General features: G+C 51.4%; 1 protein-coding gene across 1 annotated transcript; it reads right to left on the minus strand.

Moving 5' to 3' along the window:
- Positions 1–42,213: 42,213 nt before the first annotated feature.
- On the minus strand, positions 42,214–92,942 carry EPHA8 (EPH receptor A8). The gene is made up of 17 exons (XM_041463411.1): positions 92,858–92,942; positions 80,357–80,421; positions 70,113–70,776; positions 57,692–57,847; positions 55,851–56,186; positions 52,924–53,048; positions 52,661–52,823; positions 51,791–51,887; positions 51,085–51,152; positions 50,479–50,604; positions 49,546–49,731; positions 48,883–48,944; positions 48,299–48,508; positions 46,176–46,325; positions 44,787–44,977; positions 43,633–43,788; positions 42,214–42,328 (listed from the first exon to the last, which is right to left on the minus strand). Exons 1-17 carry the CDS (start codon positions 92,940–92,942, stop codon positions 42,214–42,216), a joined length of 2,955 nt encoding a protein of 984 aa, XP_041319345.1.
- Between the last annotated feature and the right edge of the window lie 49,998 nt (positions 92,943–142,940).

Raw genomic sequence — 142,940 nt, forward strand, 5'->3', positions numbered from 1 at the left:
ATCTCAGCCAAGCCCAGAATGATGCAGCTGAGGAAGGGAGAAGAAGGAGGAGGGAGTGGGAGACATCCTTCATTCCCTTGGGGCTTAAACCTGCAGCCCCATAGACACAGGGCTTTGGGAACATGTGTGGGCCACATGAGAGGGGTCTCAAGGAGGAGGGAGGTTGGTCAGAAAGGCTCAGACCTGCGGCTGCAGCAGCACTGGGCACAAGGAGATGCTCTGGACCCAGCAGAGCCAGGCTGTAAGGATGACAAACCCTGCCCATAGCACAGGGTGATTGAATATTTGCTTTGTTTTTCTGGCCTTTGCTGAGGTACTAATGAAGTGCTGTGAGGCATGGCAGCAGTGACGGCGTCTCCTCGGCCCGGCGGTGGCTGCTGGAGGGGCTGGTGCCGCATGCTCAGCGCTGTGATCCATTATTTACAGCAGAGAGCCAGGCCTGCACTCAGCTGCACAAACAGGCACTTTAACAGGGCCAGAGGCAAGGTCACACGTGGGGAGAGGAGGTCACACTGTCAGACGGGCTGTGTCCTGGACAGCAGGGCCCTTGGAAGGGGACTGCAGGAGAGCACACCTCACAGAGGTGCTGTTGGTGTGGCCCCAGGGCAAATGAGGTGCTGGTGTGAGTAAGAGGTGCCAGAGAGGGGAATGACCTCCCTGTCCTCGTGTCTGACTGAGCCCCTGAAAGATGTGATGTGGCTGATGGCTTTTTCCAGCAGAGGATGTTTCTGGTGCTGTGCTGGGTGCTGCAGGCAGATGGGCTGGTGAAGGTCAGGCATGAGTGACTTTGTCATAAGACAGACCCTCCAGACCCAGGCAGATGCCAGGTATTGCCTGAGGTGTCACTTAGACACCAGCTCCACAGAAGTGTGATCTGAGACCCGCTGCCCAGCTGTCCCATCACTGCCATCACCTCATCCATGGCACAACCAGAGCAAAGCAGGTACTCATTCATATAATGGTATCAAAACATGGTCAGGAAGAGGCTCAAAGACCTGAAACTAAAATGTGCCCAAGGAACAAAACATACCATGTAAATACAAGTATTCTATCTTCAGGTCCATTTTCTCCTGCAAACCTCTGGGTGCTACTCACTCACTGTCACAGGTGATGTGAACTCCTTCTTCTGATCTCATTACTCCTGCTCCACATGCTGCCACCATAAAAGTTCAGGGGGTTCTGGGGTCCCCAGTAAAAGGAGGATATGGACCTGTTGGAGAAAGAGAAAGGCCCAGAGAAAGGCCACAGACTTGTTCAGGGGGCTAGAGCTCCTCTGCTCTGGAGCCAGGCTGGAAGAGCTGGGGGTGTTCACCTGGAGAAGAAAAGGCTCCAGGGAGACCTCAGAGCCCCTTCCAGAGTCTAAAGGGGTTCCAGGAGAGCTGGAGAGGGACTGGGGACAAGGGATGGAGGGAGAGGACACAGGGAATGGCTTCCACTGCCAGAGGGCAGGGATGGATGGGATATTGGGAAGGAATTCCTGGCTGTAAGGGTGGGGAGGCCCTGGCACAGGTGCCCAGAGAAGCTGTGGCTGCCCCTGGATCCCTGGAAATCTCCAGGGGCAGGTTGGATGGGGCTTGGAGCAACCTGGGATAGAGGAAGGTGTCCCTGCCCATGTCAGGGGATGGAATGGGATGAGCTTTAAGATCCCTTCCACCCCAAACCTGTCTGGGATTCTATGATTCCTGCTCCAGGTCAGAGCAGAGAGCGAGCAGGACGGGTGAGGGGAGACCAAAGAGGCAGGAGCGAGGACAGGGAGTGAGGGCAGGGAACAGCACCTCTTGATCCCTGTGGCTGGAAGGATGGAGGGACACAGGCCATGCAGGGAAACCCCTTCCTCACACTTCATCTTCCCTGTGCAGCTGGAGGCCACGTGCTGTGCTGGGTGCAGGGAAACCATCAATCTGGCTGTTTGGGCCTGAAGCCAGCACTTAGGATCAGGATGTCACCTCCAGGGAGATGTGGGTGACACTGATCAGTGACTGGGAAGCTCTGGCTTGGCCCGAGTGTTGGCTTGAGGCCCCTGGAGCTGCAAGCATCTGTCCATATAGAGATGCTTTGCTGTGGTGGAGTCCTTCCTCTGCCACCAAAGAGGATCTGCATCCCTTCCCTTCTGTGACTCCCATGTGCAGGTCTCTCCTCTCTGTCCTGATTCTTGCTGCCTGAGCTGAGCAGAGCTCCAGGTCTCTGCACAGGGATACAGCACAGCTCTGCTGCTGTACAAGCTTTCATGGCAAGCTAATTCTGGAGTCACTAATTTAATGATGATTAATGACAGGTACACCACCTTTTCCTTCCTACTTTTATCGATTGGGGAAAAAAAACTGGAGCAGAGCCGGATATTAATTAATTCTCTCAAGTGGAGGGGAAAGTAATCAGACTGAAATCAGATTGAATTTAGGACTTGCGGGTGAGCACAAGGATGTGCTGAGTGATGAAAATGAGAGATGCCCAGTCTGGCTGGGCTGGGAGGGACAAAGCTGCTGAGCAGATTGCCCTGGAAAGTGCTGGCAAAAGTGGATGTAAGGGACAGATATCCAGGCTGGACCTGCCCACCTGGGGCACACAGCCAGGCCCCACACTGGGAGGGAGTGGGGATGATGGGAATTTGATGCAAAGCCTGGCACGGATTTGGCCTGGGTGGCCTCACCTCTGCCCTGCCTCCACTTTGGTTCTCTTTCCTACAGGCTGCACTGCAGCATCACATTACACCTCGCTGGCAGTGGCCAAGGCCAGGCTGGAGGGGCATGGAGCAGCCTGGGCTAGTGGAAGGTGTCCCTGTCCATGGCAGGGGTGGAATGGGAGGAGCTTTAAGGTCCTTCCCACCCAAACTAGTCTGGGATTCCGTGATTGTATGAGCACCCAAACTGGTTGAGCTGCCACAGAAAGCCACAAAGATTTTGCAAATCTCTGTGATCACAGATTTTTTGTTTCACCTGGGAATGCCAGAGCAGGGCTAATCAAGGCTGGGGAGTCAATCTGCCAAGCATCTAACTGTTTTAAAACCACATATCCTCCAAGAACATCCATTTCACCTTGAGAAAATACCTCCTTGCCTCCTTCCCTGCAAATCAGTTCAGTGGCAGGTCAGGGCTGAGCCTCACAGCTCACTGAGGCTTGGGGCTCCAGCAATCTCCCAAGTATTTAAGCATGACTAATTGGCTTGTGCCTACCATACAAGGGATTTAAAACCTGTATCCTATTCAAGCATTGGTCAAACCCACAACTGCCTAATTTCTAATAGCATGCACACTCAGCCATCAGACAGGAGACATTCCAGAGTGCCCTTTCCCTTTGCAGTCCAGTGCTGTGTCACCTCACATTAGGACTGGGACCATGAATCCTAAACCTGTGACCCCAGTGAAGCAGTCAGTGATGCCGTGTCAAAATCTTTTGACATTATGCTTCAAAGAAGAATCTTAAAGAAAACGAACTAAATTAAATAAATGCAATTAAACAGGCATTTTTCATCAGAAAAGAGGTTACTCACTGGGTCCACTCCAGGATGTGAGCAACCTTGTGTTCATACAGGACAAGAGGAAGTTTTCTGCTGAAGTCTCCAGTTTGGGCAAGGCTTTGTGGGTCAGGTCGGGTTGGACTGAGCCAGGAGTGAGGGCTGTCCTCCAGCTCTACGGGGGAGTGCAAGACAAACACAGTCTTAGGAATGGCTGGAAAGAGAAACAGGATCAAACCAGCAATCTGATTCCTGCTCCTGCACCAGCAGTAGCGACTAATTTAAAAGAATCATGGAATATCCTGGGCTGGAAGGGACTCACAAGGGTCATCCAGTCCAACCCCTGGCCCTGCACAGACACCCCAACAATCCCACCCTGTACCTGAGAACATTGTCCAAATGCTTCTGGAGCTCTGGCAGCCTCAGGGCTGTGCCCATCCCCTTGGGAGCCTGGGCAGTGCCAGCACCTTCTGGGGGAGGAACCTTTTCCTGATATCCAGCCTAAACCAGACACAGCTCCAGCCATTCCTTGGGTCATTTCACTGGCTACCAGAGCAGAGATTGGAGCTGCCCTTCCACTTCCCCCTGGGTGGAAGCTGCAGACCCCAATGAGGTCTGACCTCAGCCTCCTCCAGGATGAAGAAGTCAACTGACCTCAACAATTTAAACACACTGCCTTTAATGCCCTGGAGACAAGGTGTGGGAGTTAGCTGGATGTCTGTGGGGATGCCTCAAGGGCAGGACATTGTGGAGACAGCAGGCTGGAGGGAGCACTTCCAGTAGGCAGCACACAGGCATGGAGATGAGGAGAGGCACAGCTTTTTGTAGGGTGGGACTACAGAAAATGGGTCCAAGCCAGAGCCCTTATGTCCTATCACGTGTGCCACCACCTCCAGAGACCTGTGTGATAATGAACAAATAATTTTCTCCTGTGTTTTGTGGAAAGAGCAGAGTGAACTCAGTGTCTGAGCCAGGTACTGCTCTGCAATCCCCAGGCCAGCTCTGGGGATATTCACTGCTGTGTGCCATGGGGACAGTGAATCACAGAGGACTGTCACAGCAGTCCTGCCCTGCCAATGGTCACACAGCAGCAGGAACTGCTTTTGACTTATGGGCTCTCTGAGAACCCCTCACCAAGGTTCTGAGTGACCCAGTGCTCAGTGACCTCAACTGCAGAGGTTCAGAGGGTCTCTCGGGGGATCGGGGCTGGCATTTCTCAGCTGGACTTGGGCCAGGATGTGCAGGAGAATCACAGAATCATTCAGGCTGGAAAAGACCTCTGAGTTCATTGAGTCCAGACACTAAGAAGGGAGCAAGGGGAGGGTGGGATGAAGGTGGGAGAGAAGGAAGGGAGGACCATCCCTGATCCCTAGCTGACATCCCAGCCTCCTGCTGAGGGAAGGAGGTCAGTGGAATGATGGCACTAAGGGGCAGAGGTAGGACCCACTCTGGCTGCCTCCTGCAGCCCTGCCCAGCTGAGAGACAATTGTTAAGGGCTCTGAGTAGCCTGGTCTGATGGAAGGTGTCCCTGTGCCAAGGTGGGTTGGAATGAGATGAGATTTAAGGTCCCTTTCCAATGCAAACCATTCTGGCATTCCATGATTCTGTAAGTCTAGAAGGGGGATGTGTTGGGGTTGACTCAGCCCAAGGTGAAGATTGTTATAATTAAAAATGAGATACACCTATTTAATAAAAAAAAAAAAAAAAAATCAAAAGTAAAATTTATTACACGATCGATATAAAGAATAAAAAGCCACAAAAATAAGAGGCAACGTCAACCCCGGGAATCAATGCCGGGTGAACCGTGGTCCAGCCTCTATCGCACCGAACCCCCTCTGTTCACAAATGTGGTCTGGTATGGAATGAGATGAGATTTAAGGTCCCTTTCCAATGCAAACCATTCTGGCATTCCATGATTCTGTAAGTCTAGAAGGGGGATGTGTTGGGGTTGACTCAGCCCAAGGTGAAGATTGTTATAATTAAAAATGAGATACACCTATTTAATAAAAAAAAATAAAAAAATCAAAAGTAGAATTTATTACACGATCGATATACAGTATCAAAAGCCACAAAAATAAGAGGCAACGTCAACCCCGGGAATCAATGCCGGGTGAACCGTGGTCCAGCCTCTATCGCACCGAACCCCCTCTGTTCACAAATGTGGTCTGGTACAGTCTGCTCTTATACTGTTTTTCTGGCCCGAGGGAGAGTTTCTCTTGTTCTTTTTGTAGTCAATCATATTCATGTGTCTCTCCAGGATGGACTAGAGGATGTCGTTCATAGTCAGCGATGAATGTCAGTCAAACATATTCATGTTGCTCTCTGGGTTTGGTTTGACAAAGCAGTTCCTGGCAGGCAGGGATGGCTGATGGCGTATTTACGGGAACACAATATTGGGATGCAATTTCCCCCGATAGCCCTTGCTATCTTGATCTCACCACTCAGTTCTGGCATCACCAATTTCCACCCTTCCAATTTCCACCCCAGCTAGGTTCTTTAGATTGTAAATTGGACATTCCCGCTGCCAGCTACAATGCTGCAATGTCATGCAATCCGCCCATAAGCTGTAACATTCCTCAGACACCCACATGTAAGTTTACAATATCCCTTTATATTGCCTAGAACTTTTACTACATATATATTTTATTTTATATTCTATAACAGCACTAATTAGATATTATATATCACAAAGATGAATTGGAAATAAGACCATGGGAAAGCCACTCAGACCTATAGAAAATCACAAAAGTCTGTCCCAGCATTCCCCAGTTGTTTTATGCAAATTTGTACTAGAAAGTTCTCTGTTCTCTCCCAGTTGATTTGCTCCCAGTTACCTCGATGCCCTTGATTGGTTGATGTACCCCTGCAATGTTTTCCATATCCTTTCCTATTGGGCTTTACCCTCAGACCCTGCCTTAACTCCACCCTTCTCCCTAACCTATATGTACCCTGCAAGCCCATGGACCCCTGGCTCCTCTGTTTTAGGGTGCTTCCATGTAGTTTGTTCATTTTCCAGTTATTGAAGTGTTCAATTCCCAAGCCATTACACTGGATGCTTGTATCTCTATTCAAAGTCGCCCCATCAGACTGGACCTAGGGCTGGGACGCAACAGGGATGTGTCCCTGAGGCTCTGGGAACACCAGGAGCACATCCCGACCCTGCCCTGAGCAGTGACGCTCTCGGAGGGGCCGGTCCCTCCAGCTGTCTGTGCTGCCTCCTCTGCCCGCAGCAGAGGCTGTGCCTGCAGGCAGGGCTCCTTCCTCCCTTCCACCATGGAGGCCGTGCCTGCAGGCAGGGTTCCTTCCTCCCTTCCACCATGGAGGCTGTGCCTGCAGGCAGGGCTCCTTCCTCCCTTCCACCATGGAGGCCGTGCCTGCAGGCAGGGTTCCTTCCTCCCTTCCACCATGGAGGCTGTGCCTGCAGGCAGGGCTCCTTCCTCCCTTCCACCATGGAGGCCGTGCCTGCAGGCAGGGTTCCTTCCTCCCTTCCACCATGGAGGCTGTGCCTGCAGGCAGGGCTCCTTCCCGCAGCCTCGGGACGGGAGCAGCCGTGCCTTGTCCCCGGCAGCCTGTCTGACAGCCCCGCTGCTCCCTTCGGGGCTCGGCTCCCTGGGACCGGCATGGAGCCTGCCCTGCGCAGGGCGGGATGAGTTTGTAATTATTATTGATTGTCGGGAGCGGGGAGTGCTCTGCAGGACACGGAGGACACGGGAAGACAGGCTGCCTCTGCCTGTGCTTCTGCAGCAGGGCTGCTGTGTGATAAAAGTTTAATAAATTGAAAGACACACTTTCCATTCCATTGGTAATTAACTTCTGCTGCTGTGTTCCCTCCTAATTGTCTCTATTACTCCAGATAAAACTGAGATCAATAGAAACCAAAGTCTGGAGGCTGGGAAAGTTGCAATTAATTAATTATCTCTCTCTTGCATGCATCCTCCATCTGCTGGTAATCAAACGAGACAGGCTGGTCCTCGTGCAGATCCTGGCCCTCCATGACTGCTGGAGTCCTGTGGGGACTTTCCAGTGGGCTGAGCAGTGTGTCCCAGAGCAGAAAAGGGCAGAGGGACAGCTCTCACTGTGCCACTGCATTCCTCCTGGGTGTTTGGCCTCTCCAGGATGGATTCCAGGAGGGACCACTCTACTTCTCCCAGGGTGAGGGCTGCTTGTCACTCCCTAAGGCTCTGAAGTTTGTGCTGGGACACAAACACCAGGAAGCCCCTGGAAGGCAGTGGTGTGACACATCTTCTGTTAAGGCCTGTAACTGTGAACAAGGCTGAGAAGAGCCAGAGCATTTTTCACATGGTCTCTGAGAGCCTCTAGCAGTCTTTGGCATGCTTCATGACACATGGACTGAACCACCTGTCCCCAGAGCCAGCTCATCTCTGGATCCTCTTTTAAAGGCTGGAGTATTTATTTCTCACACTCCTTCTATTTCTGCTGTCTGTAGAAAGTGCTTTTCTGGGATGCTGTCAGCTCTCCCAGCAAAAGCTCTGTCTGCTGGAGATGGGAACAGATGGGGAAGGGTCTGGAGCACCAGGAGCCATTGAGAGAGTTGAGGGAGCTCAGCCTGGAGGAAAAGGAGGCTCAGGAGGGACTTTCTGGCTCTGCAAAACTCCTGACAGTAGGGGACAGCTGGGGGGTTGGGTCTGCTCCCAGGGAACAGGGACAGGAGGAGAGGGAACGGCCTCAGGCTGGGTCAGGGGAGGTTTAGGTTGGATCTGAGAAAGGGTTTTCAGGCACTGGCACAGATTGCCCAGGGCAATGGTGAAGCCACCACCCCTGGAAGTGTTCAAAAACCATTTAGACGTGGCTCCTGGGGGCGTGATTTATTGGTGAACACATGAGTGCTGAGCTAAGGTTGGACTCAATCTTAGAGGGCTTTTCCAACCTTATTGACTGTGATTCTCTATGATTTTATACTCAGCAATGCCCTGCTGTGAGCCAGGACTGCAGGAAGTCACATCTGCAACCTGTGCTGACATGGTGGCCAGGCCCCTCCTGTGTCCTGTGTCCCGTGTCCCCTGGGGCTCTCGTAGGAGACAGCTGAGAGTGGACACTTGGTAAGGATTTGCATTAAGTTATTCCACTGCTCTGAGAAAATAAGGTCATACCCATAAAGGTGAACACCACAGACCTCCAGAAGAGCTGTGCCATTGCCACCATCCATCAGTCACAGATGGTGGGACTTCCTGGCCCAGACACAGGTGCTGAGTCCAACACATGAGTGCTGAGCTAAGGTTGGACTCAATCTTAGAGGGCTTTTCCAACCTTATTGACTGTGATTCTCTATGATTTTATACTCAGCAATGCCCTGCTGTGAGCCAGGACTGCAGGAAGTCACATCTGCAACCTGTGCTGACATGGTGGCCAGGCCCCTCCTGTGTCCTGTGTCCCGTGTCCCCTGGGGCTCTCGTAGGAGACAGCTGAGAGTGGACACTTGGTAAGGATTTGCATTAAGTTATTCCACTGCTCTGAGAAAATAAGGTCATACCCATAAAGGTGAACACCACAGACCTCCAGAAGAGCTGTGCCATTGCCACCATCCATCAGTCACAGATGGTGGGACTTCCTGGCCCAGACACAGGTGCTGAGTCCTGCTGCTCCACTGCCACGTACTCCTTGGAAGGTGGAGGATTCCTTCCCGTTGTGTACTGGCGGGTGCTGTCACATTTGCAGTGTCCTTGGCCATGGCAAGAGGTTGGAGTGAGATGATCTTTAAGTTCCCTTCTGACCCAAACCTGTCTGGAATTCTGCGATTTCATTTTTCTCCATTCTTTAAATTGCTTGTTTCAGGGTGTACAGGGAATCCCTGCAGGCAGGCTGATGCATGGGTGTGTCACAGCAATGGCCCCCAGTCTGGTAATAATTAGCATTGACTCCATGATTCAGCTGGACCTAATTGGTCTTTCAATCCAAACACCATCACCATTGGCTAATTAAGAAACCACCCTTTGGTAAACAAATCTCCATAACACATTCCACATGTTCAGAACAACAGGTGCAGCAAGTGAAGAAATTAATTGTTTCTCATTCTTTTCTCTGATCTTCTCACAGACTTTTCTCCAGGACAGTGCCTGGGAAAGTTGTTTCTCTCTGTGGCCAGAGAGCTGCTGCCACACCTGTGTCCTGACAGCCCATTTATATTCCCCTTGCAGAATGGCTCTCTGTGGTGTTCATATCATTTGCTGTGATGTGGGTGCTGCTAAATCGAGAATTTAAGAAGAAGCACTCAGGTGTGCTGCACTGAATTTCAACACATCCTTCCCGCCAGTGCCAAGGACCTGCCCCAGCTCCCTCCCAGCACTGGTCTGTCAGAGGAGCCTTTGCAGGGACAAAGCTGCTCTGGGAGCCTCTCCACCCCAGCAGCTCCATGCCTGAACCACTCCCAAGCATGAGGAGAAAGGTTCAGGAGTTCCCTGGCTTCCATCAGTCTCCAGGGGACAATCTGTGGTCTTGTCCTACTCTTGGTGCAGATGCTTTCAGACAAAGTGAGTCTTTGGGTCACCCTAATCTCTTAATTTTCCTTTGGCAAAGGGATCCTTCCTGGTCTTGTGGGTTTATTTTGGTGTCTCATGAAGATGTGGGATGCAGGGAGGAGCTGGCTGGAGTTTCAGTGTGCCCAGCAAAGTCAGTACTTCAGCTTCTCCTATGGCACTTTTCATCTTCTTTAGGCCTTAAACATCTTCCACATTTTGGACTGCAGAAACTATCCCTAAGAACACTGGCTGCAGCTCCATCCTATTCCACCAGTGGATGTGACTTCTCCTCTCTGATTGTCCACCTATTCATTCCTGATTGCTTCATCCAGGCCCCTGAAAGTCATCCTTTGCCCTCAGAGGTTCCTACACCAAAAACTACCCTCTCAGAAGGAAACAAGGGGTCAAGACACAAGAAACCAGGAGTCAAGGAGAGACTGGACTACCTGAGCTAAGCCCAGTTCTCTGCAGTCATGGCAATCAAAGAATACCAGAATGGTTTGGGTTGGAAGGGAGCTTAGAAATCATCTCCTTCCACCCCCTCTAATGAGCAGGGACACCTTCCACCAGACCAGGCTACTCCTCATGGGTGTTTGCTCCAAAAGCGCATTCACTGCACTTGGACTTCTAAAATATTAAGGAAAAGAAGATATTTTTGCAAAGCTTGACAGGTATCAAGGAAGAGAACTGACAGCAGGCAATTTCTCTGGGGAAAATTCCAGCTAATCCCAGGAGAAAGTGTACAAAACCTATAGTACAGAGGGAAAATAACAGCATCTCTGGCTGGGGGAGCTTCATCCAGACCTCAGTTACAATGACAGATGTGTCAGGTCTAACTGATCTTAACCTGTGCATCATTCCAGCTGTTTCAGTGCTCTGGCAGGGAAGAGAACAAAGAGACTGTGTTAGGGGAAAGAAAAAAAATAAATAAAGGAAAAGATGGTTTCTGGCCCTGCAGGTGGCCAGCAGGAACTGACAAAGAGATGCTGGCAGGCAGTGAGCCTCTCCAGGGGATGCTGTTATTCTGTGTGTGATGCAGACCAGCATTTCCAGCACCAGGTTGACTCCTTCCTTGACCCTTTGCTTTGGAATTAATCCCAAACCTCTTTGTCCCATTCTCCCTGCTTGGGAACCCATTCCCCTTTGTGTGTTTGTGAATCTCTTAATTTTCCATGTCACCGTGGTTACAGGCAGTTTATGCAGATTTCATATGCTAACAGAATTGTCTCTGAAATCGGATAATCCCTTTCCATATTTAAGAGATGGTGATCTCCTTGCTAGACTCTGGTTGTGTCAGGCCAAGGTCCCTGTGCTCCTCCAGTCCCCAAATCCTCCCAGCACTGCTGCCAAGCGCTGGAGCTGGAGATAATGATGTGAGTGAGATCTTAACACCGCCTTGTACGTCCCTGTCTCTGCTGCAAACGCTCTGTCTGCTGCATTGTGTGCCCGCATTAGCCACAGACTATTGGGAATCAAATTAGATTAGAGGAAAAAAGAGATATCAACTACCCTTGATCTCTGAGGTTTGAGACCAATTGTTTGTGACTAAGATCTTCACTAAGCCTGATTTGAGAGGCACATATAATTTGCCTGGAGTGAAACAAATTAATGGAAAAGCCTCTCAAATGAGGTAAATCCATTTTGGGGTCTTGGTCATGGTTGTTCGTCCATAACTGCCTCTGCTATCTTTCAGTATGATAAACCACACTTTTAGGGCAAAACCTATAAAGGGAAGGAATGTTTAAAAATCTGTAAAACTTCTGCACTGCTGTGTGTTAAGGGGGAGAAATGCTCTTTTAAACACTGCACCACAGCATTGCTGGTTTGAAACATCTACCATGGTTAAACTGCAAAGTGAACCAGTTTCACAGAAATTTAAAAAAAAAAAAATAAGGTGCAAATGCAGAAAAGAAAATTGTGGCCAGACCTGGGCAAATTAAGTGTCAAACCATTATGAATGGAATTAAATATTTTTAAGAGCAACTTCTTAGCAGCTCATCAGCTAAGAATGCAATTCCCCCCACACCCCACACATTAGGAGGTCACACAGTCAGGAGTGTCACCTCTCCTTGGTGACATTCTAGTGGGAGCACATGGCTCCACAGAAAAATAAAGTTAAACCTTTGCATGATGTTCTGCAGTGCATGAACACCCTCTGATCAAGGACATTCCTGCACCACAAGAGCTTTTCCAGGGGCTAAACACAACAAACTGCCTCAGAGAAGCATCAGAGGAGGTGTTGGAGCAAAATGTGCCTGACGAGTCCCAAACAGTCAGGTCTATGTGGGACTCAGACAAGAATTCCTGAAGAATCAAATCAGCTACAAGCTCCAATGTGTAACCTCAAATGGGTGTTGAAGGTGACATGTGACATCTAAACCATATCAGATACCATATCAGATAATGTCATACCCATAAAGGTGAACACAGCAGACCTCCAGAAGAGCTGTGCCATTGCCACCATGAACCAATGTGAACCATACAGATTTCTCTGTGGCCACCTAGACAGCTTATCACCAGCGGGTCTAAGTGTCACACCGAGCAACTGGGGTAAGTGCAGCGAGGAGCAGAAGAGACACCTTGATGAACAGAATTTATTAAGAAAATGCCTGAGATTTTCTGTAGAGGGGAGTCAGCTCTCTCAGACCTTGGCGAGATCTTTGAAGTGGTGAAAAGGAATGTGGAGGACTATGAGGACAACACCAAGTCCTTGGATCTCTGTGCCAAGGTACCGCAGAAGAGACTCCTGTGCTAAGGGGCCATGGCTAGGCCTTGTGGACTGATAACAAGCTCAAAGGAGAGAAAATCAGAACTGGGATGAGATGTCCAGGTACATGATGGGAGAGCTCACCATCAGGTCCAGGAATTCTGGCAGAGTCCCAGGCTTGGTAGTATGTTTGTAACAATGAAAGGAGATAGTAAAAACTGAGACAGCAATACAAATCTATTGAGAATGTTTGGATCTGAAAGGGAATATGAAAAGCTGCAAAGAAAGGCAAAATAATGATTGACAGGCAGATAAAATGACTCTGAGTCCATGCCCCAGACACAAAACCATTCAGGTGGAAAGGAAACCCAAGCTGAACGCAATAAGGGGCTCCAAAGTAGAGGCACACAGAAAGAATCTTGCAGCTACATGAAGTTCCCTGATTGTACCTTGAAAGTGTCCAGTAGCAAAGAGAAAGGAAATCATGAAGTAAAATATTGAGAGCAACAGGGAAGCTTTGTTACAGCTCCAGTGACCTGAACAGCACAGGCAGTTCTGGCCTTGGCACCAAAACTGGTTTCTTACAACAGAAATGGGGCCAAAGGAGAGAGGCGGGATGGTGGGAGAGGCAGACCAGGTACATGAAGATAGATGGAAGGGCTGGCAAGATAGGCTGAGGGAGAGGGATGTTTTGGAGATCTGTGCAGTCCTGCTGGGTGTGGGATGAGGAAGAGCTGTCAGCAGGAGTTGGAAAGGGATGTGTTTCTGGAGGATGGATTTGCCAGAGGTGGGGTGCTGGCTCTGGGAGTCCCTGTCCTGCCAAGGGCTGTGCTGCTGTGGCCACCTGCAGTGTGCAGCAGCAGGCCCAGCCCAGGCAAAGCCTGTTGGCTCCCTGCTGGTCCTGGATTCAGCTGCTGCATGAGGGACAGGTTGGGCAGGCAGCCATAGCCTGCTCAGTGACCCACCATGAGGTGGGAAGGGACTGGGAAAACACACACCATGAACAGGCAGCAGTCCAGTCAAATCCAGCCACTGAGTTTGCTAGAAAATTGATTCCCTGAATTGCTTCTTTGCTGCAGATAATGAAAATTAGAGAAGGGAGTGTAAACTGCTAACAGGAGAGAAGGGCTGATTTGTTCTGCCTTGGGTTTGATGGAGCTTGGCAAGCCCACGGAGCCTCTGCTCCCCTCCAGGTGACACTGGGGTGCACTGGCACCATCCCAGACTGGCAAAGGTGTTTGCAGGACTCCACACGAGCTGGGTCCAATCTGATCTGAGCTGCTGTTGGCACAGGACAACTTCTCACAGGCTGGAAGGGATCCCTCACGAACCTTTTTCATGGATCCTGATCTTCCCTGGAGCCAGGGCACACCCACTGGGACACAGGCCAGAAATAATCTTCCTGTCCCTGCTGTGCCCACAGACCCTGAGGACAAGGTGCAAGAGCAGCACAGGAGGTGCTCCAAAATTTGGGCATTCCCAAAGGCCTTTACATACCTGCCCTAGTCCTGCCCCCATCTTTGACTTTGTGCACTCATATGAGCAGCATATGTTAAGTCATGGTTGTGAATGTTACTTTAATTCCTGATTTGAAATCCTGTATCTTTTGTGCTCCTGGTTCCCATCCCTTCTGTCAGCTGTACCCCATCCCTGCTCAGCTTCTCTGCTCTCCTAAACCGGGATGTTTCTGTCTGGCTGTGCCCCAGACTCATGCTTTGCCTTATCCAATGTCCCATTCCATCTCTGCAGGCTTTGCTAGGCATTTCACCTTCTCTAAGGCAGAAATTCACTGTCACAGCCATTTTCAAGTCTGCTGTACCTGTGTCTTGCTTTGCTGCTCCTCTGGCAGTTCCCTTCTTGCCTTTGCACTCACCCCCTCCTGTCCATCTGCTGCCAGGCTCTGAATTCTCCTTTTTCTCTGTTCCCCCAACCCCTGTGGACGTTCCCCTCCTTTTGTCTCACACCTGAATCACAAACCCCTAATTACTCCCACTGTGCTGCCCTCCTCTGATCTCGCTGCACAATGCCCTGCCCATGCCTCCTTCTCTTTCTTCCTAACACTTTTTCCTTCTCTTCTCATACTCTTTCTCCCCACTGCTTCTGACAAATATTCCCTTCAGATCCTCGACGTTCTGAAAGCTTTGCTTGGCCTTGCCTCACCCACCCTCTCCCCCTCTTTGGGACAACTCTTGCTCCCTGCTGCCCCATCAGTAACAAGGCTGGGGCTCATTAAAGCAACAGACCCACAGCCCTTTCAGGAAATACCCTGTAAAGAACAGGCCAGAACCTGGCAGCTGAGCTGCTGGCAAATACACAGTGGATTGTGGAAACAGCAAAGCCGTTTTTTTTTTTTTTTTGTTTCAGTGCCATAAATTGATTCCACTTAGGGGCCTTTAGTGCTCTTCTCCCTTTCCCATCACCCAGGCAGCATCTCCCGCAGTGGAGTCCTCTGGAGCAGCACGGTCTCTGACCTGCGAGGGGATGCCATGGCATCCCCTGAGGACCTGAGGCCATGGGGCTTAGTGCCAGCTTAGAATGAAGCAATTAATTTTCACATCTGAAAACCCTTCACATTTCATCTCATTCTGCAAAAAGTGCTGATAAAGCCACAAATTCCTCAAGGAAAAGGGTTATCTTGACAGTCAATCTTGTTTGCTCTCTTCCCGTGCAACTCCCCCATCTCTGACAGGGCAGAGCTGCATCTCCCTTGGCACAACAATTCCAGCCCAGAGGATGCTGAGGACGTGTCTGTGGGAAGCAGTGCCTGATCCCATTGTGAACTAACAGCACGATGACATTTCCCCTCTGTGCTGGAAAGCTGCGGCTCACCAGCCAACCCCTCCCATGCTGCCAGGAAAGATGAAACCTCTGCACCAAAAGTGGGGCTGTTTGTTCGCAAATATTCTGTTTTGCAAGGGAGCTGAGCGGGGAGTGGGGATGGGAGTACTTGAAAAGCAAATGAACTTATGTTTTATGCTTTTTAAGATGTCTAACAGAGTACAAAAGTTCATCTTTAATAGGAGGGCAACGCAGGGTGCTTAGAGCTGCAGTTTGACACAGATACAGAGCTCAAATGCCTTTGAAGTATCTTCTGATTCCTCATTCTGCCTGAAGTAACTTTAGATTTATGCAGCAGATGGGAAATAGTCCCTTGTTACGTGGCTCTCCACTTCAGCGCTGACTCCAAGATAAGGCAGCCTCGCTGCATCTGCACTCCTCAGAAGCGCTCTTAGTGCTTTAGTCTTCAGGGGCCTGAGTTTGTAGTTTGCATATTTTTTTCCTGTTTTTCTCTAAAATTAGTCTTGATAAGTCCAACATGTTGTGAGACTCTTCAAAGGAGAATGAGGAAGAGAAAAGTTTGTCTGTGGAGTAGAGGTGATTCATTTCAGTGCGTTTGAAAACAGTTCTGTGTGTTTGGGAGAAGAGCCTTCGGAGAGGCGCTGGGGAACGGCCTCGCGGTGACCCCAGCCTCGCACACGCCGGCTTTGAAGGACTCACTGAAAAAGCTTTTGAGTGGCTCTCAGCACTGCAAACCGCACCCTCAGCCTCAGCGAGGTCCCTGCGAGGGGGCCGCTCCCCGAGGGGGCTGCAGAGAGAGGCCAGTGTGCGCCGGGCCGGGCTGGGGCCTGCGGCCGCCTCAGCTCCGCGGGGCCCGCGGCCCCGCCGCACACACGGGCTGCTCGCACAGCCGCCTCCAGCAGCCTGCTGGGCTTCCTTCTCCCTGGCCCTGGCGCCAGCCTTTCTCCGGGGGCTCAATGCTCCCAGCCCCACGTCTGTTCCTTGGAAGGGAGGCGAAGCTCCTCACTCCCTGCCTTGCACGGAGATGCCTCACCTGTTTGAACCCGCGCCCTGCACCACAGCCCGGGGAAGAGGAGGCGCGGGAGGGACCGAGGGACCTTCTCCTCCTCTACAACTCCCTGTCAGGAGGTTGGAGCCGGGATGGGGTTGGGCTCTGCTCCCAGAGAACAAGGGAGGGGATGAAAGGAAATGGCCTCAAGCTGTGCCAGGGGAGGTTTAGATTGGATAGAAGGGAATTTTTTTTCACAGAAAGGGTTGTGAAGCATTGGAACAGGCTGCCCAGGGCAGTGGTGTCTTCACTATCCCTGCAAGAGTTCAAAAAATATGTGGATGTGAGACTTGAGGTTCAATGATGAGCATCCTGGTGGTTCTGGCAGAACGTGATCTTAAATGCCTTTTACAACCTTAACAACTCTATGATTCTATGATTTTTATGCACTTCTTAGTTCATTCTGCATGGTCAGGACAAGGCTGATCAGTCCTGAGGGCTGGCCCATCCCCTGGAACTGGTCCAACTCCCAGCAAAGCTCAAGCCAGCCTGACTTAGGGTAGCTTCCTCACAGGGCTCTTACTGCTCCAAGAGATGGTTTAGGGCGCTCAGGTGCTCTCCCAGGGCTTGGATCGAGTTGTGCCTGGCAGGTGCTGGGTGGGGCAGAGCAATGATGCCTTGACGGTTGTAACCAAGTGTGCTAGGGTGACATTATGATGCTTGTATCCCCAACTGTGTGTTCTGTTAGTGCTGGATATTATATTCTCTGCCTTCAAGACTGGTTCTGAGAGCAAAGGTGGGTAGAAGAAGAAGCACGGAGTTTGTTATCAGAGACTGCACTTACTCCTCTGAAAGCAACACTCCTCCACATTCTGCGCTGGACTGTGTTGTCTGGGCACTGACGGAGCAGAAGAGAGTGCTCCTTTGCTTTTTAGCTAGTTTAGCTAGCTGAGGCAGAATTTTCCCTGGACTGTTTTTTTTTCCTTTCCCTTTTCTGGGAACTGTTCAAACCTGCTCAGGACTGGGACCTGGGGAACATCGAGAGCTTGCACCTTATGGCCTACCGGGGTTACTCTGGGCAGCAGCCTTTCCCCCTGCCAGAGGGATTGATAACAGAGCGACCACCCACCAGAGAGACTTTCTGAATTTGTTGTCTCTTCAGAGTGGCGAATGAGTTTTGTCATCTGGTATTGTTCATTTTTTGTGCTGGGGAGTGCTTTGCCTGTTAAATAAACAGGTTTTTTCCACTTCTCTTCGAGGAAACATTTCTCAAACCGGTTGGGAGGAGGGGCCATGTGGGTGGGCTTTCTGGGGGGACCCCCTTTTGGAGGTTTTCTCCCAAATTTGCCCTAAACCAGGACAAATGATTGGCACCCAACATGGGGCTTGAGAGAGTGGAAAACACCAGGAAAGCTTGTATATTATATCACAAAGTACCTGCAGTAAGTGAGATTGTTCAAGCACCAATTTTATTCTGGCAGGACTTGCAGCTATGATGGAATTGGCTTTGTTTCCAGCTTTGAAGTTTTCCCCTCTGACCAGAAGCTGAGGGTTGTCATGTTTAGCCTCCTGCATAAAAGCCTTCTTTCACATACAGCTTGGCATTTCTGCTCCTTTCAAGATTCCCTGGAATGCACCATGCTAGAGCATTGCACTCAGATCCTGCCCAGAAACTTCCGACGTCTCCAGTGCCCGTTGCCCCTGCAGGGACCCATCCAGGCACAGCAATCCTCTCCCTGAGATGGTGCTGCAGGAGCTGCTCAGCCTGGGCAGCCAAAGGTGTCTCACAGCCTCCTGAGGCTCAGTCACCACTGCAGAAGGCAAGTGGGGATGTTTAGGACAGGGCTGCCTGACACCCCTCTAAAGCATCTACTGCTGGCCCTTCTCCTGGGGTGCCCTGCAAAAACTCCAGAATATATCTATATAGATGTAGATGCCATATATATTGATATATTATATTTGTATTAAATAAAAACATATATATATGTATTATATCAATATATGGCATGACATCATGCTCAGCTGCATGCCCTGGGCTACAGGACCAATCACAAAATCCCAGAATGGTTAGAAAGGACCTTAAAGCTGATCTGTTTCTACCTCCTGCCATGGACAGGGATACCTTCCACTATCCCAGGTTGCTCCAAGCACCGTCCAGCCTGGCTGTGGACACTTCCAGGAATGGGGCAACCATGGCTTCTCTGGGCACCTCAGGGCCTTCCCACCCTCAGAGAGGAGAATTTCTTCCCAATATCTGGTCCTAATATCCTCATATCTATCCTAACATCCTAGTTCCTAATATCTGGCATGGACACTTTGTCTATTTATTGCTGCTGTGTTCCAGCCAAACTGTTCCTGCCTTCTGCCCTTGGTTAAAATCCTTGGAATCCATGTCAGCCCAGGTGCCCCAGGCATCCCTGAAATTGCCTGTGTGAGTGGGGAGAAGATGAGGGGGCTCCTGTAATTGGGACAATTCTTCTCTCAGTCCATTTCCTGTGATGTTTATGCCTCTCTCTTTGTCTTGGGTGTTCAGAGCTGGCTGATCGGCACAGTATTTATGACTTGTTTGTACAGTAATTGCTGCTTAAGATAAATGATTCATAAAGTCCTACCATAGTCTTGAAAATGGTGTAAACAGGGAGAGCAGCTGGAGGACAGCAGTGGGATGCTAATGAGGGACCACCATGGGGAAGTAAATGCAGAAAGACTGGGGAGGAGGGGGATTAAAGCAGCCCCTGATGCTGAAGAGCATCCAGTGCTCATCTGCAGCACAGGGCAGAGCCCAGGCTGCCCCCGCCCCAGTCCTGGAACAAGAGGTCTGCAGGAATCACTTTGAGCAATGAGGGCAGGAAGGATCTCAGCCCAAGAGCCAGGAGCCAGTGTGGGCAGTTCTGAGATGGCAGCAAGGACATGGAGGGAACAGGACTGGACAGCCAGCCCCAGGCCCCAGGAGGCAGGTGGGACTTGCAACACCTGGCATGGGGATCAAAGACACCCAGCTGAGCTGAGCTGGAGCAGGTGAGGAGCAGGCTGCTGCTGAGCAGGAGCACAGGTCCCTGCTCACCAGCTCTGCTCCATCCACTCTGCCTGGCTGCCACCAGCTCTAGCTCCACGTGTAACACCTGCATTGACAGGACACAACAGATGGGGTGGAGGGCCAGAGAGTAAGGAAGCCCTGCTGCCAGGTGCCCAGAAAACACTTTGGGGACTGGGAAATTGTTATCCCACATACCAGCGTATAAAATTCTCTATGTCTCCTACTGTCAGTCATAGGGGGTGCTGGGTGGGAACCCTGCTCCAGCCCTGGGAGCAGTCTGAGGACAGGTTACAGGAACAGTTTTCTGGGGTCATGTTCCTTTGACAGGAGGCAAGAGCTACTTGAGGATAGGCATCTGACCTGCCTCTGCCTCACTGCTCTCCTCTGGCTGCCCAGGGAGTGTCGGCACTCAGGAGGGGTCTCCAAAAACATTCTTCTGAGCAACACTTGGAAGACACCAGCTCCAGACCAGCACCTGGAAACAACTTTGAAGAAGATTTACATGTGCTGAACATCCCCCGTGACCACCCTCAGCTCCAACACAGTGTCACCCCATGGAAAGGCAAAGGGCTCTCCCTGCCCACTGCTGTCCAGGCACCGTTCACTAATAACACAGAGGCTGCAGGGCAGGTGTGGTATTATTCAGCCTCTCATTGAAATTAAAAGAGCTGAAACTGGTCACTCTCTGATTCCATAATGACAGCAGCAGAAATACATTCCTTTACTTTCTACACAACAGCTTCAGCAGGCTGAAGAAGCCAAGCCCAGCCCTGTCAGCACCCATCCCTCAGTGCTGGATGTGGATGGAAAGGCAATGCATGTCAGTGCTGTAGTGGCTGTTCAAGGCATGTTGCTGTTGAAGAGCAGAAGTTACCATTTCATCATCTTGGCAGAGCAGCTTGGAAGTGGGGCAGAAGGATGAAAATGTCAATGTGTGGGGCACTTCCATTGTCTCTGACTGTGGGGCCACTATGGAAGGGTCTCTGTAGGCTGTGGGCAGAATGCTGCACCCAAACATAGCCAGAAATCCCGTCAGTGCTCACCCCCTCCAAGCTAATCAGTGGCTGGATAAATGAACACATGTAGGAAGAAGGTGGACTACAAATAACAAGGTCCCTTAAACACTCGGGTGAGTGATCCAGGATAGCAAACCCCTCCTGCTGTAGCACAGGACCTTTCCTACCTTGTGCTTTCTGGGTGTTGGGATGGTGTGGTGCCCCAAAAGGAGGATTTTGGGCTGCACGCTAGCAGGATACCACACACACATCTCTGCAGCACCACCCTCTGATTGCAACACCTCCTGAATTTTTCCAGTCCCCAAACCTCAGTGCTATGGCCCCTTGCAGAGCAGCTGGGACCTCCCCACTCCCCAGAGAAGCCCTTGGAATAGCTGGGACACAGCCAGAGCAGACAATAATGGTGACAGGGCCAGCCCTGGGCTGCTGCAGGCTGCCATCCTGGGCCAGAGTGCAGGCAGAGGTGTGAAGCTAGGATTGATTGCCAAGAATATCATGCAAACCAGACCAGGGGCTGGAGCTTGGATGCAATGCAAGAGCTGAAGTCAAACTCTTTCAGATTAATTCCCATTTTTAAGGGCTCACGCTGTCAAGCAAATGTGTGATGTTCAATGGCTGTATGTGAAGCCCAGGGCTGAGGAGGGAGGCAAAGTGTGGAGCTGTGCTCCTGAACTGACCTGGGACCAGAGCTGGGATGGGCTGAGGCAACTGAGTTTGTTTTCAGGGTGCTCTGCCCTGTGCCCAGTTGAATATGCAGGATTCCGAGATCATCAAAGGTCACAAGTGACAGGACTAGGGGAAACGGCCTCAAGTTGCACCAGGGGAGGTTTAGGCAGGATATTGGGAAAATTTCTTCACTGAAAGGTTGGTCAGGTATTGGCACAGGCTGCCCAGGGCAGTGGTGGAGCCACAGTCTCTGGAAGTGGATGTGGCACCTGGGGACATGGCTTAGTGGAGAACATTAGCAGTGTTGGGAGAGTGCTTGGAGTTGATCTTGGAGGGCTTTTCCAACATTAATGGTTCCATGATCTTATGAATAAAATTGCTCCCTGCAGGCTGCATCCCCCTGCCACCACCAGCTCTCTGTGCCACCAGAGCGAGGAGAGGACAAGAGGTGGCAGCAGCTCTCAGCACTGCCAGCATCCCTGTGGGAAGGCCAGTCCTGGCCATCCCAGGCCAGGCTCTCTCAGCACCCTCCAGCCTGAAGCAAAGGCAGGAGCTGCTGTGAGGGGACACACTGCTGGAGGTTCCTGGTGCAGGCACCAAGGCAGTGCCATGTCCCTTTGCCTTTGGAAGGACTGGAGCTGATGCTGAGCTAGAGGAGCATCCATTATCCCAAGGCACCACTGGCCTGCAAATCCAGGACTTAGCTGAGCTTCCAGGGAACCAGAGAGCCCAGCCAGCCACCATGATTTAGCCTGAGGAGAAGGGACTAAGCATCACGCCTAGTGCTGGCTCTGCTGGACCCCAGGAGCTGTGGGACAAATGAAGAAAATGACAGACTAGAGGGAAATTAATAGAGCAGAAAATTTGAAATGATGTGGAAATAATTTCCCCAGCTTAAGGAGATCTCCTTGTATGTTTAATTTCAGAATGCAACTGTTTTCGTGTTGCTAAATTACAGTATCAAAGCGAGGGGCCCTGCCTGGAGCTGATGGGACATGGGGACATTCCCATGCCTGTGGTGAGCTCTCCCACCTGGTGCAAAGTAAGGGCTGGGGTGACCTATGCTTGCCATAGGGTAGGGGGCAAGGAGCTGTCATGGCTGCTTTGGAGAAGTCCAAGTGCTTCTTGTCACCTCCATGAAGATTTGTCCTGTTAACCTTTCATCCCTAATTTGGGGCTGCCAGAAGCAGCTGAGGGGGAGGGCAAGAGGGTGTGGGGGCTGGGAGGTGTCTGCTGACTCCTTCCCCCACTCCCACACTCTGCTCCCCCTCTGCATGGGGATTTCTGCCCACTCTGCTCTACATAGCCAGGCTTGGGAGCTGGAGGAGCCAAGAGGGATGGAGGGAGCTGCTGCAGTGGAAAGGCTCTTCTTGAGCCAAAGATGGGGAGAGCACCCAGGACCCAGCTGCCTCTGCCAGGACCTGGAGGAGTTGAGTGGAACTCTCCCTGGGCATGTTCCCAGTCTGGGGATATGAGGTCACTGGGCAGGGGCCACAGAAAGCAGAGAGTGCAGTCACCCAGTGAAGAGCCAGATCCATGGCAACGGTGCTCCCTGCATGCCAGCCCAGCCCAGGGATCCCCTGCTCTGGCTTGGTGGCAACCGTGGGCTTACACTGCCAGTGAGTGCCTGGGGAAGGAGGCATAGGGAAGATGCTCTTTCAGAGGCTGGAAATCTATTGGGAAGTCCCCAAGGAGCCTCAGGGAGTGAGGAATCAGCTTCTTTCCTGACAAAAGATGTTTTCAAGGTGTCCTTTAGGCTTCAGAGCACAGAGTGAGATTGATCTGTGCTCAGCCCCCCAGAGAAAATCACCAGTCTGGATTTTCTCTTTCCTCACACATAAATGGGCAGGAGCTGCCCACATGTCCCTGCCAGTGGGAACCAGGAGCAGGCAGCCGCAGGGAGAAGGGAGACAGACAGGGTGTCAGAGCTACATCCAGCTCTGTCCCCCCTCTCTCTGCAGCAAACACAACTGGCTACAGACTCCTGACATGCAGGGTGTGCAGGGCATGGACAGCGAGGGACAGAGCCCTGGGGTGTGGGCAGAGGAGCAGGTGTGTCCCATCTGGAGATGTGGCCCCTAATTTCCCTGGGCAGAGTGCTGGGAAAAGGCACAGCAGCTTTTTGCAACTAAAGTCCTGCCCTGTGCATGTTCCAGTGCAGCCTCCACCGTGCACACAGGACCCACAGACCTGCAGCCCTGATGGGACATTCAGTCAGCACACCGGGGTGGCAGCTGCTCTGCCCCACAGTACCGGGCACCGGGCATCTGCACAGAAAATGTTCATCTGACACAGGGGTGCTGCAGAATGCCCTGATGCTCATGGGCGGTGCAAGAAGGACCAACCCCAGTGGTCTCTGTCCTCTTGCTGCTGAGTTAGAACACTCCAGGCACTCTTTCTAATCAAGCTGAGCGGAAGTTTCAGTCTTCCTGGGAAATACCCGGGCTTCCCAAGGCTGCATCCACAGCCCAGTTCATCCCTGCCTGTTCTTGTTTCCGCCTGCTCAGTGCTGCATATTCCCCCAGCGCTGGGAGCTTTGTGCAAGCTGCAGAAATTCCACTTTTGGTACAGCAGATGGAGTGCGAGCCTTGAGAGGAGAGAGGAGAGAGGAGAGAGGAGAGAGGAGAGAGGAGAGGAGAGGAGAGGAGAGGAGAGGAGAGGAGAGGGGAGGAGAGGGGAGGAGAGGGGAGAGATCCTCTGCAGCCACAGCCTGTGTGGGGCTTGCCAGACATCCCCTCTGAAGCACAGCAGGGCAGAGAGGGAGTGTCCTGCCCGTCCCCAGGGTGAACATCTCTGCTCTGATAGCCTGGACACGGGTAACCAAAGGTCCCCCCCAGTCACCCCCTTGCACACACCAGCCCTCCCCTTTCATACACAAACCTCAGCCACATGGGATAGTGCTTTCCCTCTGGTTAGAACATTCCCCATTCCAAACCCCGGAATTTCCTACTTAGATGGAACCTCTGGGGCATCTCCTGTGCTTGGGTGGCTGCTGCTGGTATTGTCTCACCAGTGGGTCTGCTGTCCTTCACTTCCAGCACTTGTAGCATGGAGAGGTAGCACCTTGGCAGAGTCACTCACTCTGTCTGCAGCGGAGTCTGTCTCTCTTCCCTGGAATTCTAAGCCCCAAATTGAGCTTGCTGGGGAGCCCTGGCTGAGTGTGGTGCATGGCCAGCACATGAAGATGGAGTGCACCACAAATACATAGAGAAGAAAACACACAGTGAGCCCTCTGTGCATGGAAATGGCCCCAAGCTGAAGTGCAGGAGATGGAAAAACAGCCTTGGATTTAGGAACACCCTGTGACAGTCTTGTCACCCCCGAGGCTGGGTCTGGGAGAATGGGTGAGGGACCACGAGGAGTTGCAGCTTCCAGGGCAGGACCACTGTACCCAGTGGTTCTTGGCCCAGAGCAATGCCAGCCACTGTCAGCTGGAACTGGAAGAAGACAGACAGACCCTAAAGCCTGGCCACAAGACCTAAGACTGACAAATTCAAATTGAAAAAGATTCTCTAAACCATACTGGTGAGGCTGGGATAGTCTTCTCCCACCAGTGACACCAGTCCAGGAGATGCTGCAGAGGGAAAGCCATGAAGGCTTCACCGGTGGCCTGGGGCAGGTAGGCAGTGAGGGGTGAGAGGCAGAGTGATGAACCTGCTGTGCCACTGCTCCCTGCCCAGCACAGCCCCTTCCGCTGCCCGAGCAGCACCCGCTGCCTGCGGGATGCTGGCTGGGAGGAGGACAAGCCCTGGGAGATACAGGGCGAGCGTGTGTGTGTCAGAGAAGCCCCTGGCCGCTCGCTGTGTTGTGGCAGCAATAGCGTGTAAAGCGCTGCCTGTGCGAGAGGAATCGCGTGTCAAGCGCTCCCCGGGGCCGCGGGATCGCCGCCGCCGCGCCCGCCCCGCGCGGGGCCGAGGCAGAGCAGCGGAAGGGGGCTGGAAGCGGCGTCTCCGCAGGCAGCCCACCTGCCGGGCAGGGAGGCAGGGGCTGCCGCCCTGGGCACAGCCAGGCTCCCCCAAACTGATGACATGCTCCCAAACCTGCCCCGCCAAGCCAGGGGGGCAGTGGGTGTTGGGGTAAGAAGTGGGTCAGTGCATTGAGGCTGCTCATCTCAGCTCTCGTCCTCTCATAACTGTTTATTCCAGCAGACTGGCTTGGACCTGTAGCCTGTTGGAGGTCATTCCTGCTGCAGCACATCGCCTCCCCTCACAGTGTGGGCAGGAGGTCATGGAAACCCCTGTGCCCTTGGCTGAGGGCATGGAGGGCTGGGGGACATGATCTCCCCAGGCTAAAGGTGTCACTGTCACATCTTGAGCTGCACCCAATTGTCACAGCACACGTAGGCAGACTGAAAAACCATCCCTGGAGCCAAGTGACAGTCTCTGAATGGCACTTGTTGAAGGCCAATGAATCAACCTGTAAGAAAGGCCAGAGCTTTTCCCAGAGCAGAAAAACCCTAGAGAGGATGGACTGGATTGTTGCAGCAGGGAAAGAGCAAAATCACACAGTCCAGGGGCTTTGTGGTTCTGGGGCTGTCGTGAAACAGGACTCAGCCAAAGATTTTTGTTGGAAGGGCTACCCGGAGATCCACAGCCCAGCCCCCAGCTCCAAGCACGGCTACTTCAAAACTAGATCAAGATTGCCCTTGGGCTGAAAGTCTTCACCAGTGTGGATTTTTTGGCCCTCACCAGCACTGCCTTGGAAATTCTACACATGCACACAATTAACAGCACAGGTGCCATTCAGGGGTCAAAAGCAGAGGAGAGTTTTCACCTCTCCTGCAAAATTACCCATCCGTTTTCAGAGATTTGAGCATTTACATTTGTGCAAAATTCTGGTGCCTTGGATGCCTCCTGCGGCTGGTTGCCTGGGAAGAAGACTAGCAAGATCCTGCCATGCATGAGCCATGTTCTCAGGTGTGTGGATGGAGCTAGGAAGGAATGGCTGTTCCTGCACAAGAAAAGCTGAGGCAAGTTGGGATGCACAGAGTTTCAAAACTAAAGGTACACATCAGCTCCAAGGTTGCCCTGGGAAAGCACAGGGACAGAGAGAGGCTCAGGAGCACTGCAATCTCTGCTGTGTCCCCTTTTCTCAGCCCCTCAGAGCAGCTCTGAGAAGCTGCTAGCACTCACGTTGTCCCAGATAAGTGAAAATTTGAACAGTAGGAACGTCCTTGCTAGGTACAATTAGCTGCCTGAAATAGCCCAGCGGAATTCTCCAGAGCCAGGCCTGGTCATTAGGAAAATCATCAGGATCTTACTGAAGAGAGAGCATTTATCAGCCTGTTTGGGACCTGACCCTGTGTCCCTGGAGCAGGAACAGGAGCTGTGTCCTTGGTGCAGGAGGTCTCTGGTTGCACACCTTCTACTGTATCCTCCACACCAGGCAGGGCCCAGCCACCTCTTCCCGAGCAGTGCTGCTCCACGTCCCACCGTGCCCAGTCCCTGCCCTGGTGAAAACCCCTCTGCATTTGGCGTGGGAATGAGCCCTGGGAACGCCAGCTTAGGGAGAGGGAGGCAGGCAGATGCCAGCTCACTCCAGAGCTGCAGGAGACGGCAGGGGCCAGCAGTGGCAGGGCCAGGGGCGGAGGCAGGAGAGGCAGACTGCATGCAGCAGGAGCAGCCGGCAGCAGCGGGTGGTTAATCAGCCGGCTGCTTCCGTGACTGAGCTCCGAGCTCACAGAAAAGAGCTCCAGAGAGGAAAAGGCTTCTCACTCATGAAAGAAACATCAGGGCTAATTGAATCCGGGTCCAGCCCAGCAGCACGCGACAGGCCACGGTGCCTCATTCATATTTCATGCTTTGCTCCACTTTGGCAGTATAAAGGATGGTGCAAAAGGTGAGGGAGCCCTGCCTGGCATGGGGAGAACCCCAGGAGCATGAGGAGTGGCCAGGGGAGAGAGGAGCCAAGGGCTGGATCACACATGGGCTGGGGCTGTGGGAGGGACTTGCCAGGGAGTCAGTGATGTCCCAGGTAAGTTTGAGTCAGTGCTCACCCATTTCAGGTTCTGGCCTCTGCAGGTCAGTAAAGCAAGTGGGATGCATGGGAGTCTGTGGCTGCTGAAGGCTTTTCCTGGCCCCTGGATTTGGGCAGTTGCTCCTCAGTGCTGCTAGAGGTGGGTGAGAACCCAAAGAAGTCCAAGCAGATCATGGCTAGCAAAGTGAGAAGGCAGCCCCTATGACAGACAATGACTGAAGCCTGTTTGCCTCCAAAAGCACCTCTTTAGAGGCTTTACCCTTGTCTGGAAGAGACTGGGGGGGACCCTACTGAAGTGAGGTGGGGTGTGGGCACAGATCCCATCAGCAGGCACAGGGACACTGCTGGTGCTGGAGAGGCAGATTGCAGGCAGGACCCTCAGCCCATGGCAGGAGGTACTGAGGTGCTGGAGCATATCCAGAGCAGGGCAATGGAGCTGGGGAAGGACTGGAGCACAAGTCTGAATGGAAACAGCTGAGGGAGCTCAGGCACTCAGTTTAGAGAAAAGGAGGCTCAGGGGGTCTCATCACTCTCTGCATCTACTTGAAAGGAGCTTGGAGCCAGGTGGGGGTCAGGCTCTGCTCCCAGGTACCTGTGCCAGGGGAAGTTCTGGTTGGATATTACTGAAAATTTCTCCACTGAAAGGGCTGTCAGGCATTGGCACAGGCTGCCCCGGGCAGTGGTGGAGTCACCACTCCTGAAAGTTTTCACAAACCTTACAGATGTGGCACATGGCTACAGGGTTTAGTGGTGGCCCTGGAAGTGCTGGGTTTAGTGGTTGGACTCAATGATCTTACAGGGATTTTCCAACCTTAGTGTTCCTATGATTCCAAAGTTTCTGCTGTGCAGCAGCAGAGCATTTTCTGTGAATAGCTGTGGGGGGAATTGGCTGCAAACTCCCAGCAGGAATGGAGGAGGGAGGCATGCAGGGAAGGCTGATGAACCCATGATCAAGGCTGATAAGCAGGAAGAGATAAAGCAGGATTAAAGCACACAAGCTGGAAGTTAGACAAACGGGCAGGGAGCCATCCCCACTCCTCTTGGAGCTCTGACAGAAGGCACAGAAGAACAAGACAGGAAACTCCCATTTTAGCTCCACTTGGCCCATTCCTGGTGCTTCTCTTCAGCATGCCCAGAACAGTACAGCAGCTGGTGGCAGCTGGTGAGCCTGTCACTGGGAGAGCCTGCTGCCTTTCCTGTGCCAGGTTTCCAACTCCCAGTAGTACTTTCTGCTTTGGGTTTTCTTAGAATCACAGAATCATTAAGGTTGGAAAAGCCCTGTAAGACCATCAAGTCCAACCACTAACCCAGCACTACCAACTCCATCACTAAATCATGTCCCCAAGTGCCTCATTCACATCTCTTTTAAATCCCACCAAGGATGCTGGGGAACCTGTGCCAATGCCTCACCACCCTTTCAGGGAAGAAATTTTTCCTAATATCCAACCTAAACCTCCCTGGCCCAACTTGAGGCTGTTTCCTCTTGTCATATCCTGTGCTTCCACGTGGCTCAGGGATGCCATGGAGATTGCATGGAGAAGCAGCTGATTTTGGTGGAAATATCACTGAGCCTGTGGCTGTCTGCAGGACATTCCATCCATCCCAGCACTGTAGGAATGTGCCCCCTCTTGGCAGAGTGACTAAATTATTCTTTGTCTGCTTAGAAAAGCAAAAAGCCCAGAAGTTTCTCTCCCAGTTTGGTACAAAGACACCTCATACAACCTTTGGGACTTCACCTCAGACCTGGGGCTGCCGAGTGGACAGAGGCCAAAAGGTCCCACCTAGGTAATTCACTAGAAAAGGAAGAGAACAAAGGAAATAATTACTCTTATGGGGTGTTTTAGCAGGAGCAAGAACCTCTTGCCCCTGGCTCAGTTTTTCTCTGTAAGAGCTTTGTTATTTTATCTTTTATTAAACCTTTTTCTGTTTCTAGCACTACCTCAGAAGCCATCCTGCTAATTTTACGCCATTTGGGGTAGCTGGGCTATCTCAGGTGTGATAGGTTCTGTGAGAGCTCATAAGAGCTGGCCTGAGGAGAAACACATCACACCCCCTTCCAACCCTGCCTTATTTCCACCCCTACTCCAAGCCTCTGTCAGGAGCACAAAACCCAGCAGAGATCCTCCTGCAGTTCAGTGGCAGCTGGTGGGTCCTGCCCTCCACAAGGTGTGTCTTGGCCACCAGCCTGGTGTCCTGAGCCCTCCAGCTGTTCTCCAGGGGTGACCAGGCTCCTTGCTGTGGCCAGATATGTGGTGGAAGCTCCAAGAGTAGAGTGCAGACAGGTGCCAGTGAAAAACCTGAGGCCCCTGTACTACATTGCTGTCTCCCTGCTTTCAGCCAGAAGCCACCTCCTGGGCTCCCAAAGCTTTCCATCCAAAGCTGATGACTCATTTTGGCACCAAGGGCACTGTCAGGCAGCTCCCCCCAGCTCAGCAGGTCAGTAGCAGGGAAGACACCTTCTCCCCAGGGCAGATCAGTCCTACATCAGGAGGACACCGAGGCAGGGACTTTGCCAATCAGGGGTGACAGAGCCGTGCAGGAGCAGGGAGATACCATCACAGGGGAAGAGCAAAGGAAGGACTGGCAGGGGCAGCCACTGAGGCTGGGGCTCATCAGAGATTGCCACGAGGCTGTGGCTTCCCTCACTCTCCTCCCAGGGCCACAGAGGATGCTAAAATGTTCAGGGGTAGTGGCTGAAAAGGTGATTGAACCCTCCAGACTCCAGGCCTCCCACAGGTCTGGGGTGTTAGGCAGCATCCCACACTGTGACCTGTGCACAGGGAGAGGGCTGGAACTGAGGACCAACAACCCCACATGTAGCCTACAGCAGCAAGGAGCTCACTTGAGGGCAAACCCAGCCTCCTGGAGGTGACCCAGAGCAGGGCGTACCTGTCTTGTCCCCATAAGCTGCAGGCTTGCATCCCCAGCTCTGCCTCAAGGGAAGGTACTGAAACCACAACAGGGAAAAGAAGGATTCAGGTCAAGCAAACAAAAATACCAGCAATTTCCTGGATGGTCTCTCCAGATGGAGCCTTCCCTACCTCCTCTTCCCACTGAGTGTAAACTCATGATGTGTCTGCTCTCATGTCCTACGCTTGAGCTTCCAAAGCCCACACAAAAACACAGGCACAGTGAGAGAGAGCCACAGCAAGATCTGTGGGCAGTCAGCACAGGTGCCTCCCATGGACACTGAACTTTCTTTAAAAACTGTGAATGTCACCCCAGCTGTGATTCTGGCCCTTAAAAACCTGTCCCAGGTGCCAGCCCTGTGTACCAGTCCTTTCCATTGCTCTTAAATTCCACAGTGTCCCCCAAGCCCCCCACAGTGTCCCCCAAGCCCCCCAGCGCCCCTTGCAAAGCTCTGGGATGTAGAGAGGCTTGAAAAGTAAATGTAGACACAGACATGGTAGTGGATGTGAATACAGACATGGCAGTGGACCTGGAAAATGGAGAACAAAAGATGCAGGACTAGAGAGAAGCAGCTGGTGCAGAGCCTCTTGTCTTCCGAAGACTGTTTCATCAGGCTGGTGGAGAACTGGGCCTGCTGCTGCTCATCCTTGAGCTGCTTCTTTTCACCCCAACAGCTTTTTCCTCAGCACAGGCCCTCCCCATTGAATCACAGAAGCAAAGAGAAGTTTGGGTTGGAAAATACCTTAAAGCTCATCCCATTCCACTCCCTGTCGTGGACCGGAACACCTTCCACTGTCCCAGGCTGCTCCAAGCCCCATCCAGCCTGGCCTTGAACACTTCCAGGGACAGGGCAGCCACAGCTTCTCGGGGCAACCTATGGAGGGCCTCCCCACCCTCACAGGGAAGAATTTTTTTCCCAATATGCCATCTAAACATAGTCTCTTTCAGTTTGAAGTTATTCCCCTTTGTCCTGTCATTCTCTGCCCATGAAAAAAGTTAAAATCCCTCTTTTTTAAGCCACCTTTATGTACTGGAAGGCCACAATGAGATGTCCCAGTTATAGGCTGTGAGAATAAAGGTTTTTTCAGACTGCACCAGAGCTCTGGAACGGACCAGGATCCAGCTGTGGATTCTCAGCAAGGGCAGGGTGGGCAGGGAGGGCTCTGTTCAAGGACAGGATCAGTCCCTGTTCCAAAGCTCATGTCAGGTCTTTGCTGCTGAAACGAGGATGTGTAAAGGCTGAGGATGAAATTTTGTCAGTGGTGGGGAGAGGATCAGACTGAAGGCACAGTTTTACAGGGCCAGGGAGCAGGCAGCTGTCAGCTCTGGAGGGCTCGTCAAAGCTCCCCGAGCTCCCAGAAGCACACCCTGAGATTGCTCAGCCCAGCCACGTCTGTCTGTCCATCCTGTCCTCCCAGAGGTGGGTGTCTCTGACAGGCTCTGTGCAGAGAGAAAACAAAACCCAGCTCCCCCCAGCCCAGGCCCCTCCTGAATACATGTGCAGGGAATTTCAAATGTGCTGCAACTCTGCTTTTCCCAGGAAGGAGCTCTGTGCTGCCATCCTCTTGCAGGCAGTGTATTGTCCCTGTCACAGCTGTCCTCCTTGGGCACTGCCCTGCTCAGAGGACACTCTCAGGGAGGTGAAACAGGACTCACAGAACCTGAGACTGGGAGAGATCCTGCCATGGGCAGGGACACCTTCCACTGTCCCAGGCTGCTCCAAGCCCCATCCAGCCTGGCCCTGGACACTTCCAGGGACGGGGCAGCCACGGCTTCTCTGGGCAACCTGTGCCAGGGCCTGCCCACCCTCAGAGCACAGAATTTATTCCCAATATCTAGTCCTTATATCCTAATATCATCAGAATGTCTAACATCCTAATTCCTAATATCTGGAATGGGCACATTGCCTAACCCTGCCTTCTTCAATTTTAAAACCATTCCCCCCTTTTCCTATCACTACATGAGTACCATGGAATCCCTGACCACCCCAGATGTTTTCCCACCCTGCCCACTGCCCTCAGTGGGCTGTGAGGAAGATGAAGGAGAGGAGGTGGAAGGCTTTCAGGGAGCATCTGAACAGAGGGTCAGGAGAGCAGGGGCAGGAGAGGGGTATGGAAACCAGAGAAGGTGAGCTACAAGAAGTCTCGTGGTCGCTTTCTTCCAGGACAGTGTCTCCAGACTCATTGCACACTGGAAGCAAAGCTTTGCCCGCAGAGCGCCGTCCCACGTCCCTGTTCCATGCCTTCTCCCAGCCATGCGCAGAGACACGCTGAGCCTGCCACTGTCTTTTCTGCGGGGGCACTGCTGCCTCACTGCTGTCAGCTCTCCCGTGCAGCCTGGACAAACGCCAGCCCCTCCTGCTGCTGCCTGTGCCACACCCGGCTGAGCCCACGGCTGCTCCAGGGCATGGGGGACAGGTACGGCTCGGGGGAGGATGCTGCCTACTGCTGAAGTGCCAAGCCCTTGTTGCTGAAAAAGGTGGAAGGTGGGGAAATGTCTCAGAAAGCTGTGTGATGACATTTAGGTACTTTATATGCAGCATTTATCATTATTAATGAGTTGTGCTGCTTAGAGAGGTTTCACTGCCTGGAAATTTCATAGGATGGGCAGGGCTGGTGAAAGGGACCTCAAGGTTCTCCTGTCCAGCATCATGTTTATGGTGTCACTGTCACTTGTCACAGGTCAGGTTGTCCTGCAGCACTGTGTGTCCCATCCAGGGGTGCAGCATGTCCTGGCTGAGCGTGGCTGGAGTCCTGCCAGCCTCTCCTGATTATGACTCTTCTGCTGCCTCTCCACTGCCAGCCCCAGCCCCTGGGGCACCCTGAATGGGCAATCCCAGCCCACTGCAAGCACAGGTGGGTGTTGATCACTGTCACAGTGCAGGCAAAGCAGCTGAGACATGGAGGGGCGAGAGTTCCATTTCTGGCTCAGAAAGGAGCAGGACTCAGAAAGCACCAGGAAATAAGGCAGGAACAGCACTGAGGAGATTCACACCTCCCCTCAGGCTGGATGTCCCTTATCCTGACAAAGCCTGAGAGGGTCTATGCTGGGAATGACAAACCATGTCTGTGCCTGTTCCCTGAAGTACCAGAGCACTGATAAATGAAAGGGCCTGGAAAAGCAAGGATTCAGGGAGGAAGGTCAGGTATTGACAGGAGCAAGGGCTGGGGTTTTTTTTGCTTGGTGAGAGCATGCACAGAAATGTGCCCATGGGCAGAGAAGGGGCCACACACCAGCAAGTCCCATCCTGTTTTCATCTCTCTGAGCAGAGACACCAAAGATTTCACTAGAGCTTTTGTTTCCTTTGCAAAGCCTGTGCTCAATGAACTTTTGCCTCTACTTACGAAAAGCCCTTTTGCACACCAGGCACAGCTTGCCCTGGGCTCTTATTTCAGCTACTGCCCCACTCAGGCCTACCTTGACTTCCCTGTGCTTCTTATCTCCTGTTCCTCCTCCTGCCTCAGCCACATCCTACTTCACCTGAATCTGTTCTATTCACTTTCCTTTTCCCACCACCCATCCCTCCATCTCTCCTGAAGAACTCCACTCCCTGAGCAAGGTGCTTCCATGCAATGTTTACACCTCTCAGAGACAGGACTGCAGCAGTGGAGCTGGTGGACTTTTGTGTCCTCTGAAGTATCTGCAGTCAAGGAGACTGCTGCTCTGCTCCTGAGACCCTGCAGAGCCCAGAGATCTCCAGGTCCCCAGCAGTGGGGACCTCTCCCCACACCCCAGCAGTGTCACATCAAAGAGCACAGCCTTTTTGTTTAGGCCCTGTTTGAAGTTTGCTGCTAATTTTTGGTATGCATGGAGTGGTGTTTGGCTTGTTCCTGGAATAAATGCCCATTGCATTGCTCTTAAATTATTGGAGACCTCCAATTTTAATCTTTTATTCATAATCTTCTTCTAGCTCAGATACAGAAAAAAACATGTAAATTCAAAAGTTACAAGAATTGAAAATTTCATAAGTGCTGCTGACCCTTCACTGGCAGCTCTGAATGTGAGAGAAATAAAGTAATTGTAGTGAGGAACCTGTTATGTTTGCCCAATTATCCAATCACAAAATAAAAGGCCAAACAGAATTAAATGTAACAATAATTTTAATAAAATTTAAATGAAATAATTGAAAAATATAAACTTGAATATATTCAATAAATTGACAATATAATTTGGTTATAATAGAATATAGTCTGGTTCGGGTAATGACGCATAAGCAAAATTACCGCGGGGTACGGAGCGCGAGGGCCGTGGGACCCCTGCCACCTCACGTACAAGCTTGCCAAGCCCAAAATTCCCCTCTTTATACTGTCTATTATCAGCATCTCCTCCTATTTTCGATTCCTCACACTGGTGTCTCCACCCTCATCTTCATCTTCACCGCGCATGCGCCACCATCTTTTAGGGGGTCGCACCACTCTTTGGGGGTCGTCCAGATGAAGGCCGCTCCTCTTCCTCAGGTGTCCTTCATTTCACCTTTGGGTTACACATGCGCACCAAGCTAATATCATATATGCCAAAACAAAAATTATACAAGCCAATATAATAAATCTTGTAAATTAACATATTTCTGATTTCCACCCAAGTTTCTCTTCTTTCAGTTAATTTTAGCAAGCTTTATCTGACTCCTTTTCCTGCCTCGAACATCTGCAGAAGATAATGGGGGGGTGGACCCTTCCCCTCCGCTTTCCTAGCTCTTTACCTTTTTAACCATTTTGTTATCTCCAAATATTGATTACTATATCCATATTAATTACTGTTTCAATTTTATCAGCACGAATCACACCTATTTATCACAAACCTCATTTTTGATAACATGTTTAGAGGACCCAGGCATTAAATGGGGTTTCACACGTTCCTGCTGTGTGTCCATGAGAGATGTCATCAGTCCTGCTGGGCAGGGACCGTAATCCTGCTGCTCCTGCCTCTCTGTCATCTCCTGCCTCTCCATCTCATCGCCTCTGCACTGAGGTGTGAGCTCACCTGGTGATCACCTGGTGACGTTGGGACATCCCTGCCTGTGTTGCCTCACCCACTGGTCCCCAAGCTCGTGTCCCATTGGTCACCAAATCCCATCAACCCAAACTGCCTTGGTCCTGCCATGTTCCCTCAGCTCCTGTCCGGGCACAAAGGCCACTGCTCCCCATGGCCTGTACCACACCCCTCACCTCTCCTTCTTAGAATTGTGATAAATATATATTAAATTCGTGCTTGTAGAAATATATATTAAATCATGTTGGTAGAATGTATGTTATAAAAAGCACCCAGGTTTTAGAAATCTTACAAAGGGGTTGGGAAATCAATTACCTCACTGGATTGTAAAACACAGGTGGTCACTGAATAGGAGTGCTAATTTGCAAGTGAAGGAACTTGCTCCTGTGGAAACTTTGATCATCCAAGGAATCTCAGAACATCCAAGCCATCATCGGCCAGTAAGGACCTCAGATAACCGAGCACAGCCCCTGACTCGAATGTGAATACCCAGCTCCCGTAACTCGACTTTCCATGTATCTTTTCCCCGGACTCTGTATTGTATTCCCCAAGACAGCTTTGTCCGAGCAGGAGACGGAATTCTTCCAACACCGGAGGACAGAGGACTGCATGAATATTCTAATCTTTCCCCAGACGAGGTTCTGTCTACTCGAAGATAGGATTCTTCCAACACTGGACAGGGGATGAAGACCACATGAATATTTGGGAGAAAGAAAGAAACAAAGGAAACTTCGCTCTGGGCAAGAAAAACAGTATATAACCAGGTCTCACTGAACAGACTTTGTGAACTCAGTAGATCTGATGTGAGAGGGGATCAGATCTGTGTTCACCCAGTGTCAAGTCCCAGGCTTGGTGCTGACCCTTTGATTGTGGCTGGCAATGATTGTATTTCGATTCACAAAATAAAATCTATCTTCTTTGAATTTTAATCTGTCTTTCTCAAATTATTGATTTGGCCTTATCTGGTTGTTGCCTATAAGAGAACCATGGAATGACAGAATCATGGAACATTCTCAATTGGGAGGGACCCACAGGGATCATCCAGCTCAACTCCTGGCCCTGCCCAGGACACCCCAACAGTCCCATCCTGGGCATTCCTGGAGCACTGTCCAAAGGCTCTTGGAGCTCTGGCAGCCTCGGGGCTCTGCCCATTCTGTGGGGAGCCTTGCAGTGCCAGCACCCTGTGGGGGAAGAACCTTTCCCTGACAGCCAGCCTAAACCTCCCCAAGCACATCTTCTGCCATTCCTTTGGGTCCTCGGTTCACCCATCCTTTGCACCATTCTGTGCTTGGGAAGGAATATTACCTGTTGTTACCTGCTCAGTGCCACCCCCCTGCCCACTCCCTGCCAGGATCACGCTTCAGGACAACTTTGTGAGAGGAGGTTTAGAATTCAGGGAGGAAATGAGAGACATGATGAGAAATAAGAAATCTTTAAAAGACTCTGGAGTCAGGCAGACAACAGTGAGTGCTGGGAACAATTTCACCTTCTTTCAGCATTAGCAAAATGAAAAAACTTGTCATGGCTGGTATTCGAGATCAACAAGTTCCAAAGCCTTTACCCTTCTCACAAGGTTCCCATGTGGTGTGCAACTCCTTTGTCCTTTTAACTCAGTAAACAAATTCTTGCTTTTCGTTTTTTTTTCTTTCTGAAATGAGCAGGATGGTGTGTAGGGAAATACTTCCAGCTCTGCATCCAGAAACTTTTCTGGCACTTGCAGATTATCTGCAATTCTATTCTGGAAGGACCATCATAAGCAGGAGATGTGCACTGGGGGTTCCCAAAACACAACTGCCAGGAGTTTTCACCCAGGAAAGTTAAGAGGCTTTGTTGTTTGAATGGATATTGGGGATTTTTGACAACCTGTTCAGAAGAGGTTGGTGTATGATGGCCCAACAAACTGCTGAGGGTGCAGAGGTGAGGATCCTGCTCACATGCACAGCAAATCCTCCCATCTCAGGCCGTGGGGGCTGGGACATGGGTCCCTGAGGAGCTGGGCTGTTGGGCTGTCCCCTGGCACTCCCTGAGGAGTGGGATGCTTCAGGGGGCGTCCCACGGACAGTGGGATGTACATGGTGTGACTGCAGGTTCAGTCAGGCTGCTTAGTGCAGGTTTACACCCAAAGGAGAGAGGTAGTCCCCCCCGCAGGAGGGGGTGAAGTGCCACTGCCTTCCTCCTTTTTCCTGTCACAGCAGGGACTGCTCTGAGATGTGAGACCTGGTCTCCTGGTGTGAGACCTGCCTCTCTGCTCCGAGTCCTGCCCCGTATTCCCAGGCCTGCAGCAGAAGTCAGGGTAGCTGCAGTCCCGGCTCATCTCTCCCCAAGCCTGGCTGGCTTGAGGTGGGGAGACATTGGGCTGGTGGCAGAGCAGGCACTTCTGTCATCCTGGGGTGAGCTATGATGTAATCTCAGTCCCTGATGGTGCTTTTCAAGACATGACCTATGGGACACTTCAAAACCCATGCAGAACTTTACCCATAATCCTTCCAAGAGTTAAAGCAGCAGCTGGGGCTGATATTTCTATCTTACATAAAATTATCCTGAGTAATTTATTTGGACATGATGCTAAACGACTGTGCTAAAAGCAAGGAGAGAAGGTGGTTTGGTAATGCAGCCTTCTTGGCAGACTAAGCTGGTATGTGATCAGACAGGACTCGTATCAGGGAAGCCGAAGCCGAGTTCACCATCTGTTCCCGGCAGCCCTGGAACGCATCTGACCCAGCAGAGCTGCGCGGGGCTGGCTCCGACCGGAGCGAGCTGGGGCAGAGGCGAGGCGGCTCCACGCAGGGCTCGGCAGGGCCAGACTGCCACCTCCAGGCACACGGAGCTCACAGAGCCTCACCTCCTAATGACACAGCCAAATCGGGCCCGGGCAGCTGCAGGGGAAATGCTTCCGAGATGAGTTACTGGAAGCCTGAGGTAATGCTGGTGTGAGAAGGAAAAAAAAAAAAAGCTGTTTTACCAGGGAAAGACCAGCTCCCAGTGGTGCAAGATGGGATAAAATCCTCTTGGGGGACATTTAAGTAGGTGTGAAAATCCTGAGGTCTCTTTTGGTACAGGAAGGGGTTTATTTCCTGGTGTATCTGAGTGAGGGTGTCCATCACCTCTACTGGGATCGAAGACTTTGCCTCTTGACCAGCCCTTTCCCCAGAATCCTCTTCTCAAGGGGTTTCCTGCTGAGCCAATTTCTCTCAGCCATCAGGATCCCTGGGTGCATCCCTGGCCCCAGCCTGGCCAGATGGGAGTGCAGGAAGTCTGAAAACACGGCTCTGTGTCCTGAAGAAGTGTCTCCAGTGATGGACCTTTGCCAGACCAGCAATTTCCTGGCAGTACTTTTAAAAATGACACAACTGTGCCTCATCTTCCTGAGGCTGTGAGCAGGGTGATGCCCTAAGCATGATGTTCACAGGCTTTGACAAAGTGATGCTGTAATGACCAGGCCCCTCCCCACACAAAGCCTGGGCTGAGTGCCCCTGCCCCTGCCTAGGGAAGGAGCCAGGCACCAGCATCATCCACCCTTCCAAATGTTTGGTCTAAGAAATGTAAGAAAATCTCATACGTTTTGCAGAATGTGGACACTGGCTTTATTAATAACTGAAATACAGTAGTGAAATGTGTGTCCTCAGTGAACAGTAATAGGTTCCAGCATGCCCAGGCTGTCCCACTGTGCACAGTGACAGCACTGCACCATGAGCAAGGTATGATGCAGTTGCTGTCCCTGTCTGCATGATGTGATGAGAGTCTGAGCAGAACCTGCACAGGTGTGTGCACTGCACAGGATGAGGTGACCTTCAGAGATTCCATCTAACCATATTTATCACAGAATGGTTTGGGTTGGAAGGGACTTTAAAGCCCACCTTGTTCCCCACCATGTGTCAGGGACACCTTCCATAATCCCAGTCTGCTCCAAGCCCTGTCCAGCCTGGCCTTGGACACTTCCAGGGATGAGGCAGCCACAGCTGCTCTGGGTAAAGGAGAAGGATTAGGAGAAAGTCAGGGTTATAGTGATGGGAAATGTAAATACAGAAATGGGAGAGGTGAAGGGGAATGCAGAGCACAGGACTTGAAAGCTCATTCCTCAGCACAGGGGACACTGACCTGGAGCAGCTTGTCCAGCCTGGGACCTATGCTTCTGTAAAGGGGCACCAGAGAGAGTGGTGTGAGGGGGGACTGTGAGGAAGGAAGCTCTGGATGGGCTGGCATTCCATCTGACAGTGTGCAGGCAGGCTGGGGTAGGACAGAGCCCTGGGCTGGCCTTTCCTCATGTGTGGGATGGGGAGTAAGACTGGGGCCAGTGAACAGTCACCTCTGTCCTTGAAGCGTGGCAAAGGCTGGGAGCACGTGAGCCGGCAGTGACAGCTTTAGAGACAACCCCAGCCTGTGCTGGGGGGCCCTTTTTCTTTTATAGGGCATTTCCTAAAAATGGTGCTTTCTTTGTCCTGCAATTCATTTGCTGGTAAATCCTTCTCTGAAGGGCAGCTGGAACACAGCTAAACACCTTCAGGAAGAGTTTTGCAAGCAGACCTACAATATACTTTAGCTCAGACTTCAGGAGATGAGGGCTGAGGTTTTACTGGTTTGGTTTTTTGGTGTTAATTTTTCTTCTTTCTAAAAAAAATTCTGCATCTCCAGAATAAGGTAATGCTGAGTCTAGGAAAACCTGCAAGACACCCCCGAGGTTCAGAGGAGCCTTTGCACACAAGGTATCTTGTTCTTGCATCATGTCCTGCATGAGACACTCCTACATAGCAATGACTTGGTGGCTTTGGGGAGTGCTCTCCCAGTCCACAGCACTACTCCCTGGGAGCCTACAAACATCCTCCAGGCTCTTCCCTGTCTCTGTGGGCCCATCCCATGGCTACTCCTGCTTTGCAGGGAAGCATCCTTCACTTGTGGGAGGCTTTCTGGAGCAAGGGAGGTGGGACTAGCTGAGCATCTCAGTGCTGGTCCCCCTGAAGCAGCTGGGGTGTCCCCTATCCTCATTGCAAGTGGTGACAGCTCTGTGCAGCCCAGCGACAGTAACAGGCAAGGAGATGGAGCATGGAAAGAGGGATTTTTATTGTCCAGGGGGAAGCACACACTCTGAACATAAAAGGCAAACCCTGCCCCACCATCCCCACAGCCAGGAGCAGCCCAGTGACCCCACACTGCAGGATCTGACTCATGAACCACCTGGAAAGGGGCCATCTGGCAGCTCCCAGCCTCAGATCCTGCAGCCCACCTGACTGGGGTTGTCCAGCAAACCCCAAGGACACAGGTGTGGCACTGGTCTGACCTCTGCTCTCACCAGTGTGTCCGTGATGGAGTCCCAAATGTTGGGAAGAGAGGACAGGGCCAGCACCCAGCCCCCTGTGCTGCAGGGCTTGGATGAGCTTCATCACATGCTGGCTGTGGGGAGGGAGTGTGCCAGGGCTGAGTGCAGGATGCAGGGTGCAATACAAATGAAACAACACATTGCATCTGTCCCCCTTACAAAAAGCTTCCATAGGAAGAAGTAAAGTACCCGCCATAGTCAGAGAATCCATCAGCAAGCACACAAGTGCTCTGCATGGAAAACCAAGCCAGCCCTGGACAGGCTGGTTTAGCCAGGGTTATTGCAGCTGAGAAATGGCTTTAACCCACCCCCCACCCCCTTGTGCCCAAACAGGCCTGGCAGGAACAGCCCTGAGGCCACATCCCACCAGCACCTGCCTTGGAGTGATGCTGAGTTTGCTGTGCCATGTGAAGGACAGGGTGCTGTGGGTCAGGCTGGACCCTGCAGGGAGCGTGGCTCCTCTCCAGTCTCTCTCCCCTCCTGTCACCCCCACCCCAGCCATGCTCCCAGCAGGTGTTTTTTTTTGCAGTGAGTTCAGCCCCACAACTGAGGCTTCTGTGCTTTGAGACCATTTTGTGTACTTAACATCCTACTTCAGTACAACAGTTCCCAAACCCATAGAAAATTGTATTTACACCAAAAGGAAACTCCCAGCCCACAGCCTGCCCCACTCCCTGGTTCATCTGCACCCAGCTCAGCCTCTTGGACCAGCTCCACACATCTTTGGAGGCCACTGCTCAGCACCAGGCAAGCTCACCCAGAGAGATGCTCCTGTGGAGGACAGACCACTCTCCCAGACACTGGGGTCACCAGCAGTGAGATCCTCTGTGCCCAGAGCCTCTGTGCCCAGAGCCTCTGTCCCCTCTGTCACAGGATGCTGTGATTGCAGCTGGAAACACTGTCAGGATCCCTTCTCTTCAGGTGATCCAGCAGCCCTGGGCACTGGCAGGCAGGTGATGGCACAGCTCTTGGGCTTCTCTAGGACAATATAACAAAGAAGAGCTGTTTCTCTGTCCCTCTATCATGTGACACGGGAGCACACTCTCCCATTCCTCTCTGTTGTGGGGGAGGCCAGGATGATTCTGCTGGCAGAGAAACCTGAGCTTGTGGCCCTAAAAATATGCCTGGGCTGCCTGGAGGGCTGTGCTGGATCCGTGGAGGAATAGTGCTGGTGGGTTAAAGAGGTGGGGAGTGTCCTGCAGCACTCCAGGGCTTCTTGAGTCTCCAGGCAGAAGGCTCTGGACAACTCTCTTCCCAGCTGGGAAGTAAGGTCTGAAGGCAGAGCCAGATGTTCCTGGCACTGCCACCTTGTGTTCTGTCCCCTGCCCTCCTGCTCTTGGTACAGGTGGGCCACCTTCACGCTGGTGCAGTTCAGGAGGCCCAGGCTGGAGTACGCTGGGAGGTACGGGAAGCAGGGCTGTCTCTGCTGTGTGCAGTATGTGGAGCCCTGCTCAGTTCGGAGATCCCAGGAGCTCCCCAGCTGCCTGATCCAAAGGAGCTGTGTGCCACGGCAAGCCCAGCCCACTGCTCCTGGTTATTGCTGATGTGTCTGATGCTCCTCCAACTGCAGGAGCAGCTGGACCATCCCACTGGGTGAAGGGGTTGTCTCCTGTCCTGCATAGTTGCGGGGAGATCCCCAGTCCCACAAGGAAATAGCACAGTCATGATGTGTCTGCTTGGAAGGCTGCTCCCCCCTTCACCTGGGGGAAGGAAGCAACAGGACCACCAAGGTATCTGGAATACCATGTTTCCACCAATGCTGAAATCACAGAGATGCTGGCAGGGCTCCAGCACCTGGTGCCCCTGTTCCTGCTCACTACCCTGCAGCCCCTTTGCCAGGGTAAGTATTAAGGAATGCCTGATGCAGCTCTGCAGAGCTTTTGGTCAGAGATGCCTCCTGGGGCCGTTTGTGTTCAGCAGCTGGGATCTCATGGCCTGGATGCTGCTCAGGATCTTCTTCTGGTGGCCCATCATGGTGATGCCCAGACTCCGAACATCCCTGGAGAACAAAGACACTGTCAAAGACACCTGTGCCAGGCCCCAGGGAGACAACTGCACCCCATGGACCAGCCCAGGGGCCTGTGCCTGGCTCTTCTCCACGTGCCCATCAGCACAAGGCTGGTCCTGCCGAGGGTCCATGGACGTCCTCCCAGGGACAGAGAGACTGCCATTCTCTTGGACATGTCCTCCTGACAAGGCCACTGTGACAGCCCTGTGGGGAGCAGGAGCAGGATCACTCCTGACAGGCTCGTAGATGACAAGATCGATGCTGTGAAATTGGATTCAGTTTTAGTGAGATGCCCTCAGATAACCCAGTCAGAAGGATGGATGATGAGCCTTCCCCATTCAAAAGATTCTCTGATGTGCATGAGAAACAAGGATCACTATCAACTCAATCCCAGAGCAAAGGCCCCATGTACAGCCCCGATCAATGCACTTGACAACTCTCTGTGTCTCTCTGCCTTCCCTTTCACTGCCACAGGAGCCACTATCCAGCAGCTCCATGCCTTTGGACAGGGAACAAGTCACCTTAGAGGCTGAACAGGCTGTCACTACTGGTAACAGCAAGGGATGAGGGATGTAAGCAAGTATAAGGGCAGGAGCTGGCATAGTTGCCTTCTTTTCTGGTACTGCTTGGATGCTCCACCTTGGAAACTCCCTAGATAGGTGGGAGATCGAGATTCTTACAGCAGGAGGGTGATGAGACAGATCTTCTCCAGCTCTACTTCCTTAACCCACCCTTGGTAATGTGTTAATGACCTTCCAGTGATGTCTCCCTCCTGGCTGCACTGAGCAGGGAGCCAGTCCTGTGCACAGGGGTCTGACAAAGATCCAAGGTAACACCCAGCTAAGGTTGTTTCCCAGTGATCCTAGAGAAGCTGTGCAGAATAGCACAGCCACACTCCAGTCCAGAGGTGCCTTTTGCAGGGAAAGAGGAGACAAGGAGACAGCAACCTCCTGCCGGACCCTGCTGTGACCAGGAGATTGGGCTAGCAACCCAGCCTGGAGCACGTTGCAACCTGAATGACCTCCTATGGGCCTATGGTGACATTAAGGAGCCACCACAGAGCACTGGAGGTGACTTGGAGTTCACAGTCTCTCAGTACAACTCCCACACCTTCCCTCAAAGCTCAGCCTTGGACATTGTCCCAAGTCTCAACACCATTTGCCTGGACATATGTCTCTAGAACCAGAGACCAGCTAGAACGAGTCAGCAGCGGCAGGACGGTCACTTTTTGGGGCTGGCGGGTTGGTGTGGGTCTGGGGACACCCAGACAGTGCTGTTTGTTCCCTGCTACTCACTCGATGTTCATGCGCATCACCATGCCCAGGGAGGAGTACCCAGCCATGGCAAAGTTGTCCCGGTAGTGCCCCAGTCGGATGGAGTCCAGCCAGTCCTCCACAGTCAAGCAGCCGGTCAGGTCAAGGAGACCCCTGTCCAAGCGTGTCTGGGTGAACCTGGGAGCAGAACAGAAGGGGCTGGATGAGAAAGGTTGGTCCGAGGTGACCAGGCTGTGAGGGCCACCTGAATGCACCTATAGAGTCAGGAAAACATTACTGTTGGAAAAGCCCTCTGACATCATCAACTCCAACTGTGGACTCAGCACTGCAAGGGCTACCATTAACCATGACCCCAAGTGCCACATCCACACCTCCAGGGATGATGACTTCACCACTGCCCTGGGCAGCCTGCGCCAGGGCCTGACCACCCTTTTTGTGAAAAAAATTTCCCTAATATCAAACCTAAACCTCCTGTGGCACAACTTGAGGCCATTTTCTCTTTTCCTGTCCCTCATTCCCTGGGACCAGAGGCCAATTGCTGCCCAGCTGCACCCTCCTATTAGGGAGTTGTGGAGAGCCAGAAGGTCCCCCTGAGCCTCCTTTTCCCCAAGCTGAGCCCCTCCCAGCTCCCTCAGTCTGGAGCCAGGGTGCTCCAGACTCTTCCCCAGCTCTGAACACACTCTAGGCCCTCCATTTTTGTCTTGTCATGAAGAGCCCAGAACTGACCCCCAACCCCAGGATTCAAGGTGGGGCCTCACCAGTGCCCAGCACGGGGGAAATCACTGTCCTGGTCCTGCTGGCCACATTATTCCTGATCCAGGCCAGATACCATTGGTCACCTGCCCACCTGGGCACACAGCTGTGACACAGCTGATCTACAGATCGTGCAAAGCAGAACAGAGAGAGCCCTAGCAGGCAGATAAAGGCAGGGATACTGCTGCACAGACACTACTGCATTTCCTTGGCCTTGGCATGGCGATGCCATGGTGGGAGCAAGCGGATGAAATGCAGGAAGTTCCTCACTACCCACCACAACCTATGTCCGTGGGGCCTGTGCATGTCCATGCTCCCAAGGGCCATTGGTGCTGCAGCCAGGCAGGACTGCAGCCCACATGCTCTGACCCTTAGCCATTAGCCATTAGCCCCTGCTCACACAGGGGTCAGGGAGCCCTCACCTGTTCATGGTGCCCGCGCACTTGAGATTGTCGGGGTTGCGGATCAGCTTGTCCAGGATGCCGACAATCTGGGAGAAGCGAGGCCTCTCGCTGCGCTCCTTCTGCCAGCAGTCCAGCATCAGCTGGTGCAGGGTGCTGGGGCAGCCCATGGGGGCAGGCAGGCGGTAGCCTTCCTCCACAGAGTTAATGACCTGGAAGCAAGCCACAAGCTGCAGTGGGGCTGCACCCCCATCCCACTCCCAGCCCCGCCGATGGGGAGATCCATGAAAGCTGCTGGGGCCGTGGAATGGGAAGCAGAGGGATGTGCACAAGCTCCGTGCTACACAAGTGAATGGCTGCGTGCAGGCTCTGTGCAGAGCTGGCAGCAGGCTGGACATCACACACACGCAGGAAATCAGTGCTATGACAACAGAGTTGTTTAGTGGTCCAGTGGCCTAAAATACTGCAGCTTCCCTCCAGCAGACAAGCCGTAAGGGCTGCACTCACACTCAGTTTTTCTACAGCCAGGGTGTGGCACTGGTTGGCAAGGCTGGAGGAAATGCTGCTTGAAGAAATTTTGTGGAGGAGGTAGTGTAAGCCACTGCATTCATGCCCTGCTGTCATCAAAGCCACCACAAAATAAAAAAATAAAAAAAAATAGGAAGAGTTCCCCTTCCAGCAAATGGGGAGATTTATAGTCCTCATAGGTAAAAAAAGGAATCCTGTGGTTCTGGTTCTGCAGAGCCAAAATACTCATTTTACTGCCTCCTTTTGAAAATTTTGCCCTCAGGTTGTGCTCAGGATTATAACCTACATTTCCCTTCAGATTTTATGCTACTGTTGAGTGAGAGTGGCTCCACACAACTCAGACAAGCCCAAAGCCTACAGCTGGGTGGTGCTAGCCTGAGGCTCTCAGCAGACTCATTTGGACAATGGAAGGGATGGACGCCAAGCATTGGAACTGGCAGGCTGGTGCAGTGGGGCTGCAGTGATGCTAGGGAAGCCCTGACCCCTTCCAGGGACTGGAAAATGTGGCACAACATGAGCTGACTCTCTCCAGCCAGCAGAAAGGCAGGATTGCAGACAGCCACAGAGTGCACAGCCAGTGTGGCAGAGATCTCCTTGCCTGCATTTGTACTGGGAACTTAAGTCAGTGTCCCCAGGAATGGGGCAGGACTGGAAAGAGCCAGCAGGTAGGTCAATATATGAGCTCTGGTCACTCCTGGGTTCCATGGGACTGCAAAGGCAAAGGCTGTGCAGTGCAGGGATGGACTGCTGTCACCACAGAGGGGACATGCACCCTGTGCACAGCCCCTGGGGATGAATGCTGATTGTTGGGCCCCTGTTCCCAGCCCCCTGCCAGGCTGGCCTGGGGAAGGCAGGAGGAGGGGCAGGTTTGGTACCACTCACGTCCCGGTTGGTCATGTTCCAGTAGGGCCGCTCGCCGTAGGCCAGCACCTCCCACATGACTATTCCATAGCTCCACACGTCGCTGGCCGAGGAGAACTTGCGGTACGCGATGGCCTCGGGAGCTGTCCAGCGGATCGGGATCTTCCCACCCTGGAAAAGTCAGAGTGGAGGCTGAGAGCAGGCAGGGCTCAGCATTCTGAACTCTGCAGCTGGGACAGCTGTTGGACAAGTGATAAGCTGGGGTGGCATCTTCTAAAAAGGACTGAGGAGGTAATCTGCCCAAAATAAGCCCAGAGGTGTATGTGAAGGATGACCTCAAGGTGCTTCTAACAGAGCAAGGAGAACACTGTGCTCTTTTACAAGGTCTTCATGCACAATTTGGTTCCCCAGTGCTCAAGAGAGAAGGAATTCATCCAGAATTGTGGGCTACCAGAGCACACAAGCACAGAGCTGACTCTGTGTGCAAGCAGAGAGCCTGACTTTAGCAGACAAGGAGAGTGATGGGGTGTGCTCCCTGTCCCTCCCTGCTTTGACTTTCAGGCAAGGACTGAAAAGGCAGATGCATTCAATTAAAGTACCATGCTGACAAAAATCAGCAGTATATGGACTAAGAATGCTTTTAAGCTGGAAATGTGGTTGCAAGCCATCTGAAGAGGAAAGTTGCAGTGTAGGGGACATTGGGTGGGCTTCCCAGAGCATCTGGGGCAGGAATGGTGTGCCATCACCATTCAGGGATACCTGTATAGGGAGAGTTGCCTCTACCCAGGTAAGTCCTGCCTGCTCTGGCATTGCCTTGATAAGGACTGAAGATGAACAATGTGTCTTTTGGGAGAGTTCCTTGGGTGGAGCAATCTCCTGAGCATGTTGAAAACAACACAAGAGGAATACAAGTTTCTGAACACAAAATAAACCTCATTTGCAGGGTACCCTGACTGAGACCTCACCAGAGATCCTGACTGTGCCACTGCATCCTTGTGGTTCAGCTCTGCCCACAATAAGCACTATCCAATCTTCCTCCAGAGCAACCAGCTCTGGTGGGTTTCACTGCATCAAGGTACCCCAAAGCACCAGAAACCAAGCAGCAGGAACCTTCCCCAAAGTTAAATTATCTGGAATGACATGCTGTTTCTTGAGATACCAGAAGGAGCAGATGAATGCACAGACACACACACTCAGAGGGAGCCCATCTGGCTCAGCTTCTCCACTTTGCTGAAGCCAAGCAAAGACCATGAAGGGCCACGTTCTTTAGGCTGGACCGTGGTGCACTCATCCCTCAGAGCTACAGCTGCTCTGGGACATGCTCAGCATCAACTACCCCAAAGGAGCCTGAAGCTCTTTCTGCTTCTGTAGTCTTGGTCTTTCTGGGAAATGATGCTCGGACTCCTTTGCTACGGCTCCAAACTGGCCTCCATCAGGAGCAGTCTGTCCACCAGATGTGTTCCAGGGGAGCACACTACTTCTTTTCATGGCTAGAGAAGAGCAAAGAGAGCTCAATTTATTTAACATATTCTACGTTTTTCATGAAAATGCATTTCATTTTGCTCCTAATGACCTCCCATGGAGGAGGACATCAAGAAACAGAGCTGCCACGTTGGCTAGAAAAATCTCAACATGGCTTCACAGACAAAAGTGTCCTGCACGAAATAAAACCACAGGTTGCAAAATCAATTCCCACCTTTTCCACATCCATGAATGAGGCAGAGTCACATGGAAAAACCAGTGTGTGGCCACAGTGCTGAAGGGTGGACGAGAACACCCCACTATGGATTGATGGCTCTAGGACAACTGAGGATCGGATGGAGCTACACAGCTTAGGGAAGGACTCCAGTGGGGACACAGAGGCCACACACACCCATGGGAGCAGTTGGCTGGGAATGTTTGATAACTCCCTGTCCTGCTGCTCTTTGTTCACTGCACACTCAGTTCTGGGATGTCCCTGTGTCAAGGACAACGCATTAAGGCTCAGGAGCTCCTTGAGTTCACACTGTTGGCCCAGATATCACCAGGAAGTAACATCGCCATTCCTGCTCTACCTATTTTGACTTGAGAGTCTCTGACTTTTCCATGTGTCAGAGGCCTGGGGCAGCAACCAGCAGCAGGGACCAGCTCTGTGAGCCACCCACCGTGGTGGTGTACGCAGCATCGGGGTCGTCCTCCAGGATGCGGGAGAGGCCGAAGTCGGACACCTTGCACACCAGGTTGCTGTTGACCAGGATGTTGCGGGCGGCCAGGTCCCGGTGCACGTAGCCCAGGTCAGACAGGTAACTCATGCCTGCCCCAATGCCCCGCAGCATCCCCACCAGCTGGATGATGGTGAATTGCCCATCGTGCTTCTGGAAAGGAAATACCCCAGAGTTTGCTTGTGGTGCTCACCGCCATCCTGTTGGTGCTGCTGTCATTAAATCAGCCCCCCAGTGCCTGTCATCTTTGGCTCTGTACCTCCTCTGACCCCAGTGCTTCCTGCTTGTGCCCCTGCCCACTTCCTGCCCTCTCAGTGCCTCTGACACCTGCTCAGGCTGTTGTCCCTGCTTTTGCAGTGTCACTTCAGGGAGCCAGACACAATGCCTTGAGCCTGTGTCTGCTGGAGAGGTGGGAGCCCAGCACCCACAGCTCTCTCTCCACAGGGGTTTCACTGGCTGTGAGGCTGAGGAGCAGGAATCAGGCCCAGGGGATGTGCAGTGAATGAAAATACAAACTCGCTCCTTACCCTGAGGAAGGTGTCTAGTGAGCCGTTCTCCATGTATTCAGTAACAATCATTACCAATTTGCCTGCAGAAGACAAGGGAGGTCAAGTTAGCAGAGAAGTCACCTTCCTCCAGGAAGCCCAGTGCCAGGTTTTCATTGAGAGAGACATGAATTCAGGTCTGTGGGTCTTCTGCAGCCCCTCAGACTGGTGTCACCCCTGCACTGGGCAGGACTGTCCCAATGATGGGGATGTAGCAACAACCCAGACAGGTATCCCTCCCTCCAGGTGCTATTGACATGGCTAGGTCAGTTTCGTTACCCTGCTGAAATTTGCATGCCATTAGTGTAAGGCTTTGCATCAGAATGTGCCTTTTTGGAGGAAGACTTCAAATTATGATTCAGTACAGGCAGCCTTTAAAATAAATGTCTTTGAGTAGGACATCTCCCAAACCAACAACGATCTAGAGCACACTGCAGAGCATGGAACTGCCATGGGGAAGTTTGTTCTCGAAAAGAAGGCAAGGGGTGGCTGTCCCAGGTAAATGCAGAAATCTGAAAAGCCACTGGGGCAGTGAAGGATGGAGTGCACCCAAAGTGAGCCCTGACCCCATCTCCCAGGCTGCCCCCAGGGAGATGCATCCCAGCTCTGCTCCGCCATACACTCCCTCCCCTTCCAGCCACATACTCCTGGTGACCACCCCCTCCAGGTGGATGACGTTGGGGTGGTCGAACTGTGCCATGATGCTGGCCTCACTCAGGAAGTCCCGCCTCTGCTTCTCTGTGTAGCCAGACTTCAGTGCTTTGATGGCCACAGGAATCTCCCTCTTCCCTGGCAGCTTCAGGCGGCCGTAGCACACCTCTCCCGACTCCCCTGCAAGGCAAGGGAAAGAGGGGGCATGGAGAGCTCCTCAGCTTCTTGTGCTCACCCACCAGCACCATGAATCATCCAGTCTGTCAGCATACTCACAGCATGCCTCAGCCCCTCTAGCTTTCAGTCTGGATTTCAACCCCCTCAAACCCCTCCAGGATTCAATCCTCTGAAAGGATTGATCAGCTCTTGCTTCTAGTTCAGGAAGGGTGGGAACAACTGAAACACCTCTCTCTGGTGCCTGTCACTGAAGGTAATGGGGCAAGGGCAGTGATTACAGTGGCATCATTCCTCTGGGTTAGGCCCTCAGGGTGCTGCTGGTGAAGTTCTGACTCCAGCTCTACACTGTGCTTCCCCAAAAGCCCCTGTTCCTATGGAAAATCCCCTTTTGTTCTGAAAATGTGCCATTTTGCTTGGAATTTCACTTGCATCTTATCACCCCAGTTTTTTTCATGGGTGCATGTTGGGACACCCCTGGGGACAGGCTGAGCCATCTGCTGTGTCAGGTTGAGCTGCCAGTCCCACACCTGCTGACGAGCAAGTCCCTGCACCAGGCTGCTCCAGAGGGTTTATTTCACTCCTCCAAAGCCCCATTCCACCCAAGGTTTTGATCTCACAAGGCTAAGGAGCAGATGACACCCTGATGAGTACAGCTCTGATCCCAGCGGGCCAGGGGCATGGCACAACCTCAGATCATGGATTTCCCCGAGCAGACACCATGCAAAGGGGCAGCTGGCCACCAGGACTCACCAGACCCGATGACCTTCTCAATCTTGATCCGGGAGGCCTCTATTTCACGGGTGAACTCATGCACAGCTTGGCAGGGGTCCTCGTATGTGTGGGGGTCCACATAGAACTTGGACTCGGGGAACTTCACTGCCGGGTTTCAAAGTGGAGAGGGGAGATCAGCACTCTCAGGCAGCCCTGCTGGGAGGAGGGACACCCAGCCACAGGGCAGAGGATAGGCAGGGGCAGGACAGGCTGAGGAGCCATGGAGATACAGCACAAGGAACCCTAAGTCATGCTTTGGTGCAGCAGTGTCCTCAGAGCTGTTCAGGACCTGGCTGCCCAGGTGTTCTCCATGTGATTGTCCCACTGCATCACCCCCCACCCCTGTCCCTGGCCTGCTGCTCTCTGGGATGATCCTGTGCACTCTCAGTGCACAGTGTTCAACATTTCAACCCCACTACCAGGATGCCCCTGGGATCAGATCACACACTCAAATCTCCTAAGACACGTTCCCAGAAGGAGGCAACATATAAAACTCTTCCCCTTGGAAACCACAGCACTGTCAGGGGGTAAGAGTCCATCTCTGCCCATCCATGGGGCTGGAGTTCTTCCCAGAGAGTGTCCTACCTTGCCCATTCTGATAATGCATCTTCTCCTCATCAGAGTCCTGGAAAGCCTTGCTGTACCCACAGTGCCTGCCACAGGAGGACCAGGTCAGAATAGAAGCCCCCATCCCTCACTCCCACAAGCATTCCAAAAACAGGGTAGAAGGCAGTGCATGCTGGGGCTGTGGGCAGCCAGAGAAAACACTTGGCCATCCACCAGCTGCATCCCTGCATCTCACTGTACTGGCACTTTGGTCTGGATCAAAGTACTCTCCAGGTGCTCTCCAAGGCTTGGCAGTGCTAAAAGCATGTGTGCTCCATGTGCCTGGTTCAGCCATGCTCATACAGAGCACACAGTCTCCCTTGGATCTGTCTGCTGTAGAAAAGATCTCTCCACCCCTGACCTACCCACCACTCCCTCCAGTCAGCTCTTGTACTGGTAGTACTTCTGTTACTGGTATTGCTATTGCTCGTGCTACTGATATTCCACATACCGTATATTATAATATACACACTGATTTATTACTATTCAGCCTGCTGGCATGGTGGGAAGATCTGGAGACTGGCTCTGACTTAGGGAAATGAAGTCTCTTGGCTGCTTATTAACCCTGGACCTATAGATGCTCTGAACAAACTGAAAGGAGAAAAGTTGTGCCCAAGTTCTCCCATCTCTCCTGTCCCTGTTGGAGACCTACAGAAAACCCCACTAGCCTCCACAAAACTCTTACCTCTTCTTGCAGATCAGAACCACCAGCAAGGTGACAAGGCCAGTGATGAGTGTCAGGCAGATCCAGACAATTGTCATTGTGTCGTACCGGAGAGACACTGGAAAAAGCAGGGTAGAAAGGGGGTGAGCTGGAGTGGGGGAATTCACTGCTGAGCTCAGGAACATACCTACCCCATGGTCTTCAAAGACAAAGCCTTGGGCTGACAATGCGGTAATGGTCTTCAAAGATGAAGCACTGTCCCACCTATTCCCAGTTTTGAGCCTCTCCCAGTGTAGAGGGACCATTTACATGTGGGGAAACCAAGGAGAGATCTGAGAAAGCCATGGTGACACAGCAGACCAGTACAGAGAGGGGACTGGAGCCTCAGGACCTCTTCAGGTCTTCCCTGCCCTAACTGCTACATCCTTCCTCCCTTTTCTTTCTAATGTATAAGAATAGAATCACAGAATCATTAAGGTTGGAAAAGACCTCTAAGATCACTGATCATTAGCATCACAACCATTAACCCAGCATGGCCAAGGCCATCATTTAAACATGCCCCCAGGTGCCATATCAACAGATTCATCGAGCACTTCCAGGCATGGTGACTCTACCACTGTTGTGGGCAGCCTGTTCGAATATCTACTTTCAGTGAAGAAATATTTTCTATTATCCAACCTCAACCCTGTTTCAACTTGAGTATGTTTGCTCTTGCTCAAAACATGTCAGGAATGCAACCTCAAGCAATCCCTGCAGGCTGAAACACTTGGGTGATGTGCCTTCAGGCCCCCTCCCTGTGTGGCAGAGGAACAGTGGCCATGGAGAAGGGCATCACCAGGCCCCATGCTTCCTGCCCCACACTTCCCACACCCCACACCTGCACACACTCACCTGGCTTCCCCGTTTCCACCTCCACAGTCTGACTGAACCTCCCGCAGCCGGCAGAGGTGCGAGCCCGCACCTGGAAAACGTAGCGGGTTGCAGGCTTGAGCCCAGAGATGGTGGCAGTGGTGCTCTTGGATTTCAGAGTTGAGTAGCTCTGCATTTCCTTGTCCTGGGGAAAAACAACAACAAAACCTTCTCTGCATTAGCACAGCAACCACAAAGTCTTCCAAAGAAGCAGGGAGCTCTCAGAGAAACAAGCTCAGTGTTACCTTCTCATAGTACTTGATCTCATACTCCAGGATGATGCCGTTGGGCTGGTCTGGCTCTTGCCACAGCAAGGTGACGCTGTTCTGGCCTGTGCTCTCCTGATGCACTACCACCACCTGGGATGGGGCTGGGGACCAGACATAGGGGGTTAGGTGCCTGCTGAGGGAGGGCAGCAGGAGACAGCAACAGAGAAGGGTGGAACCAGAGCCCCAGGCAGGACCCCTGGCTTAAGCCAGGTTTCTGGTTTAATTAAAGCCACGTAGAGATGAGTGCTGTGATGGGGATTGCAAACAGGCTTTTCCTTGTTTTGGCTGCATCAGTCTCTTTCCCATGGATTAAAGCAGCTCTGAGAAGATGAGAGAGGAGAGCACTGTCCCAGCACAGGCAGGAGGGGAAACGGGTGATTTGCTGTGATCTGGAGCCAGAAAGGAGAAAGACCAGTGTGGTTGCAGGTCATGGAGAGTGTGGAGGCTGGTGGGCCTACACAAAAAGGGTCCATTATGGTTCCTTGGACGGACGGACCCTAAGTCAGAAAAATCTCCCCTGTTCAAGGCAACTGAGCAAAGCCTCTCCCAGGATGCTTTGTTGTGTATGCAAATGTACCCCAGTTCTACCTCCCTGGTTGGCCTGTTGGCCTCTCCGTCCCTTTTTCCTCATATGTATATGCCCTAGAATGTTCTCCCTTCCCTGCTTACCCATTGGCCCCACATTGCTGCAGTGTCCCGCCCCCTTTACCCTATTGGCTGCCACCCCTTGTCCCGCCTCTGTACCACCCTGAGCCCTCAGCCCATTGGCCCTGATGCTCTGCTCTGCCCCCCCTTGTCCTCCTTATTTAAACCTGGACCCTGCACTGTTCTTTTGTCTTTGTCCCTGGACTCCTTCGTGTGTGGCTGGAATAAACCTCCTCCTCAGAACTCCATACAAAGGCCCTTCCCACTTCTTTGTTGTTGGTGATTCTACAGGAGCTACCTGAAGCGTGTGCTGGAGTGATTGTGTGTGTGTGTGTGCCTGTGCCACGCGGATTCGTTACTGGAGACGCTTCTGGAAGGTCACAGCACCGCTGCCTCTCGCTCGACCGCCAATGGACTAACAGCTCGAGATCCCTAACAGCACCCTGTCCCCTCTTGTTCTACCTGCAGTAAAGGGAGAAGGGCAGGGGAAGAGGGAAAGGGGACATGATAACCGTGGTCAGGGTCTGAGCAGCAGTCTAAAAGTGCCTGGGGGTGCTCTACTGCCCTGGGATATTTGTCATCTTCCCAGTCCTGAGCTGGGAGCCTGTGAATCTGTTCTTGTACCTGTAGCCATGCCTGAACTGTAGCTGTCACAGCTGAAGGAACCAACTCACCAGCCTCTTTTCCTACAGGGAAAATATCCACTGGAAGTTCCCCAGAGCGTAGTGGGTGCTGTGATGGCCAGGTGCAGCCATAGGGTCTGACTCATGGGAAGGTTTCGGGTCCCATTTGTGAGCTTCATTGTCAGGTGAAAAACAGGATGTAGCAGCTCTGGGGAAGACAGAGCTGCAGTGGCCATGGCTGCAGTGCAGGGATGTCATCAGAGCAGCACAGAGACCAATAGAGGCCACAAGGACTGCAGCAGCAATTTTAGCTCTTTGGGGCTGGCTCCTCTGAGAAGCAGAAAATGCTTATGGTACAGAGCACCCTGTACCACGTGGGGAGATGGGACAGGGTAGGACGGTGGGAATCAGTTAAACAGCATGAGCATGGGCAGTGCCTTTACACCAAACAGCCCAGGGAATCTGTGCTGCATCTGCCTTAGCCAATGGGGCTGGGGGGACAAGGGTGACCAGCACCCAGGAGGTTCCCTCAGCCCCCGGGAGGGCAGGGGCCTCTGTCACGTGCAGCTGCTGGAGCACAGAAGCTGAACTACTAAATTCCCAACCCCGCTGCTTTCACAGCACCTGCTCAGAATCCATTTTGCAGCTGAGTGGTCAAAATAGGAATACTCAGCACTTCCTGAGAGCATATCCATCTGAGACATCAGGCTGAGGCAGCTCATCAGCACTTGGAGGGATTGTGGGGGATCAAGGCAGCATGACAGAGCCATTTCCACATGCTGCAGAAGTACTACAGGCTGGCATTAGTGACAAAGGGGCCTGTTCTCTTGCCAGCCATGAGCTATCCAGCAAGGCTCCCAAGTTTCTCCCACTGGTACCACTGCCATGAGAACAGAAGGGGCTCAGCATCATGGGAAGTTCTTCTGGGCTCATTTCAAACTGGGAGGACTGACAAGGAGGATCAGTCCCTGCCCTGATCCCTCTGCTTACAGTGTGCTACATGGAAAAATGCCACGGAACAATGTCCTGTCCTACCTGGGCTAGAGCACTGCTCAGAGGATTTTCCTGAGGAAAGATCATTTTGCAGTGAGGAATTTGCAAAGGTGAGACATGTATGAGAGAGACTTTCCCCAGCAAACATTGTTGCCACTTGCTGGGGCCTGGCATGGATGTGAGATAAGACCAGAGTATGAACTGCTGCCTGGCCATTTGGGAAGGGACAAAAGGCTGGAGGATCAGCCTGAAACATTCATACTCTAGTGTTCCTGTCAATAAACAAATGTTCTCTGTGTCCCCTGTGTCTTGCAGAAAAGGAGCCTCCAACAGTGTCTGCAAGCTGAAATGAAGGGAACAGAGAAGGGAAAAGGACACCATGAAGCAGAAGCAGAAAAGGGTAAGAGTTATCTTGGGCAGCAACTTATCCCCAGCCCATCCCAGTTCCCTGAACCCACCTCCAGCAGCACAGAGGCCCATTTCTTGGGTCCCATTTCTTGGCTGTCCCAAGCACATCAGCAAATCAGCCCTTCACTGCTGGAGCAGGTTCTGGCTCCTGCAGACACTGCCTGGAGCAATGCCGGAGCAACATCAGCATCACCCCCACAGGCCAAGTCTGGAGGGTGGGTCTGCTCCTCCTACCTGCCTGGTTTGTCGTGATGTTGGCGACCGCGGCTCTCCTGGACTCCAGGCTGAGGTCGGAGACGCCGTTGACAGCCTCCACCCAGAAGGAGTAGTTGGTGTGTGCCAGGAGGTTGGTGACGGTCAGCACTCCCTGCACCAGGCTCATCTGCTGGGGCACGAAGCGGATGCCGCTGCCGCAGGCCTCGCAGGGCCCCGCGTCCCCCGCGCAGCGCCGGCACAGCACGTTGTACACGACGTCCGCACGGCCGCCCTTGTCCAGGGGTGGGCCCCACTCCAGGGTCACAGAGGTGCCGTTCACACTGGAGATCAGGTTCACGGGAGCAGAGGGGGGCCCTGGAAGAGAAGCAGGGATTCAGGCAGAGTGAGGGCTGCAGGAGTATTGGAGCATGGGACTAATGGAGATGCCTTGGGCAGCAGGACCTGAGTTCACAAACACTGCTGCAAGGGACACAGAACTGCCAAGAGCAGGGAATGTGCCGGACATGAGACAGCAAAGACACAGGCAGGGCACAGGGTGAAATGCCTTGGAGGTAAAACAGTCAGGATATCAGGATGCCAAATGCCAGACAGCAAGAGCTGGTGTTAGTTCTGAGGGAAGCAGGAAGCAATAGTGAAGCATGAAGATTTGCGGGGAGAGCCACAGTTGATGAGCTGGATATGCTCACCTAAAGGGAAAGATGAACTCACATTTCCTTGGCAGGTTAATAAACTTGGGTGGGTATTCCTTAGGGAAACACAAGTCAGGTGCTGCTTATGCCTCCTTCACCCTGGCCTCAGCTAGCAATGCCACATCTGTCTGTCTTCCTGGACCAACTACAGAAAGGAGGACTCCCCCTGGGATGTCCTTGTCCCCTTTTAATAGCACTGGGCCCCTCAAAGCAGCCTATTGCAAAGTTGAGCTGAGACCATATGACAAACCCTGGTGTCACTGTCCACCCACAGAGGAGGAGAGCACAGAAACACTTGCACTGACCCCATGGCTGCCCAGGGGTGTCTGACCACCCAGTGCCCTTCTGGGGAGGGAAAGCTGGGGTGCGGGTCAATCACTTCTCCCAGGTAACAAGTGACAGGACAAGAGGAAACGGCCTCAAGTGGTGCCACAAGAGGGTTAGATTGGGTATTATAGAAAATTGCCTCAAAGAAAGGATGGTTAGGCATTGGAACAGGCTGTTCAGGGAAACAGCGGAGTTACTATCCCTGGAAGCGTTCCAAAAAATGTGTGGATGTGGCACTTGGGGGCACAGTTTAGGAGTGAGCATGGTGGTGGTGCTGGGCTGATGGATGGACTGACAAACACAGAGGCTTTTCCAACCTTAATGATTCTGTGACTCTCTGATCCTGCTCAGGGTGTTTGGAGAGCAGCAGGATGGGGGTGACACAGAGGCAGGGAGGGAGTGCAGCTAAGCACTCTCAGCTCACATGCAGACAGACACTCAGGGCTGTAGGGCTGGTGGAGCATCTTGGGCAGCAGGTCCAGGGCCAGGGGAAGTGCTGGGCTCAGCCAGGGGCAGCACCAGGTCTGAGGATGCAACACATGCCCCAGTGCAGCATAGCTGGGCACAGGGCAGCCAGGGCTACTCAGGGGCTACTCAGGGGGTACTCAGGGGGTACTCAGGGGTACTCAGGGGTACTCAGCATCTTGGGCAGCAGGTCCAGGGCCAGGGGAAGTGCTGGGCTCAGCCAGGGGCAGCACCAGGTCTGAGGATGCAACACATGCCCCAGTGCAGCATAGCTGGGCACAGGGCAGCCAGGGCTACTCAGGGGCTACTCAGGGGGTACTCAGGGGGTACTCAGGGGGTACTCAGGGGTACTCAGGGGTACTCAGGGGGTACACTCACGGGTGCAGGCGGCCGAGGGGGGGTCCTGCACAGCGCGGTAGAAGCTGCTGTCACAGTGGCACACACGAGCTGCCCGGCTCTCCGAGTGGCTGTGCAGGGGACATTTGGCACACAGCTGGTCCCCAGGGGCTGATTTGTAAAACCCCAGCTGGCAGGCTGCAGGGAGAAGGGCACAGGTCAGAGGAATGTGCCTGGATGAGGATCATCCCACAGCTCAGCAGATCCCACCAGCACAAAGCTCAGCTCTGTTCTCATGCAGTGCACAGGAAACCAGCCTCTCTCCCCTGCACCTGGGTGAGTCCTCTCCAGCTGCTCATCTGGAAACTGGGCTCTGTGGAAACTTCTGTTCCCCCAGCTGCACTTACTGCCATCCTGACACCTGTTCCCCACTGCTTCACAAGCAAACTTGTGTGCCTCTGCTGTTCAGGAGCTGCCTGCAAAGCTCCAGGTATTCTTGCCACTGTGCCTGCTGTCTAGCCACTGTCTGCCTTCAGGACAGAGAGCACTGCAAGGATCAGACCATGCAGCGCTGGAAATCTATTGGCACCTACTCCAAAATGCCATTTATGGGGCAAATTTACATCACAGTCCTCACTTCATGGTGGTTGCCACAAACATTGGCTATGCCCAAGTTTCCAAAAGCATCTAAAGTGGGAAGTTTCAGAAATTAAATCTCCACATCTGGGACATGGTACATGTCCCTCTGCAAGACCCTGGGGTGCTGCCACACAGAGCAAAAAGTTGTCTTGCACAAAATGATAGGGAAAGAGCCTCTCTTGTTGCATAGTACAGCAAAAAGGCACTGCACGCCTGCTGCCCTCTCTCTGGAGGCAGTGGGACATTCAGGCCAAATGAGACAGCCCTGGAAAAAAGTTTTTTTTCTGACAGTACAACCTGGCTGCAGTTTCTCTGGCTCCTCCTGATGCAGGAGCTCATCCCATGCCCATCTCTCTGCCTCATCCTGCTCCCAGCAGCCCCTCGGGTAGATCATTTGTCACACAAACAAACAGCCTGTCTCTCATTAAAAAATCGATTTGTTCAAGAGTGACATGTGGCATGTCAGGTATCAGTCTGGGGATGGAAGGATCTGCCCTCTCCTGCAGACTTAGGTGCCAAATAAGGGAAAGCAGGCTCTGTCTGGGTCCCTGTACTCATGAGGTACTTTGAGGACCAATTCTAGTGATTCAAGGATTATTCCTGACTCTGACTCATCTCTGTTTTTTCCCACTGAGGTAGTAATACCTTCATTTTCTCATCCTTACCTCCAGTGGCCAGATTTGCATACAGCCTCAATCTTCACTTTCAGGCATGTAAAAGGGGTTTTTTTGTGATCCAGCATCCTCAGTGGGCTGTGTCCCTCCATGCTGTTTGTTCTGTTTCAAGGTGCTGATTTGTTTTCTTATTCATAACGCTCCTTTCCTTGCCACAGGTCTCCCTGGACTGATGCTACCTGCATATTCACACTGCACAGTGACACAAGGGTCTTTTTATAACTGAGCTACTCTGGCAATAGCAGCTGAAGGCAGTGCTCCAGTCATGCATCCCTGGTGTGGGGAGCACTTGCTGGTCCCTCTCCAGGCTCTGTCACCAGTTTCTTTGGCACTTTTACACCAAATGCTCTATTAACAGCAGGGGAGTCATACCACTGGCAGGACAGACACGTGCTGCACGTGCCAGAGGTGGTGTCACAGGCTGGTGTCACTTCTTGGTACAGCAAAGGCCAGCAGTTTCAGACTTTGTTCCTAAATTTCTGCCTCTCCACTCCCCAAAGGGCATCAGGGCAAGGAGCAGAAATGCCCAAATTTGGGGATGCAAGGGAAGGCAGATGTGAAATTCAGCAGCTTGGGGCTGTTTTTTCCCCCCAGCTCTTCTGGCACCTTTTACCTCCTCAAGGGCATCAGGAGAGGAGAGAACACAGGGGTTGCAGATTTCAGGGGAGGTTTGCTGTCCATTTCCAGCTGGACAGCAAACCTCCCAAGGACAGCCTGAGACATTTGGCAGGCTCTGGTGCTGATTGGTCCTGATGATTCAGGGACTCTGCCCTTGCCAAGTGCCCCCTGATGCACCACCCTCCAGTCTGCAGCCCATTGGTTTTGGGTGTAAGACTGAGATGAGCACAGACACACCCTGTTCTTACGTGGGGACAAATCTGGGAGGCAGCCAACTGGTGGAAAAAACCTCGGCCAAACTCCAGAATAATTTAGAAGAAAGAAAATTTCCCAGTTTTTCCGTGTGGGAAAGGATGAAGACACTGCATGAGCACGGATGGGAGATGAGCAATGGGACAGCCCCTGTCGGTGCTGTGCAGGTGCAGGACAGGAACTGCTGCCTTTAACTTGTGTGAATGTCCCTTGGACCTGCAAACCATCATCTCTACCCATGCAGCAACCAGCGACTTGTGACTCCAGAGGCACTGGAGTGCTTCCCTCCACCACTATTTAATTAAGGGCAGAGAAATCAGTGCTACCTCAGGTACGAAAAGACAGGCAGCAGGAAGGATGGGAACACAAAGTATAGCAGATTTGCACAGAGCAATTGTAATCACTTAGCATTTAATGCTGTAAAAAACCCATTAATTACCTGTAGCAATGAGTCACAATTATTTTAGATGCACTCAAGGGGAAAATTATAGTAAATGACAAATTGCAGGTGAATTTGTGCACCAGGGCAGAGCCAGCTCCCAGCACGTGGACAGCATGAGCACGCAGGGAGGGCTGGGGAACACCTGGTGCTGGGACAGGCACTGCTCGGGGGGTCGTGCACCTCTGGGTGTCTCAGTGCCCACTTCTGAGGGAAGCAGGACACACGTGCAAAGCCTTCACAAGCACGGGAGAGGGCATCAACTCGAACCTGCACATAGTCAGTACTGGATGCCAGGCATGTCCTGCTCTGGACTGAGCTCTCGTGCCATGCCAGTGACATGTGGAAGACCAGGACCTCCCAGGTTAGCTCTGGGAAGAGCAAACAGCAGAGAAGTGACCAGTAGGAAGAATTCAATCAAATGCACCAGGTCTAAAACACACTGGGCTCCACAGCCGTGGTTGTGGCACACACAGAAGCCTCCCAAGTCTGCAGCCACCCAGCAGAGAGGTACAGAGTGGTTGTTCTGCTCTCTTCACTGCAGTTGAATATAGCCACCTGCCAGAAGTGCCCTCCCTGCAGCCCTGGGGAAGGTGAGGGTTTCTTTTATTCCCATTATTTTATGTAATTGACACCCTTGCTCTGAATCTGAGGATCTCAAGTCCTGCCTCTTTGTGAGCCACCAGAAGTGCTGCAATGTCTCCGAGCCACCCCGTAACAGGCAGCCCCAGTGCCTGGCTCTGCAGCGTGATCTCCCATGCACAGAGTGGTTCTGCAGTGCACGTGGGACAGGGGCAGCCCTTCACCTGCCACTAGCTGAAGAACTGCACACCTGCATTCTTCCTGCAGCCCAGACACCTGGGTGATCCCAGTGTCACCAGCAGAGCCTACAAAACCCAGTGTTGGACCTGTGCTTGGCAGAGCATATCTCCAGCCCTGTATTGCACAGGTGAGTCCCCAGTGATCGCTCCAGACCTGTCTGGGTCTATCCCATGGGGTTTCCACTGATCCCCCCACCCTGCACTGCACACCTTGCCTGTTTTCCCAGCCCACCAGCCCCACTCTCCTGTGTCACCCGCCCAAAGGACCCCACAGTAGCAGGTTTGTCTCAGGAACAGTGAACTGCCAGCCATCTGGAGATCGGTCCATTTGTTTCACTCCCTCTCCATCCTCTGGGGACAGGACAACATCTGCTAATAAGCTGGCAGAGCTCAAGAGATGATGGATGGAGCTGTCAAGGATACACTAGCAGGGAGTGAGCTGCTCCTCTCCCTCTCAAGTGGCTGCCTGCAAGCAGTGCTCTGCAGGTGGCCCTGGTGGGACCACCAAGGGCTGCTCCAGTGGGGCTGCAAATGCAAGCACTGCTCCCATGTCAGTCTCTCTTGGCTCTGTCTTCTGCCCAGGAGGGCTGGGCAGGGTGAGGGCATGGCTGAGGGTGACATGGGGCAGCTCTGTGACACTGGTGCTACCCTTCCTGAGCCTTCAAGAGATCTGGGCATCTGCAAGCAGCAGAAGAGCAGCCATGTATCTCCCTTTGGCCTTGCTGGGAAGAGACAGAGATGGAAATAAAGGTGTCACAGCCACTGTGACAGCCAGAGACAGGCACCAGTCCCAGAGCCCCCCAGGCTGCACAAGCCAGCACAGAAAATCCCAGCCTCCTTTCAATCTAGTTTCAGCATGATGCCTCAAATCTCAGCTCCCATATGACACAGACACTGAAACAGAAGCCAGTTATTCTCAGTCATGTCTTAAAATGACACATTTGCCTCATTGCCCAAAATTGTCTGTTTCAGCAGGGCTGTGCTCCCCTCTCCCTGCAATCCCAGGTCAGCCCAGGCTCTGGGCTCTTCAGTGGCCTGGAGGGAGTCTGGGGGCCTGGCTGGGCAGCTGCTGTCAGTAATCTCCTGGTCCAGAGGTCATGCCTCGCCCTGCGGCCCTGCTGGTGCTCACATTCCCTCCTTGTGCTGCTTGTCTCCACACTGCCTCAGCCGTGGTCACCTCTGGCCCCTGAGCACCACATCAGCCTGTCCCAGCCCCACTCCCACCTTGCAGCCCCTTTGCAGCGTTCACAGATCTTCCCACCCCCAGTACAACCCGTCACACCACTGCATACCCTTGAACTTGTCTCCTATGGCCCCAGTCTCCACCTCACATCACTTCCCCACTTCCTGGCCCGTCTTCCCACAAGTAACCCACTTCATACCCCATTGTACCCCTGAGTCTTTCAGAGGAGGAAAGAGGAGGAGTTTTTTACCCATTAAGGCTTTGCAAAGCCAGCAGGACCCTGTGCTTGGGGCTCTCAGCAGATGGCACACACGGCAAAGACACTCTGCATCCTTCTTGGTAACACCCAGGTTTCACTGCCACCAGAACAAGTTTTATTTAGGAGGGTACTGCCCTTCCAAGTGGAGGAATTCCACTTGTAGTGCTGGGAAAACTGGAACTGCAGTTGTAGAGACTGGATGCATCCCAAACTGGAAATCTGCATGATACTGCCATAGAAAAATCAGCAGGTCTTAGAGTCACAGAATCACTTAGAATCACACCTCTAGCATAGAATTCCAGAATCCCAGAACAGTTTGGTTTGGAAGGGACCTCAAAGATCATCCAGCTCCCCTGCCCTGCCATGGGCAGGGACACCTTCCACTAGACCAGGTTGCTCACATTCCCATTCAGCCTGATTTCAGTACTGTTAGACACACACCTGACTCTCTTCTTCTCTTTCTCACATCTTAAAAAAATTAAAAACAAAAGCAGGAAACACCCAAGTCCCAGTTTGCTATGAGTGCTGCTCTGCTGCCTGGTGCAGACATCCTTCTGTGGGAGTGGAGGTGAGGCTGTGCAGACTTGTGTAGGTGAGACAGCCTGACATGCTCAGAGTAAAGCTTTTTATGAAGCTTATCCAGGGAAAGGCTACAGCTTGCTGGAGTAGGATGGAAACAGGCAGCCTTGTGCCAGAATTAGAAAAAAAGCTGTTTCCCAAACTCAGTCTTGTCAAAGAGTTTTAGACAGGAGTATCCAAAGCTTCTGAAAAACCCCACAGATTTCACCAAACCAAAACCAAACCCAGAAAACACAGTCTAGAGGAAGGGGTGTCACAGCCGAAGGTGACAGTGCTGGAGGTAACTCTGTGTCCCTGTTGCGTGAAAGGGGAAAGACCACACAGAACAGCAAGAGCCTCGTCCCATCCCTGGCAGGAGCTGGAGTGCAGTTCGGAGGGGCAGGTGAGCCCTCTCAGCACAGCCATATGGCTGTGGATGTGGAGAGGGGCTGAGCTGTAAAATCAGGGTGCCCAGACACCCCAGGGCCAGCACAGCCCTCGCCCCGCACAGCTGAGCTCCCCCAGCCTTTGGATCCTGCTCCTCCTCAGCAGCAGCCTGTGCTCAGAAGGGGAAGCAGCCCTCACACAAACAGTGACATGTGTGGCATCTGGAGCTCCTGCCAAGGGCAGAATAAGTTTCTGGCAGGGCCCTACTGCTCTGTGGGATGAGGAGAATCTTCTCCATGCAAGGCATTCTCACCAAGCTTCTCAATGTGCTGGTGGGGAATTTGAGATCCCCGCCCTCCACTGTGTTACACTATCCCCGATGCAAGGACTGGTGCAAAATTCCAGGTCTTTCTTGTGCTCTGTGTCCAAGCTCCCCAACAACAGCTGCACACTGGGAATCCAGAGGAACAGCCTGTGTTCACCACCCAAAGGCAGTCAGTTTTATGGAAGAGCTCAAAACAAAAATCCCCTGAAAAAAACCCGCATTCCCAAACTGGTGAATGTCCTCATCCATCACAGCCCAGCTGCTCTTCACCACTTCTCAGAGGGCCACAGAGACCTGCTAAGCACAAATAAAATTTGATTAATCCCCATCACTACCCTGAACTCCAGCTCACTATCATTCTCACCCTTCATTTCTGTCAGCACCGAAACACAGAAAACTCAGGAGGAAAAGTGGCACACAAAATATTCAGCCAAGGACAAACCCTATATTGTTGTGTTGGTTAGATACAGTGGTGCTCTGCAGGCACCTCCATCCTTTTTGTTTGTTCCTTAGCAGAGAAATAAGTAAATGGGTTTAGGTGCTGGGGTTCTGCTTTGTTTTGTTTTCCAAGCAAATGCAATTAACCACTGCATTTTAGAGGTGGGAGTGATGCTGGAGATCCTGGGATCACCCTGTCCTGCCTTCTCCAACGATCTCACTGGGCTGAATTAGCTACACACACGGAGCCCAGCACGCCTGGGGTCCAAGCCTAGAAGCCAGGTCTGTGACAGTGAGCTGGAGGTCCTGATATGAGACAAGTGTGAATCCAAAGATCCCATAAGCCTCTAGGGGAAGAAGTCTTTCTTAATGAAAAAAGAAAGAGCAGGTTTGGGTGGCGTATTGGGAGAAATTCTTCCCAGTGAGGGTGGTGAGGCCCTGGCACATGGTGCCCAGAGAAGCTGTGGCTGTCCCATCCCTGGAAGTGTTCCAGGCCAGGTTGGATGGGGCTTGGAGCTGCTTGGGGTACTGGAAGGTGTCCCTGCCCATGGCAGGGGGTTGGAAGGAGATGAGCTTTAAGCAGCTGATGGCCTTGCAAACCACAATGAAAATCTAGCGAGTCACCAACATTTTTTTTATTCCATTGTCTGACATCACAGAAAGGACTTTTGCATAGCTCCCACAGCACCACTTTGGAACTGTTTCTGCTCCTGGCCTTGGAAGCTTTGTCCTGGTACATTAGCAGATCCCCTCTGTGTGGGACACCTGGGGCATTGGTGCCACCAGCTCTGGGTACCAGGTACGGCCTGGTATCCAGACAGCAGGCAGAGGATGCTGCAGGCAGGTAAGGCTGTGGCTTGGGCCTGCCATGTGTGTGCTGGGACTTGCACAGAAATTCCTCTTGAAATTCACACCGAGAAAACTGAAACATCTTCCAAGATGTTTGCTTGGAGCTGCAATAACAGGGTATTCTCATAGAATCATGGAATCACCAAATGATTTGGACTGGAAGGGACCTTAAGCCCATCTCATTCCACCTATGGCAGGGACACCTTCCAGCAGACCAGGCTGCTCCAATCCCCATCCAGTGTCTTCCCCTGGCATGTTTCTCCTCAGGTGTTTCCAGGGCTTTCCCTGCCCCTGTGCCAGGCTTTGCCCCCAGCATGGGGTGCAGCAGGATAGGGTTTCCCCTCATTTCACACAGCTCTGCTCCCCCCTTGCCCCACCAGCTGTGGGACTTCCTTCATAAATGTCCATGGATACAGAACTGTATTCACAAGCACATAATTACCAAGCTGGGTATTTTCTCCTCTTAATTAGCAATGCCGTGGTGCTTTAATTGCTCGATTAAAGTTGCCCACAAGGAAGTTTTAAGGTACATTAAATCTGCTGATTGGTTCATCAGCATGAATCCCACCAACTGGAAAAAATTAACTGGCTTCCAGATTGCTAACCAGACTTTCCAGATCCATTTCCACCAGCTGTGTACCACAGGAGGCACGAGAGAGCTCAGCAGTCCTTCATCTATTCCCACCTCTCCTTCATTTTGGGGGCTGGAAGGGAGAGGGTCCCAGCAGTGGCAATGTCCCTCTCTTCTCTTGTCCAGAGGAAAAAGGCCATTTTCTTGCTGAAGCAGAGCTGGGTAAAATCTAACCCAGGGCCAGATCCTCATTCAGCCACACACAGCAGACCTGTGTTTGGTCGCTGTTGTCACTCAGGCTACAAACACCCATCCTCATATACAAATGGGCTGCTGGAGCAGGAATTAGGAATTGCTCAGTTCCTGCTCCCTCACCACCATTTTCCATCTAAAGGGAACAGCCAAACTGAAGGTCCCAAGAACAGAGGGAAAGCAGCCAGAGCAACCAGAACACCCAGAGGATAAGATGCCTGTTTCCAAACTTCAGAGAGAAATGTCTGAACGTCTCCTAAAAGCCATGGATATTCAACAAAGAAGCTCTTTGGAAGTGGCATTTCTGCCAAAGGCTCATCCACCCACTCTGACAACAGGAAAGAGGGCCTGCCCTGTTTTGCACTGGATTATTAACAAAAACCCTTCCTGGGAGATTCTGTGCTCCTGGGATTCCCCATGGCTGGATGCTGGATGGGTTTGTGTCAACTCCCAGAGAGCAGCACCATGATCTGTAGCCATGGCACTGCTGCTGATGCTGCAAACAAACTCCCTCTGTGTGTACAACCTGTGAGCAGCTGAACAGATTTTAGCCCAACTTGAAGTTTTGCTCACTGATAGCTGGTAAGAGATGCAGCCCAAAAATTAATTCAGACTTGACTCAAAAGGGGGACCCTGATGCAAGGACCATGGATTTACATGGTCCAAGGACCAAGGTCTATCCACCAAGGACCGCCACCAAAACCCAAGGTCTTGGTGGCTCAGGAGCCTGACAGACTTCCCCAAAGAGGGGCTGACCACGGCTGGTAGGAGGGATGTGGTTGAAGAGCCACTGCCCCCACCTGCCTGACCCTCCATGTGCACCTCTCCATCCATCCACACACAGGACAGGGTACTCATGGCCCAGCTCTCAGGCTTTGGGGAGGTGGATTACGTGCCCTTCCCTGCCCACAGAAGCACAACCAGGCTCCCCTTTCCCATCCCTCTAATTGCACTGACCTTATTGAAATGGGTATCTATTTGTCCTGCACAGCAGCTGCATATCAATAAGGTGAATTATGCTGATTGTCTCCTTATCTGATAAATTGCTGGGACAGATCCCTTTCCCTCCTGCTCTTGCTTATTCTGCTGTTTAGGCAGAGCAGTTGCTATTTGCTGTGTGTAAGAGATGTTAATGTGTCGTGTGTAGACTGCTGCATTTCAAGGAGGAAAGAGCAGTCCAAGGCTGTGGGTTAGGGGGTGAGGGAAGAAAAGTCCTTCAGAACCTTGAAAACAGAGGGAAAAAGAAGTGGGTTGTGCTGTGCCAGGAGGAGTTTTATCCTTGGGGTGGCACAAGATGCTGTGGGACTAAATGCTGAGAATGTTAGGAGCTGGCAGACCCCAGGATGTCATCAACAGATGTAGGAATTCCGGCTCAAGTCCCATTTCTGTCCAGTAAAGTACTGTAGCACATGTGCCTCATCCCATCTGGAGAAGGGGGTTCTCTGGAGAGGAATCTGGCAGAGGCATTAGGCACAGATATGGGGACAAATGTCTGGTGTGTGGGGGCTGTGACACATTCAATGCCAAGCCAGCTGGCACCCTCAGATGATCCTGATCCCAGTGCCCCGGGCTGAGATCTGGCCCCCTCAATCCCATGGAAACTGCCCCTCACCTCCTTATGGCAAACAGCAGGACATCAAAGCAAGGCTAAATGTGGATCCTGCTGAGATGAGTGCAGGAGTCAGAGACCCCAGCCACCATCCCCCTGCCCCAGAAAAGGTCAACAAAGGATCCAACATGACAGATGTCAGCAAAGCCCCATCCCTGCAAGACCAGGCTGGACAGGGCTTGGAGCAACCTGGTCAAGTGGTAGATGTTCCTGCCCATGGCAGACGGTGGAATAGGATAAGCTTTAAGATCCCTTTCAACCCAAACCAGTCTGGGATTCTACAACTCTGTGATGGGGATGAGAGGCAAAGAAGTTCCCGATGTTCCTACACATCTTTCACCATGTCTCACCTCACCCCTTCCTTCCCAGGTCTGTGGCACTGTCTTACTTCTCCTCTGAAGGGCTGGGAACAGCCCTGGCTATGGTCTGGTTTCCTGAGCTGTCTTCCATCACTCTGGCAGGTCCTTAGGAAAATGAATGTTAAAGAGGAGGGGAAGAAACCTCCACTGTTCAAATATCTTTAGCTTTGACAAATAAGGCGTCCGGCTGTGAAAGGCAGAAGGAAATTAATTTGGAATCATATTTTAAACACTGCCATAGAGGCAAAATATCTTCTCTAATTTCTCCCCCTCCACACCTCCTCTCCCCAAGCAAAAAATGAATTTCCCTGATATTTATAGAAAGATTATTAGGGCCACAAGGAGTGATTTATACCATCTCATCCCTGTGACCGAGAATGAAAAATTGCTGGGGCGACAGCCACTAGAATCCTGCTTTTGTCTGCCTGACAATTAAAACGGCTAATTTCCAACTCCAACAGATCCACTGGGCTTATAAATCATCCCCGAAAGGCACTTTTCAGCCTGAAAAATGAACTCTGCCCCAGTCAGACACAAGATCAGAGATTTGCATCTGTTTGCCTTCATGTGTAAATATATGTCCTGCTGCCCCACCAAAGGGGATGCAGGAAAGGAGGTGCTGCCCCTGTGATGTCAGTTCATCAAACTGTGCTGGAGCCAGAAAAACAGAACAGGGAAGGCAGGAGGGTGAGACAACACTGAGGTCAGAGAAAGTCCAGTGACATTTCTGTCCTGTTTCTGATGCCACAAGGCTTGGAGAGTTTTACCAGAGAACATTGCTGGGTCTGAGTCCATCTGTGGGGTCACCTGGGGACACATGCTGGACCACCCTTCCTCTGGTGCCATGCCTGTGGTAGGAGCAATCCCACCAGAAATGGGCAGGAGGGCAGAGAAGGGGCTCTGCCACAGCTTCACTGCCAGGAGAGAGCAAACCTATCCAAGGAATCACGTGAAAATGAGTCAGGCAGAGCCCAGCACCAATGCCACAGCCTTGCTCAGCCTCCTACCTTTGGGGTGGGGATGTCCTGGGGCAGAGTGTGCAGTACAGGACTGCTGGAGGGGAGTATTGGGAAGGGCTGTTTGTCTGTCTGAGCCAACTTGCAGTTCCTTGTAGTGGTGGGGCTGGCACAGCCAGCCAGGAGGCCCATGCCAGTGCCCCCTCCTGCAGCAGCACATGCCTGGCCCCACATACATCTTGCACCCACTCTTTAACATGATGGAAGACCTTTTCTGAGTTATTCGATCTATCCCAGGACAACTTTCAAATTGACTGTCACAGACAGGAGGAGTTTCAGATAAAAGCATTTATTCTGCCCATCCTTCCCAGTCTGTAACTGGAGACCTGGGTCCCAGCAGCCCCTGGATCCATTCCAGTCTGGTGTCGGACGTCCTAACCTTGAGTCAAGCCTCCCTAAGACAAACGCTCCACTTGACGTTACCACGAAACTCAAACAAAGGCCCCGCACTCATATTTGTGCTGCTCCCCCTCAACACATCCCATGAAGAAACAGAGAGCAAACAAATCTGTGTGGAGGGCTCTCTCGGGGAGCCCGTGCTCTGTATACACACATCCCTGTGCCTGCTGCTGGTCACCCCACTTCCTTATCACAGTTTGTTCAGTCGGCAGCTCGAAGCTGCCCAGTGGCACTGAGGGTCCCTGGGAAGCCTCCCCACAGCCCTGGATGAGGGGCTCTGCAGCAACCCCGGGAGGTGAGTGATGGAGGCAATGACCTTGTTCCATGAAAGCTCAGTGTTTTCCTTTTTTATTTTCCCCCTTTTAAACCCATTCCAGCAGTGGGTGTTTTGGAGCGGCCAAGTAGTGCCCTGCTGGAGAACACCAGAGATATCAGCACCAGTCAGAGCTGCTGGGGGCTGGGGGCTGATCCAGCTGAGCTGGGATCTCTGGCCAGTGGTCCATGGTACAGAAAGATGGAACCAGAGCAGCCCCTGTCCTGATGCCAGCCAGTCCCTATCCCAAAGCCCTGCCCTGTGCACCAGGACCTGTCGGAGCCACAGGAACTCCCAGGGAGTTTGTCAGTCATACCAGCCACATATTTTGAAAGCATGAAGCCAGCCAGCAAAGGCATGGACAGCCTTTGGCCTCCACAGAGACTGGTTGTCCCAGTTTCTGTGAGCAGGCTTCTGTCTTCAGCCCTTCCCCAAAGAGGCAAGAGCCCCTTGCAGCCACCCCTTCCCTTGCAGGCACTGCAGGCACGAAGTAGGCACTCACCCATGCAGGAATCCCGCTGCTCTTCATAACCAGCACTGCACACGCACTTCCCGATGGGCACCAACCACTCTCCCTCGGCACTGCAGTACATTTTGGGGGTGTCCCTCTCTTCCGAATGGCCCACGCACTCCCCCCGCACTTCCACCAAGGAGGACGAGTCTGCCCCGGTCACAGCCTCGGAGAAGGACGCCAAGTTCCTCACTGTAGCCGGGCACTTCTTGTAGTACACTCGCACCGAGACAATGGCAATGCAGGCACCTATGTCCTGGAAGGCCAGGTAGAAGCCCCTCTTGCTCAGTGGCCCCACGCCCCGCACCTCTGTGTTCAGCTTCAGGCGCCGCACGCCCAGGTCCACATTGGTGAAGCTCTCATCTGCCGCGATTGTGTCAATCTTCAGGAACTGGCTCTCCCGGGTGCTGGTGCCCAGGTCCCGGTCAGACTCCATGTAGTAGAGGTTGAAGGTCTCCTTGCAGGTGCCCAGCACACCTGGCATGCTGTTACAGTCCCTCAGCGTGAATTTGATCTCTGCATAGACCCGCCGCGCTCCGTCCCGCTGGACCCAGTTGGTCCGGAGCCAGTTGTTCTGATTGGGGGTCATGACGTTACAGACCTGGTAGGTGTGGATGGGGCTGAAAAACTCATCCATTTCATTGATTGAATCCCACTGTAGGACAGAGAAAACAGGTCATTCCAGATGTTCCCAACCCCTGGGGCAGCAGGGAGCATGCAGGAGTGTGTGACATCTCCCACCCCTCTGCTCCTGTGTTTGGATGGGAGGTCACTGCTGCCACAGGGCAAAGGGAAATGAGGAGCACTCGTTAGCTGCACTAATTTGGGCAGTGGCCCAGTGGGAGGTGCAGCCCTGCTTGAAGAAAGGAACACTAGCTGAGGTCCTGGCAGAAGCTGATGGCAATGTGTGTTTGGCAGGGCTCCAAACCCTCCTGGTCATGTCTGCGAGTCCCTTTTCTTGGTGCTGTCATTTCCAGCAGCAGCAGGAACCACCTGCATTGTGCTCACCTGGATCTCTGCTAGCTCATACACTGTCCATGAACAAACTAAACTGGTGTTTTCCATCTGGAGAAGGAGTTTCAGGGTGGGTACCAGAGGGTGAAGGGGAAGCATGTACTGAGCACAGGACTGTCAGCAAGAAATGTGGACTCATGGCGGCTCAGAGGTCTCTTCTTCCTTTCAAGGTGGTGCCAGTGTGGCTCCTCAGTGTGAGCCCACAGTGCCCAACCCAGCTGAGAGGCTGGATCAGGGCTGGCTCTGGGAACTGGGACATTCATGGCTTGACAGCTCAGGGGTGAAAATTCCATATACCCGTGGCTGCTGGGCAAACCTGGGGAGGAGATACTGGCAAAAGCAGGTTGCAGCAAGCTGGATTACAATGGAGGGTGGTCTGGATGAGTTTAGAGGGACAGGGACATCACACAAGGGAGGGATGCTAAGTGGGTTTAAGTGATAGGAAGTGAGAAGAAGTAGTGATATTTTGGATATGAGTTCCATAGTTGAAGAACAAGTAGAACTTAGCTGTTGGGAGCTACATGACACTTCTGGGGGCTCAGTCTTGCCTCGTGTCTCCCTCTCCATTCTCACCAAATGCCTCACCAGGACACAGACTTTTCACTGCACTGGGGGCTTCTCACCACCTCTTTAGCTCACATTTCTGCACAAACCAGGTACTCCAATCACACCTCCACTGATGGGTCTGGGACCCCTGAATTCTTAGGAGAGAAGGGGAGGAGAAAGAGGAGCAGAGGAGAACTTCAAACCATGTGGCTTTTCCCCAAACTTAGAAAGAGGCTTTGAAGTCCCACCCCCATGCCCAAGTCCAGCTGTAAGGGACAGCCTCAGATGCAATGCTGCAGAAACTGGGGAATGCACTGGCACTCCTGCTCCTTTGCCTTCCAAATGATCACCACCTTTCTTCCCCCAGCCTCAGCATCCCCCTCCAGCACCTTCCTGGGGTCCTGGCTCTGCCTGGAAGCTGGCAGGGAGCAGGCCCCCACCTCAGCACCTGTGTGTACCCAGCTGTCTGTGGGGGTTGGGGGAGCCAAGTAAATCCCCAGCCATGCTGCACAGAGCAGGAAAACAAATCTTTTAGTTGGCATTATAAGTACTTTAAAATAAACCTCTAGGCTTGTTCTGACAGGGCAAAAATGGTGTTTTCTTATGCAAGTGGTGACTTGTGTTTCATTAGACACAGAACAGCAGTCCCAAGAGAAGGATGATCAGCTCAAAGGAGGTGAGCCTGCAGCCTTCACCCCAGTGATGTGGGAGCTGGCAAGAGTGCAGATCCCTGGGACAGGCACCCGCCAGCCTCTCTGTGTGACTGCCAGCAGTGCAGGGACAGGGCACAGCTAGGAGAGGGCAGCACGCCTCCAGAGCATAAGAGATACAGGAAAGAGGTATCAGTGATACCTGTAAAACAGTCCACTCCCTTCTCACCTCTCAGATGGGAATGTCCTTCCTTGTTTGACCTCCCTGACCTGTTACTTCTGGAGAGGTGTTGTCGTGCCTTCTGCTTGTGTGATGGTGATCAGAGCAATCACTGCAGTCATGTACATCTTCAGTTTTCTCCAGCATCTCCAGCTTTCTCCTGCATTTAGGAGAAAACTCTGCTTCTCTGTCCTAAAGAGCTTAAGGGAACCTGGAAAAGGCAGCAGCTCCAGGTGCAAACTACAATGGAAGCTCATTTTAAGGGGAATATGCTTGCAAAGGAGGTCAAAATCAAACCATTCCCAGAGAATAAAAATGTTTTGGGATGCATTTTAAAAAATTGTCTTCTGAATTCCCAGAAATGCCCAGGTTCCTGCTGGGATCACTGGAAACATGTCCTGCACTCCAGTACTCAGGTGGACAACCTGGAAAGGGGCCAGGCTACAGGTGTGCTTGGCCGGAGGGAGGAGGGCAGCAGCCCTCAGCTTCCCACGCGCAGGGACCAGCCTGTCAAAGGTGCTGGGACAGCCAGGACTCTGCCCTGCTGCTCGATCGGGGGCACAGGGTGCTGAAGCGTGTGCAGCAGCAGGCTGGCGCAGCCCCAGCAGCGCTGCAGAGCAGAGGAGCTCCCTGCTCCCACACCACTGTGCTCAGGCTGCTGCGGTGCTTACAACGGGGTGGAAGTCACTGTCGAAATTAATTGAGCACAAATTAACGCAACATCTGTTTCCTGTCTTTTCCCTGCTGAGTTTCCCGCGGGAAGTGAAGCAGAGCTGTGCACGGGAGGAGATGCAGGGTGTGAGGGTAGAGCTGTGGGGGTGAGCAGGGATGTCCCCCACAATGCACAGCCATCTCCCCTCGGCACTGCCTGCGCAGTCAGGGCTCTCTACGAGGGTCTGGCAAGGGAAAGATGAGGTTATTGTGCGCACCAAAATGCTTTGGCTCCAGCTCATCTGGTTGGTCTCCAGACATTCACTTCTCTCCCAAATCTGACAGAGGAGATGGAGCTCACTGCTGCCACGTCCCCACATGCCTGTGGCAGTCCCAGAGCTGGCAGCATCCTCCCTGCAGACAGAGCAGGAGATAAATGCCCACCTCCAAGTACCAGCAACAGTTGGTATCAGCCACACCTCCACCCTCTGGGGTGAATTTGGAGAGTCTGCATATGCACCATCACTCTTTCAAACGTAGTGCTGTTTTGCACAGCAGCTGCACTATCAGCTCTGTCCCAAGGGCACTTGGGATCCCAGTCTGAGACCAGCCCAAAATACCACACTTGGCCTGCAGGGAAAGTGCTCTAAGAATGGGGCAGGCAGGCTACCTGAGCTTGTGGCTCAGATGTGATAGATTCATCTTCCCATCGTGTCACAGGGCAACCAAGGTCCCATAGGCCCTGCCAGGTTCCAGGAGGTACAGGGCCTTTGGGATAATAGAATCTGAGAAATGATTTGGATTGGAAGTGACCATCTTGTTCCAACCCCCTGCCATGGGCAGGGACACCTTCCACTGTCCCAGGCTGCTCCAAGCCCCATCCAGCTTGGCCTTGAGCACTTCCAGGGATGGGGCAGCCACAGCTGCTCTGGGCAACCTGTGCCAGGGCACCCTCATAGGGAAGAATTTTTTCCTAATATCCAATCCAATATACCCTCTCTCAGCTTAAAGCCATTATTCCTTATTCTATCACCGCTTAACCTTGCAAAAAGTCCCTCTCCAACCTTCCTGTAGGCCCTTTTAGGTACCAGAAGGGAGATGGAAGGACCTGCTTCAGGAATTCCCATGACTGGAGGGTTTTTTTTGTTTCACCTTAGTTCCAGGCTCTGTGGGCAGGAGGGGACCTCTGTGACACTGGGTACCACTGGTTCAAGAACACAGGCACCATGCACGACGCAGGCACTGCTGGCTCTCAGTTCATGGGCTGAAGTGGTTTTATGAACCAAAGCTCAGCTCGGCCCCACCAGTGTGATAAGATCCCCCAGTGAGATGGGAATGAGGACATCATAATTAACGTGGTGAGCGCACGCGCTGGGGGATGATGTGATTGCATCTGCATTCAGGAGTTTGCCTAATAGTTTAAATTAAAGTCAACACCAGTTATAAAATATTTGCCAGATTATGAAAGGCAAGAGATGCAAACACCAGATATTTGGGCAGCTGAGTAAGGTCTTATAAGTCTCCCAGGGCCTGTGTGGCACAGCAGAGGAGAAGGAGGAGGAGCAGAGGAGAGACTGTGTCCCCCTGGGGCAGCAGCTCAGCCTCCCTCCATCCTTACAGTGCAAAGGAATGAGTGTTCCCAGCCCTGGGACAGCTTCCAGGAGGGAATGCCAGGTCTGCCTGGCATAGCAAAGCTTTTGTGGCCACTGAGACATCCAGCACTTTCCTTCCCAGCATGCCATGGCACCTCCTTATGCCATTGTCACTGGGAGAGGAAAAAAGAGAAGGCTGTTATTGAAGCTATAAATCATTAGATGGGAGGCCTTAATGGAGATAATCCCCAAGAAATCAGTCACTGCTGTGCCTAAGGAGGGATTTGTCAGGCAGTTAACTACCCTGAGCCTCACTGCAGGTGATTAACTACTGGTAGTGACCAGCATCTGGGGAATTAGCAATAACCCAGGATTTACTGAACAAGCACTGGGAGATGAGCTTTTATCTCAATTACCAGTCTAAATCTTTATTTTCCAATGTTCCCTTCCTACATTTTTTTTTCCTTTCCCCAAAGAAAATTAATTTCACCACAGCTTGAGCTGTAACTTGCTGGTACTTCTGGATCCAGGTAGAGGCTCTAGCTTGGAAGAGAAACCCAAGAAATACACCAGGGACATAAGAGTGAGGGAGAGCACAGACATGGCCTAGGCACATGGGAGAGCCCCAATATCTCTTGGTGCTCTGAGAAGAAGAGATGAACCTGGAGGGGGGTGGAATAGCAAGGACACAGCACAGCCCAGACTGGGGATGGGATTTTATGGAGTGAGCTTGGGGCAGAGGGAGACCCTGCTCCCTGACAGATGAGGCTCATCCCAGCCATGAACTGGCTGTTGGCTGCAGGATCAGACCCAGGCAAAAAAAGTCCCCTGGTGTGTAGGCATGGCACTGTGAATAGCTCAGTCCCAGGGCTGAAATCCCCATTCTTAATGCACAAATACTGCTGGGAGACCATCCTGTGGCCGTGTCTGTGCTTTCAGCTGGGGGTTCCAGCAGATCTGGTGCCTTTCTGACAGTGTTCTCTCTGGGTACTGTAGGACGAAGGAGGAGCACCCTTGGCTAACTGTGCCCAGGGGCCTCAGGATACATCCCTTTCTGAGGAGCAAAGGGGCAGGGATGGGGAGCTCCAAACCCCTCTGAAGTTCATTCCTGATTCCACCAACAAAGCCAACATGGAGCATGCTAGGTGGGATTTCTGGGGATTGTACAGGGCCAGGAGTTGGACTTGATGACCCTTGTGGCTCCTTCCAATTCAGGACAGTCCATGACTCTGTGATAGATGTTGGGGCAGCTGCCTGGGTGACAATGCCCAGCAGCTCTCTGGGCTGACCCCAGCCCCTGCAGCAAGAGGGAAACTGTGGGGCTACCACAGAAGGTGCTGCTGGGGGTGGATGGGGAGTCATGGGCAGCATGGTGGGCCTTCCTCCAGCACTCAAGGTGCTCCCATTCTAATTAGCTTTTGCAAGGCATCATTCAAGCTCCTTGGATACCCTGTGTCTGAACAAAATAATTTCCTGTTTGACTTTGTAAATCAAAGTAGACGATACAATAATTATTAATAATATGTTGACTTATCTCATCAGTGTTTTAATTAGTCAGTAGAAAGGCAATTTGCAAAGGGGCTGATCAGGCTCCCTCTGATCCAGCAGGCCATGTGCCAAGCAAGGAAAAGGGAGAGAAGGGCACTGGGGCACTGGGGCGTTTTGCTGGGGAGAACTGGGATACAGGAGGCATGGCAAGGGAAGGAATTGACCACACTGATAAGAGTTTAATTTTCAATGCAAAGGGAATTGTTCTGGGAAAGGAGCAAACTGCAAAGCTCCTGGGAGCCCTTTGAAGTTATAATTGAGAGGAACCGCAGCCTGCGGGACAGGGATGCTCCCGGTGACCCTTCTGCTTCCTGCACGTGTCTCTGGGGTGGAGGTGAGGGGGGGGATGCAATTAAACCCCTGAGCAGCAATTACAGTCAATTACCCCTCAGTTAATTGTCTGTCAAGAGAAAATGTCAAAACAGGCCAGGCATGGCTCCCTGATGGCCTGACACTCCCCAGGGACCACGGCACTGCTGACCCTCACTGTGCCCATTGCTCCCAGCTCCTGCTCCTCTGCTCTTGCTGGCCGTGGCAAACCCAGAGAGGGAAGTAACCTTCCAGTGAGGCAAGCTCACCTTGCCCACAGGTGAATGAAAACATCAGGACTTTGCAAGTGGTACCTCTCCAGTTTTGCCTTGGCTGTGCAGGTAGCTCTAGGATCTCCCAGTCAGAGGAAGAAGCCTCTGAAGCTGCTGCCTTTCCTCTGGATCCCCAGGTGTGACAGGACCTGCAGGTGCCACATGGCAAGACACAGGGCACTAGGCAGTGAGCTAGCAGACACAAGTCCTCTTCTGGAGCTCCTCAGGCTGGGGACCAAGGCTCTGTGCTGCTTAGTGCCATGAAAAGACCCAGGTCGAGCTACCCACCTCCCACTGTCTGTCACCCATGTGGTGGCCCTGGGGGAATGGAGATGTGGGTAAAGCAAAACGAACATGACTTCAGCCAGCAATGCTGTCCCTGGGCAGGAGGATGCTGTCTGTGCCTGTCCACGGATGGAGCAGACGCTGTGGGGAAATCCTGCACTGTGGCCCAGGCAGCACAGCTGGGAGGTAGCAGGAATGGGGGGCACTGCCACCAATCTTTCAGCTAGAGTATCTAAATTAAGGAAATGGCAGCAAAAATAAACTACCTCAGTGAAAATCTGACTTCACAGTACAGTGCCTCTATACAACCCCAGCCCAGGCCTTCCAAAGCTATGGCACGGGGCAGTGGGCAGGGACAGCCCCAGGGACACCCAAAGCACGGGGCACAGATGGTGACCAGCAAAGGGAGCTCCTTTCTTAGTGCAGGGCTCACACCAGATCTCCTCCACCTAAGCCTGCACTGCTCTGTAGGGGCTGCTTGGGAGGCATCTGCTCAGAGCCAAAGCATTGGCACTGACAGCAAGCATTCTACACCAGCTTCCCTGAGACACCAGCACCATAATGCATCTCCTGGGGACAGCAAACAGATCTGAGGGCAAATTGCCTACTCAGAAAGGAGGTGAAGGACCAGCATGGAGGGGAAGGAATGACATGTGCTTTCCAGATCAGTGATACAATGGCCCATGGAGGAAGAACCATGGTCCAGACAAGTGTTTAGAGGAGCCATTAAAACATCCAGCTGGAAAAAGATATGCAAAGTTGAGGGGTTTGAAGACAGTTTCCACACAGGTATGTGGTCATCCTGTCGATAACAGGGCCACAATTTGGGCAAAAGCACAGAGTAAGTGCACAATGGAGTTATTCCACGACTGACTAAGGTCCTGTAGGACTCAGCAGCATGGACAAGAGGTGGCTCTGGTGTTGGGTGTTACACAGCAATTAATTTTGTGAGCCTTTTTGGTTTTCTTTTACTTTTTTGGCATCCAGTATTACAATTTTGTTTTATTCCTTGTTGTATTTATTTACTCTTTTTAAAAGAGTAAATACTTACTGTAAAAGAGAGAGTAAAAGTACTTACTCTTTTATTTCATTTATTATATAGATTATTCATTATATTATTATTTATTTTTAATAAACATCACCAATAAGATGTAGAATTCAGATGTACTAGTGTTCAAGAGCTGCTGGTGAAGGACTGCTGGGCATCTGCTGTAGAGAGCCCTAAGATTCAGCCCCAGCCCCTGTGTCACCTGACAGTCACAGCTGACAGTCCAAATGGCTTGGGGCTCTGGATTCATCCCTGGATTTGTCAATGGCCAGCACAGGATGCTGCACCTTAGCTGGCCAAGGAAGTCCCTGGTGTGGTGAGAATGAGGCTCCTGTAGGCTCAATCCTTTTGCTGCTTTGGGAGTGCAAGGCCCTGCCCTGCACAGCCAGCTCAGGTGGATTCATCCTCACCCAAATCACCTCAATGATGCAATGGATCCCATCTGCATTCCTGACAGGGACCAAGGGCCTGGGCACAGGGTCATCCAGAAGGATAATCTGCGAGCAGCAGATGGTCTGACTATGGGGAGGAATTGCCTAGGGAGGGATTAAGGACAGAACACTGGATGTGGACAATGGAAAACAGCCCTGTCTCCCAGAAAATCCCAGAAACATTCTCCCTTGCAGGGGAGCAGAGGAAGCCCTGAATGTGTGTCAGACTCCTCCAGGATGCCACAGTCTGGCAGCAGGGCTGGGATGAGATGACAGCTGATTAGTGACAGGACAGCAGTGACAGCCAAGGGCAGCCATGAGGAGGACAGCACCTGCCTCATCCAGGCAGAGGCAGAAGAAGGTCCCCTGGCTGGAGACCAGAGGCAGACAAACCCTCGTACCATCGGTTTTTAACAGGGGCACGTTAACAGCATCGCCACAGGACCTGGGGGATTTACCAGCACCAGCAATTTTGCAGCCAAGAATGTTTTTTTCCTCAAAGCTGGGCTGCTCTGAGAGCTGAATGAATTGACAGATCTGAAGGCCCGTATTTATGCAGGAGATCACATCACATTAGTTCCACAGTCCCCTCTGACCTTGTACCTCTCAATCTCTTACATTCCCAGGATACTCATCATTGCAACAACTAACTGCTAAAATTAGAGTTGAGTTAGCGATTTAATTTCTTTACATATATGATAAAGTCTGATAGAAATCTGATCATTGGTATTATTATGAATTCACTGTTCTGATCACTCCTGCTCAAACAGTGCAGGGACTGAAAGTCTCAAGCAACAGATCAATGAAAATTATTAGAGGCCTGGGAAGATTTCTGTGGGAGGTGGAATTGAAAAGATTAGGACCATTTAGTTCAGAGAGAGGATAAAAAGAACGGACATGAAAAATCAACACAGCAGCAACAGCCAGGTAGGCACCCCAATTTTGCACATTTTGTGCCTGCAGAAAGCCCCACTGTGCCTTGCAGTTGGTCCCGTGGGTATTTATGGGATTGTTTCTGTTCACTAAATGAATGAGCAAAATCCTTCCAGCCAGGTCACCCTGACATCTGAAACTCACTATTTCCAGAAAGCTACTGTGTCAGGAAAACCTGGGCATGGAAATGCAAGTCAGGGGAGCCTGTGGAAAGGATCCAGCCAGTGGAGATGGCAGGCTCACGTGGGGGTCACCACGCTACCATCCCTCCTGGACAGGCCACAGGGCTGTGAGTTTGCACCCCCATTCCTGCAAGATGCGATCCACAGGGGAGGCTCCCCTCTTACCCAGTTTTCACAGAAATTCCTTGGATTCCAGGTGCTTGGGAGCTTCCTGGTCACTTGGGGCTGTTTCCCCTGATGCTTACCCAGTGCAGTGAGGAATGAGACACTTCTTAGCATGTCCCAGCTCTTGAGTCCCTTCAAAGTTCAGGACCTGGTGATGGCCTGGTCCTTACCAGGGGACATGGAGGGTTAAATGGCATTTCCAAATCAGCTGTATCCCTCTGCTAGTCCATCAGGCTGGCATTTTCCCAACAGACATGTTCTGTTTGCCTCATCAGCACTGACTTAGGGCTGAGATGTCCTTTCCCTACTCATCCCCTGACACCTGCCACAGTGACCCATGGTGGCCCATCCCACTGGGGTCCCCCTCTGCCAAGTTGCTTAATACTTACCCCATGTGAGGGATAGGTCATCCAGCCCCAGTCTCCCAGGATTGTTGACGTGTCTAGCAAGTTCACTGGAAAACACAGGAGCAAAAGCTGTGTTAGAAAGCTTTGTCCCCATCCCCAAGGACTGAGGAACAGAGCCACCATGACGAAGCCCTCTTCACTTGCCACTCCCTTGAAAACGCCTCCCACCCATCAGTCTTTCTTCAGGGACTGCCTGGCTGGATATGAAACAAGTATGGAGTTTGGGGATGGCAACAAGGGATGCTCCCCAGAGCTGGTGGTTCAGGATGGAGTTGAGTCCTGGCCCCAGCACTGAGAGCAGTGTGACCTTTTGGAGGAGAGGAAGCTGCAAACAGCAGGTTGGAGGGAATGCAATGCAAGGAAGCGTTGTGGAAACAAACTCCCTGCATCAGGTTGTCCACCAGTCCCACCTTGGGATAAGACTGATGCAACTGGGCATTGCAAGAGTCTTATCCTCAGCTGGACACTTCTACTCTGGAAGCCCTTTAGGCTCAGCTCCCTCTCAGCATCACTGGTTTGAAGTCTGCACTCCAGCAGCTGCTGTAATTGCGCACTGCAGTGCCCAGCTCCAGCACAAAGAGACTCCCCATGGTCCTGGCTGACACCCCACTGGAGAAGTCCATCAAAGCCAACCCCTCCCCACCAGGAGCCTGGCTTAAAGAGGAGAGAGAGGCAAACTGCAGGAAGAGGAGAGCAGATTGTGTGGGAGGAGAGGTGAGGATGCCTTCCAATGTGCTCAGAAGCTATGGAAACCTGTGCAGTGGCAGCAGTGGAGGAAAGCAGGATGCCATGGCACTGCTGCCTCTGAGCCATCTGAGCCCCACGCCCAGATCCCACAGCGTCAGGCAGAGGAGAGCCTTGCCTTGCCTGATAACCTCGAGTCACTCAGCACCTGGGGAAGGAGCCCAAGCCCCAGCTCCATGGTGCAGATCCAGCGGGATGGAGGCTTTGGGGAGGCTGCCAGTGAGGTGCCTTGACCCTTGGTGCAGCGGGCACCAGGACCCTGATGCCTCAGCACCCCCAAGAGCACGAGGCTCCCACAGGGACCCCAGTGCCTCCAGCTTTCCCCGTTCCCTTTATCCTGAAGCCACCCAGTGAGGTCAGTGCCATGGGAGGCATCATCCTTGCTGGCTGCCTTTCCTCACCCTTGAGGAGCACCAAACTGGACCTGGAGGCACCTTGTCACAGCATCCCTCTGCAGCAACAGGGCAGGGCTGGTCCCTGGGCTCAGGAGGGATGGTGGTCTTGTTGCCATGACCAGCTTGTCACAGCAGGGACAGGGCATATCAGGACAGTGTCTCCAGTCCCGGCAGAGCCTGGGCTCAGCATGAGGCTGGTTCCTGTAGCCCGAGGAGCTGGTGCCACTTTCATTTACTATTACCAGGCAGGGAAGGAGAGGGGAGGAGAGAGGAGCAGAGACGTGAGCTGGCTGTGAAACACCCGGACGTCATGCTCCTGACAGAGCAGATTAGGAGCTTTTGAGGCATTTATTAATGTTAGCAGAACAATTTGAAAGAATTTCCAGGGTTTCTTGTGTGGTTCCATTGGCCCAACAGCAGGCCAAGCCCCTCCACTCCCTGCGCAGCGCTGCTCCCACTGCTAAAGAGGCCCCTTGCCCTCAACACAGAGTAATTACCTCGGAGATCTCAAATCCATTTTTATTTGTTATTGTTAATCTGAAGATTTTCTGCCTATTTTCCCTGGGTAATTCACCCAGCAGGAGCCCAGGCTTGGGAGTTTCCCTGTTCACAGTGCAGGACCACAGTCCTGGTGACCCTCAGCAGGCAGGTTGCAAGGAGGGGACAGCTTTTGCAGACCCTCTCTCCCCCCCCCACCGTGGTCTCTGCACCCTCTTTCCCACGCTGGGATGCTCAGCAATGGACGTGGCTGCCTCCCACTGTTCTGCAGGCAGCAGGAGGAGCCTGCATGACTGGGGTCCAGTGGGAGCATCGCGTTATGAGGAATGATGCCGAGAGCACCTAGTGGGGTGTTCCCCAGACTTGTCTGCCAGCAGTGTGTGGGACCTGGAGCTGGCTTGCTACACCCCATCCCACCACCCTGACTGTGTGGTCATCACTCAGTCTCACAGAGATGTCATTATGACCTGAAGAAGTCTTCTCCTTTCAGTTGCTTTGGTTCCCAAACAACCTATGCCAGCTTGCATCCCACTCATTCCTCTGCGCAGGAAGAGGGATAAGTTTCTTTTATGCCCTCACTTCAGCCAAGTGTGTGGAGCCCTGCATTTTAAGCCCACACAGCAGGCACTGCACAAACACAAAGGCATTGTGTGTCCGAGAGCTCCTGTTAACTCGTGGGATGGCACACACGCCTGTGGATCCCAGTGTCCGTCCAGCAGCACTGTGACATGCTCCGATATGGGGACACCAAAGCTCTCCCAAAAGCCAGCTGGTTACAGCCCAGGTTACAGCCCAGCTCTGAGGGAACCTGCCACACCTCATGTGACAAGTGCCTGCTCAGCCCCGTGCAGTGGGCTCCCGGCTGCTCAGAGCCCGCCTTCGAAGCCACAGGGTGAGCAAGACCACCACAAAGGACCCCTTTCAGCTCAAACATTTTTCAGAAAATGTGCTGGTTTGGGAGACCTCTCTCCTACAGCTGGGCAATTCTCTTTGATGCTATGGACTGTCTGCGCGTATCAGTCTCAAACCGTGAGCTCCATTTTGTTTTCCTGAGCACCATTTTGTCGTTTCCCTATTCTGTGCCTTGGCCTTGCCTCGGCGTATTGAGCCAAAACACCAGGAGGTGTCAGGGGAAATTCTCGCCCTGGTGGAAAAGCTGTCAAGCCTGATTGCCCATTCAAATGTAAGCACCTAGGAGCGAGCAGGTCGTTTCCCAGCACAACTGGGGTCTGCAGATGGAGCCTCACGTAAGGCAGACCCTCATGCTGCATAAAGTTGCATCGTGCAATGGTGCATGAGTAGTGGACATTGCAGCCTCATACGTACAGACTACGCAGGAGTCACAGTGTGCAAATCAGTATATGATGTATGTATATATTGTATTCATACCTACATCTCTATTTTTGGATCTATATCTGAATCCATTTCCATACCCATATCTACCAAATTCTATATCCTGCTTGTGATGAGTGAGGGAGCTGAGACTGGGATTAGCATCCAGAGGATGTGCTTTTTACTTGGGACCATATATCTCTTGTCATATATCTATCTATATCTATATCTATATCTATATCTATATCTATCATCTCTATATCTCTATCTTATATATATTTATATAAATATCTATATTTGTATCATATCTATATCAATATCTATCTATATCTATCATCTACATCTATATCTATATCTATATCTATATCATCTATAAAGAGTGAGTGCTTAGATACCCTTCTGAACACTTTCACTGGTGGCCACAGCTCCTGCAGGGATGTATTGCATCCCTACAAACAGATGTGGGAGCACATTGGGGTCTCACATCCAAGCATCCTGGGCTCAGGAATAGGCTCGTGGTATCTAGGGGAGCTTGTGCATCTTCAGCCCACCCCGGATTCATGGCAGGGTGGTGGAACAAGCCTGGGGGAGACACACTGGTGGATGTGCTGAGTCCCAGCCTCTGGAAAAACAGTGGGGGACCAAAGAGGGCTCTGAGCACCCTCACTAATTGTTAACCCACTGTGGTCCTCCCTCTAATTACTCCACCATCTCCCTCTTAGGCAGGGGCTTTGTAGTGCAGTCGTGGGGAGGAAGGGTCAGTGGGAGCAGCCCTGTTCCCTTGGGCTTCAGTTCCTCTCCATCACAACTTCAAAGGCCTCCCAAGATTCACAGCAAGGCTCCCCCCCCCATGCAACAATGCCTTTTGCATTGATAATTAAACTCTCACCAGCGCAGCTTGGCTGCTCCCCACTACCCAAAGACCAGCAGGCTCAGCTCCACCGCTCCAAGCAGGTCTGCACAGCCCACACCAGTCCCACAGCCCCAGCCCCTCCTCATGGGGAATGACACAGGGAGGTTATCCACAGTGGGAAGAAAGTGCGAAAAGGGCAGCAAGAGGCTTCCTGAGAGGAGGGGAACAAGAGCCAGTGGCATTAATTTCTCACAATGTGGGGCAGAACTTGGAAGGGGCAGGTGGGGCAAGGGTGGCTCAGCTATTTGTGTCCCACCATTTAATGCAAGGGCCGGCTGAATAGGCAGCCCTGACCTTTCCAAATCGGGGGGGCAAAGCTGAGACACAAAGTCAAGTCTTACTGGCCTTGGAACATGGCAAGAGGACAGGATGGGAAGCTTTGCTTTCAGCCTCCTGATCCCTGGGACAGTATTTATCTTTAAGGAGTGAAAACCAGCCATTTATTCCCCAACACACGAGGCCAATGGGTAGGGCTCAGAGGGAGGAGCAGCATGCCTGGCGGGCAGCTCAGCTCTCCCCTTTCGGGTGCTGTGTGCAGGGATGTTCCCCACAGATCGGGGTCAGCACTGGGTTGCTGCTCTGCCAGACCAGCAGCCAGATCCAGGCAGGATTTGTCCAGCAGCTGCTGATCCACAAGGCTGCACATACTAAGGACACAGCGGGGATGGGGCTACCCTTGGCACCCACCGGCCTTGGCTGCCCAGAGAAGGTTAGAAAAGCAGTGCAAGTAGATCCAGGAAATATCACCAAATCTGGCAGGAATTTTCGATTTCCACACTTCTAATGCCAGAATCAGGCTGGAAAACAAAACAAAATAAAACCAAAAAAAGGGCAAAAAATCAGAGAAGAAAAATACCAAAAAAACCAAAGGAAAAAAACCAAAACAAAAAAACCCAAACCAAACCAAACCAAACCACCAAAAAAACAAAACAAAACAAAACAAAACAAAACAAACAAACAAACAAACAAACAAAAAAACCCAAAACAAAACAAAAAAAACCCTAAAACCAAAAAAACCCACCAAGCTACAAAGAAACATTTTCAAATGAAAGCAGTGCTGCTTTTTGGCTGTGCCCTAATTCCCATTTCAGGATTTCTTCTCAGACCTCCAGATTGTTGCTGTGAACTTTCTGCATTTAATTTTATATCATTTTGTAATGCATCAGGAGCGGCAATGCCCATAAGGACTGCCCAGAGGGTCACCCCTTTTCACTATACCCAGAGCAGGAGACACTTTGATGTAAGAAGAAAGCTTGTTTGTTCAATCAGTGCTAACAAAAAGCCTCAGTTCAGGTTTTAAAAATAAAATTATCAACCTGATCCTTCAAGCCCCTGCATGATATCATGTAAGATAATGTGCAGCGCAAGAGCACATTACCTACCTGTGGTAGGACTGAGGTGTTGTGAAATAATGCAAAAAATGAAACAAAACAAAACACCCTGAATAAAGGATTTCTAAGGCTAAAACCCTTGAAATTATAGGGCAGGTTTTTGGTTCGCAGAAAAAAAAAAAAGCACATCAAAAGCCAAACAACAAAAAGATGTTCCCTCTCAAAACTACAGGTGAGAAAATAGAGATGTAAAATGGTCATGTATCCTGCTCGCTTTGAGACTGCTTGTGTGCAGGGGGACAGACAGGGAGAACTGGGCATGCTGGTGTAGGAAACCCAAATTAAACAAGCTACCCACCACTGGGCAGGGTGTTACAGTACAGGTGTGCACCCTGGTACTGGTGGGCACCCATCCCCAGTACAGGTGTGCACCCTGGCACTGGTGTGCAGCCATCCCCAGTACAGGTGTGCACCCCGGCACTGCGGCACTCATTGGTTCCAGTGCAAGCTGAAACTGGAAATGTCAGAACCCCTCGGACTGTCCCAGGGCTCGAGGATGAGTGTGTGGGGCTGGACAGGGCTCCAAGTGGGGGTGAGCCCACACTTCTATGTCGCTGGTCCCAGAGCCAGTGGGAAAGGAACTATTTTAGGCTCTAGGGGTGAGTGGGCTCGTTGTAATTCAGGGCAGAAGCCAGAGGAGGAGGTGGGAAGGCCCTGGGGATGGAGGGGTAAGAAAGGTCAGGGATTCAAGAAATTCCATGGAAACATCCAGTGTGCGCAGGGGAAGAAGCAAGACTGCAGTGAGGCTGGGGAAGGAGCACTGGGGTCCTTGTGGCCCTGGAGGAGGCACAAATGGTGCCCCCAGGTCTGGATTTGGCCGTCTGGGAGTCACACATATCTTTTCTGCCACAACGTCCCCAGCCTGAGGGACAGTACAACGACACAGCCCTGTCCATCAGCAGAGAGGAGCCCATGCCTGGCACAGCCACCCCTGCATATCTCATCTGGTTAAAGCCCTGTGAGAACAGATCTATTCAACTCCCACACCACCAAAGGGTGGCTCCTGGCATCCCTGACCACTGTCCTCAAAGCCAGAAGCTTGAGGAACAGGAAACAGACCTGCACCCAAATGGGGATTTCCCTCTGAGCTGCAGTTCAGGTACAGAGACAGCCTAAACACCTCATGGTACCAGCAATGCAATATCGGGACAGCCTTTAAAAATTACACGGGAGTTTTCTGACATAAAATAAATGTCTTCTGCTTGCAGTCAGCAACACCTCTGTGGTACAGACTCCAAGAAAGGGGAGATGTGTCCAGAGGGGTTTGTCCCAGTGTCCTCACACTAGTCCTGACTCCCTCTTCTCTTTTCTCACATCTGTCAGGTATAACAAAATAGACACAAATGCATTTTCAGCTTTAGTCACCGAGGTTTCCAACCTCTGCTGCATTTTTTGGACATTGAAGCTGATGCCATGTAAGCTGCTAACACTGTCCCAAGTCCTTTTCCCAGACTATCTCACTCCCCACACATAAGGTGCATGCCCACTCAGTTATCTCCTGCCTGTTTGGGATTTGGAGGATTTCTTACCCCACACTGCCACTTCCCATGCCACCCACCGTGACTCAGGCAAACCTGGCACTGGAGATCTGTGCCTGTATCAGAGCCAGGGCAAACCTTGCAGCACCCTGAAAATGCCATTCTGCCCTTCCCACCCATCCCTGCATCCCTGCAGCCCTGGTAAAGCTTTGAGTGTTATCCTCTCTGGAATCCTTACTAGGGAACCGTGGGTTTTACAAATGTGCTCACTTATCTGGATTATCTGGAGGGGCTTTGCATGGCAGTTTTTCAGGCTGTCGTATGCTTTTTCCCTAATTTCTCTGAGGACATTTTTGTTCTCGCACCAGTTGGCCACCCTAAACTGTGCTGAGCTGTTTGTACCCCAGTGACATTTTTAAAGCAAGATAATTTCTTTTAAAGGCTTTTGCCTTTGCTCTCTTAAAAATAGCTTTCTAAAATGGAACATTTTCACAGACAAAAATACCAATACTAACCACCTTTGAGGGGACAGGCTGAATATCTCACATGACTGGTAATTAAATATCACAAAAGTCCTTAATAATTACAAGGAAGGTGCATGACATAGAAGGTATTTCATCCAAGGAAAGACCCTGAAACTTGTGGCATCATTGATGCTGGGGTGGAGCTGGGATGGATTCATCTCTCCAGCTGCAGCCAGCACTGTTGCCACTCAATGTGGTTAAATAAGCATTTTAAATATGAGAAACTGGACATAGAGCAGAAGATACCATAGGCACAACTATGACAACCAGGGCTGGAGGTAAAGAAAAATCACAGAAGGGAACCTGCAGAGCCCAATCTGCTCATGCCCACAAGGGCTGCGAGGTGCACAGGTTGAGTTTACCACTTTCACAGCCGAAAAATATGAGCTCTTTAATCCTGCAGGAAAAGCCTAACAAGAACAAACAGCTGGAAGGTGAAGCCAGGGAAATTTGTATTAGGGAAAGAGAGGCCTGATTTTTAAAGGCTAGGGCTGATGAGCCCTTGGAAGGGATTATTAAAAGCAGCACTGCCTTTGCCGATGTTTTCAGATAAAGGGCAAATACTTTTCTGGCCACTATCCCTAGGCCAACACACTTCATTAGGCTTTACTGGTGTGCCTGGATGTGATCCATTAAGGAGTTACATCCTTTACACAGCTGTTTATGATACCGAGTATCACGCACCGACACGGGCAGGACGGGGGGTTTGTTTCATTTTGAAGGTAATACAAGTGCATTATCTGACTGCTCTCCTTGGGACTGGTAAGGCTGAAGGGGTTAATCGCCTCTGTGACAGAGGAACCATTTTGAGTGTTGGCCAGGCAAACAGGCTGGGTTAGAAGAATGAACTATCAAAAACTGTCAGGGTATGAATAGAGTTATCATATGAATGGATGTGCCTCTGGAGATAAAGCCAGCACCGAAGGCTGCCAGTGAGGCCAGCAGGGACAGGCAAAACACAGGACCCGACCAGAACAAAGAGCGGAGGTGGCGGGATGTCTCCATAAAACCATGCTCCCCAAGTCCTGCTGCCGGGACCCAGCACTGCCGCCGGGATGTGCGGGATGAGCTCCCACCCTTCCTGAGCATCTCTGGGGGCTGGGGTTCGCTGCTGGTTTGTTGAGATTTTTTTTGAGTAAAATATTTTGCTAACCACCTTTCAGCAATCGAAAAAATAAGTAATTCTTTCCTCCCCGAAGCAATTCATCAGGTTTTCAGTTGTACTTAAATTTGGCTTCATCAGATCCATTTCTACCATCACCAAAATGGGTGTTCATTTATTGTCACTGGAAACAACCCCTTGCAATTTCAGAAAACAAGAATTCAAGGAGAATGAAAAAACCTGCCAAAGTAGGTTTGTTTTGTGCACAGGTGTGTTATTTTTCTGCAAATTTTGGAGGTTGATTTTCCAGAAGTTTTATAAGCTATTAATACAGGAGGGATGGAAATTAAGATGGCACCAGAAACGTATCCCTGTAAGCCTACCTAAAATTATGCAAATATTTGCTTTATGTCAGCATTTTGGGAGCAATCAAAAAATTAAACACCCCCAGATTTTTTTTCACTAATGTAGCCTAAACCAGCTCCCTGTTTTAAACCAATGCTTCTCCATCCCCCATCACCAAAAGTCCATAAGCTTAAACACTCTTGTTTCCTATCCTTAGAGAGGAACACAGACCCCCACAGCCTTTTTAAAACGGAAAAGGCGATTTCCTCTCCCTTTCAATGTCTTGCTTTTCCCGCAGCCCCGACTTTGGCATTGCTGCAGAGAAGTAGGAAAGAAGCATTGAATAAACATGCAGATTAGTTTTTACCTTTTTTTCTGTTTGAGCAGAGGGGCAATTAATGAGATTACAATGAGAGATTAGCGGGAGAGACCCCCATGAGCCCTTCCTGTGGCCCCCGTTTCAGCAGCGCAGCAAGCGGCTGGGTTTTCCCAAGGATTCTGGTGCTTTCCCGCACCCCATCCTTGTTGAGTGGAGGAACAAAACCCCATCACTGCGGTACAAGGAAAAGACGAGCATCCCCTCCTTGGCTCAGCATCCTCCGCTGTACATCACCCCATCCCCGTCATCTGCTGTTTGCCTCAGCCAGCCCCATGTGCCCCAAAATGCTGGGGGAAATGTCCCCAAATCCCCTTCCCCTGCTTCACCAGGTCCCACATGGAGCCCTCCAAGCTCAGCCACGGGCCAAGGGGTCCATGTTGTGATGGGGAGGAAGGTCACCCGTCTCATGGACGGAGGGCAGAGCTGAGCTGGGGGCATCACTTGGAAGGGAGTAGACCCCCTGCAACAGCATTTGAAGTGCCATTTTTTGACAGAAAATACAATTTTGTTACCCCCCACCCAAGCGCCAAATGTGATAATTTCTGCTCATCTGATTTTCTTTCAATTTAACAAAGATATTTCATATTTTATTATTTAATTTCAATTTGTGCTATAATATAAAATACCCGCTTTAATATTTTCACCTATGCAACTCAGTCTGCAATAGTGTAAATATTTTTAGTCTCTCATACTTCATATTATTGAAATATCTTATATTGAAATATCATATATATTGAAAATAACTTTTCTACCTCCCTGCTCTAAAGCAATTTAATAATTTCAGACAATTCTTTTTTCAGTGCTCCAGCTAAAAATCTTCCACATCCTGCAAATTTTTACCCCTTTTTAAAAAAAAAATCAGAGTTTTGGCTTTCAATGCATTTCGCAATGGCTGCCGTGCTGAAATGGGGGATTTCCCATGGAATGGCGATTCCCTTTTCCTCCTATTTCTCGGGCACGCCTGTACACAAGACTGAAAGGAATAAAAAATATAAGCTTAAAACTTCTTGGAACACATATTTCAGGAAAGATAAAGGCACTGTGAGCTCTTGAAAAGAAAAAAAATAGGGTTGAATCTGTTTTTTTGGTTAATACATGTTTTTATACACCAACTGCCTCCCAATACATGCATGCAGAGTGTAGCACACCGTGGCCTCAAATTTGCTTTGTAGTTGTAATTTTCTACCTTGCAGTTCCCAAACCAGCACTGGCTTTGCTCAAGAGCATGGCCAGAAATGCAGGGCACTGAGAGGTGGTGGGAGCAGGCAGAGGTGATGGGCAGCCAGGTACACCCTCACACCGTGCCCACAGTCACCACATGCTCTGGGAATGGGGCAGCCAAGCCTGGCACAACTGGAGTGTGGCATGCACCAAGGCTGGGCTCTGCTCTGCAGCATCTCCCACATTTCCAGTCCCATCCCATGCCAGGGTACTCAGCGACTGGCACCACAGCCGATCTCAGTGTGGACGCTGCTCCCAGCCCATCCCAGCACCTGGGACACTGGGAACTGGCAGAGCCCACAGCCACATCCCAGTTCCACTGCTCTGCTGGGGGCCCGGCTGGCACTGAGTGCCCCGTGCCAGGGCACAGCAGAGCCCCAGGATCCGCGGGGCCACGAGCAGCATTGCGGCAGTGGATGGAGCACCACTAGCTTTCTGCAGGTCCCACACCTTTTCTTGATGCCATTCAGTACCACCTGTCTGGTCTAATCGAGATCCAGCCTGCTTGGTCTGCCCCAGAGCCCAGCGCATCCCCAGCCCTGTGCAACCTCCTGACCAAGGCTGTGATTGAGGATAGCTTTCTTTTCCAACAAGTCTTGTGAGAAAGCCAGGTCTCTCCCAGCTGATAACAGGCAGACAGCAGTCCAGAGCCTGGCTATCCATGCAGGCACCATAAAGCCCAACTCAGCATCCAGCGATCTCTTCCATAGAGTACAGGAAGGAGGCCCTTGCCTCATTTGTCAGTGCCCAGGGTGCGCCAGGTCCAGGCAGGGCTGTTTGGCTTTGCAGGGCTGCAGCACTGAGAGCCTGGAGCTGCACAGGCAGCATCCTGCACCACTCCCTGCCCAGGGCATGGGGCAAAGGGCAGCTGCTGCATCCCAGGATAAAGACTAAGCAAGGGCTGGGAGTGTTGGGGTGCTGGGGCCCCATTGTGCACCCTCACAGCCCATCCCCAGCAGTGAGACCCCAATGTACCCCCCTGCATGGGCAGCAATGCATATGGGAAAAGGAGCAGGAAGAGGGCCAGGAAGTAAGCATTGGGCAGAAAACAGGGCTAGGACCAGCAAATAGCTGGAAATTGGGAATAAAGTGAGGAAAATGCTGGTGGGTATTGGACGATGGCAGTAAGCACAAGGACCCAACCCAGCAGGGTTCTGTGAAGTGCACGAGGCGCAGGGGTGGCAGCCCTTGGGCCTCAGTATGCTGGAAGGATGGCAGAGATGCAGGGGCAGGAGAAGGGAGAGATGCCACCGCCTCCATGGGACACGGACACCGGCCCTGGGGCTCGCTGCAGAGGCTGTGCCGTGCTGGCCGTGGCTCTCAAGCACAGCAGAAGGGAGGAAGGATGCTGCTGCCGGTGCCAAGGACATGCTCGGGAGTGGGAACAGCAGATCTCTGGCGATGAAGATCAGCAGACCTGGGAAGCAGCCGTGCCGCCGCTGCCAGCACAGAGGGAGACAGGCAAGCGGGTGGGTGGCAGGAGCAGGAGCAGCACTGCCGAAACCGAGGGGGCCCTGAGATACTGGAGTAGGGACACGGACAAGGACCGGGGATGAGGGCAGTCGGCAGCTGGGTAGAGTGGCCGGCTGGATAGAGCAGGCCTGATGTGGCTGACACCAAGATGTCGGGAGAGGATCCTCAGCTGTATCCCTGCTTCCTACTTCAGAAGTTTCCAGCCCTTTCTCTCACGAGAAGTTTCCCACCTGAATGCCCTTTCCAGCTCCCCTCATCCTCCGGATCTTCCTGTGCCCACCCACTCGCTCCATCACAGCCCACAGTGTTCGGCCAACGTGCACGGCCCCGCGCTGCTGCCAGCTCCAGTGATGGGGATCGCCATGGCTGAGCCGGTGCCGGTGTCCCTGTCCTCTCTGCAGCCACCCCTGCATGCTGCAGCAGAGCCCGGGCAGAGGAGGGAGGCAGAGCTGCCGGCATTGCTGCAGAGTCAGGTTCTCCTGACCAGCTCCGAAGTTTTGCCTCTGGTGCAAAAGCTCCAGGATTAGCAAACTCAGGCAGGCAGGAACCTGGAGCTGCACTCCCCTGGGAGCACAGAGAAGCAGAGCCCGGCAGGGCTAAGCTCATGTGGACACATCCAAAGAGCCACAGCGATCCCGCGGGTGTCCCTAACACTGCCCCGTCACTCCAGGGCCGCCCCGGTTCCTACCTTCGCTGGTGGTGGCCGAGAGGCAGGCAGCCAAGGTTATGACGATGGAGAGCGAGGATGTCAGATCGCCCTGTGCCCATGCCATGGTCCGGCGGGGGCCACCAGGAGCGGGGCCACCTCGGTTGTCCCAGCACCTCTGCGAGCGAGCTACCTCTGCCCGGAGCTACGGCACTCGCCGGCTAATGCAAAGGCACTTTGCGCACATTGCTCGCAGCCACACGGGCGGGCGAGCAGGGAGGGAGCAGCCTGCCCGTCACCGCTCGCAAGCCAATGGGCTGGGTGGGCTCTGTAGCGAACCCCCCTTTCCGCACCACACGCGCTCGCTGTACCCAGACCTAGCATCGGGACTCGGACTCCCACTCCCCGCTTTCCCCCACTCCCCCGCCCTCGGGAAGCTCCAGCAGTCCCCGCTGCATCCTGTGCTCCCCATCCCGCTCCGCTGCTCTCACTGGCCGCGGCGAGAGACAAACTTGCAGCGCTGCGGGGAGCTCTGCACTCGGTCGGGGTCAGGTGTGAAGGGGACGGGGTTACCCGTCCCTCCTGCTGTGCAAGGAGAGGAAAACCCCTTGTAACTGGTCCCTTTGCATGTCTGAAGGAGACAGGTAGGACGCCCCCATCCCGATGCTTTCCATGCCACATCGTTCTGGGAGAGACACTCCGCTCACAACTGACCTGTGGCAATGGGAGCAGGGGACAGCTCAGCCAGGGCTCACAACGCCTTGTTTACTGCCACCTTGGTCACCTGACAGAGGGTCAACCCTTTCCAAAGCAGTTTGGGAAGACACAGCAATTGTGCCAAGGCAGAAAGGCTGGGCACTGGGCAAGGGCGTCCTGTGACAGGGGCCTGGGGCTACCTAGGAAACACAAAGCATCCTTCCCACAGCCTCTGCATCCCTCTTGCTTGGAGCCACCAGAATCGCCGTGCCAGGTGAGTACCTTGCTCAGCATTAAACACTCGACATCTGTCAACAGACCCCCTACAGCCACTACTGCTTCCCCATCTAAATGCTGAACAATCATTAATACCTGCCCGTGGTAACCACAGATGCTGACTCCCATCTACACCACGTGCAGTGACTTATTTGCTCCTTCATGCACTCGTGGCTGGTGCATTGTGACTGCAGCTCTAACCTGCCCCAGGAACTACCCCTGGGCAAGGCACAGAGGGCAGGATAGGCATCTCTTCTGTTGTCTGTCAGGCCGTCCCTTGGAAAAAGCTCATCCCAGACTTGCTCAGTGGAGACAGGGAAGGAGAGGGGGTGTTGCACACCCTCCATTCCACTCTGTGTACCTTGTGTGCTCCCTGGAGATGCTAGACCCCATGCTGGGGCACCCCATGGTGCAGCTTTCTGCACGGAGGAGAGGAGCTCCCTGCCCGACTCCCAGCACGCAGCAGTAACAATTCTTCATTCAGAATGGATGAGGACTGTATGTGCAAGGACGTGTCTGCACCACTCATCACCAGGACCTGGGAACAGCACAGAGCCTCGGGTCCCTCCAGGCTTTTACCCTGCCTGCCTGGGAAGCAGTCAGTCCAGCGACAGTGCTGGAGAGATCCTGTCATCAGCAGTATCACGGGATGGGCTTGCAGGGCGGCTTAGGCAGGGACACAGCTGTGGCTCAGAAGACACCAGACATTCCCAAGGCAGATGGCAGAGGCCGAGCGGTGCTGTCAGGTGACAGGTACAGCTACACAGTGGACTTTGCAGTGGACCTTGGAGCAAAGGGGTCAGGGCTGATGGTCTCCAAAATCACAGCAAGCCACCAGGAAGCCCCAGATGATCCCACAGTAGTTGCACTCCTGCAGCTGATGGGAAAGCAAATATTCTGCCAGCTATCACATTGCTACTCTGACCCAGACATTTCCATTTGCTGAAAGGGCTTGTCACAGCTCAGTGCTGGATCATTCAGCTCTCTGTCCCACAGTGCCCAAGCAGAGCCAGGCATTCCAGAGGGATGATGTTCACACTGCCACCGTCTGTTTGGCTCTTGTGAAACCCCCCTGCAGAGCTACCTCCAGCTCTCGTGTTCATCTGGAGAAGAGAAGGCTCTGGGGAATCCTTAGAGCCCCCTCCAGGGCCTAAAGGGGCTCCAGAAAATGAACTTTGGACAAAGGGTGGAGTGACAAGATAAGGGGAAATGGCTTCACACTCATACAGGGCAGGGATGGATGGGATATTGGGAAGAAATTCCTCCCTGTGTGGGTGCTGAGACCCTGGAACAGGTTGCCCAGGGAAGCTGTCCCATCCCTGGGACTGTTCAAGGCCAGACTGGGTAGGGCTTGGAGCAATGGTCTGTTGGATATGGGGTGGAATGAGATGGTCTTTAAGGTCCCCTCCAACACAAACAATTCTATGATTCTGTGATGTCAGTCCCAAACTCTGGAAAAAGCTCTGGGGAGGCAGAAGCCAGCTTTGGTCTTCCAGCGCTGAGTGATTCCACTCCCACTGCCATGCCCCTAACCCTGCAGATCTTCAACACATCCCAGCTACCCACATGGGTTCTCTAGTCCCCTGATGCCATCCCAGCCCCATGTGTGACAGGACTGTGTCTGGGTCTTGCAAAGGTGCCAAGAGCTACCAGCTACTGCATGTCCCCACAGATTCTGGATTTGCTGTGCTCCAGGGCTGCAGAGAAGCTGTGCTGGCTGAGCACTGTTACAGGCTGTAAAGCAGCTTTGCAGGAGCCACGAGACAGCCATGCCAGAAAAGCCCCAAAATCCCTTCCAGGGAATGGGAGGCTTCTCAGATACACTGTCAGCTCTGGGGAGAGGGGATGGTGTGTAATGGGATGCCTGCATGCAGTGGTGGGTGCACAGGAAGCGGGGTCAGTGTGAACTCTGTACCACAACACAGTGCTCACACACTGGGCACAGAAGGGCTGCGGGGGTAGGGGCAGACATTCTGGTTTCCCTGGACACTTGGTTTTGTGGTCAGGATGTGCCTTGAGTGCATAATCAATGCATGCGCATCGAGGCTGGGCACTGTCAGAGGTGTTGGAGCTAGTACAGGGTCAAACACTTCTGGGATGCTCCTGTCTGGGAATGCAGACCCCTTCCACACTAGGATCCATGTGCAGCCACAAGGGGTGGTCACAAGGCATCCCAGGAACCCCAAACAGACCAGGAAACAGAAGCATGGAGGGCTTCACACCAGGATCCCTGTCCCTCTCCTCACCTGCAGCCCTCCCCAGGCTCCCATTCAGCTATCTCTGGCCTGAGCCCAGCTGCCTCCCCCTTCTTGCTGAGTGCTGCTGCCTCTGCTCCTTGATGAGTCTCTTGCCACGTCCCTCAGCCATGGTCCTGCACCTGGCTGTCACTGAGATGGGGAGGATATTTATAGATGCAGCAGAGAGAGGAGAGCGCAGCTCAGACAGACAGATCAGCAAAGGAGGGAAGGAAGCCTGGGTTTACTCCCTTTTAGCAGCACCCAGGTCACTGTGCATTTAGTAGGGAAGCCACAGCCTCCTCATTAACTCAGTAGCTCTAATCTGAGTGGTTGTTATCCTTTGCACCCAGGGACTGTCCATTGCAGCCCTGAAAGAGCAAATCTGTGCCTGGACTGAGAAGGGCAGCCCTGTCTCTGGTATTCCAGCACTTCTCCAGCACATCCAGGCACTTCTCCTGTAGCACCTGCAGGGCCACGTGCCTTAGGGTCAGGACTGGTGGAGGCACCACTGGCAGTCATCAAGGGAATGGGACCGTCTCCACACCCATGTCACTCTGTGTTGGGACACCAGCAGAGCCAGGATCCCTGCTCCAGCCCTGTGGAGAAGGAGATGCTCAGGGCAGGGACAGAGCCATGGTGCAGGTCCCCACAACCCCTGACACCTGTTCATCCATCTGTCCCCCGCTGTACATCCCTTTCCGAGGAGGAGGAGACAGGATGGGACATGGGTGCCCTCTCCCAAACCCAGTGTTCTTCCCATTCATCAGGTGTCTGCAGAAGAAGGACAAGGACGAGCTATGTATGTCCCTGAGCAGTAGCAACACTGCACAGAGGTCCAGGATCCTCCCAGAAAAGCACTGATCATTGTCGGTAGGGGGACAGGACCCCTAGGGGACTTTCTCCACCCAAATAGCCTTAAACTATGCTCCATCCACATCTTGACCAGGCAACAGCCCTGAATCCAAGGAGCTTTAAAACCTGAGGTTTAACAAGTCAGATTCCTACTGCCTTCCCTCCCTATCCTGAACCCTCCTTTCTGGCTCTGCAGCAGAGCCCCAGAGGTCACAGGACAGAAGGAGGGTGCTGGACCCATGCAGGTGGGACATCCCCCTCTACACTTCCAGTGGCTGTGGCATCCCCCAGTAAAGTTTGCATTTGGTGCCTCAGCCTGAGCTGTCAGCAGGAATTCTCAGAGAGTTCCAGTGTGCCCCATGTAAGGATGCCAGTGGACAGCCCTTTAAACTGGCATCTGCTACATAAAGATGCTGACAAGTTCTCTACATCTGTATAACAATTCACCTGGAGCAATCTGGGTGCTAAATCGCTGTAATTCCTTGTGCTGTGTCCGGGCTGGGACAGATTGCTCAGCTGCAAGGCTGAGGATCACAAGGACCACGTCTCACTTCCTCCCTGCCTCCTGGGCAGACTCAGGCTTTTTTCCCTTTCCAGTGCCTTGGGGTTGTACTTTTCCTAATGTGCCAAGATCCTTTTTCAGCTAGGTGCTTTCCCTGCTTGCCCAGTCCTCCCTGGCGCTCACAAGTATTCCCATCATTGCTTGGCCTCTTACCCAGGGGAGCAGCCATTCAGCCAGAATTTTTCATGAGATGCCATGGCTGAAGATCTTCTCCATTCCTTCAGCACAGCCACGTGGAGGGTCCTGCTCCCTCCTCATTATCACAAGCAGGTGCCCAGTTTGTTCCATTAATGCCAGCAGAGAGGGCCAGCCCTTGGCATCACTTGTGATGAGGTATGACTGTGGGAACCATTGGCCAGCTGAGCAATCAGCAAAAAATTAATTCAGGTCAAGGCTGGGGAGACTGGGCATGCCTCTCCTTGTCATTATCAGAAATGCTGTGTATTAATATCCTTTATATTAAGAAAAATAATCTCATAATAATTTTTCCTCATTGAAAGAGACAGTTTGGAACTGGAATTGAGACAAACATAAGCCAGGAGAACCAGCTGCAGAAAGGGAGAGTTTGAGAAAGGTCTTTTGGTAATATCCATCGTTCCCTTATCAGTGAGGATATTAAATGTATTGAAATGCTAAGCAGCTCTTTAAGGGCTGTCTCTGATTTTCATTAAACAAGCAGGGGATGAGCAGGAGGGAAGGTGATGCAGCACTGTTCTCTCTCTAAGAAATTCTGATTGCTGGATATTAACAGCATTAGTCCTTTTATCCAAGAGCGCCAGGGTTGCACTTGCCTTCATGCCTATTCTGTGTCTTGCTGAAGTGGAACTAAGTCTCTGCTGTCTAACATTGGGCACACAGTGGCTTTGGAGCTGTTAGGGACCAGGGCTGTACAGAGATGCACACCAAGAGTGTCCCAGGGACCAGGAGTTGGGTCCCTGTATCTCCCAGTCCCACCATGTTCCTACTGCCCAAAAGGAGATGTTAGCTCATGCCTTGGCAGGGGAGTCTGGTCTTGAGAGGAGATGGGGATGAGCAGTCAGAAGTTTAAACCAAGTGAAATCACAGCCCCAGGCCCAAGGTGGAAGCATCACCTGAGGGATGGTGAGGGAATGGGCTACACCCTTGACATGTATCTGGCACTGAGTCCTGGTGATCCCCAGACATCTCCAAGCATGGTGAAAAATGCTTCTGTGTCCTGCCTGAAGGGAGGCCTGGGAACACCTCTGCCCCACTCTGGGGAACACACAGTGCTGTGATGACTTCAGAGACCATCTCTCAGCTTCCCAAATGGGGACATTGCTCTGGGAATGTTGGAGAGAACCACCACAGCACGCAGTGCTACAGCATGGTCAACAGCAGCGCTGAGGCCACACAGGGCCACAGCAGAGGGTTTGGGATACTCTGCAGAGGGTCTCAAGCCTGTCTGCAATGCTGGCATGGCCAGCTGAGCACTTGCAGGAACTCCAGCTCTGACACCCAGGCAGGGCTTTGACAGCCTCTGGATCTCTCTGCCAACAGCCCAATGATACTTTGCTGGCTGAAGAAGCAGAGGTGCAGCACAGTCAAATCCAACCACTTCAAAGACACATCACAAAACAAAGGCCATGAATTAGGTGCCAAAATGGCAAAAGTACCACAAGTACACCTCAGCACTCTTAATATCTTTTCGTTGCCTTTCAATTTCTAACCTTGGTGTGCTCTGAATGGTCACAGAGGCAAAGGCTCTGCTGCTAAAACCACAGGCCTCCAGGAGCTGGGACTTGAAAACACCTGAAAATAACAAGGCTGCCCATAGCATTTGTGAGAGACAGCAGCTATGGAAGAAGGGAGGCAAGCCCCATCCAGTGTACATGCATTTGGAAAATAAAGGGACACAGGGACAGCCCCAGAGCTCTCTAGAGAAGGGCTGGTACAAACAAACAGAAATTAGCTGGAGCTAATAAAACAGGGGCTGCCACAAGCCTAGGCAGCACGGCATGTGTTTAACCCCAGTCTCCAGAGCCCAGCAGCTCAGATATTGCCAAAGGGAATGGCTTTTTGGGCTAAGCAGGTGGTTTGAAATGCTCAGGCTTTGGGGAAACACAGAGTCCCTGCAGGACAGCTGGAATCTGCAACCCAGCTCACTACCCCTCCCACACAGGACCCTGGCATCACCCTCCTCTGGGCCATCCCTCTTCTGTCTTTGGACCCAGCTTGTGCATCTTTCCTCCCAATTTATTCCACACTTATCTTCACTCCCTTCTGTCCTTGCTCTTTCCTTTCTTGTGCATGGTTTGTTCTGTCCTGTCTCTGAGGCTTTATCCCACATGGACAGATGAACAGCTTTGTGCCTGCCAGATGGCTGTGGCACCTCCGTCCCCATCCCCTGCCACCCATCACCGCCTCCTCTGTTCGCAGAGCTGGTCACTGCTTCCAAAGAATCCCAAAGTAGTTTGGGTTGGGAGGGACCTTAAAGCTCATCTTGTTCCAATCCCCTGTCATGGGCAGGGATACCTTTCCCTAGACTGAGCTGCTCAGAGGTTGCTTCGCTTCCAGCTCAAGCTCACCCTGCCTGCACCATCAGGCTGTGAGCAGCAGTGAGACAAGTGCTCTCCAAGACACCCAAACCCCCTGATATTTCTGCCATGGGATACAAATCCTCCACAGGATCAAACGGGGAACTCTATGGTTGTTTCTTCTTCTGGTTTCTTTACCAAAATAATCAAGCCTTTCTTCAGACACTGTCATGAGATGGAAAGGAAAGCATGACAACCACACCAGCCATTTCTAGAGTCCTGCAGCCCTGCCTTGGAAGTACACTACAGCAAGAGTCACCATCCTTTGGCATTCCCAGTCTCTGCCATCCCAAGCTAAAGATCTCTGTTTGGCCCTAATCACTGGTGCTAAGGGGCAAAGACACAAGAGAGGCAGAAAATACCTCCAGCCCCATCTCAGGCGACTCTTGTACAGCCAAGAGAATGCTCTGATGCTGTTGAAACTGTCAGCTTCACTTCAAGCACATTGTTTCTGCTGGACGTGGAAATTTCAAAGAGACTTAATTACAGAGCTGGGCAGACCCAGACATAATCCTTTTGAAAGCTGACAATGAGATGCTGTCCAAAAATAATTTTGATGCTATAAAAATAACCAAACAAAGCTGCATTTAAAATGGGATGAGTAATGGGGGAACAATAGCAAAACACATGGGAATACCCGCAGCCACTTCAGAGCCCAGGCAGGTTTCCCCGTGCAGAAGGAGGTACTGGTCAGGCAGGAGCTGCTCCCACAGAGGGTACCCAGGTCCTACTTACCTGGGCTATGCTTTCCCAGAGCTCTGGGCTGTTTGCCACTTCAGGGAATTTGGGAAGAGGTCATCAGCATGCAAAGGTGGGGCTGGCAATGGTAAAGTACAGTCCAAAGCCACAATTTTCCCCCTGGTTTTGGTTACACATCCTGGGATCCCCAGCTGCAGCTTCAGGTTTAATATTTGCTCTGTCCAATGATGAAGTTCAGCTGTAGCAGGGACCATGCCACCAGCTGGGCCTATTTATTACCCAGCATAGGTCTCTGTGTGTGCAGTGTGAAGCCAGCCTCCTGCCCAGTAGCATTTCTTCGTGTGGGATGTTGGATGCAGGAATATTTAGGAAGAACTGGAGCTATGCACCCAGCCCTGGCTATTGCAGAAAGTTATAAATAACCAGGTTACCTTGGGTAACCTTTTAGAATTGCAGCCTAATTTCTTCAAACATCCACCCCTCCACCTCATGTCACTGAGATTTAACTCCCTGTGGGGTGTGGGGGGGTCAGTGAAAAGCCCTTCACCAGTTCAAGAAGAAGATGAAAAAACAAATTGATATTTCATAAAGAAAGTGTATTCAATTAATACTGTCTCAGGAAATAATTAAACCGATTCAGTTGGAAATTGTCCAGAATGTAACCTATGTTTTAACAGAAGGTGGAAAAGTGTAAGGGAGGACACACGTACTGCACACTGTTAGGACTCAGGTCTGGGACTCAGATGTAGACAAAGGCCAGCCTTCAGCCTGGAGCTGAGCCTTTGCTGCGTCACCGAAGCACCATGTGTGACCACACTGCCGCCGTGACCAGAGGCGGGGGAGAAGCCACACGTTTCCTCTGGAACCTTGCCTGCTCAGGCCAGCAGGAGGCTGTTTGCTGCTCCCAAAGGTCAGTGCAAGCAGGCTCAGCTGCACAGAGGAGCCAGGAGCTATTGAACAGTCACTGAGAAGCCAAGGCTGGCAGCATCTGGCATCACCGGCTGCCACCCCACAGCCTCCTCACTGCTAAACCTGCCCCCATACTACTGGGTCACAGCACAGCTCCAGGATTAGATACCAGCTTTGCCCCTGGAGAGGCTTCAAGGGCTCGACCAAACTGTGTTGTATTGCTGCCTGCTCAGCTGAAGACAGTGGCATCAGCAGCCAAGTCAGAAGCAAGAGGTCACATTGCCAGATTCTGGCAGCACTTTTCCCCGTGCCATGTTTTCAAACATTATGAGATTTTCCTAGCCTGCAGCATGGGGGAAGTTTATTTCTCCCCTGGTTTGGGGAATTTGGGCTAAACTGAAGTCAACTGACTTCAGATGAGAATGTCATCAAACTCCAGATATTGCAAGGCCTGAGATGAATGCCCAGGAATAGGAAGGACAGACACTCCCCAGTCATCTTCCTCTTGTTCTGAATGGCAGCAAGCTGTCTCTAATTTTTAAATATATACATTTTTTTTCCCATTCTAGCTTTGGAAACAGCCTCTCCATAAGGCAAAGTAAACAGAGCTCCAAGCAGAGTTGATTTAGTCACTCCAGCTTCCCCATGGCTGTTCTCCTCTCCAGTACCCCATCCCAAGGACACTGCAGCAAAGCTCCTCACTCACTGCCAGCAACCCTGACACAGGCCCTCTTGTGCTGTGTGAGGTCCCATGGGGCACCAGGCACTGGCCAGAGCCACCCAAGGCTTTGGTCTGCCTACAAGGAAAGACTGTCTCCTGCTTAGGCACCTCAGTCCACCAAGGCACCTCAGCACCCCTAGGTCCATACTTGCTTTCTAAGCTCTCAATGAAAATATTTCTCAACAGCATAGTAATTTTCCTTCCCAACAGTGTGTCTGGGGTCTTGAGGTGTCCTAATTTAGGCAATAGGCTCCCTTTGAAGGCAGCTCTGCTGTCAGTTGCACTTCTGACCGTGTCATGCCCTGAGGGTCTCTCATCCCAATCTAGCCACTGAAAGCTTTGCAGTAGACTCCATGCCCTGTGTTTCTGTCACCTGGCTATGCAGGAGGACATTCCCTAACACATTTCATTCCTTTGGTCCTCCAGTTACAGCACTCAGGTGCTGATGTTAGCAGAAATAGGTTCTTATCTGGTTAGTGGCACACTCAGGTGATGTTCACACATTGCAGAGACAAGTCTCTTCACCACTCTCAGTGTAGCTCCTTTTGTAGATACTTTCTGTTTTGCTCTCAAATATCTGTATTCAAAGTAAAGCTGGTTGCCTTGACCTGGATATTTAGAGTCCGTTTGCCTTCTGCAGCAGCTCTTTCCTTCACTGCTTTGAAGAACTCATCTGAGCTAATAGCATGGGCAATTTCATCTTTATCCTTCCCGTGCATCTGCTGGTGCTTACAGGCCCTTGCATTTGCTGCCTCTCCCAACTGCGGGTGCTTTGCTTTCGGCGCTTATCAGAGTCCATGCAGCATTCAGGTGCTGTGCTGGCTTCATCCCTGCTCTCAGATCTGCTCTCATCTCCGCCACGGGTCGCTCTGGTGGTGTCAAGTGTTTTCAGCGGTCTGTGAAGGTTCCACATTGCTCACCCTTCAAAGGTGTCACTCTGGACAGGGTGACTTCTGCCTGGCAAATTCTAATTGCTGTGCCCCAGGATTAGCTCTGCAACCACACCTTACTCACTGCTTCTGCCTCCCTCTCCTGTTCTCCAGCCACACATCAGTCACCAGCTCTTCTGAGATGTCTCTTTCTTTCAGTCCTCTCTGATTAAAGCATGTCTTTTATATGTTTCATTTCTTCCCATGGTGTTCCCACATGCCTCAGGTTTCTGTGCTGCACTCCTGTAATTAGCTTCCTCAGCCTCAGTCAGCTGAATGCTACCAGAGAAATCAAATGCTTCACAACCAGCCAGTGTCAAAAATAAGGCCTTGACACATTTGTTTTTACCACAACTTACTACTTCCAGTAGCTGTGAGAAAGCTGCTTGAAGCTCTCTTCCCGTGCCAGGGAACTTCAGCATCCTCCCACGGACCCCAGGACACAGAGAAGCAGGTCAGGAGAATAAACACTGCGGGCATACAGCAGCACAAGTGACCTGCAAACTCACCTGTGCTGTGGGGCAGAAGCATCACACCTCCCTCTGCCCAAGGGGATTCAACCCCCACCTTCAGCCTCTCCAGACTGTGCTCCAGCCTTTCGCAGATGGTGCATGGCTGGACGCCTTGGGCAGATGTGAGCCTTGAACACAGAGCCTCATGCAGCAGCTCATCCTTCTGCAGGGCTTGGAGAGACAGATTTTGTCCCAGCAAGGTCTCTGGAGGGTCAGATGTGGAAACCAAACTCAGAAGACCACTCTGGAATTAGGATCACACCTTAGAAAGAGTAGAATTTTTGGCTTCTCTGCTTTTCCCAAGCCTCAGAAGACACCAGCCTGTCTTGGCATTATTGCAGGTACCTTGCACTGGGAAGGTGGGTTGCACCAATCAGGCTGGTTTTTTGGGGTCAAAATCCCATTAAAGATGTTGCCTCCAGAGCTGAGGCACACGAGAGTGAACTGCACCACACTCTAACCAGCCAAGTAAAAATCTTATCTCCCTGCTTGACTGGGAAGCTCAGTCTTGCACAGCAGACCATCCATAACATGATCAAGGTTGAAGATTTCCAGACCATATTTTTCCTCTACCTGCAAGAAAAGGCTGCTGCTCCAGAAGTTATTAAATAAAATTACTGAAGAGGAGAGAAGGGTAGAGAGAAGACAGAACTGCCTTTGCAGAGCAGATAGAGACCTGGGTCCTTTTCTATCCTTTGCTTGCAGGTTTACTCCCCAAGTCTTGCCTTGCCTTAAAGCCCAGGCAGCAGATGTCCTGGCCAGGCTACTACCTCTCAAGTTCTTCCACATGCATATTACATGGAATGCCCTTGTTCTGCCCCATAGGGTTGGAAATTTATTTTATACACTCCCAAGACACTGTGAATGCTTCCCATGCAGCAGAAGAGAGGAGATGAGGACAACCTACATCCAGGAGTGGCAGATGTCCTAAAGAATGGGCTCCAGCCTGGCACCAGGGTCTCCCACAGAGGGGACAATTTTTTCAGTGGACATGTCTGAGGAGACAAACCTAAACTTAAGTCAGAACACTTCTCCTGTCTAAATAATTTGATGAATGTGGATAAGACATACACATCACCAAGGAAAAGTTTCCAAAATCAATGGGTGAAGTTAAGGACTGGGTCAGGTACTTTCTGCATGGCTCTGCTGGATCCACTAACCACATCTTCCCTGCAGGAGAGCTGGTGTCCCAGTTATCATCCCAGGGCAGTGTGAGGGCACTGCAGTAGGTTCTGCTGTACCTGGGAACAGCAACACAGAGCAAACAGCTTTAAACTGGAGTCAGAAGTGTGTTTTGAAATCAGAATTCATATCCCTGTAGCTTTGTTGTCTTCAACCTGTCCACTGCAGCACAAAGCCGCTGAACTTCCCACAAAGGCATTGCCTGCTCCAGGGGAGTAAGGGCAGGGGCCGCTGGGGCTCTTTGGAGACACCTGCCAGATTTTCCGAGCCCCGGGGAAAGCAGAGCAGCACCCCGGCAGCTCAGAGCAAAGTGTTTGCAGAGAGCCGAGGAAGGTCCCTGCTGAGCGGAGGAGGCGATGCTGGGAGGAGGAAGCCGCCGTGAGGAGGAAGCCGCCGTGAGGAGGAAGCCGCCGGTAGGCCGCTGCGGGCTGGCTGCGCTCGGGCCTGCCGGTGCTGGAGCTCGGCTCCCAGCAGCGCACGGACTCAGCCGGGTGGGGCGGGACAGGAGTTCGGAGCACCGCAGTGAGACGCCGCGGCCCCCCACGGCCCCTTGCGCTGGAACGGCTGTCAGACCTTCCCTGACAGACTCGTCAAAGGCAGGCCCCGGGGACGGGCTGCCGGACGGGCGCTGCGGTGGGCGCGGGGACAGAGCCCCGCGGTGAGCGACCCCGCCGTGCCGGGGCCGCCAGCCTGCCCTTGCCGGGCCCAGGGCTCGGAACAGCCGCCCAGCGCTGTCAGCAGCACATCACACTGCCGCACGGGCCGGGGCTGATGCCGGCAGACACGTCCGGATATTCCTGTAGTCAGTGAAAAACAAGTTCCATCTGGTGCTGCAGAGGAATGAGGTGCCTGCACAGTCCAAACCTACCCGTGGCGTGATGCCGACTGCACCCACTTGCCTTCCCCCTGTCCTTTGCCTCCTCACACACAGATGCTGAAGTCCAGCTCAGCACTCACCCACTGACAGGTTTTCTCCGGGGAACTGCTGTCTGCCCACCCTCGGGGCAGCCCAGGAGCTGGGAAGCCTTGGTGGAGTGCTTCCTGGAAAATGACAGGTCTCCAGCTTGGGTTAGGAGATATCCCTTGTGCTCTTCGCTGCTCCACCCAGCAAGGAAGAAGTTTAACTGGGTTTAAACTGAGAGAGGGAAGGGGTAGATTAGATAATGTGAAGAAATCCTTCCGAGTGAGGGTAGTGAGGCCCTGGCACAGGTGCCCAGAGCAGCTGTGGCTGCCCCATCCCTGGAAGTGTCCAAGGCCAGGTTGGATGGGGCTTGGAGCAGCCTGGGACAGTGGAAGGTGTCCCTGCACATGGCAGGGGATGGAATTGGATGGGCTTTTAGGTCCCTCCCATTCCCAACCCAAACCATTCCGGAGTTCTATGATAATTACAAGTGATAATTTATTCATCACTGCTTAACCTCTTTACTCTGTCTAAGCCTGTTCTCCCTGAGCTAGAAGACAGGGCCAGGGAGCAGAATGACACCCACCATTGTAAAAGGGTTAATGGTCAGCAAACTACACCAGAGAAACTCACACATGTCTATGGAGTCAGATGCGATCTGAGGGATCTGATGGAAGTGCTCACTGAGCCACTTTCCATCATTTATCAGCAGTCCTGCCACACTTGGGAAGTCCCAGATGTCCCAATGTGGTGTTCCCCAGGGCTCAGTAGTGGGTCCAGTCCTGTCTAACATCTTTACCAATGATTTGGATGAGGAGATTGAGTGTACCCTCAATAAGTTTACAGACAACACCAAGCTGGGTGGAAGTGGGATCTGCTGAAGGGCAGGAAGGCCCTGCAGAGGTACCAGGACAGGCTGGACTGATGGGCCGAGAACAACTGCACAAGGCCAAGTGCCAGGTCCTGAACTCGGGTCACACCAAACCCAGGCAGTGATCCAGGCATGCAGAAAAGTCTGGAAAGCTGCTGGGCAGAAAAGGACCTGGGGTGCCAAAGATGAGCAAGTGTGTACCCAGGTGGGCAAGAGGCCAATGGCAAAGCAGGACCAGGGCAGTGACTGTTCCTCTGTGCTGGGCAGTGGTGAGGACCCGCCTCAAATCCTGGGGTCAGTTCTGGGTTCCTCATGACAGGAAAGATATTGAAGGGCTGGAGCATTTCCAGAGAAGGGAATGGAGCTGGGAAAGAATCTGGGGCATCAGGAGCAGCTGAGGGAGCTCCTGGAGAAAAGAAGGCTCAGAGGGGACCTTCTGGCTCTGCACAACTCCTGACAGGAGGGGACAGCCAGGAGGGGGTCGGGCTCTGCTCCCAGGAACAAGGGACAGAACAAGATGAAGTGGCCTCAAGCTGTGCAAGGGGAAGTTTAGATTGGATATTGGGAAAATTTTATTCACTGAGAGGATGTTCAGATATTGGAACAGGCTGCCATGGCAAGGGTGGAGTCACCATCCCTGGAATTGTTAAATAATGTGTTCATGGAGCATTTGAGGACATGGTTTAATGGTAAACATGGTAGTGCTGGGTTGATGGTTGGACTCAATGATCTTAAAGGTCTTTTCCAACCTAAATGATTCTATGATTCTAATTAGAAAACAGGGAACCAGCTGCCTGACCTGGGTGGTCTCTCTTTTCCATCAGCAATGCCCACTGCTAAGCTGGAATGGAGCTGCAGGAGCACTGCCCTCCCAGTCCACTGGTGCAGGAATGAGGGCCTGGGAAGGAGCGAGGGACTCTGGCTGACTCAGGACAGTCCTCAGCAGGACTGTGCATTGTAGATATTCTCAGTTCAGTTGAAGGAAGAACAGAGACAATTTGTCCCAGGCTGAGCCTGGGAATCTTAGACGAAAGAATTCAAACAATTATTATCTCTCTTTCTGTAAGCGTTGTTTATAGTTATGGTTCTCCACAGTGTGCTATTCATAGCATGCCAATAGTGTGAGATGTTTCTACTTTGAGACCAATCAAGTATCACCTTAGCGAGTCACATTATAAAAAGACAACTTTCATTAAATAAAACCTTCTGATCCACCTGGAGACTGGAGTCTTTCTTTCCGTTCCTGACTCAACAGCGTCAGTGCATCACACAGGGGCATGGGAGGCACCTAATTCATTGTGGAGGGATCAGAGAATCCCAGAGTGGTTTGGGTTAGAAAGGACCTTAAAGCTCATCTCATTCCACCTCCTGTCACGGGCAGGGACACTTTCCACTAGCCCAGCTTGCTCCAAGTCCTGTCCAGCCTAGCCTTGGACACTTCCAGGAGTGTGGTTACAGCTTCTCTGGGCAGCCTGTGCCAGGGTGAGACCCTCACAGGGAGGCACTTCCTCCTAACACCCAATTAAAAACAGTCCTCAATTAGTTTGAAACTGTACACCCACCCCAGTGTTCTGTCACTGTCTGCCTGTGCAAAGTCTCATTTCCTCCTTTTTATACACTCAGCTTATCAAAACTGCAGCTGCTTTGGGATTAGCAAACAGGAGAGGCTGAGACAGACCCTCCCCATCAGCAACATGGTCAGTGGCTGGCACAAGGGAGGCCCTGGGCCCCTGCACCAGAGCAGGAAAGCCAGGATTGATGCATCTGGCTGTGGCAACCAGAGCCCATCTGGAAAGGAAAGAATAGAATAGAATAGAATAGAATAGAATAGAATAGAATAGAATAGAATAGAATAGAATAGCCTGAGGTGGGAGGAGTCCACAAGGATCATGGAAGTCTCCTGGCCCTGCACAGACAACCCTACCTCCCTCTCCATGAATAAGGAGCTGTTCCAAAGCAGTGATGCCTGGGGTCAATGGCAAGATTCCCTCCCCCTCCTCCTCCTCCTCCTCACCTCTTGTTCACTCACCTGCAGGATGGCCCTGCAGGGAGAGGAAGAGGAGGGTGTCTGGTTGCAGCAGAGCATCAGAAGCAGGGCTCAGTGCAGCTGCCTGTGCCTGCAGGTTCCTGCTAGGCCACTGCAGTGGAGCCTGGCCTGCAGCAAGCTGCACACAGCTGCCTGCACTGCCAGGCCTCCTGCTGGGCACCAATCTTCATCTCTTTGAAATCCACATTAAAATACATGAGCCACACTCTCTGGCCAGGGCTCCCAGCGCTGGATAATTGCCTTTTAAGTGCTTTCTAAATGCAAACTGCATGTCATTCTTACGACCATTGCCACCTCCCCTGCACCGAGTCTTTGATCTGCTACATGTCATGACAATATTGCAATTACCCTGTCAGTGTCGGGAAGTGCAGGCACTCCCAGATGGAAAGTACAGGGACGTGCTGGACACTGGAATCCTACCCTCCCAGCTGACCCTACAGAAAAGGGGCTGGCAAAAGTCCTGCACACTGCCTGGACTTGATGGATCCAGAGGAGCATGTGGGGGTCACCAGTGAGGAGCACCAGGATAGATCCCCTCAGGCAGGTAGGTGACCTGCTTCAGGCTGAGGCTGGAAATGCAGTGCATCCCTGATTATGCAATGGATCCCTGGTGATGCAATGAATCCCCTTGCAAGCTGTGTGCAACTTCCTGGCTGTGTCCTCCCTCTGCAAGGCATCTGCAAAGTCCACAGCTTTTAAAACTCAACCAGATCCCTGTCTATGTATCCTTTTTCCTCAGGCCCATGAGCCCAAGACCTGCTGCATGCTGAAACAGCAGAAGTCACTCAATTCACCCCAAAACCAACTTACAGTGACAGAATAATAGAATCACTGGAGTTGGGAAAGCTCTCTAAGATCATCAAGTCCAGCTGTTAACCCAGCACTGCCAGATCCACCACTAGCCCATGTCCCTAAGTGCAACGTGTACACGTTTTTTAACCCTTCCAGAGACTTTTTTTATGTTTTTGCTTTGTGAGAAATGCTGAAGGAGCAAAAGAGAAAAGAAAAAAAAAAAAAAAAAAAAAAAAAAAAAAAAAAAAAAAAAAAAAAAAAAAGGGAAAAGAAGCCAGTACCATTCTGGTCTGGTTGCAGGTGTTGATTTAAAGGTGCTATTTCCAGACTTGGCAGCAAAGCTGAACTCTGATCCACAACCACATCCTGGGAGGACACAACTCTGAAGGCAGCAGCAGTCAGGCTTCTCCACAGCTCACTCCAAACTCTGTGCCAGCATTGTTCCTGGCTGCTGGAGGGCTGCTGGTGGGAACCTGCCCCTGCCACTACCTGCAGCTGCCCAGCCCTGTCATCCCCACCACAGCCAGACCGTGGGGCAGGGCAGATCCTTTGCACAGAGGTGAGACAAGGCAGTGCTGCTTACTAGAGTGTGGCTCGGAAAACCTTCGGGGATGCCATGCAGATGCAGGGAGGAGCCCTGAGGCCTTTTCCTTCCCCACCTGCTCCATCTGGCCCAAACAGGGATGGTGAGGCTGGGATACAGGTGGTTCCCAGCAGGGAACACTGACTGGAATGGAAACACTGTGGAAAGAACCTCCCAGTGGCAGCAGAGCCTTTTGGACTGTCACATCAGCAGACCCAGGAAAAATGCCCAAAATGATCCTAATACAGTTCTGTGTGAGTAACACGCACCATGTCACTGTCCACAGCGTCACCCTCCTGCTGTCACTGTCAGCGGGCAGCGTCAGGAGTACAGGGCTGTGGACTGGCTCCTCCACCAGCTTCCAGTATGCCCAGTGTGCCTGGCAGAGCAGTGCCCAGGGAGACGGCACAGGGAGCTAGCAGCTCCCATCTCCAAAGGAAGAGGATGGAGCAACTCCTCACCTATGGGAAGTTCCAGAAGGCACATGGCTGTCTGACTCTGGACAAAGGGGACAAAAGCAATATAGAAAAGTCAGTGTTAATGCTGCTTTCCTTCCCCGTTCACTCTCGATGGGTAACCCCCTTTCTGACTGCTCCTAAATCTTGCAGGGATCTTCTGAATACCAATTTCCACATCACATGCACCTCTGAGTCTCCATGCAATGCAGCTCCCCCACAGCTGTCTCCCCCTCTCCCACCACCTTTACTCTGGAGTACCCAACTACATCTCAGGCAGTATTTCCCAATTTCCAGAGCTCCTTGCCCAGTCACACATGCACTGAGAGGCCAGGACTCAGCAGGGAACTGCCTTTGAACTTGCCCCAACTTGTATTCACTGCCTTGGGGTGCAACATGGCTCAGAACGTGCATCTGGGATGTGGGCACTCCAATCCCCATGCATGTACCCACTGTGTCTGCAGTACACAATCATTTCAGAAGGCATTTGGTGCTCAGCACTGGCTGGGAGCTGCTGCATTTCATACCTGGCTGCCTCATTTGTAATGTGCCAGGGCCCTGTCTTTGTGCCTATGAATGGCCACAGCCACAATCTGCTTGGTGTGGTGCCAGAGGGAAATGCCACACTAGGAGCTGCTGGGCATCTCTGCCATTTGCGGAGAGACAGAGCAGAGCAGAGATTCTGCCTTGCTCAATGCTGGTGGGAAGGTGGACAGACATGGAGACATTGCAGGCAGAAATGAGCTGGTACTTTGTCCTCTGCTTCCTGCTGCCTTGGATCCCACAGGTCACTTGAACCCTGCTGTCCCAGATTCCACAGATAGATCACTTGAACCTGAAGAAAGCTCCTTCCTGCATCCATTTGCAAGAAGGGCCCTTTCAGCTCCCCAGGTGCCTCTTGCTTTGTTGAGAGTGGCTGGTGGATGCATCTCCCCTGTCCCATTCATTATTCTATCCATCTCACCCTTTCATTTGTCCCTTCTCAAACTAAATAGCTCCTTTCTCCTCTCTTCTCATGTGGAAATCACTCTCCACCCATTATCATTTTCATGATTTCACTTTCTGCTGTATCCACTGTGATGAGACACGAGGCTGCAGCAGTTCTCTGTGCATTTCTGAGTGTGTGGAACATCTGCCCTCACGCTGGTGTGTCTTGTCTTAATGCATGTGGAAAAACTCATTTCCTCCCTTTTAGTGGTGATACTATCCCCTGGTGAGAGCTCATTGCTCTCTGTTCCCAGGCCCTGTCTCAGTGCAGGGGCATCAGAAACACATCTGAGGGTCTTGTTCCCAGCTTCAGATGACCTTCCTCTCAGCTGTTGCACTGCTATCTTTAATTTCCTTCTTTTCATCCTCTCATGCTGCTATAGAAAGATGCACCATGTACCTCCCCATGATTCCTCACCACTTTGCTCCTGGATATCAGGAGCATGGCACCATGGCAATCCCTTCAGAGGGGTGCAGTGGCTTGGAGGCATTTCCAGCTGTGGGCCATGTGTGGTGTGGTCCCATCCCAGCCATCAGAGAACTGCTAGCACCGTGCAAAGAGCAGGCCAGGCTCACACTGCCTGGCTCGGCCTCTCTGTTACACCCAACAGAGCAGTGCTGGGACCAGTGCAGGCAGGACCTCTGCCACCTGGGATCCAGCATCCAGCCCCTCCAGCCACTGCCAGTCTGGCCACTCCCAGAGTCAGCTGCTCAGAGAGCTGAACAAACACTTGGGCTGGTACATTTCTGATAAAGCTCTTTATTCTGCAAAACAATGTCACACTTCTTATCTGACACAAATCCTCAGTGTTGCTCCAGTAGCTCTCCAAAGCAGCAGTTTAACCCCAGACATTGGTGTGAACTTGGATAATTATCGTTGGAGCTGCCTCCAGCTCTGCGAGGGCTATGGGTGTTACAGGTGCTCTGTCTCAGCAAGGTGAGCCGGATTAGAGACATCATCCTCCCAGGAGAGGGTAGCTCAGTCCTGGAATATAAATCAGCCTCTTCTCCAGGCTGATATGTCATTTTCCTGATGCCCAGAGCATCATGCAATGCTTTACACCAGTTCCCCTGTGACTAACCAAGGCATTAGCAATGGCAGCTGGGCTTTGCGGTGGTCTGCCCGTTCATGGCCAAGTGGTTTTTATGTGTGGTTTCCAGATGATGACCAGCTGTCACACCAAGCCTGACCAGCACCACCAGCAGAGCCTGGAATGGTGTGGCTCAGGGTGGCTTCTCCTTCCACTCCCTACTCTCAGCAAAATTGAAGACTGAAAGGACAGGTGAACCCTTTCCACCCTGTCCATTTCCTGTAGAGCCGGCCCAGGTAAGGAAAGGCCACCACCAACTGTCCAGCACAGAGGGGTATTGCCAGCCTTGAGGACAGCCCAGGGAGATGCCTCCCTGCCCACGTGTTTGCTGGGATTAGGGAGCCTTTCTGAAGGGCAGATCTTACAGTGGGAAGTGTCTTGGCACTTCACAGGTGATCAGAGAGCCTAGTGCTCCTCCACAAGATGGGAACAGCCTTTGTGCTGTTTGTCCCTAGCTGTCCTTGATGTCTGAGCCTACGATCACCATGGGCAAGTTACCTGGGCTGGGTACAGTGGGGAAGGGGAACAGATTCACAGCATGGCCCTTGGGGTGAGCCTAAGGGACAGTGACATCTGCAGGGACATCTGCAGTAGAACTGCCTCACTTGGGTACCAGCTTGAGACCCTGGGCAACTGGAGAGGGGCCACACTGGCACTGCCCAGAGTCCCAAAGCCACCCAGGCACTGGCTCCTGGTAGGGACAGCAGAGGACATGGCCAGGCTGGCGGACAGGACAGAACGACCATGATGCCGCAGTGACATTTGCAGCCTGATCCCAGGAACATTCTCAAATCCTGACACATCCCATAGCCACCGTCTGGTGGCAGGCCTTGCTGCTTGAGAGAAAATCCACTCATCCCCCAGGCTGTGGGAGAGAAATGGGAATTTCCAAGGGTCATGGACAAAAGGATGCATAAGGACTGGAGCATCAGTATTGTGCATAGGTCTGGGACAAATTTGAGGTTTGATCTCTGCATGTCTCATGGAAGAGAAGCTTCCCTACACAGGCTGTTCCACTGCAGCAGGGACAGGCTCAGATGCACACCAAGGGAGGCACGCAGATGCCAGCATAATTAGCCACAAAATAGACTTTTCAGTATCACACAATGACAAAGGAAAATAAAAAGCTCTGCATGCTGATAATTCCTCAGTGCGCCTCAGTGACAAGGAACTGGGACAGACCTGAGCTTCCACTGAGCCAGAGGAAAACGTATTTTTAAAAAGCAGATTATCTGGTTAAACAGAGGGCAGGGGGCTGAGCCGGGAGATAATGGGGGTGTCTGTGACAGCTTTATTAGGAAGTGCCTAACGTCGGAGTGATTTTACAGAGGCTTTCAGAGCAGAGGCTAACTCTGAGAGCTGGATCCCCACCAGGAAGCCTTGGCAGCACTGTCACATGAGCTTAGATGGCAACTGGCCCCAGCTCTGTGCAGCAGGGGACAGTGGGAGCGGCAGGGATGTGCTGTAGGGGGTCACCACCTGTGTGTCCTCCTGGGGTACTGCCTGAGAGTGGCAATGGGCGAGTGCTGTATCCATGAGCCATCATCAGTAGGAGTAGCTCTACTACCCCAAAAGAGGGGAACGCTCAGAAACACAGGGGAATGCCATTGCCTCCATCACCAGTACTGGCAGTCCTGGTCCAAACACTCCCAGGCTTGGCAGGGGCAGGATACAACCCTTCCCTGGCCTTGCAGCTGCCACTCAGGATATGCTCACCTCTTTTCGCAGGGTTTCCTTGTTGCTTCTGTCTCATTCCTTGCTGTGTCATGTTCCCACATGATGCAAAGACCCCTCAAAGTTGGCATGGCACGCGTGCAGCTGACCCCAGCCAAGGACAGTCCTCAAGGGTGGCGGGGCACTGGCTCCCCAGGGAATGGTCATGGCCCCAAGGCTGCCAGAGCTCCAGTAGCATTTGGACAACACTCTCAGGCAAGGGTGGGATTGTTGGAGTTTTCATGCCGGGCCAGGATTTGGACTCAGTGATCTTTCTCGGTCCCTTCCACCTCAGAATATTCCATGATTCTATGATTCTCATCACATCTCCAGCACCTTCTGCATCCAGGGTCTGCAGAGAGTTACTATCTCCAGCTCTCAGGGTCCTGCTGCCCACCCTGGCAGCACACCATGTCTCACACAGACACCTCCCAGCACTGACCCCTGTAGTGCCGGGCTCCCAGAGGTTTGGGAATGCACAGCTCCAGGGTGCACGGGCAATACATTGATGGGATGGGTACATGGGGATGGGGCACATCCTTTCCTTCTCCAGGCTCTTCTGTCAGGGCAGGGACCCAGCCTGGCATCAGGGTGTCACCAGTGTGCACTAGCAGGATGCTCACCACTGAGAAACCCAAGCTGTGATCATCCCCTTCCTAGGGACCAGTCAACAATGCAGGGCACCAGAGAAAAACAAGGCTTTGCTAGCGTGACTCCTGGCCTAGGTCTCTGGGAGCAGCTGTAACTGGGAATAGGGACACTTGAAGGCACTCTAATCCCAGATTTTACATGAGCTGAACAGGTCCTGCCACTTGCCTGGGGTTTACAGATGGATTGACAGCCGCTCCCATGCTGCCCGGATGCCCTGGCCAGCCAGAGCTGCCCCAAGTGGCTCCCGTCATCCGGGCCAGGGATTTCCTGTGAGAGAAGGGCAAGCTCAGCTGCTGGAACTGGCCTTGAACATGCCCAGCCATGGCTCTGTCCACAGGCATCAGAAGGAGGATGTAAATCCGGGTCCCCGGGAACAAAAGGCTGCGGCGCCTCTTCCCCCCGAGCTGCCAGCTCAGCGTGAGAGGACTCCCAAGGGCTCAGGGGAGCCAGAGATGAAGCTGTCTCTGACAAGGGAGGCTAAAGATGTAAGAGGCAGCATGAAATCACAGGTGACAACCATAGCAGGCAGCTCCAGACATGCGAGGGGGAGCAGGAACTGTGCTGCATCCACCCAGGAGGCGCAGCCACGTTTGTAGCAAGTGCTGCATGGTGGTGGGGTGCGGGACTGACACAGGAGGAGATGGAGACAGACCCTGCACTGGCCCCATTGCCTGGTGATGCTTTGTCCTGTCTCACCAGCACAGGGAGCGGGTGACATGTTGTTCCAGTCCCGGCCATGATTCCAGCTGCTGGATCTTGCTGTCCAATGCTGCAACCCTGAATGAAATGTATTTAACACAAAGGGGATCGCAGCAGCCAGGGTGCTTCACCTTGACTGAAGCACTGAGTGCCCAGCTAGGACAGAAAACACTTGCTAATTTCCTTGTGAAAGTATTTCTGTTCCATTGTCAGTTTTACCCAGAATGCCTGAGCCAGTGCACCATCTTGTCAGACCCTGGAACTGCAGAACACAGTGCCTGTGCAGGCAGGGTGCTGCCTGTGCTGGGATCTTACCTGTGCTGGGATCTTGCCTGAGCTGGGGGCTGTCTGTGGTGTCAGCACTGCTGCCCAGCTGCTCCCATCACTTCTTCTCACCACCAGCTCCACATTTCCCCTTTGTATGCCTCTGCATAAGAGCGCCAGAATTTAGCCACCCTCTCTTTCAACTCTTCCCCTCTCTCCTTTCCCCCACTCTGTAACAAATCAGTGAAAAGAGGGAAGAGAAGAGGCTCCAATGACAGATGGAGCTGGCACTATCATCTCTCTTAACTGTCACAGAGAAAATCACATGGCAGCCACTGAAATTCAAATTAGAGTTTTGCTGAAGCTGCTAAAACTCATCAAAAGATATCTTTGAAGTCCACTGTCAGGCTGGTCATTTCTTTTAAATTAGTCCCTGTTGAAAATGAAATTGCAGGGAGTTGGTGAATTAGCATATTGGAGTGAGAGAGAGAGCATAATGCGGCCTTTCCAGGGAGCAGAGGCAGTTTGCTCCCGCACAAAGCCCACGCTCAAACGGGGCTCTTACTGCATTAGTTTAAATGAGCGAGTCATTTCAAAGCTCCCATTAAGGGGGCCGGGCTGGCGCTCGCAGGGAAGGCGGCAGAGACAGGTCAGTGCTGTCCCCGTGTCTGTGCCCCCGGAGCCGAGCCCCCGGCCGCAGCACCGCTGCCCATGCAAATGAGGAGCTGCCTCGTTAGAGGAGCCAAATTGATACCCAGGGGAGAGGGGCCCCCTCCAGTCCCAGTCTGGCGTTTGCCAGAGCTGATGAGGTGCTCAGGACATGCAGCTCATCACAGCCCTCTGGGGGGATGCAGAGCCAGGATCAGTCCCACAGAAGCAGGGACAGTCCCCTCCCCAGGCTGCTTCCATATTGTGCTTTATTCCAGCACCTTCCAGATAGACCGGAATCAGCATCCTTCTGTCCCAGAGGTAGCTAAACCCCAAGGAAGGGCTCTGGAGAACCCCAGACCACCTTTGGAAAGCTGCAGCAGCACCAGCAGGAGCCCCAGGCAGACCTCCTCTGAAAATTTGGCCCCTGAAAAAGAGGATCAGTCCCAGCAGTGGCTTCTCACCTGAACCCCAGGTGCCTTGCATCCCAAAGGTGCCTTTTGGAGGTGAATGCAGGCATTCAAGGCCCTTGTGAGCCACAGATTGTGGTGGGACTCCCCTGAGACATGGGAAACCAGTGAACTGGATACAGTGGGATGGTGGGCAATAGCCCCAAGAACAGCTGCAGAATCTCCCATTAGCAGATTTTTTCAACACAGACAAAATTGGTCTGTCAACCTGTTCCAGCTCAGTCCAACAAGGATTTGCCCAGAAATACTGATTTTTAGGATGAGTACCAGCGCCCTTCTCATCTCCCAGGCCCTGCACCACACCACTCTCCCCTCTCCTGGGAGACTGAGCACAGCATTCTTGCTCTTCAGGAGGTAGTCAGCCACTGCTCCTTCTTTCCCCAGCTCCACTAGCCCAGAACATATAGTTTCCTTTGCCTGCCCTGAATCTCTGAGCAGAGGTTTCCCTATCACTCCGAACCCTTAGGCAGACAGTTGCTGTTGGATAGAACTGCTTCTTTCATTCCCAGGCTGATGTGATGGGATTTAGAGTGGCACTAGTCACACTCCGGTGTCTTGACACAGACTGTCTTTGAGCCAAGAGCTATTGGCTGCAGATTTCACAGAGCCCTGAGATGGGTTGGGAGCAGGTCAGAGGTGAAGAGTGTGGCCAAGTCCCCCCTGAACTGCAGGAGACAGAGCAGAACTTGCCCCAGAGCATGTAACCTGTGACATTTTCCTGAGCCAATGGAAATCACACCCACCCCCAGGCGGAGGAGCTCCTGCCGTCACCAGCACACTTGGCACAGGCTGAGCAGAGGCTTTTGCTGAGGGTTTTGTCAGGAAGGTCACACAGTCCAGGGCTGAGCCTGTCCTCCAAATTGTTAGCTCCTCACTGTGATTTTTCCTGGATTTCTGACAAAGCGGCACAAGGAGGCACAGATCCAGTCTAGCAAATACACCATTAGGGTGCACCACCTTGGCTAGTTTATGGCATTTAACTGCACTTCCCAGCCTTGACTGGGCTGAACACTGAAGTGTTGGATGGGGTGGAGACTCTGAAGGTCATGCAGCCTGTGCTGTGATACAGCCCAGCACCCCAACATCCCAGGCAGGAGCAGAAAGCAGGGGAGCCAGTGCCAGGGTTCTGAGTGTGTGTTTCTGACATGCAACCCCAATCCTCCCCCCTGCCTCGGAGGAGGCTTGAAGCAGCAACTGCAGTTTTGCCAAGGTCACCAATCCCCAATTTGGAAGGAAAAGCAGTGCCCAGGTATTGAATAACAAAGTGACCCCTGACAAGGGAATGATTGGCATCTGACTCCAAGGCTTTGGAATGCTGAACACTCACTTTATTAAAACTATACTATATTATTAATGGGAGATACTATATTATACTATACTATATCATACTTACTACTAACTGAAAAACTCATGACTGTCTGCAGACCGACAGTCCACACAGCTTAGATCTGATAGGCTAATTAACATAAACAATCACCACCAGAATCCAATTACCAAATTCCTTCAGGTAAACAATCTTCCCAACACATTCCACATGTGCAAAACACCAGGCACAGCAAGCAGAGATAAAAATTGTTTTCCCTCTATGCTTCTCCAGGAAAAATCTAAGAGAGAGAATTATGTCTCTCTCTGTTCAGAGAATGTGAATGCCATACCTAGGGATCACTGGGAACATCCACCATGGTTGCTTCTAATAGTATCAAGGAATCACAGAATATCCTGAGCTGGAAGGGACGCACAAGCATCATCAAAGTCAAACACCTGGCCCTGCACAGACACCCCAACAATCCCACCATGTCCCTGAGAGCATTGTCCAAATGTTTCTGGAGCTCTGGCAGCCTTGGGGCTGTAACCATTCCTTGGGGGACCTGTTCAGTGCCTCACCACCATCTGGGAGACGAACCTTTTCCCGATATCCAGCGTAAGCCTCCCAAGCTTTGATAAGGAATTGGTCTGCAACTGGTGGGATCAGATCCCGGTCACCTCCTGCAGGGCACTGCCTGAGCTGGAAATTCAAACCTCCAATCCCAGTTTTCAGGATCTCACCTCAACCCCTTGCATTTCCCCAGAAATCCTGTCACTTAGCTATCAGGAAAAGTAGTAGGATGGCCACAAAGCCATGACAGAAACAAAACTTCTTCAACTCTGGGCTGTTAATTGCCCTCTCTCTAAAATGCTGGAAGCTGGGATACTGTAGGCTCCGACTGCTTTGCTTTCCCCTGGCAACTCTTCATCCCTCCACAGGCACCAGCAGCACCAAGCAGAGTGTGCCTGGGGCAAAGGCAGCACCTCCTGCCCACCTGGGCCACGTATCTCCATTGCTCAGCCCAGCACCAAACCCCACTCATAGCTGCTGAGCTCCTTTTTGCTGCACTGGAATGCTTGGCTCAGAGCAGGCAGTGCGGGGCGGCTGCTCCCGCACCAAACACGGGAGGGTCGCTCCTTCCAGCTGCTCGTGCGCCAGGAGCAGAGCTGGTGCCTCGCCCCAGCCACCCCTGCCCCGCTGCCCCCTGTTCAGGCAAACGGGGCCCAACCCAGCCACCCAGACGTGGCATTGATGGGGAGCAGAGGGCAGGGAAGGGCAGGGCCCAGAGCCTTCAGGGCACAGCTGCCGTCATTAACTTCTCATTGCGTGCTCCACTTCCTCTTAGAGAGGAAGGCTTTAAATGTCACCATTTTCTGCTGTAACAAACCAAGAGGTGGTGATGCACAGAGCAGTCCTTGAGTCACAAGCCCTGGTCAGGTTTCCAGTCTGTGGGCATTGCAAGAGCCAAGAGGGTCCCACCAGCCTGGGCATCAGCTCCCAAAATATCCCTTTTCTGAGCCCAGAGAGCCTTGTGTGTGGTGGGAGACCCTTCTCGGGGTATTCCCTGAGGGTTTTGAAGAGCCCCTTAGATGGACAGGATTGTTTCCTAGGGGATCACAGAAGTGAGCTGGGGGAGGGGAGTGGAGAACTCATGTCCCAGACACATATCAGTCCAGGGACCAGCATGATGGCACAACATCCAATAAGGCTCCCATCTGAAGTGATCTTGACACTTCTCCTTTTAAACCTGCTTGTTTTACCTTTTGGTAAGATCAAAAGTGATGTAAAACCTCAGTGGGAGACTGCATTGGGAAAGGGATTTATTTAATGCCATTTCCAAGATGAACTCATCCACTTGTCCTCAGCACCCAGCAGTGTCCAAGTGGTATGAGCAGAGCCCCTTGTGTGTGACAGAAGGGACATGGGATGTCAGTCAATGTAGTGACAACAAACTGGCTTTAACACCCTTTGGGAAGCAGTGGGGATTCCAGAATCATCTCTCACCTCAGGATCTTGCTCATCCCACCTCACAGACCATGGGCTCAGTCACTTCCCATTGTGTTGGTCACTGTGTCCTCATTCTGCATGGCCATAGCCATAGTCTTTCCCAACTAACCCTCTGCTGCTGGCTGTTCCCAGGGCAGGGCACAAAGGCTGTTCTGCAGGATGGATACAGGGGGAGAAGTCCAGGTCATGAGCTGTTTTCAGGGCAGGGATCTGGTCTTAGCACTGTGGGGAAGGAAGAGCTAATCTGAGTTTCTGCAGGTTGGTGAGGATTATCTGCTGCTCCAAGGGGATGTTCACACCAACACACACAAACTGCAGAGCATCCCCTCAATGTCTTGCCCAAAGATCTGTCAGAGAGGCAAACACAGTTTCAAGTGCTCATGAACAGCTTTATCATCCTTTTTGATTTGTCATAAGCCTTCGTGCCTGGTGGTGAATAATCCAGGGTCCACTGAGGCACTTGGAGAGACAGAAGTTGAGTGATTGCCCCATGAATGCAGACAGATAAGTAGGAAACCAAGATCTTTTTAATGCTACCCAATAATCACAAGAGTTAGAAGGAACCTTAAGGCTCATCCAATTCCACCCCCTTCCACGGGGGGGGGACACCTTTTACTATCCCAGGTTGCTCCAGCCTGACCTTGGACATTCCAGGGATGGGGCACCCACAGCTTCTCTGGGAAACCTGAGCCAGGGCCTCCCCACCCTTACAGCCAGGAATTCCTTCCTTGTATATATTCTAAACCTGCCCTGTTTCAATTTAAGGCCATTATGAAAGAAAGGAGCCACATTCTCTGGAAGGATTAATGGTAGGAGCAGCTCGGTCTGTGATGGGCTGAGGGAATCACTCTCTCCTCTTTCTGCTGGAGTCTGGCATTTTGTCTGCATGTGGACAGTTGGGTTGGGTGATGGATGGCTTCACAGCGAGCTTCCAGAGCTACAGGTTTTTTGGGCTGGATCCCTGTAATGAAGTCTGACAGCACTGCTCAGGTCTGCTCTCCTGCTCAGCATTATCTTAATTAGGGGGCACATAAAAAAGAAAACGACATATATCTTAGTATTCCATTCAAGAGATAAACAACACACAAATGTGAGTGAGCAGAGTTTGGATAGGCTGGAGCAGAGTTTGGAAACACTGGTGCAGAGTCTGGTGCTGCACAGACAGGCTAGTGCAGAACATCCCAACTCTTCTCACTGGAACTAGGTCACTGTTCTCCTTCCAGAAACAGAAACAACACCTGCAAAGGGCCCAGCAAACACCACAGTACCCACAGGCACATGAATGACTGTGAAGGAGTTTTGCATCTCCATGCAGGAGCAGAAGAATCAGTTTTACTTTTTGAAGCGCAGACCAGCTCTGAACAAAGAGATTCTGATCTTCTCCAATCTTACGGCTTCCAAAGGGGTCACGTTAGAAATCCTGAACCTCCTGAATCCCACATTTTTTCTAAAGAAGTATTTTTTCCCAAGATAATTTTAAATGTCTTCAAGATTAGCAAAACGACACTTTCTCTGGAAAAAACCCCAAACTGTCCAGTCACCCCCCTGCATCTTTGATCCCTCTAAAGACACTATCAAATCCAGCAGACACAAAGCATGAGATAGAAGCTTCCACACCAGTACCATGTGCCAATGCAGAGTTCACCAGATGTGTCACCAAGCATCTCCTCATTTCCTGAAGCCCAGGACACAAGAGTATCTTGGACTTCTCCTTCTCACTCCTGCACTGCTGAGGGCTGTCTCAGACCCTTGAATTCTGGCTTTCTGGAGTAGGCATTGCTGGGTGAGGCCATTAGCCCCAGCCCTGTCCCCGCTGCACCTGCGGGGCTTGGTGGCCCTTGATGCAGCCAACACCTGAACAGCCTGCTAATGCAAGAGGCTGCTCCCACCATACATCCCTCACATGGTGACAGGGCCAACCAACACAGTGGCTGCTCCTCAGCACTCCCTGGCAGGCAGTGACAGCTCTCCCAGCACTCTGTGCCAAGCAGCAAGGCAGCCACTCGTCTGCAGATGGATTAGGGACAGTGTGGCAATGAGTGGCTCTTACCCTGCCTGTGCCACCCTCGCACTCACATCACAGCCATGGAGCAGCAGGCGGCCTGTGGATGTGGGGATCAGGCCCTGGGACCAGGTCACATCCTGCCACACGTGTGCAGCTCAGGCCTGTGTGGAAGGACAGCACTGGCTTGCACAGGGCCCTTTCCAAACCTCCCCACCCATACGATCCCTACTCAGATCATCCCTTCCCAAACCTTCTATTCCCAAATCCTCCCTGCCCATACCCTCCCTACGGAAGCATTTTATTCCCAGATGTTCCTTTCCCAAATCCCCCCCATCCAAAACTTCCCTTCCCAAATCATTACTTTACAAATAATTCCTACCCAAATTATCCCTTTCCCAAACCCTCCCTACCGAAACATTCCATTCCCCAAACTTCCATTCACAAACCCACCCCACCCAAAACTTCTCACAAACCTTCCTTTCCCAAATCCTCCCCAACCAGATCTTCCTTTCACAAACCACACCCCCTCAAACCACACCTGCCCAAATCAGCCCTTCCCAAAGTATCCCCACCCATAGATGCCCTTCCCAAACCTTCCTTTCCCCAAACCTCCCTACCCAAACCATTCCTTCCCAGATCATCCACACCCAACTCATGCCTTCCCACACCCTCTCTACCAAAACCATCCATTCCCAAATCTTCCCTTTTCCAAACCACAAAACATTCCCTTCCTACACAAACATTCCCTTCCCAAACCTCCCCACCCGTATCATCCCCACACAAATAATCCCTTTCCAAACATTCCATTCCCTAACCTCCCATTTCCAAATCCTCCCTACCCAAAACATCCCTTCCCTAATCATTCCCACCAAATCATCCCTTTCTGAAATATTCCCTTCCCAAGTAATCCCTTTCCCAAGCCCTCCCTGCCCAAAGCTGGCCACCCAAATCATCCCTTCCCACAGCCCCCCAACGGAAACATTCCATTCCCAAATGTTCCTTTCCCAAATCCTTCCCACTCAAACCCTTCCCAAACCTTCCCTTCCCAAAATTTCCCCATCCATATCATCCCTACCCAAATCATCCCTTTCCAGACATTCCATTTGCTAACCTTCCATTCCCAAGTGCTCCCTACCAAAAAATTCCCTTCCCAAATAATTTCCTAATCTTTCCTATCCCAAACTCCCCCTACCTAGACACTGCCTTCCCAAATCATCCCCACCCAAATCATCTGTTTCCAAACATTCCATTTGCTAACCTTCCCTTTCAAAATCATTCCCACCCAAATCATCCCTTTCCCAAACCCTCCCTATGGAAATATTTCATTTCCAAACCTTCCCTTCCTGTTGTGGTGCACCAGTTTAGTTGTTCTCTTGCACTGGGTATTTGGGAATTTGCACAGAATAGTTTTATATTGCACTATATAGCTTATGTTACATCATGTGGTTTGTTACCCCGTTCCCCATCACATGGTCTGTCCCCCACCTGTCCCGGTACCCCTGGTGGTCTCTCCCCTGGGTTACCCCTCCCCTGGCCACTCCTCACTGGTGTCCCACTGGCTGTGGACCTCTCCCTCTGTCCCCATCCTGGGGTATAAAAGCTCCCTGCCACCAGGGAATGCTCTCTTTCCTCCCATGGGTTTGTCCACCTGGTGTGTGTCTTGGAATAAAGGAGAACATTCCCACATGGAGAAGAGCGCTTCTCAATCTTTTACCTTTGTCTGTGAAGTATCGTGTGGGAAGGGTCTAGCTAGCCAGAGTGGACCCCACCAGCCCGGCAGAAAACTCGATATTTCACCTTCCCAAATCATTCTCACCCAAATCATCCCAATTCAGATCATCCCTACCCAGATCTTCCTTCCCCAAACAATCCCCACCCAAACCACACCTGCCCAAACCAGCCCTTTCCTTCTCACACTCTTCCTACAGAAACCTTCCATTACCAAACCATCCCTCTCCCAAATCATTCCCACCCATATCATCTCTTTCCCAAACATTCCCTTCCCAAACCTCCCCACCCACATCATCTCTTCCCAAATCATCTCTTCCCAAATCATTCCTTTCCAAACATTCTATTCCCAAACCTTCCATTCCCAAATCCTCCCCCCCAAAAACATCCCTTCCCAAGTCATCCCTCTCAAAATCATTCCTACCCAAGTCATCCCTTTCCTAAACCCTCCCTGCCCAAAAAATCCCTTCCCAAACCTCCCCCACCCATACCATCCCCACCCAAATAATCCCTTTCCAAGCATTCCATTCCCTAACCTTCCTTTCCCAAATCCTCCCCACCCAAAACTCCCCCTTCCCAAATCATTCCTTTCCACAATCTTTCCACCCAAATCATCCCTTTTTCAAATCCTCCCTGTCCAAACCTTCCCTTCCCAAAACATTTCTTTCCAGATCCTCTCCATCCAAATAATCCCCTGCCAAAACTTCCTTTCCCAAACCATCGCCACCTAAATCATCCCTTCCCAAACTTTCCTTTCCCAAATCATCCTGACCCAGATCACCCCCACCCAAATAATTTCTTTCCTCAATCATTCCTTCCCAAACCCTCCTTGCTCAAAAATTCCCTTCCGAGACGATCCCCTCCCAAGTCATCCCAAACCAGAAATTCTTCTCACAAACCTTCCTTTCCCAAATCCTCCCTTCCCAAAATATTTCTTCCCAGATCATCCCCTCCCAAATCATCCTTTCCCAAATCAATCATTCCCAGATCATCCCTCCCATGTCAGTCTCTGGAGAGGCAGCAGAGCCTGTGCTGGTCCCTTCTCACAGCCCACGGCTGCGAAGTTTCCATGGGCATCATTTGCTCCTTTTTTCCTGAGCTGCCCTTGAAGATGGGAGAAATTGGGATGTTTCAATTATGGAATCATGGGATGGTTTGGGTGGAAAGGGACTTTAAAGCTCATCCTGTTCCACCCCCTGCCATGGGCAGGGGTGCCTTCCCCTATCCTAGGTTGCTTCTAGCCCCATCTAACCTGACCTTGGACACCTCCTTGAACATCTTTGTGATTGTCCAACCTGCCTTGAATTTCCGTGGACCACCAGGAGAGCTGGATACGTGGATAAATTCCATTGTTTTCCCCTAGAATGTCATCCCTGGCTGCAGCTGCAGCCCCTTAGCTTCTTTGCCTGTGGGAACCCAGCTGGAAACTCAGTGCTCCTCATCCTCCTCCACAGTTTGGAGCCTTCTCAAAGAACTGGGAGAAAGGGTTCAAAATCTTTCCAAAAATTTCCCAAACCCTGAATTTTTTAAAATTAATACATGAGTTTCAGGAGAAAACATGAAAATAATTTAAAACTTCATCCCTCTCATTGTTTGAAAAGTTTATTATTTTAATATTATTAGAGATTGGTAATAAGTTTATTATTAATTTTGTTACTATTTAGTAGGACTTGCAAAGCCAGTCTGTGTTGGTTTGAAAAGACAGGTGTCTGCTAAGGAAGGCAGGAGCCTCTCCTGAAATGGAAAATGTAAATCTCCTCTGTCCAGATTATTATAATTTTGAAATTAAGAGGCTCTCAGGCAAAGATATGGGAGCAGGAATAACAGTTCTTTATTAGGGAAGAAAATAAAAATAAAACAAACAATGCAGTAATACAAAACAACCCTGCCAGAGTCAGAATACAACCTGACACCCTGTGGGTCAGGCTGTTGGTAGCAGTCCCATTCCATGGTGGCTCAGCCCTCCTGCAGTGCCAGCTGTGGTACTGGTGGAGCAGGGATCCTGGAGAAGGGTGTAGTTTTCCTCTGAAGGTCCAGGGCTGCTGGAGATGGGCCTGGTCTTTCTCTGGGAATGCAGTGGAGAAGAAAGCTGCTCCTCTGGGAATCCAGTGGGAAAAGGCTGTGCTGGTATCCCAAAATCTCAGATTCTATCCAGATAGGAATGCTTGGCTCCTCCCCTGGGCAGAGCTCCTCACAGTGGGATGCTGGAATTTGATCAGCCATGCAGGGACACTCACTGGCCATGGACAGAAGAGATCTCCTGGAGGGAGGATTGGTTGTGGAAGAGATAAAGAAAACTGCCCCATGAACAGAAGATGACTGCCACACCTCTAACAGATGGTGATAGAACAGACACCCCCAGCTACATCTTCTAACCTAAGACACCTTCCTAGGTGGAAAACTGCTTTTTCAGGAAAGTTCAAGAGCAGGAATAGTAATAACAGACCAGGAAAAGTGAACATTTTTATAGCAGGAATTCTGTTCAGGGAGAAGCTCTCAATGAATTTACCCAGTTCCAGGTTTTTGAAGGTTCAATTGTCAAAACCGTAGATTTGAAAGTCCACTCAGGAGTGCTGGAAATGAATGGTTCCCTCTGCTTTAAATGGCAATTTTTAACTGGGGATGAGCAGTGGGAAATGCAGGAGACTCCCTGGACTGACAGTGTCTTCCAGGTGCCACCCTCTTCCATCCTTTTCTAGAGGGAAGTTTCCAGTTGCCTCCACCTTATCTCTTCCCATGGAAATGCTGTTCATATTCCTTACAAATTTTTGTATTCCCTGTGCAGAACAAGCCTTTCCAGGATGTTTGGCACCATTTCATCCTCTTATCTCCAGAAGATTCCCTGCCTGGGAATCCAGTAATCACTGAAATCCCTTTTTCCATGCAGAAGTCACTCAGACACTCATCCAAATCTGCAAACACTGCAAACAATTCCGTGGCACCAGGAAGAGGTGCTGACTCCAGAGAGCTAGGAATCAGGGCCCAGTGTTGGTTTAAACACTCTGCATTGGATTGTGGAGAGAGGAATGAGCCAGAGCAAAATGGAAGGAAAATATTGGGAACTAAGGACCCAACAGGTTGATGGGCAGAGAAGAACTGTCTGGAAGGAAATGAAGGTCCTGCACCTGAGGAGAAAAAACCGCCCCAGGCAAAAAACCTACTGGAGCAGCTTTGTGGAGAAGGACCCCGGGACAACAAGGTGTCCCTGCCCAGCAGAGTGATCTGGGTACAAAGAGCCAGTGGGATCCTGGGGACCATCAGGAAGAGCATTCCCAGCAGGTCAGGCAGCGATCCTGCCGCTCTGCCCAGCCCTGGGAGGTGCCTCTGTAGTGCTGTGTCCAGCTCTGGGCTCCTCAGCACAGCAGGGACAGGAGCTCCTGGGGCCGGGTCAGCAGAGGCTGCGGAGCTGAAGAAGGGCCTGGAGCATCTCCATGCCCAGGAAAGGCTGAGGGAGCTGGGGCTGCTCAGCCTCGAGAGGAGACACAGCTGAGAGGGGCCTCAGCCCTGGTGTCCCTGTGTGCAGGGAGGGTCACAGCAGGGCCCAGGCTCTGCACCAGAGCCACAGGCAGGGTCTGATGCCAGGAATTCCCCTTGCACAGGAGCAGAACTTCTCTGTGCAGTGCCCAGCCCGGAGTAGAGACCAGAGAGGCTGTGGAGTCTCCTCCCTGGGGATATTCCAGAGCTGTGTGGACATAATCCTGCACCCTTGTGCTCTGGGATGGCCCTGCTGAAGCAGGGAGGTGGCACCAGTGACCCACTGCAGTCCCTCCAATCTGACCCATTCTGGAGGATCCCTCATCCCATTCCAGGAGTGCAGTAGAGCCTGTGCTGACCCTGGAGCCATCGGAGCTGTGCTGCATTCCCATCCCTCCTCTCCTTCCTCACCTCCTGCAAGGAGAGAACAGCTGTGTTTTCCTGCCATCTCTTGGGGCTCTTTCATACCTCACCAAATATCATCGCAGAGAGACAAATTACTGTGTTTACAGTGCTCTGTTTACAGAAGATGCTCTCAATTTAGGGTTTTTAATATGATACTTTATTTTTATGGCTCTCTGCATGATCTGTTTGTTTGCATTAATTTGAGTCAAAGGTTTTGTGATCTGATTATGGGGAGCAGGGCTTGGGAAGAACTTATAAACCACTCAGAATCCAGCAATGCACCTGCATTCCTGAGCACTGGCTGGGTTTGCTCCTTGATTCTCAACCTTCATTTCCCAGGGCTTTTTCTGGAGAGGAAAGGTTCTGATGGATCTGTGGCCAGGAAGAGGGACACAAAAAGGACTTTGAATAGCTGTTTCTTAACTTTTAAGGTGTTCCCTGGCTATGCCCAGTGACCCAGGACCTGTCTGTGCATGAGTTTAATGGGTCCATTGTTACGAAGCAGAGTGATGCAGACTCCCCAGACAGGTACAAGAGAGAACCCTTTATTGCAAAACCAGGCCTTTTAAAGCAGTTAGGCCTTTACCAGTTGCATTCCATTTAAGCACAACAAATGTAATTCAACTAATCACCATAATCCACAATGTGAACATGTAATGGTTATATAACTTGTTTTTCTACCTCTAATTCAGCTGAGTCACTTTCCCATAGTCCTTTTCCAGTTAGCCAAAGTAATAGGCCTGAGCCATGTTTTACAAGGGTAACAAGGCCCTTATTTTGTGAAGTTTTACTTATACACAACATCTCCCCCTTTGTTTTTTGTGCGAAGGGTTCATGTACCCCAATGCCAAAACAGTCTGCACCTGTAAGGCCATTATTTTATTAAGACTATTACTGGTCATCTGCTGGACACAGGATAAGATACAAGGAATACAGATCACAATGAATATAAAAACCCCATCAAATATAACCATGCCTCTGACAAAGAGATTCACAGCAGAGGAAAACAAAAATATGGTGTCCAGTGTCCCCAGGAAATGGAAATAAACACTACTGTTCCAAAGTTTATATGGCTGGAGCTCAGGGGCCGTGCTGTTTAGGCAGGAGGAAGTCCATTTGCTAAAAGCGCTGTCTTTGACATTACTGAATGTCCTTCTGGAAGCATGGAACAGAGAATAACTGAAGAAGGTCAGCAGGAACACAATAACCTGATGGCGGGTGCAGTGGGACACAAGACCTCTGTTAGCAGGCTGCCTTCATAAGCTTCCAGACACAGCCACGTCCTGGCAGTCCGACCCCTGCTCCTGTGCTGGATTGTGATTAGGTCATTTCTCCTCTCACTGGGCCTCGTCTCCTCAGAGGCAGTTGATGTTTGTCCAGACAAGCAGGTAACCACTTTAGACCTGTTGGCAATTGTCGTGGTTTGACCAGGAAGTGAGGTTTTGGGAAAGTTATGGTCAAACCAATCAGTGGCCAGATTTTAAACTGGCACCTGGTGTGGCCACTGGGGACTTGGATACGCCTCTGAGAACACACAGGGGTTAAAAGCAGAGCATTCCCAGAGAGACTTTCTCTTTTGAGTCCAGCAGGTGAGTGGATCTTATCTCCTCGCCTGCCCCATCTTCTTGGAACTGGGCGAAAAGCATTCTTAAAAAGAACCTAAGGAGTAGTTTGGATCCATGGACAGTGGTGAGAGCACTGGACATGGAAGGAAGATGGTCACCATGGCAGATTTCTCTTCAAGCGGCTGCCATGTGTGACATGGAAGCACAGAAGTTCTACTATGTTTCCATGGTGCAAGAGGGAGACTCCTCTCTCCTGATGGACTGGGGGGAGCTTGTGTGAAAGGAGGGTATTGGGTTGAGAACTGATGTGTTAGAGGGGATTTGAATGTTAGAGGACTGGGGGGAGGAAGAGTGTTTTGAAAGTGTTCTATTGTGGATTGTTATGTGTGTGGGTTTTTTTTTCCCCTTCCTTTTGTGTCTATGTAGATTAATAAAATGTTGTTTTTTCCCTCCATTCCCAAGTTAGAGCCTGCTTTGTTCTGTTCCCGGGTCACATCTCACAGTAACCATTTTGGGAAATACACCTTTCATGGGGGCACTGGCACTGTGCCAGAGTCAATCCATGACAGCAATAAAAACACATGCCTACCTTCTCCCCTAGGTTAATAAATCAGCTAGGCCTTGCCACTGCACACCCAATTATGAATCCTTACGTAAAACTTCTAGAAATTGGTTCTGCTGTGGCAGGCATTGTTCAGAGTGCTGCAACGTTCCCGAAGAAGCGTCCTGAAAAAGACACCTCGGGGGCACAGGCATGTCTTGTGCTCACACCGGGTGATTTCAGCTCTTCTGTGATCTGGGCAGTGCAGAAGGAGAGACGGGATCTTCGTGTGGGGCTCCAAGGAGAGCCTTTATTCAGCTCCTTCCTCAAAGGGATCCAGGGACAAAAGAGCCACTCAGGCTGCAAAAGCAGGGATTTATATAGGGATCTTGAGGGGTGGGACAGAACACCAGGGCCAATGGGATGAGGGCACAGGGGTGGAGCAGGGGGGAAGGGCCAATGGGATACACGGAATCAATATAAAAAACCAAAGACTTGTGGTGATGCTGTTTTTGCTCACCATAACCAAAAGCGTTGTGGCTTAGGGGTTGGTCCTCCCGGAGAGTGCAGCAGGCTTTTCCTTGGCCAGATTTCCAGCCTCCACAGGTTCTGCATCTGCAAATCTTCAGAGTAATATCACTTTGCCGGGGATCAAAACTGATTATCTGCTTTCAAAAATTCTTGTCTAAGAATTGCATTATCTGAATGTTCTCGAGGAACCGTATTCCCCCTTCTTTGTTTTTTCAACAACATGCGCATCTCTCACTGTGAACATGAAGGCAACATAAAAGTAAAGCAATACGTGTGGTAAAGCAATAAACTCACACCAAGCAAAAATAAGCAAAGTAAAACATGTAATAATTAGCACACAAGAAAAAGGATTGTGATTTAGAATGATACATCATCAATTGCCTAAATACTGTACCATCACCTAGAGTCTGCAACAGCAGGCAAACCCTGTTCCACAATGAGGACTCAGAGAAGAATTCCCGGGAAAATGGTTTCTAGATTTACCTCAAAAGAGGGTCCAGCTTTTGTAAGTCCAAATTGGCAAGTCAAAGTGACCTGAGTACAACTTTAGTGCAGAAAACGCCTGGTCTGCTGGCATACTTCCAACCAGCTGGGGCTGGGAATTGGCCAGAGTGAAGGCCTTAACTGGAAGGGTCTCCCTAACGTATCCTGTGAACAAGCCTCTAGTAATAGTAATTGGGAAAGGTCCTTAAAATTATACATGTCCTTCAGATAGCTACCAACAGTATGGGAAAGTTTGTAAAGCAGCTGGCTTTGTCATTCATCCTTAGCTAAGTAGTCAATGGTACCACAAACAAACTCCAAACAACCAAAGCAATGTGTCAGCTTCAAATAATATTGTATGGATAATGCCCATTATGAAAACTCAGTGAACTCACACTGTGACATCAACAACATATTCAGAATCATGAATACATCAACAGTAACCATCCTCAGAAGTTGAGATTATGTTTTTCCACACACCTATGCATATATGAAAATAAAGCAAAATAAAAGCAAGAAATAAAGCACTAAACAGCTTACAATTAATGACAGCCATAATTTGGAATTGTTACTCATTCCTCTGTGCCATCTATGGAAAATAAATCAGCAAAGATTGTTATGCATAATTACGTTAATTGATCAATGTGGTGCATTTATACCCATAGAATTTTCTTTGAAATTAAGGATCTAATAAACTGCATCCTCACATATTTTTACACAACTTAGTATCTTATATTCTTAAACAGTTGCTTACCAAATTCTTCATCATAATTGCTTCAGTCAGTTCCATTTTATCTCTATAACAAAAGAACTGTATCTTGTAATTTAAATGAGCATATTTCAACAGATCTTAAACTTAACGTCACTCAAACCTAACATCACCCAAACATAACAAAAAGTACCCCTAACAAAACTTAAAGTTAACATTACTGAAACTGAACAGAAATTAATCTTAATAGAATTTAAACTTAACAGAGCTTAAAATAACAGACTTAAACTGAATGACACTTTACTTAAACTTAACAGAAATCAACCTTAACAGAACTTAAATTTAACAGAACCTAAACTTGGCAAACCTAAATGTAACAGAACTTCAAATTAACAGAACATAAACCTAATATCACTTAAATTTAACAAACTTAAACTTAACATCACTTGAATTTCACAACACTTAAATTTAACAGAAATGAACCTTAACATCACTGAAACATAACAGAACTGAAAATTAACATCACTTAATTTTAACAAAACTAAAGTCAGAGTTTAGAGTGTTCCTTTAAAAGCTTCAGATACAAAAGAATTTAACTCATTTTGACTCCATCGTTACAAGAAAGCTGTTGAAAATTTGTCATACAACAGTTAAGCATCAATGAACAATATGCAGGCACACAACTAATTTGTAACTGAAATAGCAGCAACATGGATTTACTGGAATGATTATAAAGGTGTGGAAAATGTGTTGTGATTTTATATAATTTAGTTTTGAGAATAGCTCATGGTAAGTGCAAATATTATTGAAAATATCTGTTCGTAGTCAGGACTTTTCTGGTGTAAGTTTGCCAGGGTTTATTCATGTGCAGCTTTACTCAGAAAAATGACAACAGTGTATATATCTTGCCAAAATGTTCTTCAAACCAGTTCAGTTCAGAGATGGTAAGACAGCTTTTCAAGATTGTCTGTACAGTAGATTTGAGCTTGGACTATTAAAGGTGAGATAAAAATATTTAGGGATAAAACATCAAGGATCTATATAATACTGCCATGAGTTTTGCACACGTAACTCAGTTAGGTCAGTGGGTGTGTGAGACTGATGTGTGGAACTAAACTGCTACAAAGCCATGGTTTCAGATTATTCTAAAGGAGTGAGCTACTGTTTACTGTACTTGTGGTCCATCAATTTAAACTGTTTTAATATCAAGTCCAATTTCAATTTATAAGTGGCAAGGAAGAATAACTATGTTTGAATCACTAAACAGCTGTACCTAACCAAAATGCTGTCACATGTGTCTTCATGGCAAAAGATTCACAATAAAATTACTTTATCAAAGCTGTGAGGTAAAAAGCAAGCAAACAGGTAAAGCCAGCACAATTCTGCCTGCCTTTATAGTGGAGAGTCATGAGCTAATTATATCTAATTCTTTAATAGCTTCTGCAGATAACACTCAGGGTTTGCCTTCAAGTGAGCAAAGGAATGCCTGACTTATGAGTGGCATTAATTGCTGTGGCTTAATATTGTGTTCCATTAATATCCACCTGAAATATTTCCAAGGAGGGATCTACTGAATTTTCTAAGGAGCCACAATATCTTACAAATATGAATCTTCCTGTCCACAAACTAAAACATTAGTCACATAGTGATAAATGTGGCTCTGAGGGTATCGATTTGCAAATACTTTTCCAGGTATACAAACTTCTAATTTTCATGGCAACAGCTAACATCATTATAACTTAGCAAAGGATTGGTATTAATTCAGTCCAATCAGACTTTTAAATCAAAATTCCTGAAAAGGCAGTATTTATCCCACATGGCAAGTTTTATCATGCATTAAATCAGCATTTCTGTCGAAGAATTTAGACCTTGCTAAGCAGCCTCAAAGCAAGAAATTATGTAATGCAAACAGCAATGGTACTGGTTCTGGAGACTGGGAGAAATAGCTGCAGATGTAGTTGGACTGCATCTCTCAGTGCAAATCCCAAACCAGTGCCAACATGTAACAGAAACACTCTCCTGCCATTGCAGCCACATGACGTGGAGAGAGACCAGCAGCAACACCATCAAGAGCTTCCCAGGAGCAGCCTGACAAGGAACAGCCTGAGAAGAGGCTGAAAATAGTGCCTAAGAGCCCTTCTGTGGCTCTTAGGAATGATAAATTTGGCATTACTCAGCAAAGAGCCCCAGCTTTTCCCCTGCTGCAGGATGGCACATGCCATCCCAGAGCTGCTCTAAGGGGTTTGCAGCTGAAGACCTGCATCAGCAGGCAGGTATTGAGTGAAAATAGAGTTAGATGGGACAGGTAAACTGCACCTACATGAAAAGTCTGGAATGGGCTCCCTCCAGGACTTATGAGCACCCAGAAGCAAAATATGTAGATTCTGATTAAACTGCAGAAAATAGTTTAAATGCAACTGAGGTCCTTTGCACAATCTAAAACATAAAAGACAGTTTTGGACACCAGGTTTCCAGGTCACATCCTGCTGGAGAAGCAGAGACATCTTCCAGATCCAGAGGATCCTCAGCTGCAGGGAAATGGCCCTGGGAGCCTGGGATGCTGGATCTCAGTCCCTCTGGGCTGTCTGCAGAAGCAGGGAAGAGGGAGAGCAACATGTAATTAGCAGATTTCACAACACTTTGTGCCAGAGCAGAAAAACCCCTGAAGCAGCTGCTGGGCTACAGCTGGAGCAGAGAGCCTGCCCTGAGCAAGGCAAACTTTGCTATCATGCAGCAGGCATCATTTGAGGCTCCCTGGCTGGGTACCGTGTCTCCCTCCCCCATTATTTCAAGAGACAAAGAGAGGAGATGGTTTCTTCCTCCTGAAAGATAAATGCCTCCAGATTGTAGCCACTCGACAGGTCCACTGAAATTCATCAGTTCTGACTTGAAATGAAAGCTGTAATAAATCTCCCCATTGAATAGGAGATCAAAGGCAGATCATTAGAGTTCTTGGATTACCCAGTGAGTGTTCACTTCCATCAGCCACTGTGCTGCCAGTCCCCCGTGTCCAGAATGACCCCTTTGACAGTGCAGCTTTGACTCTAAAGAAAAGGACAGCTTTCCTATGAGAAGATCTGGGTTGTGCCCCTCTCCTTTATCCACCTGTTCCCTGAGTTCTGTCAGACAGCTCTGTGTGGCTTGTGTCCATGTCCCTGGCAGCCACAAGAACGGAGTGTGACATTGCTCCACCCCACAGGCACAGCAAAAGGATTTGGTGTTGGCCAAGGCCTCAGGGAAAGCCCTTCTCCACATCAAAAACTTCCTGCATCTTCTTTCCAGGGAAGGGAAGTCCTCCCCAAGATCTGGGAACTATCCCAGCTCAGCTGCTCTCCTTTAATTGAACACAAAACTGCAAGGTAGAGCCCTGCAACCCTTTGGTGGGACCAGGTGTCCATGTCACTCCTGTCTCTGGAGGGATGTAGGATGGTGTACTGATTTTCCACTCTGTTCTGAGGATTCACAGCAGGAATCAGGAGCAATCTCTATCTCAGCCCCTCAAAACATATTTGTTGTCAGCAGCCTATGATATAGCCACAGTCTCAATTGACTCCACAGGGAAAAAATCCCCCTTTCCCAAATCTTCCTGGGTTAACCCCTTCTCTCTGCTTGGGCCATGAGATCCCAAACTTAGCCAGCCCCTTAGGCTTTCTGCTTTCTCATTTCAATCTCAGTAGCCATGTTCACACATCCAAGCTGGCATCTGCATGTGGGTGCAGGGGAAGGTTGTGCAGGAGGAGCATAAGGTAAGGAGGCTTCAAGCTGCAGGTGGTGGCATTCTATCAGCAATACAGCTGCTGGTCCACCCTTCCTGGCTCCTTGGTCCTGGCAGGGAGGATCTTCTCCCAGCCTGATGCTGATCTGGTGAGACAGTTGTGCCTAAGCCAGCTAGAGGATGATGGATAGCAAATTCTCTAAAAACTAACAGCATAAGGCAAGTAGATATTTTCCAATGCCCTCACCTGTGGATTGCTAGATTTTCACCAGAACAAGCTGGGAAACATCATCTGATGTCCCTGGCTCAGGACAGATGGGACACAGACTTTGCTTGAGGTGCAGCAGAGCTGGATCTGGGCTGTGGGCTGCATGCCCAGCAGTGCCTGGGGACAGCAAGGAGACCAGGCCCTGCAGAAGCCACACAGAGGGAACTTTATCTCCATGCAAAACGTGCTGCACACAACAGAATGAATTTCATCCCTGGAGAGATTTTTTTTCCCCCTGAGACCAGGTTTGCTGAGCTTAGGTCTGAAATGAGGAACCATAATAAGTCCATTAGCTTCAGAAGAGTTATCCTGAGCACAGAGTTCGGCCTATGATCCTTCATTTTACAAAGAGCTAAACATGGAGAGGATATAGCAGTGGAAGAGAGAGAACCTCTGCTATTTTGCACGGCTGTGATGTGAAAATCAGTGCTGGGGTGAAAGTGGGGTTATGTAGGACTTATTTCACTGACTAAAACAAGTGATCCTAGTAATCAAGCTTCTCATGCTGTAGCTGCTCTTCTGTCCTGTAGGATGGGGCATGGGGGGTCTTACACCAAAGGGTGTCTGGGGACATGGAGTATGTGTGTTGGGGTGTCCCATGACATGGGAAGTCCTGCAGTTGGGTGTCCTGTGATATACCCTACCACACAAGTTATCCTCAGTTGCAGGGTATCCCAGAGAATGGAAAGTCCTGACAAAACAGATATTGATACAAGACATTGAGCACCCTCAGAAGAGACACTTCGGGTGAACTTTTACTGGGTACCAGCCTGGCTGGCTGCAGGGAAATATCTACAGCAGGGCAGAAAGCAACAAAAAAGGTTCCAGCACTGGGGCTCCGATAATGAAGAAACAACTCTGCAATTTGTAGCTGAGCCCAGAGTTTTGGAAGCCCATCTTCTGACTTTTGAAGTGCAAACCAGCACAACCCCCCATCATTATCCAGCTCACCCTGGGAACAGCCCCAGCCCTTTATGTCACCTCCAGCACAGAAGGTTTCCTGGACCCCTAGCACAGCTCCCGCCGGACACTCGCACAGATGAAACTGCTGAGCAAGATCAAACACAAACCATTCCCCAGGCTCCCCCCACCCCGACTGCTCCAGCTGCCTGATAATCCCTCCAACTGAAAGGGAACTTGAACCCTGAGTGGTTTTGTGCACTGGGAAATGGAGCTGAGCCCCTAAACCCTCTTTGTGCTGGGATAATGGTCCCGGTGCCCTCCATCCCCACACTGTCCTGATCCCCACTGGCACTGACCAGCCAGGAAGATGAGCTCTGGAGCTGTCACCACTCTGAGCTTCAATCCAGCATAAACCAAACTTTTTGTTTGAGGTAGTAGTTAAAAAAAAAAAAAAAAAAAAAAAAAAACGCATATGTCTTTGATCTTGAATAAAGCTTTTATCACAGCGCCTTCAGTCCCGGTGAGCGAAAGGGATTATCTTTCTTTCGCACAAAAGTTCACCTCCCAGTGCAGGTCACGGGAGGAAGATTTCACTGGAGTGGGAGGCGTTTTCTCCAGGGCATTCACCTCAAGTCCGGCAGGCAGCTGCTCCCAGGGAAACCTTTTTATGAGCTAACCTACTGCCTCAAATCCTTTCACATGCAAAGAGAACAAAAATAAGAACCCTCCAAAAGAAAGAAGCAGACGCAAACTCCCCGACAATCACTGCCAGCCTCATTTAGCAGCAAAGACCTCAGCTCAGCATCCTGCCAGCTCTCCTAACTCCCAGTGAACAGCCAGGACTCAGGGAAGTCACTTGAGGCTGTATCCTGGCCCAAACCCAGCATGCAACCAGAATAGGGACTGGATTTAGCCTTGTGCAGGGTCTGCTCTGGATCTGGCCAAGGTGTCCCCATGTTGCTGCTCCCCATGTCAGGCAGGCTGGATCCATAAGGATCATCCCTTTACCCACAACAGGTTAATGCCAGAGGTATTTAATTCCTGGAATGGGCCTCATTACCTGTGCTCTGGGCAGCCTCCCTGCCCTCGCCTGCCCTGCCTATGCATCAGACAGGCAGTGCTGGATAATGGGATTTACCAAGACTGCCTCAAAACTGCTGCCTGCTCCCAGGATCTGGCAAGAACTGGGGGCAGGAGGTAGCATCACCAGCATGCTGTAACCTGCCCATGGGGGCACACAGGTATGGCAGGGCTGCCTGAGGTGCAGCACCCACCTCCACTCTCCTACAGCCTTCAGGAGCCATGGGGAGCAGGGTGCTGCCTCATCAAGGAAGGGTGCTGTGGTGGTAGAAGCCCAAGTTCTCCCACTCCCATGGACAGGGACATTAATGGAACTGACAAATATGCTTTGACATCAATTATGTTGCTTTCTTGTTCAGCCGAGAAGTAATTAACTTAAGTGAAGCAATTAGGTAAACTTATTAAGTGAAGTTTGCAGCACCTTAAACAAACAGCTAATTGGGATAGGAAGGAGTGGAGATAAAGGGGGATAGGATGAAACTCCCAAAAGGGGCCTGGAGGTCCCCAGGAGCTGAGGCTGCTGCAGGCACCAGTTCAAAGGCGAAATTTTGCAGCAGGGATGTCTGGAATGAAACATCCCTCCTCCCATCTGTACCTCTGAAATTGTCCCTCCTGCTCTTCTCAGGACACAGGCAAGAGGAAAAGGCACAGCCACAGCAGTATGCTAAGAGCAGTGGTAAGAGATGAAGTGATCGACGGGGACCCCCACTGTGTACAAGAGACTGTACAAGCAGGCCTCAAAGCATTTGCTGATAATAACAGGTAAGGTAGAAGATGGACATGGACACTCAGTGATGGACTCCCTGCAGGGACAGCAAAGACACAAGTGGCTGTGTCTCATTCTCAGCCTTCTTCACTAGAGGAGCAAGAAGGGCTGGGGTGTTCTGCTGGGACAGATGATCACAGGGCTCTGTCCCATGGAAAGGTGGGACAGAGGCATGGAAAGAAGAGCCATGGCCCAGAAACACTCCTGGAAGCCTGTGTGCTCCCAGGACCCATCACTTTATAAGAGACATAAAATTCTGAAAAAAGTCCCTCAAGAAGGACAGAGAGTCAGCACAGCCACACCAGGCACCAGCCCATGCCATGTGTGGAAATGGATGGTGTCCCCCAGCCTGTGCCACTCCCTCTGGCAGCTGGTGCCACCATACTGCTCTGGTGTGTCCAGTCCACTGCCCTACATTTCAAGTCAATGAACTGCTAAATTTTAAGATCTAATTTCCAGATTTCAGAAGAATCCATGGCACAATCTGCTTTTAAAGGTTGCTAAGGTGTCAAATCAAAATGCAATACTATAAATCATTAATGCACCCCTGTGTCGCAATGAAGCTGGAATATTTTAATCACTGAATAATGAAGTCAATACTCACAAATCTCAGCTGTCATTAGAAATTCACATGCCTCTGTGCACCCTGCTGGAGAAGAAATTTTGCCAGTGGACTGGATTTGCCCAGAGCACGTGCAGGCAGAAGCAGCGCAGCAGCAGTGGGACACAAGCAGGTGGGTTTTGCAGCTCAGTTTTGTGACCAGCAGTGAGTCTGCAGGCTGCTCTGAGCAGCATGATGGACTTGTTACAAGGGCATGTAGTGATAGGACAAGGGGGCATAGCTTTAAACTGAGACAGAAAATTTAGATTAGCTATTAGGAAGAAATTCTTCCCTGGGAGGCTGGTGAGGCCCTTGCACAGGTTGCCAGAGCAGCTGTGGCTGCCCCTGGATCCCTGGAAGTGTCCAAGGCCAGATTGGACAGGGCTTAGAACAATGTGGGATAGTGGAAGTTGAACATAGGGGGTAGAATGGGATGAGCTTTAAGGTCTTTCCAACCCAAATCTCTTTGGGAGTCTGTGATTGCTAAAAGAAAGAAACTCGAGCTGACCCATGACATGGTTCCTGGTAGAAATAACAGTGGCTGGAGCATTTACAGCTTGGATGAGCACTGGGGTTTTGAAGTGAACAATACCAGACTGCTCTCCCTGGTACCAGGAGAGTTTTGCCCACTCCCATTGAGGACAGCCCAGAGTAGGAATGTCCTGCATCCAGGACCAGACACCGTCCTAGAGTGGAAAAGTCCTGGAGACAACAGTGTGGAAAGAACCAGAAAGGGCAGATCTGGAAGCTGGTGAACAGAAGGCAGAAGGGCAAAGTTAGAACAGTTCTGTGAATGCTGGGACATGCCTGCAGGCAGCAATAACCACTGTGTCCCTGGCACAGATGGAGCATGTGGCTTGGAGCTGCAGCAACTGTGCGGGTGGGAGGAGGGTTGGCCCTGCCAGGGAAAAGAGGAACAGGCATTAGGCACTACTGAGTAACACCAGCTTCCTCAAAGAAAGGAAACCCCTGGAAATACAGCATCAGGATGGCAAACAGCCAAGGCCAGCACGGAGGCTGAACACAGAGAGAAGTGCTGATGTTTCTGCCTGTCCCGGTTAGGATGTTCACAGTGATGCACTGCTCAGGTGTGTGGTCCCACCACTTCCAGGACATACCTTGTGGTGTGACAACAAGCCTGAGGCCCCAGCATGGCAATGGGGCTGCTATCCAGCTGGATGTCAGAATACTCATGGAACCTGCATGGTCAGATGAACATCACCAGGACAAGAGGGACAGAGGAGTGGGTCCTGATGGAGGGTAAATCCAGAGTTTTTATTCTCAGCTGCATGGCCTCTGAATGCATCAGCTCTGAACAGCTCCACAAAGGCTCCTCCAGTGCATGGTCTGCTTGCCCTTTTACCCAGGGGAGAGAGAGAGGGGAGGAACACAAAGACTACCAACCAGGTACAGGGGGAGGGGGGTCTCAGGTGAGAGGGACACCTGGGTAGGCCAATGGCCCCCCAGGGGGTGGAGAGCGTCCTTTGAACCAGCCAATCACTTGATGCTCCCCTGGAATTTCTGGTTTGATAGACAGTGCCCAGCAGGGGTCAAGGGTGGGGAAAGGAAGAGTGATTGACAATCCACCTGGGGAAGGAAATTTCAGGGAGAAACCAGGGTAACTGAGGCAAGCCATGACATCACACTGCAACAGTGAGACAAACTGTCCACCTTGAGTTGTCCTGCTCCAACCTGTCTTGACATGAGGATTGCACTGGAGAGCACACTTAAAAGTCTTTTGGGTTTGGTCCATTTCTTCTCCAGCTGAAGAATGGAAGCAGCACTCTTGAGTTCAGGATTTGCTTAGACTGGAGAGGGACATTTTCAGGGGCATTGTATTGACAGGACAAGAGGAAATGACCTTAAGGTGAATGAGGGTAGATTTAGATTGAATATTAGGAAGCAATTCTTTCCTGTGGGGTGGTGAGGTTCTGGCACAGGTTGCCCAGAGCAGCTGTGGCTGCCCCATCCCTGAAAGTGTCCAAGGCTGGATGGGGCTTGGAGCAACCTGGTCTAGTGGAAGGTGTCCCTGCCCGTGCCAGATGGTGGAACTGGGTGGGCTTTTAGGTCCCTTCCAATCCAAAATATTGTAAGCTTCTATGTTAGTTCTCTGTTCCAGTTAGAGGAACACAGCTAAAGCCATGGATTCAATCCTCAGGGGAAAAATTGAGGAGATCTGTCAAAAATGTGCAATCACAGAATCCCAGGGTAAATGGAGGTTGGACAGAAGCTCTGAGAATCACCTAGTTCACCACAACACCTTACTCAAAATATTGCTGTACCTTTTCCTCCCAACTTCCCTGAGCCCTCAGGGATGGCACGCTGGCGGTGCTGGTCACATCTCAGGGTGTAACAGCACAGACGCACAGCAGGACACACAGCTGGCATCCTCCTATGGGTGACATCAACATCAACAGTGCCTATCAGATATCACTTCTGTTTCGCTCTTTTTGAGGCAATGATTTAACTGTTGGAGCTTCCTGGAACTGCCCCCCTAGATAAGGGGGGCCTGGAGCAAGTCCTGCCAAGCAATCCCTAAATTAATTCCAACCTGGACAACACCATAGGCTTTGCAGCAGTGTAATGGGGTCTGGCCCTCCAACAGTGATAGCCAAAATATTTACTTAAAATCTGAGGGGATACAGTGCTCCAAAGGGATTTCTTTCTCCCTTAGGCTGCTGCAGAAGTGATCATGTGGGTGGCAGAGGATTTTCACCTTTAGTGCATGAGTCCAGTCACCTCTGCAGAGGGGACCCTGAGTGAGCTGGACCAACACAGCAAATCCCATTTCCTCATCGATTTTGTTGAAGGATGCTCTGGAGGTAGCTGGGTGTATGTATTTTTGTGAGCAAGGGATGTTAGAGACTCATGCCGTGAGATTATAACCAACACCAAAGGTTGTTCTCTCCTAAACCCCTCTTTTAAGATGTTAACGACTTTAAAAAAACCAACTCTGTGCTGGAGATGTCTCAAGCTTCATTACAGATGAAAGGTTTTTTTGGAGAAATCTGAGCCAAAATCTCTGTGGTTGTGTTTTGCATTATCTGAGCTTGTATTAAAAAAAAAAAAAAAAAAAAAAAAAAAAAAAAAAAAAAAAAGTGAGGCAGGGAAGCACACCCTGTTAATACTGTTTGTCATAATCCTCTTCTTCCCTCATCCTGCCCAGCAACAGCTGCTTGGGTCTGCCTCTGCTCCTCCTCTAAGAACAGGCTTGTGTGTGCACCTTCCTGCTCTCCCCTTTCCCCGTGGAGCCATCCAGTGCCCTGATCCACCTGTGCATGCCCTCCTAGACCATCCCTTGGGCAGGCAGCTGGGAAACTCTTGCCCCCCATCACCTTCCTGCTGCCTCCAGGGCAGAGTGACCACGCTGATTCCCCGTTCTCAGTGCCAACAGGGCCATCAGCAATGCCAGGACACGGCAGGAAGCAGAGAAGCTCAGCAGACAGAGGAATCATGTGGGCCATGATTCCACAGGGCTGTGAGGGGGAACCTCATCCAGCCTGTCCAGCACATGCAGTAAAGAGCAGCGAGGAAGACTCGGCAGGAGAGCTCTCTGAAGTTAGGGGGGTTAGGGCCAGAAGAAAATGGAGCAACCCCTCAATGAGCAGAGACCTGCCCCAAACACACAAGACCAGAGGGTGGGGATAGCTCCCCTCAGAGCAGGGAGGAAGACTGCGCTAGCCCTGATCTCTGCCCCAAATTAAACAGCTTCTGCAGGTGAAACTGCCAAAGCCTT

The sequence above is a fragment of the Pyrgilauda ruficollis genome, unplaced genomic scaffold (genome assembly GCF_017590135.1).
Source record: "Pyrgilauda ruficollis isolate IOZ18807 unplaced genomic scaffold, ASM1759013v1 scaffold165, whole genome shotgun sequence".
NCBI classification, from domain to species: Eukaryota; Metazoa; Chordata; class Aves; order Passeriformes; family Passeridae; genus Pyrgilauda; species Pyrgilauda ruficollis.

Bases quoted from the DNA above. Each gene is read 5' to 3' on its own strand.
- EPHA8 (XM_041463411.1), bottom strand. From the start codon at position 92,942: ATGGCATGGGCACAGGGCGATCTGACATCCTCGCTCTCCATCGTCATA. The intron at 52,824-52,923 runs GTAACACTGAGC...GTTTTTCCCCAG, and splicing joins AGATCAAGTACTATGAGAAG to GACAAGGAAATGCAGAGCTA. The intron at 43,789-44,786 runs GTGAGGGCTCCC...TTCTGCTCCCAG, and splicing joins TGCGCGGGCACCATGAACAG to GTTCACCCAGACACGCTTGG.